The sequence below is a fragment of the Camarhynchus parvulus genome, chromosome 5 (assembly GCF_901933205.1).
Source record: "Camarhynchus parvulus chromosome 5, STF_HiC, whole genome shotgun sequence".
Lineage (NCBI taxonomy): Eukaryota > Metazoa > Chordata > Aves > Passeriformes > Thraupidae > Camarhynchus > Camarhynchus parvulus.
In genome coordinates, this window is record NC_044575.1 from 5,468,488 (window position 1) to 5,612,666 (window position 144,179).

The window sequence follows — 144,179 nt, forward strand, 5'->3', positions numbered from 1 at the left end:
GGACGACGTCGTGCTGGGCCGGAGGCTGCTCCCGGAGCACCTGCGGGCAGCAGCGCAGAAGAAATCCGTGGATGTGGACAAGGCTTACATGGAAGTCCTCTTCAAAACAAAGCCGTAGTGAGAGCAGCCAGAGCGTGTGTCTGTCCACGTGAGCACGTGTCTGTGTAGCATTGATCAAGTAGGGCATTTCATTCATATTTATTCCAGCTGCAGTAAGGATTAAAGGCTCTGTTCAAGGCTGTAGCCCCGCTGAGTGAGACATTTCACAACCAAATAATAAAATGTATTCACAGTCTACCCAGGACCACTGCTGGGTACATTTTGGCTGATGTATTTTATAAATTGCCAGCATAAAAGGAAAAAGAAACCCAAATCAGTAAGAAAGCTGGAAAACCATTTAAGGCCAGTTCTGCAACTCTAACATGGGCAGTATTTGTGTGTAATCACCAGGCCTGCTTGTACTGTTAACCAGGAAGGAATAAATGCAGGGGAGCCTGTCTCCAGAAAAGGGCCTAGGGTTAAACTTTGTTTAGCTTTGTACTAATGGAAATACATAAATTGAACCCACATCTATTTTCAGAAGAAGGACTAAAATCAGATGAACATTAATTACATAGCAAAAGCTGCATGATAATAATTTAGGATTAAAGACTGCAAACAGAAAAGGGATAGGATAGGAAGGCAAAGCTTAAGATTAAAGTACAAAGGGATAAAATTAAAACAAATTCTGAAGAACTTTGCAAAATACAGAAACAAAGGGAAATTTTGATTACCTTCCCCTCCTCCAAAAGATGAAACCCTATAATTAACTGCAGAAACAGTGGGAGCAGAGATGGTAGCACATATGCAAGTCTGGCCCTAACTATAGAACTGGGAAAGGATTCTACACCAGACAATTACAACTGAAATGAAAATCTTGTGATATATACTTTTTGTCCCTCATTTTCTATATAAACTATTTGTCTTTGAACTTCTGTATGTTGTGCTAGGCCTCATGTGTAATTTATTTGTGAGACCAGTGGCTCTCATGAATAAAATTACTCATTTCCCTAACCAATTTATTGTAGAATTGGGATCTCAGTTTTCCAGACCTCCAGAAGGAGAACATTAACATGCAGAAATCAGCCTGGGAGAGGAACCATTAGCTGCAATACATTCAAACTCCAAGCAGGACTCAGAAAGAATTGTATAGGGAAAAATCAATTATGGCAATGATTTTAAAAAGCAGCAAATACAAAATGACTTTGCATGCTCTGTGCACACGTGCTCAGGAGCCCCAGCCATTTCTGATGAATAAGAAGGAATTCCCAGCAGGAATACTGGTGGGTGCCTCCACATTTGCCACTGGCAGAGCTGAGACTCAGAGGAATTGCTGCTCTAAGCCCAAGTGGATGTTCCCAGGCTGGCTCTTATTTGTTTGTTTGATGTCTGGCACGCCTTGGGGAGCCTCACAAACCCCTCCTAACTCCCCACAAATGTAGATGCAACCTGCTGAGGGCTAGAGATGTGTTTGTAAGCAGAGACCTGGCCCATCCTCTTGGCCATCCTTGCAGCAAGGCAAAGGCCCTGATGCTGGGAGCAGATGGCACAAGGGTTCTGTGACAACTGTCTGCTTGTAGGATCGAGGCCTTTAGGTGCACTTTCTATTTATTCTTTAATCAGGCATCTGTGCTAACTTCAAGAAATAAAATTGCATTTTTGTACCTATGTCTCACTTATATATTACCAAATAAAGTGGACCAAAAGCTCTTGGACATTATTTTAAAGCATAAGAACTGACTGGCCTGTGACTGTTTGGGTATAATTTACAATTTGGGGTAAGACTATGAAGCCATTTGATTTAATGACAGCAAAATAAGCACAAAAGTAATGATGAGAGTAATTTTTATTTTCCTTTCCATTCTTCCTGCATACAAAATCACAATGGTGGTTAAATAAAAAGTGTTTATCTAGCACAAACCTATTGATGTCCCCTTGCAATAATGACACACGCATAAACAATATAGTCTTCAAGTGCAAAAATCATAACCTGCTTATGATCTAAAAAAAAAATTCTATTCTCCAAACCACAATTCCTCCTAATCTTCAGCTACCCAATAGATGAATGATGATTACAGAAATATTTAAACTTTCTGTACACTTACAGTATGACTTTTCAGGACTAGACACAATATAGTGGCAGATTAATTAGTGCTAGGTAATGCCCATTAAAAAGAAGATGTAATATTAATGTAATTACTAATTATCTAGAAAGTAGATTTGTTACGGATTTTCAGCTTAAACTTCTGATCAGTGTAGCAGCAGTTGCAACAGCAAAAGGTTCAGTGTGGGGCAGAGGATGTTATCAAAAAACATTTTAATCCTAAAAAATGCAAATATTCATCTTCACCTGGACAAATGTGCAATCTCTCTTTCATAGACTGAGGGGACCAGAAAGAGGATGGTGAGAAATTATAGGGCCACTGAAATGCTTATATAAATCTCATCATAATAAATTGGAACAACAGGAGTCAGAAAAGAAATAAAAGAGGCATGATAAAGGTATGTCAAATAACCAGTCCAGATGTGGCTTCACTAGGGCTGAGGAGAGGGGAAGGATCACCTTGCTTTGTAATCTGACAAAGGGCTTTTTTGGCCTATCCTGTGCAGATGCATACTGACTGTACACACCTGTTTTTTATAGAATTCTCAGTGAAAATCAATCGTGTCTCTCACTGGTGACTCATTGAAAAAAAACCACCAATATCAGAATTAATCCACAGGGGAAGCTAAACATGGAAAAAAAGCACATGGAAAAAAACCCCAACAAGCTCATGAAAATTTAGCAAGGCCAAAATCACAAGAAGTCAAACAGAAACAAGACAGACTGTGAGATCTGTAGGTAAAACCTCCTGCTGGCTATTTGGCTGATTTGGCTTTCTAAGATGCTCCTGACCTTGCCTGCTGTAAATACTTGTGTTTGGTGTTGCTTATTCACCACTGGGCGTGTGGCATCTGACTCCTTGCCTCGTTTGCACATTCTGACAGCTTTTGTGCCAGCTGCTTGCCCCTCATTGTTCTGCTGCTGGCTTTCTAGAACTGGGTGGTTTGTCTCTCTGGTCATTGTTAATGGATAGAAAAAAGAATTCAATCAACAGATTCATGGTTTGTTGTCTGTGGTAGCGAAGCTGCCGTCCTTTATGGGGTGTTTGGATATGGCACAAGTCCTTGATCTCTTGTCTCCTCTTCCCCTCCTGTTCCCAATGTGCATAAGGATTTATAAAGTCCTTTCCCCTGATATGGAAGTCAAACCTGCTTGTATTTAATAACGATGCATCAGAGAGTATTTTAGAAAAAGAAATGTTTTCTTTAGATTTGAATCTATCTGGGGCTCAGTATTGACTGTTGCTCAGTATTGGGTTATTCTTCCTCCTCTGTGCCACGAGGGGTGGGAAGGGTTTAGTGCCATCTGTGACATTTCAGTACATTGAGGGTGCCTGAACTGCGGGACAGGATAGTTCTGCTGGGGTCTTATGGAATGACAGCCACATCTACTAATTGTATCCCTAAACAGACTGCAGATTACACAAACTCCGTATTTCCTCTAGGGCTGTACAAAATGGAGTTGTAACTAAAATCAGGAATCAGTTTTTGCATGAAAGTTGAGATCTCAGGGACGCCAGCTCACCTAGATATAAACTGTATTATATGGCAGCTGGCCCGCCATCATCCCCTCAGCGCGGCTCTTCAGGGGAGATGCCGGCTCCACAGAGGAGATCCCGGCTCTTCAGGGAGAGCCCTGCTGCACAGGGGAGATCCCGGCTTTTCAGGGAGATCCTGGCTCCGCAGGGGAGATCCCAGCTCCTCAGAGGAGAGGTCTCGGCTCCACAGATGGAGCCCGGCTCCTTAGAAAGGATCCCGGCTCCACAAGAGGAATCCCGGCTCCTCAGGAGGAGATCCCGGCTCCTCAGGAGGAGATCCCGACTCCTCAAGAGGAATGCCGGCTCCACGGAGGAGATCCCGGCTCCTCAAGAGGAATGCCGGCTCCTCAGGAAGGATTCCGGCTCCACAGAGGAGATCCCGGCTCCCCGCCCCGCCGTTCCCCACGGCCGTCGGGCGGCGCTCGCTCTCCAGCGCCGCCCCGGCCCCTCTCGGCAGAGGGTTGGCGGGGGATGTAGCTTGTTTCTACGTGACTTGTCGCGATTTCGGTTTCGTTAATTCATTTCACTCCCCGCCATATTTTTCCGCTGGGTTTTTATTCACAGGCTGCAGGTTTCTCACCCCCCTCCCCGGCGCGGCCGCGGCCCCTCACGGAGCCCCCGGCCGCTCCCTGGCAACGGCGTCGCGCGCGCGCCCCGCCCCGCCCCGCGAGTCTCGCGAGATGCGGGCGCTGCCACCGCCTCCTCCGCGGCGCGGGGCGGCTCTCGCGAGAGCTGGCGGCGGTGCCGGGCCTGGCGGAGCGGCGGCGGGAGGCGGCCGCGCCGGAGCCGGTGAGTGCGGGCGGGCGGGCGCGGCTGGCGGGCCTTTGGCACCCTTCAGCACCCTTCGGCACCCTTCAGCCCGGCATCCCGGGGCTCCCGCCGGCCGGACCGGCGCCGCTTCCCCTGCTGCAGGGCCTCTAGGATCGGAAGGGATCGCCGGGGATCCGCCAGTGCGAGCCCCGCGGAGCAGGTGGCGCGTCCAGGTGGGTCGGGGGTGTCTCCTGAGGAGGGGGCTCCGGGAGCTGCCGGCGGCCGCGCCGCGGGGTTCGCACCCCCAGAGCCCCGCAGACAAATCTGCCCCGTGCCTCGGCTGCTCTGTGTCGTGAGCAGGCTGGGCACGGCGCAAATCCCTGCTTTTCATCTTGTGTTGTTTATTGGTAGCACCTGCAGTCGCTGTGAGGCCTGTACAGAGACAGTGGTATTGCCTGACAGCCGTCGTGTAATTCCTGAGCAGTCATTTACCCTCTCAAACGATTTCATCATGAGTCCAGTATCTTTATGATTTTTTTTTCTGTGTTACCATATTTTATTTGTAGAAAATATCGGCTGTTTCTATGATAAATCTGTCATAGTACAATTACTTGTTGCAGTTGCCTGTCATAAGTTTTTTCCCTTTACGTTCACTTTTGTCTGCGTCTTTTTCCTCTTCATCTCTGGTCCCATCCAGTGTGTCACTTTAGAACCCTTTTCTTTCAGAATTTGGATCGAGCTCATCACAGACCTCTCCCAGGTTTGTTCCTGTCACTTGTCTGGCTTCTTTGTCCAAAGGAGTGGTTGAGCCTTGTGTCTTTTTGTTCTTTATTGTTGCCTGCCTCTTACAAATTCGAATACATGCTTAAAATCTGGCTTCTTAGTAGCCTTTTGACTGTTGACACTGTTCTCCTTACTTCTGTTTGCCTGTATTCTTCACGGATCACCTTCAGTGATTAATTTAAAGAGTACTTAGCTCTCTTGTTGCTTCACCTTTGTTGATCCTTTCCCTGGAAGATGCTTTCTTTTCCTCCTACGTTTGCCAGAGAACCCCAGTGTCCCAGAGAAGCAATTCAAATTATCAACCTCACTATTCAGAGTTCATAACCAGGTGGTGCATACTTGTTATCTTTTTTTCTGAGCTGAAACACGTGTCTCTGCATCATCTGGTGTTCGATGCCTGGAATTTCTATAGCTTGAGCACAAGTACAGTCAAAAGGAACTGGATGATTTTTTTCCTTTTTTTTTTTATCCATTGCCCTGTAGTTAGGGCAGTCTGTTGTACTGTGTTTGGCAGGTCTGTCAGTGTGTCTTGGACTGAGTCTCTTGCAAAACATCAGAGGTTTTATTTTCTTTTCCTATTAAGACCTAGATTGCCAAAAGCCTTTGAGTATTACCCCTGGATTTGTACCATTTCTGTCTCCAAACCTCATCATGCATCCTGCCTGTGCTTGTCATTGCCCTCTGTGCCGATGGTGCTGTGTGAGGCTGCTCTGGGAAGTGTTTTCAGCATGCTTGTGTTTGTGTGTTAGTGCCAGGGAACCCGGGGGTTAAGAAAGACAACAAGCTAAAGCAGCTTTCACATCCCACATTAAATTCCTTCTTAAAGCCCACTTTTCCTTTTAGGCACAATTGCATTTGAAAATGGTGAACAGCTGATGTGTGGATGACATTGTGTGTTAAATTAGTAACAGATGTCATCACTGTTGGGTTTTCTGTCACTTTGTTATAAACTGTGTGTTTTTGCAGCTTGTGTGCTTTGGGCTGGGGCTGCTCTGTCCTGTATTCACACACAGAGATCAGAACTTCCTTGTGCCGGTTCCTTTCAGCACAGCTTTCCTTTAGCAGCGTTGCTTATCCATGAAAGTATGTATCTCTTTAAAATACGTGTGAAAGCTAATTTAGACTTCATTTCAGGTGTGAAAAACTGTGTGCATGGATTTTCTTGCTCGCTGAGATGTGTTGTCCGTGCTGGGCACAGCCCAGGGTAGAGACCTTGCTTGTTCCTCCAGGAAATGTGGTTGCTGCTCTGGTGCCCTGCATCTCATCCCTGGTGCCAGGTGTGGTGGAGCCCTGTGCCTGTGCAAGGAGCTGGGTTCTGCTCCTTTTGCTGTACTGAGAGCCACCATTCTGCTTTTGGAGGGAGAAGCTGCTCCATCCACTGGGCTTTTTACAGGTGGAGCTGGGCAGGTTTCCCACAATGAGCCCCAGTACAGGGTGGGAGCTGGCAGTCATCTGCCTCTTGCTTTTTAGGCTTCCAATGTCAAACAGCTGTTCTGTCATCGTGTTCCCTTTAGGAATTAAAAAGTTAAAGCTTGCAGGCTAGTCACTAGATATCTGTTGTTTATGCTGCTGTAGATAAGAATACCACCAGCTTCCTGTGACTGCTCAGTTTTTTTTTTTCTTTTTTTTTCCTCCCTACTTGCTCATTAAGAGGAGCTTCAGTCCTGACCTGCTATGTTAATGTTGAGCCTGTATTGCAAAGGATGTCTCTGAGCTGTGCTTTAATCAGTGTCAGTTTGATACCATTTCAGTGATGATGATTTATAAAGCTATTTTATGTGGCTGAATTGTGACTGATGTCTGCACTAGTTTGCAAGAAACTCACTTGACAGGTATGGATTTCCATGGTATGTGGTGTTTGCATTATGAGCATGTGTCCTTTGAACTGGATTTCTTAATTAGGATGTAATGTCGCCGTGCTTGCATTCCCAGTAAATCTGACTTGGAAGTTCCTTTTTGTTGCTGCTGCTTCTGTGCTTTGATGAGTAGAGGCAGTGAACAGCAGACTGTCACCCCTTACAGAAAGTCTAAATATTTAATCTGAGCCTTGAAGTTTCTTTGTCACAACTAATGCCAAGTTTTGTCCTTGCTGGTGACTTGTGTATTGGAGCTTCCTGATTATCCTGGGTCACCTTTCCAGGGAGCAGATTAGAGCAGAGGAACTTCTGAAACCTGTCCTACTTTTGGAAATGCTTCTGACCAAAGCTCAGAGCTGAGTAGATGCCTGAATTATTACATGTTAGTTATTTGAATGTTTTCCTCAGTACTGACAGCAGGAGCCATCAGATCTTTGTTCTACCTGATGAACTGGTGGCCAGAAGACATCTTGGCTCTCTGCCTCAAAATTGCAGGGTACTGTAATCATCATTTTTAGTAAGACTCCAGATTTTTGCAGCCTACAGGTATTCTCAGCAATTGCAGAGTGACTGGCTGGCTGGAAATGCATTGATGTTGGTTTTGATTAGCTTTACTTCTTTGCTGAAAGATTTCCAGAGAGCATTTTCTACCCCCTCCTGGCCTGCAGTGCCTTGAAAAATGCAAGTCCTGCATCTCACAGAAGTTGCATGTCCGCTTCTGTCCAGCACCTGATGTCTGAATCTCGCTTGATCTGCTCAGCAACCTTTGTGCATTCTATTTGGTCATGGCACAAAACTGAATGCTTTAAGTATTATTAAAAATAATCTGTCCAACATCTATCACAAATTAGTGTATGATACATCCTTTCGTGAGCTCCTGAAGCAGTGCTGTAAACACCTTAATTACTGTATTTTGCACTGTCTGGGGTGGCTCTACCACACTGACTTTTCACTTGTCAAACCCACTGGGTCTTTGCAATTCCCTTGTATTTCAGTAGCCTGCAACTTTCATAAATTAGTGATGATTCTGGCTTCAAGTTGATGTTAGTAAATCTGAAGTGTTCTAGCTGTCTGTGCTGAAAGCTTTGAAAATTAAAGTCTGCTTCCTGATTTCCTATTATTCCCTGTGATGATTCTCTGGAGTATTTGCTTTCTGCAGAAGGGTATGAAATCATTCTTTACACCTGGAGAATTACTAATTAGCTAATCAGAATGTCAACCACTTTGGCCAGCATGTCAGTGTTGTGTGATCTGCTGAGGGTATTTGGATTTGATTCTTTTATTTCATATGCTCCCAGCGCCTTTTCACCTTCACCAGCATTTCAGATGTGGTTCCTTGTTTTCATGGAAGGTTTAAAATAGTATTTGGGGCCAGGTACTCTTGCAAGGATTGTTTTTGTTTTTTTCTTGTACACAAGGTCAGAATGTTCCTCAAAATATGCTTTGTTTATTGCCTGCCTTGTGAATCCATGCAAAAAAAAACCAAAAACAAAACAAAACCAAAAAAACCCAAAATAAAACAAACAAAAAAACCAAAAAACCAAACCACAGCTGAAACATTATTTTTTGCTGCAGGAAAAAGTGGGTTTGCAGAAGTGTTTAAAAATTAATCAGGATGACTGGTTAGTTACTTCAGAGTTTATACAGCATTTTGGAATTGGAAAAAGAAACTCTTTTCAACAGAGCAAAACAGAAGAGCTCTTTGTTTACAGTCTTTAGTCTAAAGGTTTGTTAAAACTTAAAATTGAGAAGTACATTTGTTTATAATCTGCACAAAAGCACTATCAGCAGTGGTCAAGGAGAAAAAATTGGCTGTGTTACAGCAAATTGTTTTTTAGAGTAGTGTTAACTGTTGGGAGTGGAGGATGGAAGGAGCATGTTCATAGTGTGACATGCTTGGAACTAAACAAGAAGTTTCACAAGATGTAGCTTTGGACACTTGGGATTGTTTCCCTTCGTTCCATTGGTGTGCCCTGGTTCCGAGTTGGGTGCCAGCCTGGCACTTCATCAGTGACACTGCTGGGGTTCCCTGTGTGCTGTGAGCTGAGAGAAGGGAGTGCTGCTGTTCATGGCAGGCAGTTCCATTTGTTTCTGTCCTTCTGTGGCATCTCTTGTTTGTGAGGGCTTCAGCGTGGAGCTGCAGAGCAAAGCACGTGGAGGAGCTGATCCTGCTCTGGACAGGCTTTTGCCTTGAAGGGTGTGTGGACCTGCATCTTCCTGTTGAATTTTTATTGTAAGAAAGATGGGGAGAAGGCAGAGAGTGTGAGACAATTTAAGGAAGTAGCTTTAAATTGGCTTTTCAGCTGCAGTTCTCATAAAAACAGCTGCTTTTGCACATCTTCTGAGTACAAAAGCTAAATTCAAATATTGGCCTCTATGCAAAGAATCAGAACTGGGTGCTGCGTGCCTCTTTGGCACCTGCTTTGGTGTGTACCTGAGAGGGTGAGGTGTCTCTAAAGCTCTTAGATGGTTTTAAAGGGAAGAGAGGGTTTGTGGAAAGAAAGGAAAGCTTGTAAAGGAGCGTGTGCTGCTCCATGAGCTGCTGTGGTGCTTTGGCAAAGGCTGGAGTGGGAGCAGGGCCCAGCAGAGGAGGGTGATGGTGCAGTGGGAGCTGTGGTGTCCCTGGCCATGGCTGCTCCTGGCTCTGTGTGCACAGGCTGCTGTTGCCATGGGCAGCGAGGCTCGCTGTGTACCTGTCTGCAGAGGCTCAATGTAATGAACACAGTTTGTTTCAGCTCGGGATACAAAGTGTCTTTGTTCTCATATGGCTTGTGTGCCTGGTGTTGCACCTCAGTTGGGAACCACAGCTCCTGGGTTTAGAAACCAGCCCTCCTGCCCCTAGTCTCCTTAATAACACTTTTTCTGTTCGACGCAGGTTGTAGGTTTCTCCTTGTTTCTCCTGATAAATGTGTGCGGATCTTACAACCTTCTCTGTGTAATATCCTCACATATTGACTATGCTTTGCTAACCTGACTTTCCAGGTAATTTACAATGAAATGCTTATCAGGATTTTTTTCTTTTATTAGAAAGTTGAGTATTTCCTGTAATTTTAAATAAAATGTTTTTTTCCTCTTCCTGGCTCTATATGGACACCTGACTGTAGGAGTCTCCCATCAAAGTGCAGTTAATTATAGAAGCTGTAACAGGAATAAGACCCAACCCTGTGGTGGAGACTGTATACTTTGTATTAAACCTGTTTGCTTGGGTAAAACTGAACATGAAGGCAAAACTTGGATGCAACCAACATTTTTAAGAAGCTTGTTCTCTTCTTCCCCTGTAATAAAAACTTTTGGGTCTAAATTTAGCTAGGAGAATCTATATTTGCCAGGAGAACTATTTCATTTTCCATGACTTAAAGGACAGTTTATTTGAGAAGTAACTTTGTTTTCAAGAGATCTCAGTTGCTTTGGGACTCACTTCCACGTAGGATAAGTTTTATTGAATGTAACACAAATCTATTAAGGGTGGGGTAAGGTAGTAAGACAATGTTTCTGCAACATGTAGCTTAAAATTGTAAAGAAACATAATAGACATTACTAGGAAGGTTTATCTATCTATAATTCATTTTTTTCCAGATGTCATGCAATCATCAGCTGCTCACTTGTGGCTGCTTTATAGTTTTTGTAACCAGGTCATTCCGAATTATCCAACCCTGTTGCCACAAGTGTCACTTAGAGGTGATTGAACACCAGTCTGTAGAGATTGGCTGTCTCTGCTGACAGTCACAGGCTGGTTTGAGCTATGAGAGAATTCTAAAGGGAGTTGGACATAACATCAGACCCCACTTAAGGAAGCGTAGTTATTATATCTATTTTTATTAAGTTTTTGTGACTTCTCTGCAAAAGTCAGTGAAACTGGACCACATCAAGTGTCTCTAAGGATTGCTGTTAATTCCATTTTGTAGTGAGGACTCAGATGTAAATGTTAATTCTGTTTTCCTCTTGGTCAGCCATTCAAATTGTAAAACTGTTGGTCTCTGTTCTCCACTTGGTATCCTCCTTTGAATTAACTTTATGCATTTGAAAGAAAATCATGATATGTTTGTCTTGTGTTTTATAACCAGCGACTTTTCTGTTTGGACACAGTGAATTTAATTGTTGCAAAATTGAATTTGCCTGCCAGCATTTATAGAACTATAATTTTTTAATAACAAAATACTCTTTATAGTGCAGGTATCAGCAAAACGTGTAAAATATTATTGTCATGCAATTTCTGCTTCAGCGTATCCTGTTTTTTCTGTAATCTGCATTTAAAAAATCAAAACCTAACGACACTAAATTCTGCATGTCTGACTTTTTTTTCCTGTGTGGCATTACTTAAAGGTAAACACTGCTCTCTTAATGTAGGTTGTGAGTGCTGCATGTGTGCTTTTCAGAGCAGTAGTGTGAGGAAGCTGGCAGTGGAATGGCAGGACGGCCTCATCCTTATGACAGTAACTCCAGTGATCCAGAGAATTGGGATCGGAAATTGCATAATAGACCTCGTAAACTTTGTAAACATTCAAGGTAGGTGCTGTGTCCCATCTATTGCATCTCAAAAACTACACTCAAAGTCCATCCTAAAGGCTACTGTATCTGGTTGTGGCAAGTCCTGTCATAAACGTTGTAATTCTTCTTCAAAGGAACGCTTCTTAATTATTTTGAAAGGTGTTTTCTGACCTGATTTGTCAGCTTCCCCAATCTGTGCTTAGATTTGTTTTGCCATGGGTTGCATTTTAGTCCTTAAAAAGAAAAAAACCAAACAAAAAAGTGAACCTAAATGCCTTGTGTGCATATCAAAACACCGGTTGAGTGATTAAATATATGAATTTTTTGGGGGTGCCTGCTAGGAGTTACATCCCTAAAAATATGTGCAACTAGTCCATGGTAAGAACTAATAGTTGCTTGCATGCCAGTATCACTCTCTGTAGCACTTTCTTTGTTAAGCTATGTGTCATATCTTGCTTTTGCCTGCATCCCTCACAGTAAGAATGTTTTTTTTTTAATGCTTCTTGTTTGACAAAATGATGAAATTAATTAGTGTTTTTCCAGTGTGCAGTGTTCAAAAATGAGCTAAGCAAAGCAGTTAGTCACCTTGCAAATGTATGAGAAGAAACATATTGCTGGAAAGATATTTAAGCATCCAAATAAGTGTGTATCTTTCAAGTACTTTGCCCTTTTAGAAGTGCTAAATATAACTGAAACGTCTCTGTAAACGAGCTGAAATTGTTAGTTATTCAAGCTTTCCTACTGGCAAGATGATAGGGAAAGAGCTAAGGAGCATATTCAATACCAGCAACTCATTTCACATTTTACTTGTATAGATGCAGATAAACTGGACTCAAGTGTTGTCCAAAGTATTCTCTAGGCAATTAATACTGTGGCTTATTTTTCCTGCCATTAATTCTTGAATGATTCTGAGAAATTCAAGAGGGCAGGACAAAAGAATGCAGCAGTAATTAAAAGGCTCACAGGAAGACCCATGTAATTAGAGGCCTATGCTGTGAATAATGGAGTGGTTAAGGCAGACCCGAGGAGGGTGGCTGGTGCTGCAGGTCAGGGAAGGTTTGTGGGGTGTAGCTTTATGCAGCTGATTTTTTTACTCAGGGAAGGTTTGAGAGGTGTAGCTTTATGCAGCTGATATTTTTATTCAGGGTAGATTTGAGGGGCGTAGCTTTAAAGAGCTGATATTTTTATTCAGGGTAGATTTGAGGGGTGTAGCTTTATAGAACTGATATTTTTATTCAGGGTAGGTTTGAGGGATGTAGCTTTATAGGGCTGATTATTTTAATCAGGGAAGGTTATTGGGTGTAGCTTTATGCAGCTGATGTTTTTATTCAGGTGTCTGGGGGTGGCTGATGCAGCTCTGTTTTTAGGATTCCAGTGTGGCACAGCCTCGGCAGTGAGCAGTGTGGGTGGGATGGGCTTTGTGTGGAGTGAGGGCTGGGCAGTGCCCCCACGGTTCCTGCTGAGCCCAGTCCAGGTGGTGACCAGGGATCTGGAACAGAACCTAAACCTGTTCTGGGACAGACGAGCCGTGATGGGGCTGATGGGAACTGAAAGGGGCTCGTTAGCAGCGAGGTCTGAGGGGTCTGACACCTGCAAAGCCCCGGGTGCTCTGTGTGACCAAATTCAGCAGGGAGCCAAGGACACAGGCCTGGTTTGTCTCCTGCCAAGGACATGGCTGTGTTTGTCACCTGTCAAGGACATGGCACCACAGGGAGAGCGCAGATCACAAGTCTCCAGCAACACGTGGGCAGTGGAGTTACTGCAAGTCTGGTGTCAGCAGTTCAGAATTGCCTCTAATCAACAACTTCCCTGAAGGTCCAGAAGCTACTGAGTATCTTCTGAGACAGGGAGAACCCAAAGGTTAAAGAATGACTTCTTGATCAGTCACAGAAATTAGGGTGATGAGCTGTAGTCAGCAGGCAAGTTTGGAGTAAAGTGTGGTAGCTGGGAGCTGCAGCTGGGTAAATCCAACCCAGAGGAACAGGACACATGTCTGACCATGTGTGGTTTGGGGTGGATTATCTATGTTGGAGAAATGTTTCAATAAAAAGCTCTGCAGCTTTCTGCAAAGATTGTTTGATGCAGATAGGAGTTAACTCAAGGACATCCGTGGCCTGTGCTTTTCAGAAAAGCTACTGTTGATCTTTTCATGCAATCTGAATTCAAGGGTCACACATCAAAAGGTAGGAAGTCTATGCCTCAAAGATAATTGCAGCTATTGGACATATTTCTGGCAAAACACAATTTGTTTCCAATGCTGAACGGCATTTTTATGGAAACTGTATGCTAGGGATATAGTACTCAAGCTAACATCTGATCATTTAAAATTTTTTCCCCAAATAAAGTGGTTTTGGAAGTCTTTGAGAATGAGAATCTAAATAATAGTTTGACGTTGTAATGGAATAAAGGATAAAAAAGGATAAATATTTTGTTACCTTATTCCTTTGAGATACTGGATTACTTCAGAGGATCTAATTATTGGAAAATGCTGTACTTTATTCAAAAAGCCTGAACAAAATAATTGGATTTTGTGTGGCTGAATATGGACATATTACTGTACTTTCTGACTTGACACTTTTTCATCCAGACAAGTGAAAATCTATGTGAAAAGTACAGTGTGAGGGAAAAAAATGCATCTGGAAGCATAAGTTGTAATAGTATAACTAGAACTATTATGTTAAAAGGTTTGAGTACTCCAGTCTTGTTTGTCTTACTCAAAATACACCTTGTTATCATCAAGAAAGAGGATATTTCTGGTTTGGAAAACATAGTGGTGAAATAAGAGCTTTGTAATAAATAATCTCAACAAAGGAGTAATATAGGAGATTGAGTCTTAGCTTGTCACTTCTTGGTGCTTTGGAGTGTTTAATCCTTCAGCCTTAACATTCTTAAAATAGCTTAGATAATTTTCTTGACTCATAGAAAACATAATCTAGGGCTGTGAGCAGCCCTGTGTGTAGGGCTTGTGTGGCAGCAAGGAAAGCCACGGGTCTGTTTGGGGCCAAGGACAAGGGGCAAAACTGTCCAAAGGGGAATGGATTGAATCCTTGTACAGGTCAGCATTGTCTCCTGTTCTTTCTAGTTTAGTGAGTGTCCAGTTTTATAAACCTGCCACGTTGTACTGTTGTTTGCTCTCCTCCTGTTTCTTACTTGTTCTGAGATGGGCAATGGAATGGAAAATTCAGAAGGGAGAGATGTGGAAAATTAGGACTAAAAATATAATGCATATGATCCCTGGTATAAATCTGCAGACCCTTGTCAGGATGAATTTGTATGGTGTTAGAGATGACTAAATAATCATACAAACAATCTTGTTTGTCTAAGCTATTACAGAAAATTCTTGCAGATGCTTTTTATTTAAGTACCCGAATAAGATGGAAGAAAATGTTCAGGAACCATACATTGAAATAATAGTGGTGAAGGTTTAAATAAATGGTCTCTGAGTTCATATTTTCATTATTAGATGTTGCTTTTCTGTACTTTTTATTCTAATTTTCATCAGTTATTAGTTTCACACGTGTGATTTCTCTATAGTGTTGGAGTTTTTGTTGTTGGAAGACTTTAATTCTCTTGCACCGAGTGCTTTTTCTAGCGTTGCGGTGAAAAACCTTTGGCTTAAATTTGCCTCTTCAAGATTTGTCCTGGATTTTTCTAAGTCTGCTTCTGTTTTAGTCCCTTTTGACAGTTTCTTATTTGTTCATTCTGTTTAGATATTATTAGATCCAAAGTCTTGCCTGCACTACTGCATTTATGAACAAAATGTGATTCAGCTTTGATTCCGTTGCCATGACTCTTGAATCTTTGAAAATCTTCAGTTGCTTTTTAAATCTTGTAAATAGATGAGAAGTTGTTGTGCAGATGCTAAATGCTGGGATTTTTTTTCCCCCAATATTGTTTATGCCTGCTGGGAGGATGCATTCATGGATTGTGAATGGAAGTACCACGTGTCTCAGCATTTTGTAAAGTACATGAAGCATCACCAGAAGAGTTCCTTTCTCATCTGTGGAAGGATATCAGAATGTATAATCTGTTTTCCACAGGTTTTATTTCTCTTCCTGTGATTTCTGCAGTTGAATATTTGCAGCATGGGGCAGGCCTGCACAAGGCATGGCATGAAAATAATGAAGCCTGATTTACCAGGGGCTCAGGTCATACTGTGCATCACCTGCTTTCAGTCTCTGCAAACATGCCTAATTGCAGCCTGGCACTGGCAGATCAAAATCTCTTCATCCAGGCTTTGTAGGCACCAGGACGGAAAACCCTCAGGAGAAACTGAGGTGGGCTGGGAAGAGCTGATCTTGGAATCCAGAAAAATGAGCTGCACTCAGTGAGAGCTTTCAAAAACACCAGTCTGTTCATCTTCTGCAAGGTACCCAATGTATAGTGAGTGATCTTAGAGTTGTGAGGACTGGGGTTTTGATTTCCCTTTTGACATCCTTCATGTCTGCAATGACAGCTTATTGACACTGCTGAGAAGGGAAACTTAGCAACTTGCAGGGCTAAACCACACACTAAATCCTCCTGAACTTCTTCAGCACCCAAATTGCCTTTGCCAAATGTTGTCAGATATTATTTGTGGTGGACTTTGGCACATCTAATTGGGGCACAAAGCACTTTGGAGGTGATTATGCTCAGAACTAGGATTTTTTTTGGACAGCACTTCATTGTTTCTACCTCTGAGAACGGAAACTGTAATGGCTACGTAGTTTGTGTTTGGTCCCAGTTCTTTTGAATTTGAACTTCTAAAGCTGTTTTATGGAGGCCCTTTCCAGTACTAAGGAGGATAATATTACTCTGAGTTTCTTAGTTTGATTTTTATTTAACTTCCATGTTGAAAATGCAGCAGAAATTGGTATAACGTTCTTTTATGGAAGTCTTGTGTTTGGGGGCTTGGTAGAAGTCATAAGGTGTGAATGTGTTCCCTCCTAAAGGTTAAGTCCTTGCTGCTTTAAGAAATCCCTTTGGCAACTGAACACTCTGCTCATGAGATCCTTTCCTGAAATGGAACTGCATTACTAAGAAGTACATTACTCATGGCTGAGAGAGCCCACTTAAGACCAGACTTATGTGAATATTAAAAAATTTGAGGGTGGAAAGTGTTGACAGAGTTTCTGCTTCGAGCTGAAGGAAGATCCCGTGGCAGCCCCCAAATTAAGCAGTGAGAATTCTTTCTGAGGGCTTCCTTCCCTGGAGCCCCAAGTCAAGTGTGGCTTCTGGACTAGGTCTCTGTAAGATTTTCATGGGTGCGTGTCCTGTCCTGAGGGGTGGGTTTGTGGGATTTGGGAGCCAATCTATCCATGGCATGTTTCTTCTGCCTGATGTAGGAGTAATGAAGAAAACACATCCTAATTCTGCTGTGGAGAAGAGACCCCATTTAGGGAACCAGAGTACTTTCTCTTGCTGCTGGGGGACTTTTCTATCAGAGGCAGAAAGTGCCTGAGAGAGGTTTTTCCAGCATGCTTTTCATGCAGCTTATTATAGCCATGTCTTCCTTGGCTTATATTGAAGGGAAGAAAGGGCTTACAAGGTTGATGGTTATTCTTCCCCTGGGGCATGGGGAGGGTGCTTGTGTGAACCATCACAAGACCCTAAAACCAGGAGAAAATTCACTGGTTTGGGTAATTGAAATTGTATGAGCAGAAATCTTCCTTCCATGTGTAAAGAGCTGACTCTTCAGCCTGGAGTGCCGATGTTCTCCTGCCTTTCCAATCACAAGTCTCTTGTTTTCCCTACTGACTTCCCTCTTTATTACAGCAGTCATTTGCTGAACAATTCTCCTCATTTCTTCAGCTTGCATCATGTTTTAATTTCCACCCTATGACATCTTGATTGTTATTTATTGTAGGACTTACTTTTAAGCTACTCCTCCAGTGTATTTTGACTCCTTAAAACAGCCTGCAGACATTCTAAAAAGAATAATTTAAAGAAAGCTGTCTCATAGTGCCAAAAAACCTTTAGAAAATTTTATGGGCTTGTGTATTTATTTGCTGTGTTGCTTTTTGTGCTTGGTGGGCTCACCTTGGTGACCTGTTGATGTGAAAATGGACAATAATTTCTGATCGGTAAATGTACTGATTAATATAATTATATACTCATTGTGAAAAAAGCCAATCGCGTGTTTTTAAAATTTTAAAAGTTTAATAGTAATAAAATGGTTATAAAAATAGTAATACAATTACAGTAATAATAATTTGGACATTTTGAATTAGGACAAAATGAGACAATAGAAACAAAGAGTTACGGATGGCCGGGTACCTTTTTTTGGGCAGCACAAGCCCGAAAAAGGACCCACGTTTACAAAGGATTAACCCTTAAAAGCAACAGCCTGTTGCATATTCATACACCTCATACATGCTGCATAAATTCCATTCCATCACAGAATTCTGTCTGGTCATCCTCAACTTCTTCCTCTAAATCTTAACAGTGCCTTCGAGGTGGGAAGAAGTTAATTTCCTCTGATAAGAAGGCAATAAATTCTCTTTCTCTGAAAGATTCAGGTGTCCTGTGGCTGCTATCTCGCTGCGAGTCCTTTCTTTAAAAAAAGTATCTTACATAGCATAGTTTCTATTTTAGCCTTATGTTATAACCTAAAACTATATTTAACACGCTACTTAAGAGAATTAATGCAGCATTACTTTCTAACACAACATATATAATATTCATTTTAATATTTGTGAAAAGGCAGTCATAAAATAGGCATTTTTCACATAAATGATGTTTAAGTTATTACAAAGGAGAGTAATTTTTCCCTAGCTTAAACTTGCTGGAACAGGGGTGCTTGTAGTTAAAAAATGGAGGTTGTGCTGTCTCGTTCTCAAAGGGCTCTTGCTGTACCCGCTTATGACCTGAGTGTCAGGTGAATTCATTTTCAATATTAATGCAGGCAGACGTTCCGGGAGCGGTCGGAGCGTGCCCCGACGCTGGCGTGGCTTTGCTGTGGGGCCGATCCCGGGGCAGCGGCGCTGAGCTGGTCCCGGCGCTGCGCTGTGCCGGGGCCGGGCGGCGGCGGCACCGGAATAGCTGCGGCAGCCGGCGCTGCCTCCCTCCCTGCCCGGTGCCAGCGGCGGCCCAATGGCTGCGGGCCCGCGGAGCTGCGGGGTCACACGTCAGCCAAACGCGCAGCACGCACGGCTGAGTCAGGCTCCGCCACAATCCCGCTCCAGAGCCGGCGCGCCGGGCTCAGTGCGCCTCATGGGAGAGCTGCGGGCGCTTCTCCTGGAGCGGGTGTGATGGAGGGAAAAGTAAGGCTCGCTGACGGTGCCGTGGACTACTGAAGAAATATGATGGAAATATCAAATATGCTGAACTTAATAAGTAATGCCAAAGGATGCTGATCTGGATTTCAAAGCTGCCTTTTTGGAAGGAACGGAATTCCTTTGTGCTCTGATTCCGAAATTGTTCCCATGCTTCTGTGTTTCCTCCCTGATAGACACGAGAGGAAGGTGCGTATTTGTTAACAGGAATAACGTGTGGGCATTATTCAGGAGAAGAATGAGCAAAAGGCAAAGTACTGTCCTTTGTGTGCACAGGTCAATTGTAATGTCTGCTGACAAAGAACAGGCTTGAGAGGGGGAGGAAGAGGGGCATAAGCGCTGTCGTTGTGTAAGTCCTGGCAGGATGAGCAGAAGGGATTTCTTCTAAAGCCTTGGAGCATGGCAGCTGTAACTTAGTGCACAGATAAAGCTTTATAGCCTGATTCTACAAGTGTTGATTATGGGAATCACCCTAGAAAAGGATGGATCTAAGTTGATATTTTAAGGTGAGTTAATATAAGTTTTAGAAATAGATGGGGGACGGGGAGAAATGGTATAAGTCTTGGTTAATTTTCCACTGCTCTGTTCTTTTCATTTATTTAAGGTTTTAGGATGGGTAATAAATGGGAGTAATAAATATATTGGTTAAGCACCATAATTTTGTGTAGACACGAGTTGGTTGTATAAAACAAGTATATTTATTGGCAGTATTCAGTAGGATGCACATGGAGCTTTTATGTTGGAATACAAGCTAATTGTTTTGGCAGTAGGATTAATTCGGTCTAATGACTTCTTCTAATAATTAGTAATATATTCAAAGCAATCTGTTGTTATGTATAAAGACAAACTGAAGCTCTCCTTCCACAGATGACTCCAAAGCATCATTAAATTGAAGAGCATTTACATTTTTTAAAAACAGCTCTTCCCTTAACTACAAAAATAGGAAGCATTACCAGTATGACAAGTTGCCATTTTCATGGTACTTTTTTTTCCCTCCTTCACATCATATTAAATAGATTTGCTTAAATAAAACCTTGAGCTTATTTGGTTTTCTTCATGAGGCAACTGCTTTTAAAGAAAATGCCTCATTCCCTTACCAAGACAGAGCTTCCTTGATGTGTGTCTGAAGGGGAAAATAATTTCTGTGACTGCCTTAAAGTTCTTGAATGGGTGTAGTGCACATGTTCCAATGTTCCTTTGCAACCAGGGAAAAATGAGTATTGAATTTGTGAGTATTGCCAAAAGACATGAATATTCATGAGGTTGTTTAGTTGTTTTGGTTTGGGTTTGTTTATTGGGGGGGAGTGGGGGGTTGTTTCTTTTTTTCCCTGTAGAAAAGTAATTGATAAAGCAAGATGTTCTTCCCTTTCATAAACTTTTGGGTACTAGGTGGCCTTACGTATGTGGGGCTTTTTCCAGTTTTAGTGGATGAAGGGGTGAGGATTTAAAATGGTGTTTTCTTTGTTCTTTTTCCTCTCTTACACTTTTAAATTAAATGCAATGTGTCCTTCAGCATGCAGGAGAAAATTCTGCTTATGGGTTGGGGCTGTGTCTTATGGCTTCTGCAGCCCAGAGTGCAGCTGGTGGTCATCAGCTGAGGAATCCATTGAAAGCTGACCTTGCAAACACTTCTTTTCAGGGTGAGATGGTCCTTGTAGCTTCAGGTCTCTTTCTTGGAGGCTTGAAGTCAGGCTCTGTGCAGGCTCCACTGGGTGCTGTGGTTGAGATTTGGGGTGAATACAGCCTGGCAGCCATGGCTCCCTGGCACTTGGAACTTGCAGTGTTCCACTGCTGTTGGAGGAGTCCTGGGGATGTGCCTGGTCTGTGTGGTGCTTCTGTGAACCACAGGAGTTCCTGTCTGCCCAGTTCTTCAAACGGGGCAGCTCTGCTTTGGTCCATCCCATGTCCACTGGTGTAGATGGGAAGGAAGCTGCAACAGCACAGCTGTGGAACTCCCAGTAAATGCCAATTTGTCATGCCTTCCTCACTGGGACCAGGTTTGTCCTTAGCCCCTCACATTGCTGGTGTGCAGTGAAGGCTTTGTGTGCTCCCTGCAGAAACAACCTCTGACCCACTGGTTTTGTTAGAGGGGGAGAAGAGAAGAGGAGGGGAGAGGAAGTGACCAAGTCCTTCTATCAAATAAATCAAAATTACTTGGTAGTTCTGATGTCTTCCTTTTTCTTTGAACACTTGCAACTTCTTCTGAAGCCTCTTTACAGGAAAATAGAAGTCACAGTTCTTCTTTCATATGTACTAGTCACAAATGAGCTCTTTTTTCAGAGTAACAATAGAGCAGCTCAGGGACATAACTTTTCTGGTCAGGTATCACAGGGTGAAGCCAGTGATATGCCTGTCTATTTTGACATGCTAAGCTCCACCTCTGTATTTTCTCTTTGTTCAGATTTAAGCTCATGTTAGTTTTCTTGTTCATTGTAGAGCAAAGTTGTATTTAAGGGGTAGCGTTGATCCGAGCGCTCATGCTGTTGAACACATAGAACTTCAGGTTTGTTGGCTGCATATCTAACAGATCAAAGAACTATTTTTTGTGACCTGTGACTCAGCAGTGATGAGATTTAAGACTGACATTTTAGATGGCTGTTACTAACATGAATGAAGATTCACAGAATCACAGAGGTTGGAAGAGACCTCTAAGATCATCAAGTCCAACCTATGCCCTAACACCTCAATTAGACTATAGCACCAAGTGCCATGTCCAGTCTTTTTTTAAACACATCCAGAGGTGATGATTCTACCACCTCCCTGGGAAGAGCATTCCAGTACTTTATTATTCTTTCGGTGAAAAATTTTTTCCTAATATCCAACCTGTACCTTCCCTGATGTAGCTTGAGACTGTGTCCTCAGCTTCTGTCAGGGACTGACCCCACCTGTCTGCAGCCTCCCTTCAGGAAGGTGTAGAGAGCAATAAGATCTCCTCTAAGCCTCCTCCAGGCTAAACAGCCCCAGCTCCTTCAAACGTTCCTCATAGTGCTTGTGTTCCAAACCCCTCACCAGCCTTGTTGCTCTCCTCTGGATGTGCTCAAGCATCTCAACATCCTTCCCAAAGTGAGGGGCCCAGATCTGGACACAGCACTCCAGGGGTGCCCTCACCAGTGCTGAGCACAGGGACAGAATGACCTCCCTGCTCCTGCTGGCCACACCATTCTGACCCAGGCCAGGAGCCATTGGCCTTCTTGGCCACCAGGGCACACTGCTGGCTCTTACTCAACCAGCTGTGGACCAGCACCCCCGGGTCTCTTTGTGCCTGGGCACTGTCCAGCCACACCGTCCCCAGCTTGTAACATTGTAGGGGATTGTTGTGGCCAAAATGTAGAACTCAGCACTTAGACTTGTTAAACTTCATGCTGTTGGACTCTGCCCATCCATCCAACCGATCTAAGTCTCTTTGCAGAGCCCTCCTTCCTTCCAATAGATCAACACACGCTCCCAGCTTTGTATTGTCTGCAAACTTACTAATGAAGGACTTGATGCCCTCATCCAGGTCGTCTATAAAAATATTGAGCGGAGCTGGCCCCAGCACAGAGCCCTGAGGGACACGCCTGGTTCCTGGGTGCCAGCTGGATGCAGCACCCTCACCATCACTCTCTGAGCCCAGCACAGAGTGCTCCTGTCCCTGCCATGGGCTGCCAGCTTCTCCAGGAGTGTGCTGTGGGAGACAGTGCCAAAGGCCTTGCTGGAGTCCAAATAGACACATCCACAGCCTTTCCTGCACCCACAGGCTCTTTCAGAACCAGTTGATTTACTATTCAAGGATCGTGTCCTCTTCCAGCTGGCAGCCTCTGCCTCTCTCCAGTGTGCTGTGCTGAGCTGAATTGATGGCCCAGGCTCCACAGGGATGGCTGTGGCTGGCTGGCAGCAGGAGCAGGATAGATAATCTCTGAGCACTGCCCCTCTCCTCCAGGCTTGCTGGCTGCTGGCAGCAAAGCAGAAGCAGCCCCAGTTGCCATTCAGGGAGGTAGAGCTGTGCCTGCCGTGGCCCTTCCTTGGGGCACGGCTCAGGAGGAAGCTGAGTCAGTGTCGCTTCCTGTAGCACCTGTTCTTATCAGCTCCTGGAAGAGATTATTAACTAGGGCTTGCCCTGCTTCACTGGCAACTCTGAGTCACTGCTTGGAGGCTAATGGGGCTTTAGATAGTTTTCTGGATTAAGAATCACATTTTAATTGCCTTCTCTGTTAAAGGGGAATTTGTGTTTGCTCTGCCAAAATGTGTGATAAGCCTGCATCCCATTACAGTGGTTCAGTTTCATTTTCTAGCGTGTTTCCCTTATTTAAAGCAAATAGAGCTCTTTAGTTCCTGAGAAACAGTGAGTCATGCATTTTGATACTATAAAATGTGACACCTGCAAAACTCTGTTTTCTCACAGCATGGTTGGAAGTGTTATCAGGTCTAGGATCAAAGCTATGCTTCAACAGAGGCCTGGTCACATGAGGCTTTATTGGGATTTGCAGAGATGTTTTGTCACCAGACTGCTATGTAGGTGTTTGAGTATTCCACACATACACACCCGCTTTTGTGGCACCCTTGATTATACCATAGCATGCAAATATAAAGATGCACAGATGAGATACAGAGCTTCTTAAAAAAGAAAAAAAACCACAATTTTTTTTGAAGTTTAGCTGTAGTAGTAATGAATATTGTCATGTTTAAACTGGGGCTAGACTTTGGTCTTGAATTCAAGACTAATCCATGTTTCTAATAATTTATGGGCATGTTTAGTATCTATTAAAGTGGTTACATTATGTATGTGTATACCTGTCTCAAAGGAAAGGTGCAAAGGTTTTCCTAAATTGTTGATACTGTTTTTGGCTTTTTTTGGAGATTTGCAGATCTCACTCTTGCAAACTTTTGCACATTTCACTTTCAAAATAATGAATTTGCCTTTCTCTAATAGAGAGGTAAAACAAGTAAGGAGACATGTTAGCCGTGCTGAAATGTTATAAATTTTAATACCTTCAGAACTGCATTGGAAGTCCTCAGGAAATTTCCTTTTAATGGAAGTGCTTGGATCATTATTCTTGGGCTGTAAATCTGAGCGTTTTCAGCCAGAAGCAAGGCTTGCAGTTCTTTTCCCTTATTCAATAGACCTTTGGCTGACTCCACATCCCAAAGATGCATTTCTTACTGCAGCATATTTTAAGCTTGGCAGAAAACAGGATTGCAGTAGATTCCCTCTGCACCAAACCTGTGCTTTGTCAACAGGAGATCGTGCCCTCGTTCCAGCAGGGCAGGGAGAAGCTCGCGTGCCATAGTGAGAGGTACATTTCTGACTCCTTGCCTTGTGCTGTCACAGCCTTTTTGTTCTCAGTTAAGCTCCTCTTCCTATCAATCTCTGAAACCTGAAACTGCAACATCTCATGCTAGTAGAAAGCCTTGATTATTTTTTTATCATTACTTCTAAGCAACCTAAAAAGAGGACGCTGCTCAGTGTGCTTGTCCAGTGAATGCTTTTCTATGGGTTGTGCTTGTCTCAGCCAGGCCATCATTCTTAGCTCTCTGTGTTCTCCTACAGCATCCCTGCAGTCATGATTTCAGCTCTCTTGGTAGGAGTTATGGGATCTGCAGGCTGCAAGCAAGTGGGGCTTTGAGGTTCCTCTGGGAAATTGTGACTCTGCTTTGTCTGGCAGACCTTGTAGCTGTGCAGGTGTCTGTCTGGGTTATCCACTACCTGAGGCTTCAGGAATTTCTTCAGTTAAACCCATAAATAAAGAGTGTTGTCATGCCCACACTTGAAAGGTAAACAGCAAAGATCTGCTTTAGGAATTCTGGTGGGATGCAAGGACACAGACATGCCTGTGCTGTCCAGACATAAATTTGTCTCTTTTAAGAGTATAAATAGAAGATAAAAGGGTTTTTGGTAAATTCAACAATAGCTGTTGCACGTTGATTTTTAATTTTTAGATAGTTTTTGTCCTCCATTTGGTTGTTGCTGAATAGGGGATGGGTTCGGATGAGTGGGGAAATTCCTTGGGAATTTTCCCAAGTTGTGGGATCTCAAAACTGATTAGTTTTGTTAGTTGGTTTAATAATTGCAAAATGTAATTGATATCTTAAATTGAGTAATGTAACTTAATCACAGTCTAAAACATCTTAAACTATTACATTAAATTTACTGGTTTGGAACAAATATCCTGCTTTTTACTGACAGACTGGTAGGTTGTGGCTTTGATAGTATAGTTCATGTCTGGATTGTATGGCTTACTATTGTTCTTTTTAAGAATAAGTGAAAATTTAAAACAGAATGTGCAGAAACAAACTCTTGTCTGGTGTGTCTTGATGTGTCCCCCTCATTTAAGACTGACTACCTTTGCAAAGGGCAGGTTGCAGGAGAAGTGTAAATTCAGCCTGTGGCCTGAGAAGGTTTTGCCAAAATAGGTTGCATTGGGAAAAAAAATCCCTAACTTCTAATTTCATTATTTGATGAGAACATTTAATTTAACAGTAAGAATCAAAATAAAATGCTCATTTGTATTTGGCCTACCCATTCTGAAAGAGATTTGTGTGAATGCATGTTCACAGGCAGGCTCAGCTGAGCAGGTGCTGTCTCTGTAAATCACACAGCAGCAAACAGGTAATTCCTGCTGCCCACTTAATGTTCCAAGCAAGTGTAAATACAAACATGAGTACAACAAAGAAAATGGAGCTGGATTATCCTAATCTTGGAAACGTCTCCATGGATGGAGCGTGAACGCCTTGAAAATTTAGGTGTGTAATGTCTCAGAAACTTTGAAATGCTGAGGATGTGCCTTATTTCTGCTTTCAGCACCTCATCCCGTGTAGCTAAAGGAATAGACTACACCAAGATGAGCCTCCATGGTGCCAGTGGCGGACACGAGAGGTCGAGGGACAGGCGCAGATCCAGTGACAGATCTCGTGACTCATCCCACGAAAGAGCAGAGTCTCAGCTCACTCCATGCATCAGGAATGTCACTTCACCAACAAGACAGTATCATTCTGGTGTGTGCACATCTCTGCCATTTCAGGACTAAAATTCTCCAAATTTGAGTACTATTTTGTTAAAGGAATACAATAAAAAGTGTTATTTGTTCATGGCACAACGTACAGATTTCTTACATGTGCCCTGAGCTGGGAATACCCTTCTTTAATAAGCTATAACTTTTTTTCCAGTCTACTGTGTGTATTCCTACACGATGTTCTTATTTAGTTCAAGTCACAAGAACAATCTAATTTTTATAGATAATTGACTGAAAACTTCCCCTTTACTCTGTAGGGTCTAGGTATTTGGAAATAGAGGAAATAGGGATTTTTTAAAGTGACAAAATATGGTTTGTTTCTTTGAGCTGTAGCACCAACTGTGATGCAATAGCTTCTGTGTCATGTTGAGTTCCTTTTCAGTACTAGAGTAGTAAATTTTCTTTGTAAAGACTTTTGGGGAAGGTAAGGTGGATTTGATGTCTAGGTGATGCAGACTTTGGAATCTCATAAATGGACAGTTATTTTTGAAGGTTTCTTTAACCAGAATAGATTTAACCAAAATAATTTGTACTTCTCAAATGGATGTGTTTTGTGCCCAGAAGGACACAGGCTACATAGGACTCCTGTAAATCTCTAATTTCATTTCCTGTTTTTTCTCCTTCCACCTCGTCTCCACCGAAGATCGCGAGAAGGATCACAGTTCATCTCGGCCCAGCAGCCCCCGGCCCCAGAAGACGTCCCCCAATGGTTCTGTTGTCAGCATGGGCACCAGCAGCAGGAACAGCAGCCAGTCCAGCTCAGATGGCAGCTGCAAGGCTGGTGGGGAAATGGTGTTTGTGTATGAAAATGGCAAAGAGGGAGCTCGGAACGTCAGAACTTCCGAGCGAGTGACACTCATTGTGGACAACACCAGATTTGTTGTAGATCCTTCCATCTTCACTGCACAACCTAACACAATGTTGGGCAGGTTTGTATCTCTTTTGGTTTTGGTTTTTCCCTTAGTCCCCAAGTGTTATAGAGAGCTGGATATTTAAACTTTTTGAATAGCTGTTGGACTCATATTGCTGCAGCTGATCTTGCTAATGTTAAGTATTACCAGTTTAGAAATGTCTTTAAGTAAAAATTGAATGCAAGTTCTCTGGTTTTGGCAGGAAAGCCAAGAGATGTCTGTTACCTAGAGATGACAGCTGATAAATAAATTACCATTTCATGATGTTCCCATTTCTTTCTGTCTTCCTGGGCATTGCTTCTGTGTTCAGTCTGCCTCACTCTTTCTCATTTTTCAAGCTAGGTGCTTCATAAAACAAAGTGGCATAGCGAGTGTAGACAGTCTCTTTCAAAACAGCAAGGAGGAAAATCTTGAAGGAATTTATTTTGCCTAGTGGGCCTACCCTGACAATGTTCAAGCTCAGCCCATTTATCTTCTGAAATGTCAAATAATCAGTGTAACATCCCTGAGCCCCTCAGCAGAGAGGCTGAATACTCAAAATGATCAACACTTGAATGCCAGTCTGCAATATGTGTGTAATGTTTTCTGTAGAAACTATAATGAGCAACATATTTAACATGTTTGCTTGGTGGGAAAAGATTCCATAATTGACTGGTCAAATTCTGGTTGGTTTTGCCTTGTCCAAATGCAGAGGGCACCACTTAAAATCTTACTTCAAGAAAGAAAAGAAAGGTTTGTCTGTTTCACTTTGGATTTGGCTTTTTCGTTAAAATACAGCTATTTCTCAGCACACAAGGATATAATCATATTTAAAATACACGTATATAAATCTCCTTGCCATGTTACAGGTAATAAATGTGATTATACAATTTCTGCTCTGTTTAAATCACTGCAGTGTGGGATAAATAGTACCTTGGATCCCTGTTTTGTGAAAAGTTGGGTGAGTCACAGAGAAAGCAAGAAATGCTTCTCTGTCTAAACTGTCAAAAGAAATAAATGGAAGTAAGAATCAATAGAATTAAATAATTGATTTAAAGCACTTGTATATTATACAATACATGCATGCATATAAATATCCAGACAGACTGGAAGTGTATCAGCTGAAAAGAGGCAATGAAATAGTTTCCTTTTCCATGCCCAGCCTCAGAGTAAGTGGTGCTGCCTAATGCACTGGATTTTTTGTGCATGTGTGATGCTGAGTTATTCTCCCTTTGGGATTGGTTCAAGGAACAAGCTTATTTTATCTTTTGCTAATTGAAAAGTAGGTTAATAAAGATACGGAAATAGTGCTCTAACACGCAGGTTATTTATAGACCCACTTTCCCTCAATGCCAGTCTGCAGGACAGTAAGCAGGAACAGCTTGAGAGGTAAAAGTAGCTATAATAAGAATGTACTACTTGCCTTAAGCCTGTATCCTGTTAGACTGTGATTTTCTAAATATTATTTCTTGTAGAGTGGTCAGAAAAGGCACGTCAGATCATGAGGTGAAAAACATAACCCAACTGAACAGAATGCACTGCTTTTCCCCCTGCAGTTTCTTTACAACTTCTTGCATTCTATTTTTCTTATTTACAAACAAGAAAACCATAGTGAGGAATTCTAACCCAAATTACTTTCATTCTTGAGCAGGATGTTTGGATCAGGCAGAGAACACAACTTTACACGGCCCAATGAAAAAGGAGAGTATGAAGTTGCTGAAGGAATTGGTTCTACTGTGTTTCGCGCTATTCTGGTGAGTTTTTAGGGGGCACTGTTAGGACAAGCACTGTTAAGAAGTAAAACCTCTTGGTTTAACCCAACTTGCATATCTAGATTTTGTGGATGGCATAGATACTGCTCTTTATATTGTTTAGTAGAGGGGGGGAGATGATTGATATGAATCCCCCTTTTCTTAGACATGAACATGTGACAGAGAGAGAGAAAGTACTCACGGAAGAAACCAAAAATTACTGCTGCCAGCAATCAGTTCATCTTTTCCTATGCATTTAGTTCACCAAATTCAAGTATATTCTGCCCTTCTAGAGCAGAAATTAGGTGAAACAGAATACTGGAAGTGAACTTCACGCAGCTAACAGGAGTCAAACAAACTTCAGTCTGAGATGGAAATGGCCCCTTATTTAATATCCACACAAGGAAGTAAAGCTGCTGGACTGCTTTGTCAGCAGCCTTGGAATGGGAAGAGCTCAGTGAAGTACAGATAAAAGACAGCAAAATTATCACTATTAGTAGTTGTCACTTCAATAACATTTTTAACCAGAACTCACTGCTCTGAATGCAACTCTGAAAACTGATAAATTTGAGGACAGGAAGATTCACAAAGTTTAACATTTGTTGCTGTCTTACATTTTGGGGGCTTTCTCTGTGGAGAAGGCATCATGAATGAAATGATGCAATGTTTCTGTTGGTGGATGTTGTGCATTGTGTTTTTTCTTGGTGCATCCTGCAGGATTACTACAAGACTGGGGTGATACGCTGTCCTGATGGGATATCTATTCCTGAACTGAGGGAAGCATGTGACTATCTCTGTATCTCCTTTGAGTATAGTACTATAAAATGCAGAGATCTGAGTAAGTACAGAGTTTATTAAAATAATTTGAATCATACAAATTGACTTAGTGTGTGTGTGATAATTCTAAATCATGTCCTTTATTGAGATAAGGAAGATGGCTGGCACTGCATGAATAAAATCCATCCGTTTTTATCTCTTATGTTATAAAGCGTTAAAACCAATGGATTTATGTTCTTTGAAAAATAATGTCTGGTATTTCAGCATCTGATTCTGTGCCGTGGGTCATCCTGTGGAATACTTAGCTCTATGATTGCATTTGCAGTACAGATACAGTAACATTCAGTGATTCAGTGACCTTTTTTTTGCAGAGGACAGGGAGGATAATTTTTCAGCTCCTTGCTTAGGAGAATGGGGCTGTCTCCCTGGTGGCAGTAGCACGGCTTTGCTGGTGGAGGGGGCTGCTCCAGGATTCCCAGCACGTGCCGTTCTCTGCAGCTGCCTCAGCCCTGAGCGCAGCCCAAGCCTTGGCCTGAGCCTCTGGTTGCTGTGCTCTCCCTGTGTGTGCAGTGCAGGGCCAGCCTGTGGCATTCCTGCTGGGAATGCTGTGCAGGACCCCAGTGCCTTCCCTGGCGGGGCCACCCCCCTGCCCCGTGCCCGAGCTCTCTGTCCTTACAGGGATTCAGCAGCTCCTGCCCTGGGGGCTTTGAGAAGCTTTGGTTTTAAGCTGCTGCTTATGAAACATGAGTTGTGTGCTCTGCTCTCCCAGCAACTGGCTTAAATGATGTTTCTTTTAGGAAAACCAAGAGCAGCCTTACACAATTACCAAATATTTAGCAGTAGTGAAACACACAGGAGGTCTCAAAGTCTGCCCAACACGATGTTAATATCTGCAGGACAGGCTGGTAAATATTCAAACAAGGTCTGAACCTACATAAGCTCATAGACTAAGTGTCCTTACACCTGCCTGCAGTAATACTACAAGATAAACAGATCTACTCTTTCTTATTGCTGCCTTCATCTCTTTACCAAGCTCTCAAATGTGCCTATGCTTAAAATTTTCTTCTAGGTGCTCTCATGCATGAACTATCAAACGACGGTGCTCGCAAGCAATTTGAGTTTTACCTGGAAGAAATGATTCTCCCATTAATGGTAGCCAGTGCCCAAAGTGGGGAGAGGGAGTGCCACATTGTTGTGCTGACAGATGATGATGTTGTTGACTGGGATGAAGAATATCCCCCCCAAATGGGAGAGGAGTATTCACAAAGTAAGTTTACCCTCATTGTTCCCACCAAGCGATGCCATGGTAGAGGTAGCAGTGAATGTGCTGATTTAAAGTTGCTGTACAGAAAATAAACCTCTTAGTTTGAGTAGTTCTGCTTAATATTTTGTTTCACAGAAGCATATTATGCTTATTATGTGCGAGTGTAATTAAAAAAGAAGCTAATTTTTATTATTAAGGTATTGTTAGCCAGCGAGGAGGAAGAAAATACTTCTTCAAAGAGCTTGGGGAGGGAAATGGGTAGGAGTCATGTTCACTGTGGGAGAGCAACTAGAGCTTTTTTTGAGGAAAAAACCAAGTGTTACTATTTTTGGAGTATTACAGTTGTGTGGATGATGAGTTTAAGCACCTGTAAATGGGCCGTACTTCCCTGCGAGATGTGCACCCAACCCATTCCCCAGTATCTTCAGCTGTTTTTCTCTGGAATTCTTGAATTTCTTCCCCTCTTCTGAAATCAAAATACTGGAGTAAAGCAAAAGAGTGGAAAAGATAAACTTTCATGTTTTAAGGCTAGAAGTTAATATTTGAATACAGGGATTTTTTTTTTCTCATTAAAATGCATTTTTAGTTATTTACAGCACAAAGTTGTATAGATTCTTCAAATACATTGAAAACAGAGACGTGGCCAAATCGGTTCTGAAGGAAAGGGGGCTCAAGAAGATCCGACTGGGCATCGAAGGTAAGGGAAGCATTGCTTGCCCTTGTGCTCTTCCTCTTTGGCCTTCAGGGTCTGCTGCTCTTCTCTGCTGTGTGGCTTTCTCTGTGGCTGGAAAAGCAAGGGGTCAGTGTTGTCTTTCCTACTGAGGCTGGCTGACAGAATGGCCAGAGCTGGAAAACCTGACTGTGGGCTCCAGACTGGTGTCCGTGCTGAGGGCTCTGTGCAGACAACTTAGGTGCTTTCCACTGCCTTCATGACTTGCATCTCATGCCCTTTGCCCTTTAGTTTCCACACAAAATCTTCTCTGTGCTTTGTCTGAAGTAACAAGGCATTTGTACAGCTTTGGATATTGTGTTCTTGGGCTGTATCCTTTCCAGGGTGTGAAATGAAAAATGTCGTGTTAAGTGGCAGGCAGACATTTTCTTTCAGGAAGTACAGAACTATCCAGTGGATCAGTGAAGTGCAAAGAAATACTGATCTGAAATACACATCATGTATGTTAGGAGGCTGCTCTGTAATACCTGACTGAGTAATCTGATTTTTATCATGAATGTAAGAACTGTGTTTCTTTGCATTACATTTTTTTCTGATTGCTGACCCAGATATTTTAGAATCCAGCCTTTATAATTAGCAGGATTTCTATCATTCACTCACCAAGTTGTCATAGTTACATTTGTAATTTGCCAAGAAAGAGCAAATGCTTTTAACTAGTGAGCCCTAAAATAACTAATTTCAGCTGAAGAAGGTGGGAGCCTTTCAGCTAAACAAGAGCTGGCCCTGCCTGTAATGCTGCTAATAGCAGATTATTTCTGCTGGCATTTCTTGGTTTGACAAGGAACAGCTGTGGCACCAAGCTGTGGTGCTGGTGCCCTGCAGTAATGTGTAAAATGGACATTATTGTTGGGGCACAGGGAGAGGTGACTCAAACACAGCACAACCATCTGCACTGGCAGTGGCGCTGCTGTGCTGTGTCCCAGCAGGGCTGATGGGCTGTGCCCTGTACAGTCAGTGCTGATGTTGGTGTGCTCTGTACAGTCAGTGCTGATGTTGGTGTGCTCTGTACAGTCAGTGCTGATGTTGCTGTGCTCTGTACAGTCAGTGCTGATGTTGCTGTGCTTTGTACAGTCAGGGCTGATGTTGGTGTGCTCTGTAGGGCAGGGCTGATGTTGGTGTGCTCTGTACAGTCATTGCTTTGGTGCTTTACAGTCAGTGCTGATGTTGCTGTGCTCTGTACAGTCAGTGCTGATGTTGCTGTGCTCTGTACAGTCAGGGCTGATGTTGCTGTGCTTTGTACAGTCAGTGCTGATGTTGCTGTGCTTTGTACAGTCAGTGCTGATGTTGCTGTGCTCTGTACAGTCAGGGCTGATGGGCTGTGCTCTGTACAGTCATTGCTGATGGGCTGTGCTCTGTACAGTCAGGTGATGTTGTGGCCTGTACAGTCAGTGCTGATGTTGCTGTGCTCTGTACAGTCAGTGCTGATGTTGCTGTGCTCTGTACAGTCAGGGCTGATGTGCTGTGCTCTGTACAGTCAGTGCTGATGTTGCTGTGCTCTGTACAGTCATTGCTGATGTTGCTGTGCTCTGTACAGTCAGGGCTGATGTTGCTGTGCTCTGTACAGTCAGTGCTGATGTTGCTGTGCTCTGTACAGTCAGGGCTGATGGGCTGTGCTCTGTACAGTCAGTGCTGATGGGCTGTGCTCTGTACAGTCAGGGCTGATGGGCTGTGCTCTGTACAGTCAGTGCTGATGTTGCTGTGCCCTGTACAGTCAGTGCTGATGGGCTGTGCCCTGTACAGTCAGTGCTGATGTTGGTGTGCTCTGTACAGTCAGTGCTGATGTTGCTGTGCTCTGTACAGTCAGTGCTGATGGGCTGTGCTCTGTACAGTCAGTGCTGATGTTGGTGTGCTCTGTACAGTCAGTGCTGATGTTGGTGTGCTCTGTACAGTCAGGGCTGATGGGCTGTGCTCTGTACAGTCAGTGCTGATGGGCTGTGCTCTGTACAGTCAGGGCTGATGGGCTGTGCCCTGTACAGTCAGTGCTGATGGGCTGTGCCCTGTACAGTCAGGGCTGATGGGCTGTGCCCTGTACAGTCATTGCTGATGTTGCTGTGCTCTGTAGGGCTCTGTACTCTCAGGGCTGATGTTGCCCCTGCCTTCCTAGGTTACCCCACGTACAAGGAGAAGGTGAAGAAGCGGCCGGGCGGGCGGCCGGAGGTGATCTACAACTACGTGCAGAGGCCGTTTATCCGCATGTCCTGGGAGAAGGAGGAGGGGAAGAGCCGGCACGTTGACTTCCAGTGCGTGAAGAGCAAATCCATCACCAACCTGGCGGCGGCAGCAGCGGACATCCCGCAGGACCAGCTGGTGGTGATGCACCCCACGCCGCAGGTGGACGAGCTGGACATCCTGCCCATGCACCCGGCCCCCAGCAGCAGCGAGCCCGAGGCCGAGGGCCAGAACCCCCCGCTCTGAGCGCGCTGCCCCACCGCACGCATGCTCCTACAGTGACTGCACCCAGCTCATCCCACACTGCAACGCCAGTTTTCCATTGTGTTCCGGTGTTTAGGATACTGCAGCAGGGACCTGGCACGGCCCCAGGGGGTGCCTGGTCGCTCTGGGAGGAGCGCGGCCGGCGCTGGGCTCGGTGACGTTCGTGTCTGTGTTTACCAGTAGGTTTGTGACGTTGGTGACCGTGAGCTGGCCTGGCCCCGCTCCGCGCGCGGCCCCGCCGTGGCACGGCCTTAGGAAGCAGAGTGGGAATTGATAGTAGCACTTTACAAATGGTTGAGAAGTGGAATTTGAAGCCATTTTTTATAAATGTATTGCACAATACTAACAAAGTGCTTCTATCAAAGGTATTAACTGTACATAGTTTTGCTCTGAATAGATTGACCCTTTTGAAGTTATTGTATATGGTTGAGCACAAAACTACTTACTCTTGGGTTTTTGGATTGAGGACGTGATTCAATGACCCATGTAACATCTTGTTCAAGTTCTTTAGTGAATTTTTTCACTTGTTTGCAGCGTGAGCCATGTTCAAAAATTGTGAACAACGGACAGGGGCTTTATCTTAAATTTTGCCTTACCTTAAGCTGTTCACAAATATTTATTTAATACATTTTTCATAAGTGTCATGAAATAGGAAAATGCAAATGGTTCATTCTTCATTTATTAATGATTGTAAACAAGTTTTTCATGCAAATAAAGTTTCCATTATTTTAATGGGCTTGAATTATCTGTGAATTATGAATTTTGCAAGTAGTTGCTTTTCTTTCCTCGGGGGAAGGATGGTTAAATGAAAAACAAGTGTTTCTTAAAGATAATCAGCCCATTTCAATGCACCTGCCTGTTGTGCTTTTCTCAGGATCAGCATGGATCTAGGAGTAAGAAACAATAGCTTCTCTGGGAATATTGTCATGACAAAGTCATGTACGTGTAGGTAAGGCACTGGCTTTCCTCCCTTTTCTCCCAGGGCTAAAGAAATGATAAATACCAAGTGCTTCTAGCATGCACCTTCAGCAGGGTTTTATCAAATTTATTTATCAAAGTAAATGCTCCATCTTAGAACAAGGGAAACATTTATTTTAAAAATATTTAACTGTCTAATACATTACACTTTAACAATATTTATAGTAAAGGATTCTTACAAGAAAGAATAAACGGCTTTATGGTACAATTAGTATAAGAAATATCCACATGGGGACTGTTTTGCAGTGTAAAAACACACCATACATCTGAAATGGTCATTTGCATATAAAAGCTACCACTGATGCCAGTGAGTTGCACAGTGATTTAAAAAAAATTTCAAACAACAGAATCCAAAATATACAAGTATTGCAAGCTATACACAGCTAACCAAATCAACACAGAACACTGTAGCAGGTTATTCCACTTTGTCTGAAGTTACACATGGTAGGATGAGTTGCATTCTGACGCAGCTTTTATGAAGTTCCCACATAAAAGCCTCTCAGTCCCACGGGTTTCACAGAGTGCAGAGCCCCACCAGTAAATGCACTTGGCTGTTGGCTGCTGGCTCCCTCACAGGGGCCAGGGCAGGTCGCTGAAGTCCACGGGGCCGCCGAGCCCCGCGTCGGCCTCCAGCAGGCTCATGATGACCGCCATGGCCGCCTCGTCGTTGCTGGGGCTGCTGGAGCCCTGCTCCGTGTCGATCATGTCCATGCCGATGTGGGAGTTCTCCCCTGCAGGGACACAGCACGGCCAGCGCCTCAGGGGCTGCTCTCCTCCCTGCACTGCTCCTCTGGGGCAGAGCCAGGGCTTTGGGGCCCAGGGACAGCCCTGGTAGCTGGGTCACTCCCCAGCAAGGGCCACCGCACCTCACAGGGACAACCTGAGTGCCAGAGTGCACACAGCGCTGCTGCAGCATCTGAGCAGCTGAGCTACTTCACACTGACTCAGGAAAAGAGGCTGCCAAGCGCTGCCTAAGGATGTTCCAGTATGAAGGAACTTCACAAAACAGGCTGCCCAGGTGCCTCTTGGGGCACACAGAGTGCTCGGCTGTGGGCTTTGTGCCTCAGCAGGTAAAAGCAAGTCACTGCTACAAGCAACCAGCGTCCATGTGTGTTCAGCTGGCACTGAGGGTGTTCATGTGTGACTTCACTTACCCAGGATAGAGGAGTTGTCGGAATACGGGTACCCAGAATTATCCTGGATTTGCCCAGACAGCAGCCCAGCTGATGAAATGTCTGGAGTGCCACCATTCAAGATCTTGAAAGACAAAACAGAAGCTCTAAAGCAGCATGAAATGGTGCATTAAGTCTTAAACTGTCCTATACTGGAATTTTTACTAGAGGGTAGATGGACTTCCCAAAATAACCCTGTGGTTTATAACAAACAATCTAAACAAGGAGAAATATCAAGGGGGTGCTGAAAACACCCAACCCTCCACCTGCATTTTCCTTTATGCCATGCCAGCAGCCCCTATTCTGTGGGCATGTTGAATACTGTAGGGCAGAAGAAGAAAGAATAACTATTACCAGAATTGTAACTCTGTTCCAACCTGGAGTTTTATTTCAAGAACAAAGAGAGCTGGGAATAGACAGAAATATTTACTGTCTGTTCCAGTACAAGCAATTCTTACAAGCAAGTCACCATTTCTGAGAAAAAATGGTTAAGTAAGTCTGAAGTGGTGCATAAGGATCTGGATATGCTTTGGATAAAACTTCCATAAGCATTTAGAGATTGCTTGAGTAGCACTCAAGTGCCATTACCAGCACTGAGCCACCTGAACTCTTGTCCTGGCTGCTTCCAGCAATCTCAGAGCAAGGCAGGTGCACAGTGTTGACTTAAAAATAACCTGAGTGCTCAGGCAAGCACTGAGCTGCGCTGGTTTGTGCTCAGTGGTGGCATTCCTCGGGCACAGCCAGTGCTGCAGTGCCAGCACTGCCAGCCTTCACCAGCACGGGGTGTCAGAGAGTTTCTGGAGGCTGGAGAGACGTGAGCAGAGCCGTTCCTTGCAGCTCTGCTGCAAACATCCAACCTACAGGGCAGGTGAGTGTCAAACACTGCTGGAGTTTGGGACGTGCTGCTGGCAGCCCTTCAGAACAGGGGCTGTGACCCCCTCAGTGCTTTGGCTGGGCCCCTTTTCCAGCCCAGCAGGCAGGAGCTGTTCCCTGAGCACAGTCCCACATTCCCTGCCCTGACTGCCCAGCCTGGGAGAAGCTTGTTCTTACCTTCTTCCCTCCTGGCGAGGATGTGTCGGGCGGGGGGGTGCTGGTGATGTTCAGGGGACTTGAGCCACAGCTGGAAGGTGACGATCCTCTTATCCTAAAACGTGCATAAAACAGGGCATGCATTTACAAGCGACTCAGAGACTTGGAGTTTTTAATACTGACTTCAATATCAGGTGCCATAAGGTGCTAAAAGTTTGAGCTTCATTTTTGTAATCTCCCTTTTTTGTGTTCCTCGTGCCAGCAGGAGCAGCAATGCTGTTATGTGCAGCCAGACCAACAGCCCTGTGCAAATCCAGCCTGCTTGATCTGCAAGCTTTACCTCCTCCCTGTTTTTTTCCCAGGCAGCCTTCACAGAGTCAGAAGGAAAAGGTCCTGGCTGCTAAGGAAAGCCTCATTTTTGAGTATTTTACTTCAGTTTCCACCAGCTAAGAGTTCCAGCTGCTTCAGTCACAGTAACCCAGACTCCTCCAGTGAGCTCCTGCTACACAAGTCCATTGGACACTGGATTGTTTGTAACTGCTCAAAGCCACATTGTTCACTTCCATTTTCCATAGCCTGATCAAACATCGTTAATAATGAATATTGTATTGACTGTAGCACCAACGAATCTCCAGACTAAAGGGAGGAGGGGTAGTTACAGAGAAAAGCAATGGAAATGGGATTCTTCTCCTTGGCAGAGTTCCCCTGGGAAAGCTGAACAGAAGGCAGCTCTGGAAAATAGTAACAGCTGCTGAAAAAGGACTGGAACTAACCCAGGGTCCGAACTGAAATGCAAACATGGGTGGTAACTGCACTACTACACTCATTTGGGCTAATTAAATGTTTTACAGCTACTAAAAGGGATGGTTAAGCTTCAAAGTAATGATTCAGCCATGTTTTTCTTCTTTTCCTATTCCTACAGAAAGGAATGCAGCCGTAGGGATAGGTCTGCAGCTGCCTGAAGTGAGGACAGAGGGAATCTCCTGCCTGCAGCAGGAACAAAACTATGGAAAACAGACTGAATGTGTTCCTGGACTGCAGCTCAGCCTGGTTAAATTGGTACCACTGAACATCTGGTGGGTGAGACCCTTTTTATAGGAAAGGAAACAGTTCCCAAGAGGAAATCAGCGAGGAACAGGGATTTTTAGCCGACAGAAATGAAGTGGTACCCACTGGAAGCAGCTGCTCACACAGGTGAGAACACGAGAAGCAGCTGTGGATCCCCACAGGCCCTCAGTGACCCTGAGCTGGACCCAGCCCCACATCCTGACTGCCATGGGAAGGCCCCAGCATTGTGTCCTTGCTCCAAGAGCTGCAGGGGAACTGCAAAGCTCATCATGCACATCTAACAACCCCAAAAGCATCTGAGCAAATGGACTGCACGAAAACAAACATTGCTGTTTTGGCACACAGTCAACAGCTTTGGCATTTGGAGGTTGTGCCGCTCACAGCCTCAAGTCACTGGGAAAAGAACAGCCTGGAATGGATTTGTTCCTAGGTAGCTGCTCTTTTTAACTCCTGTTTCTGGTAAACAGGCCATCATCATCACCACTGCAAAGAAATACCAGTATCAGTCTCTTGCAGCAGGGAGCTGAAGGCTGTAACTTCATGCTTTCCCTGTGGGGGCTGACTGCCTCAGGGAGGCTGAACAGGAATCTGTAGCTGCCTCAGTAAGGTTGGATCATTCCTTATTCAGCTTGAATAATTTGTTCTTTCAGAGGAAATTAAGGAAGTCTAACTCCTCTTAAAGAATAGGACTAAAACAACTTAACTCCACACCATTTTCTCTCACCTGTGAATCTCCATGATTTCTTCAGCAATCATCCTCCCTATTTTACCTGCCCCAGCTCTTGTTCCACCTGGAATTCCAGGCACAGTGGGATGGGTCCTTTTGGGGCCACCTGAAATGAGCAGAAATGTTAAGGTCAGAGAAAAGCTTGCAAACTTTCCCCACAGGGCAACTGTGTTTAGGCTTTGAGTGGCTGCAGGACCTTCTGAACAGGATTTATTGACAGTTCCACCAACTGCTGAGTGCCTTCAAATGGATGAAAAGCTCTGGCTTGCACTGAGCAGTGCTGGGTCTCAGATGTCCCTCTGTGCCAGCAGGGACAGGGCAGGCCCCAACTCTTTTAGAATCTGGCTGTTCTCTTTCAGAATTGAGCATCTGGTGCTACCTCTTGTCCAGAGCTGGTACAGCATGGCCGTGTCAGACCCTCTGCCCAAACAGGTCCTTCTCCAAACATGTTTGTTCTCTGCTTTGTGTGAAGAACTTGCCAGTGCATACTCCACTCAATATGAGATAAACCCAAGGGAGCTGATGAGTGCAAATAAAGCCCCTGCAGGTAACTGCAGGAATGTAAAAGTGAAGGCAAAAGTGAGGTGTGAGCAGTTAGGAGCTGTTTCTGTAAGGTGATTTCCCACTTGCACAGCACTTGGGAGGCTGGAAAGAACACCTCCACTTGGGAGGAGCACCTGCAAAGAGCCTGATACACTCCAAGCAGAGAAAAGCCCCCACTGAGAGGGCAGGCAAGGCCCCAGCATTGCTTACCCAGAATGGATAATGCTTCTGGAAATGCAGATTTAACAACAGCCACCCTCAGCAGCTGTGGCTCAGACCCAAAGCTAAACCTCATTTTCCTTAGGATATGAACAAATTTCCATGCAGAAGGGCAGCAAATGTGTGCAGGCAGGATGAGCTGCTGCCAGGGCAGGAGAGGCAGGGATTGCTGAGGCCAGGAGTTACCTTCTCCAGCCTGGAGCACGCTGTCCATGCTGTGTGGGGACGCCGCCAGCTGCGGAAAGGCCGCGTCCCTGCTCTCCAGGACCGTGGTGCTGCGGAGTGCAAGGAGGAGAAAAATCAGGGAGAGAAAACCCTACAGAGGCAGAAAACCCTCCCAGTGATTACAACCCAGGTCATGCAGCCAGAGTTTCAGCGTGGAATGCTTCAGGGTTTCAGCAGTGTCACCTCTGAGACTGACACCAGGGATCAAGCACCCTGTTCCACCCCAAAGTGTGCAGTGCCAGACCCCAACAGCTTCTCTCAGCACAGAACTCCTCTGCAGGAATTATTCTGCTGAGAAGTCACCTCAAGAGAAAGGAAAAGGGGGGGAAATACCTGCCAAAGCAAAGAAATGCACACCCCTTAAGTTCCTACAAAGACCAAATCCCAGCTTTTCCCAAAGAAAGAATATATTTCTATTTTCTGCAAGCTGTAACGACCAGAAATTAAATTACTGCAATTCTTAAACTAAACCTGGGGTTGTTTTAACTCCCCGGGGTGTTGTCTGGAGAAGACACCTATTGTCATCCAGAAGGTGTGCACATGTTTAGGTCAAATCTCACGTGAGAAAAGGGCAAAGCAATGGGCATTCCCAGGCACCTGCAGAGGGAAAAGCACTTACGAAACCACTGTGTTTGTGGAGACAATGTATTCTACTTCTTTGGTCCAAGGGTTCATGAAACTGAACCAGCGACTCCGCAACGTAATAAAAGAGCCATCTTTTATTTTAAACTTGTAGCAGTTAGTTGTAATTTTTTCTCTTGTCTGCAAAACTGAAGAGAGGCAGAAAGCAAGTCATTAGTGTCAAGCAGGCACCACAACATAAATAGAGCCCTTACCAGGGAAAACCCAGTTAATTCCTCCCCACATCCATCAAGAAAAATGCTATTCCTCCATCATCCCCCTCACCCATCCTGAACCTCAAATATTCCCTACAAATCCATGCAAGTCTAAGGTAATCACAGTGCTTGGCACATACAGCACAATGCTCTTGACTAAAGCATTTGCAAACAGCAATACCCAAATCTTTTCAAGTGTTTGGTTTCCTTAATACACCACAACTGTTCCCAATATTTTGAACAAAATTTCTTTCCTGAATTATTAAGAACCATACCTTGTCTGTGACACTCTGCAAGATGTGCTATATCATCTTGATGAAAATATTCATAACACGAAGTACCTAGAAGTTCCTGGGGTAAGTATGCCAGGATGGCTGTTGCCCTGGGGAAGGGAGGGAGAGGAAGAAAATTTAAAAAAAAATTTAAAAAAATCTTTTCAAGTTGAAGTATTAGAGATTTCTAAACCTCACACTGAGGCTGGGAAAGGCTCAAGTAATGCGGAAAGGAATTTTTGGCTTAGAAGGTAAAAAAAAAATCCTTAAGAATACTATTTTTAATTCTCAGGTAATTAAAAAAGTACCTAACACCCAGAGCCCTCAGGTATTACATTTGACCTACCATCACCAGAGGGGATGTAAGACTTTCTAAACAGCTTTGAAGATTTGCTGTAATTTTGGGAATTTAAGCCTGAAAAAAGCTGCCACAAGATAACACAAAGCTTTCTGCACAAAGTGCCACTGCACAACAGACATCAAAGGTTTGGAGAACTCAAGGGTGGGACAGAACAACACCACACCAAACTTGACTTGGATTTTGTACATTTCTTAGAGGAAAATTCTTAGAATTCTTTAGAAGAATTCTCCAGAAGAATTTTGTTAGAAAAAAAAAATCTGCGTTTCTTAGAAGAAAATTACTGAGGGAGAAGTGAAGATTCCTTGGAGAAGCTGAAATAAGTGTCACAATTCCAAACCATTCCAATTCAAATTAAACATGAAGGGCAACAAAGAACAAACCCAGGTAGATCAACATCTATTCTGCAATCTCAAAAAAGACCAAATTAAACAATATAAAATGCAGAAATTAGTACATATTAACAATTATGAATAAGAACAGAGGAGGGAAAAGCTGAAGCACCAAATCCATAGTATTTCAATGTGGGGCATTTTTGTGTGTTCCCAAACACAAGAGATTTCAGCACCAGTTGAGGACACCTCAAGCCCTCCTCGACAGGGAGACCAACACCCTCAGCCTTGGAGAAGGAAACAAGAATTCAAACTGGCTTCTGTAGGGTGAGCCTTATGCCAGGCCACTTAAAACTCCAAGGAAACTCATCAAAGCAATCTCCAAGAGAACCACAAAGCAGCAAAACCAAGCCTGTCTTTAAAATGGAAGAGCTGGGAACCCAGTCAAGCTTATTCCAGTATATTTCCAAGAACTTTAATAACCAAGGCTTTCAGCAGCACTGCTGTGGTGGGATACCCCACACAGCATGAGCAGCTACAGGGAACTTGTCAACCCTTTTCTTTTCACAGCAGGTGCTGTGGAAAGGAGAATCTGCACCAAATTACAGCCACCAACAGACTGGGTGCATTCAATATCTGACCATGTTCTATTATGCAAGGAAGGAAATTGTTTGTGTCCTTCTGGAATTTCATCCTGTATTTACTTTTCTCCTCAGCTCCCTTCTCCCACTTAACAAGGCAGCTCTGAATCCTGAAGCTGTATCCGATGACATCTGCATAGGTAATAAACTTCATTTTACTCTCAAATTCAGCTTGCAGACCAATCAGAAGTCCTGAATAAGTAAGAGGAGAGATGATTCTCTAAAACTCTGCTCAGTGTAGCTGCCATTCCAACAGAGAATTGTTAAGCAGCTCCCTGGCTGTGGCAGCCCAGCTAATTGGTACCTAATCCATTGCTGTGCTTCTCCAGGGACCATGAAATCCATGAAGACAGAAAAGGTCACAGGGAGTTTAGGAAGTGTTTCTTTCCTGAGTTTCTTGAACAGATGATAAATGAACAGTGCAAGTCTATATGAACAAAACAACCTGACTTGGAAATAAATTGTTTTCAACTTTTACAGGTGCCTAAATATTCTCCAGGAAAAGCAAGGATCATTGGATGTCAGCTTCAGGCCTACAGATGAGGCTTTCTTCTAAATAAATTCCCTTTCAAAGAGTTCTTTGAAGTAGCATAGACATCCCAAGCACTGTAAACAACAGCTGGAAAGCAATTCAATAAAAGCATATGTGCTTAAATCCAATGGGTCAACATTTTCTGAGTCTCATTATTTTAAAAATGCCTTCAAACTACACATCAGGGGAATAAGCCTGATCTTTTGAAAATAAAACTTGTCTATAAACAAGACAGAATGGCATTTTCTGAGCAACAGAAAGCTCTGAATGCTCCCACAGCTCCCAGAGTGAGCACCAGCTCCGAGCACTCAGGAATTGGTATTTTCATAAGTTTTCTATCCAATAAAAAAAACAACAAACCACCCAACCTAACCAAAACCCACAAACCCAACCACTCTAAAACAGATAAGTAATAAAAAAAAATATTCTCTGCACTTGAATTCCTCCCATGACTATTCCTCTACCTCCTCTCAAAGGGCACTAAAGGTCAGCTGAGTCTCCCCTGAACCCAATTCCAGCAGGCAGATTCTGTCAAGAGTTTGGAGTTTGGGCTTTTCTGTGTCTCAAGCAGCTGAGCCAAAGCCACAGAGAAACTGGAACAGCTTCATCTGGGCAGTCTCAATCCCTCTTGACAAGGAAGGGAACCAGGCAACCCCTCTCCAACCAACCCAGCATAACCTCTCCATTAACATCCTTCAACCTCCTACTTTTCCCTCCACCATCCAGTAATTTTCAAGGAAGATTCAGGTCATATGTACCTGCTACTGAAGAAAATTCAAGCCTTTTCTTTTGGAAAAGGAAAGAATTACCCTTTTAGATAATAAATCGATGTTTGAAAGCAGATACCACAAGGGCAGAGGTTCTCAAACCGTTTCCAAGAAATAACCCTTATGAAAAGCTTTCCTTCTTACAAACACAAAGGGTCCCAGAGAGAAGCATTAATCCAGCAGAACGTGTCCTAGTAAACAGTTATGTAAGTGTACATGCTAGCAAAGCCTCACCCAGCCTCTGCAGCCTCTCAGCTGCCTGGTGTTTGCAAGAGGTTTCATGTAACAGAGGCAGCAATTAGGGTCCAGTTTCAAAACATTTTCTTCTGAAGATTACACACACACATAATACATACCCCCCTAATGAATTGGCAGAAAAGATCCTGGCGTTATTCTGCCACATTTTTGGAAGTTTGGGGGATTTTTAAAAAAAGTTTCATCAGCCACGCTGAATTAATGCATAATAACAGCTCTGAGCTCCACCTCAAAGCCAACCCAGTAAAAAAAGCTCAAAAGGGCAGCAATTCCTTTTCCCAATGGCATTAATGTGAAATACAAAGCTGTGTTTCGTGTCAGGTACACAGGCAATGTGAGTATTTGTGATTGTGATATGTGTGGAAACCGACCATGGGACAGTTATAAAGATGAATTCTAATAATAACTGAGGAAAGTAAAGCATGGAAGAAGGCCTTTGAACCTATCCTTTGTTCATAATTAACCTTAGTTGATTTAGGGGCATTTGAATTAAAGCATTAAGGATGTTGCTCTTTGCTTGTAGTTAAGCCTTAAAGAGTTCTGCAACAATAACGTTTGAAGTATAATTTTAGAATATTGCTTGTATCCTTGAAATGATAGCTTTGGAATATATAAAAAGGAAACATGCTTATCTCACACCTTAACAAAACAGAGAAAAGCAGCTTGAGAAAGGAAGATGAACATCAACTCAAGGATTTATAGTTTCGACCAAGGGAAGCTGGACATCACTGTTATTAGATTTATAGTCCTTGTAATTAAAAGGTGGACCCACATCTGGGGAGCTGGACTTCACCAGATGGGATTTGTCTTCCTTCTTTCAGAACCTGGACCACCACCACCTGGGATACTCCTTTTGGGATACATCCTGAGAAACACTAAATCACAACAGTGTATAGAATTGTGATGTAAAAATTGGGAATAGAAACTACTGAGGAGTAAAAATTGGGAGCAGAAACTGCTGAGAAAGCTGATGAGTACCCCTATAAATACCTGTGAGCCTCAACTATTGGTGTGCAGTTGGAGGGAAAACTTCCCCCACTGTACCCAGCGCTGCACTGCTCCTACTTTACCATATTAATTAATAAATTGATTGCCTCTTGAATATTGGCCTAGTCAAGCTTCTTATTTATAACAGTAACAGCTCAGAGCTCCACCTCAAAGCTAACCCAGTAAAAAAAGCTCAAAAGGGCAGCAATTCCTTTTCCCAATGGTATTCACACAATGCTGTGAGGCAAGCTGTGGCTGAGGCAGTGTGACCGTGCTCCCTTATGTCGAGGGAAGAGATGAGGATCTGACTCCATGTTTCAGAAGGCTTGATTTATTATTTTATGATATATATTACATTAAAACTATACTAAAAGAATAGAAGAAATGGTTTCAGCAGAAGGCTAGCTAAGCTAAGAACAGAAAGGAATGAATGACAAAGGTTTGTGGCTCGGACAGAGAGCCTGAGCCAGCTGGGCTGTGATTGGCCATTAATCAGAAACAACCACATGAGACCAATCACAGATGCACCTGTTGCATTCCACAGCAGCAGATAACCATTGTTTACATTTTGTTCCTGAGGCCTCTCAGCTTCTCAGGAGGAAAAATCCTAAGGAAAGGATTTTTCATAAAAGATGTCTGCAGCCAGGCAGTGCTGGCCAGTGAGCCGGGGTGGAAGCTGTTCGGGGGATTCTCACCTCTGATCTACAAAGACGAATTTGCCGTCGATGGCGTGCCGGGACACGTACTCGGTGGGCTTCACCCGGATCTCGCCGTTGGCCGGCTGCGGCACCACGTGCGGATGGAGCCTCCCGATGGCAACAAGGCAGCTCAGGTTACAGCCCTCGTTATCGGGCTCGTTATCTTCATCCAGGCCCATCTTTGTTGGAGGCCAGCTTTTTAAGTAGCCTGTGCTATGAATAGTGCAAAAGCTTTTGCGGTCTGCTGTGAAAAGAAAAGAAAACAAAAAAAAAAAAAAAACAAACCAAAAAACAAACAAATAAAAAGAAACCAACAAAACCCAAGAAAGCAGTTAGGTCGTGGGTACAGCTTTGGAGAACTTCAACTCAATTCTGCTAATAATGCACCTCCTCTCTCATGCAGGAAATTTGGGATACTCTTCACTAAGGAGGGGCTGGGGATGTTCAGCCTGGAGCAAAGGAGGCTCAGGGGTGACTTTATCACTCTCTCGAACTGCCGGACAGGAGGGTGGAGCCAGGTGAGGATCAGCCTCTCCTCCCAGGCAGGATGAGAGGACGCGGCCTCAAGCTGCACCAGGGGAGGCTCAGGTTGGACATCAGCAGGAATTGCTTCACAGAAAGGATTGTCCAGCATTGGAAGGGGCTGCCCAGGGAGGTGGTGGAGTCCCCATCCCTGGAGGTGGTCATGAAGTGACAGAGCACTCAGTGCCACAGTCCGGCTGACAGGGATGTTTGCTCAAAGGCTGGGACTCAATGATCTTGGAAACCTCTTCCAACCTTAATGACTCTGTGATTCCAAGGGATTTTTCAGCACTCCTGCTGTAAAGCAGCTAATCTGAGATAATCCAATAAACAATTTATCTTGGCAAAACCACTGTTTATGCTGAAATGTCACATAGCTCAGACCAAGGTTGCTTTTGGTAATTTCGAGCAGAAATTGCATCACATTTTATTATTTCAGCAAAAGAGGCAATTAACCCAAAGGAATGTATGAAGAAATTAGTAGATTAATAAATAAAATGCCTCTTTCATCTTAACCTGAGGCTCCTACAAAACCCATGTTTGGCAGAACATACTCTCTCTGGGGTATGTGGGGCACACAGGGGTGATGAAGATTTGCAATGGCCAGTAAAAGTCAGAATCCAAAAGAATTCCCATTCCTTAGCACTGAGCAGACCTGAAAACTCCAAGGAAGATGACTTTCATAGGTGGAGTAAAAGGCTTGTGCCAACTACTCAAACTGGCCCCCTGAGCAGAGAGGGATCCAAGGCTGAGGCTGAGCCTGAACCTCACAGGGAGTTGGGGCAGCTGCCACAGCCAAAGAATGCACCAAAACTGTCTCTGCTCTCTTGCTGTTTGTCTTTTCACTTTAACTAAACCAAATGTATCATTCACAGTACTCCAAGAAGAAACCTTCACATTTGGGCTAAATATATATTCCAACATGCCTAGAATAATAACCTGCAGAGGAGAAAATATTACCAACACTGCTAATGCTACAAGGTGTAGAAATGCCACGTTTCCAGTACTCAGAATGTACCAAACCCACAGATGAACTCAGAATTACACTCATTTTTTGAGGTGGATATCCATCCACACATCCCTGGGCAGAGAACAAGGAACAGCTCCCCTTTACTGGAGACACTGGCCAGGTGGTGAAGAGTGAATGTGATCAGACCAATGTCTGAAGATGATGCAATAAGCCCCCAGAGCTGCTGGCACACACTGCCTGAAAAAGTTTCAAGAAATCAGAGTGGAGAATTTGGCTTTAAATGCTAATACAGGTGTGTAAGAGATACTGGAGGGGGGCGAGAGGGAGTTTGAAGAAGTAACAGACCAAGACATAGCTCAGAATCTTAACAAGAAACATCAACAAATGTAAAAAATTCAACCACTGCGAACGAGCAGCATTAAAAAAAATCCTGACAGCCTTGGCAACAAAAGCATGATGGTTACCTTTCTTCTTTGAGCAGGTTGAAGGGAAATCCTTGTCTTCTACCTTGACAGAGGGCCTGTTGCACTTCATCCTGCAGAAGAAGGAGCGCCGTGCCCCGGAGCAGAGCCGCGAGGGCCCGGGCGTGATGTCTGTCTTGACCGGCAGTCCGGCTGCGAGCGAGGGAGGCAGGGTCAGAGGGAACCACCCCAAAACCCCACCCCACAGTGCTTCAACCCCACTGGGCCTTGCATCTCCTGGTTTTGAGGTTTTGATGTGTGTGACTGTGCAGGACCCAGCTGACTGTACTCAGGTTTTAGCTTTTTATTTTTTCTTTCTTTTCGATTTCGTGCTGTTTTGGTGTGTGGGTCTGGGTTTCATATAAGGGGTAGTAAGGCATAGGTTTTCATATAAGGACATAGTAAGGTGTGGGTCTGGGTTTCATATAAGGGGATGGTAAGCTCTCTTTGCAGAGTAGGCAGACACAACAATTCCTTCTCTAGCTGGGGACCCAAGGACAGCCAATCCAGATCTCAGGCCCAACAGCATAAACAGCATGGACTGAAGAGAGGGAAAACAAGAAGGATGGGACTTCATGGGCTGGAGCTGTGGTTAGACAATTAGCTCCAATATGCTAGTGGACCAAAACTTGTAAAAATGTGAGCTCTCGTGACCAAGCCCTCCTTTGCTTCCATCTTAGAGCCATCCAGGTACTGCCAGGCTGTGGCCTTTGAAGGCTCTTCAATAAATATCCACTTTATTCCCAATAACTCTGTCTTGCCTCTGTTCCAGCTCCTTAAGGCATCAATACCAACACTGCAACTTCTGACTCTGCTTTCTGCTGTCAGAGCACTGAGGCTGGAGAACATGGGCTTCTGAGTGCAAAGATCAGCAAGAGACTGGACAAATCCACACAAGTCCTGTGATAAACACTGCAATTTCTCTGAACTGGTTAAAAATAGAGAGATTACTCTTCCCCAGGCAGAGCAGAATTCCATACACAGTCACTCAGGAGGCTCCTGACCCTTCAGACTGGCACTCTTCTATCACAACACCCTCCCAGAAAACATGTCCATATGGAGCAGAAGAGTCCAAATGACACTCCAGGGAGAGATGGAGGAGAAAAGGTAGCAGGGACACACACAGGAACTGCAAATCCCCAAGACCTCCAGTTATGTCTCAGAAGTCTCTCTTGCCTGGCAGAAATAATTGCACATGGACATGCCCTAACAATAAATCCTGACCTTTATCATATTCTCACAGGGGATTCTTTTCTGTGGGAAAACCAACCAAAAACCACCAGTCTGAGCCACCAGCAGAGTGCTGGTACCACCAGGGCTCTGGGAAGCCATGGAATGCTTCCATGACATGCATTAGGAGCACAGGTATCAGCAAGGCCAGTGCTCCAAGGGCTGCTGGAGGATTTAAATCACACAGCAACTTTTCCACAGCCTGCCATCCACTCCAACCACGACTGCATGGGGATATGTAAAATCAAGCAGCTGTCAACATGAACAAAAGCTTCTCAGGCCTTGTGGGCTTTTAACATAAGGAGGAATTCCAGTAATTCCAGTATTTTGGTGGAAAAGTGTGCCTCCCTTACAATTCCACTGGAGTGAGGTGATCTCCAGGAGGTCAGGCTGCCCTGCACCACATGGCCTCCAAACTGCTGCACCGTGGTGTGAGTACAAGCTGTGCTGAGTTACTCATGCCAAGACAAAAATAAATACATGCATACATCCTCATACTCTTCACCAGTATGAGTTCTTGAAATTCTACCAATCCGTCTATCATAGCAGATGGGAAGACTGTAATTCATAGTATTTATTTTTGCCCTAACTTTGTCAGAGCCATACAAAAAAAAAAGAAAAACCAAAAAAACCAACAAAAAACAGGAGGCAGCACTGGATATTCATGCTTGACAACCGATGAAACCAGGAGCCAGAAAAAAACTTCAGCTGATTCTGCTGAAGCCTCCAGGCTCCCTGCCCTCAAATGATCTCTCCCAACTTCAGTTTCTGAAGTTGAGCTGGTGGCTTCTGTGAGCTGAGATCCAGGAGATTTCTGCTCCTGACAAGCATGAGACTTAATGGCCTGGAAATCTGCAGTTGTAAGATACCACCTTCCACTTAAGCAGTGCAGACTCCTGTTATGAGAGGGAATTAAACACCCACTCACCCCAAGAGCAGCAGAGATTCAGAACTACTTGAAAATACCAGAATGGAACAGAGCTAAGAGACATGGCAGGAAATTATTCCAAAGTTAAAAACCTTCTGAGAGAAAGGCTGGGTCATTGATGGCAGTAAGCAATAAATAAGTAGATAAATAAATTGAATCCTCTATCTTGGCTGACAGCTAAGGACTACCAAGATAATACTGAGTGTATTCTGACCATTTAGAATGATGGATTAGAAGAAATGCTGCATGTGTTCTAATGGAAAAAGTTAAAGGTTTGATGCCTGGAAGAGAGAGGACACCTCACAGGTGAAGCCAGTTCCAGTAATGCCTCTGTGCCACAGCGCATGTCAAACCCAACAGCTTCCAGGAGATTGTTTCACACTTTTTTAAAATTTTTTTTGTTTCTTGCTGTCTTTAAGCTACAACTTCCTTGGCATGAGACAATCCAGGCAGCATCCCCCCACATCCCCACTTGTGACACAAGGCAAAGCCCCAGCAGCAGTGACTCTAATGACATTTTTCCCAAAGCTGGGAACACTCACTTTTTGCATCTATAAGTCTTTCTCGTGGCGCGGTGTCAGAAGAAGAGAGCTGCTCCTTCACTTTGGCAATGTCTTTAGGATGGAGATAATCAAATAAACTTTGACCAATCAAATCATTCTGTAGAGATTGAACATTCAGTCAAAAAGTAAAATAATGGCTCAGTATGTTTTCTTCATTTTAGCATCCAGTATGAGCAATCCTTTTACACATAGGTGTAACCAAGGAATACCAAACATCCAGATCCAGCCTCATTGCAGGGGGTTTGGACTGGATGACCTTTAAAGGGTCCCTTCCAAACAAACTATTTTATTATTCTATGATTTGATGGAAGGTTTTCTCTGTGTATTGAAGTTATGACTACATTACACAGTAATCCTGCCATCATTTTCAGTAAGAGTTTTGCAGAATTGGCATGCTCAATTCCCCCCCACCTAATATTCTGGTTTCTACTCAGTCTTACTTCTTCTACCACACATTTGAATGAAAAAAAAATGTTCTCTTTCATTATTTACATATGAATTTAGTATATACCTAACTAAATGCTGTCTGAGAAAAACTTTTGAAGTGAATACAGGTTTAAATTTGATGAGGAGTGCAGATGACAGAAAGAAAGAAGATTATTTACACAATATATGGTCCAACTTAAGCCTTATGTTGAGCATATATTAAAAACCTGGCTTTGATATAACTGCTTTTCAGTTTCCATCAGTAAGCATGCAAACAAAACCAGAACAGGTAGAAAGAAAACTAAGCTGAAAAATCCATGTGACGCTACTGGAGAAACCCCAGACTGATGTTTCAATATTTGCTTGCACTCCCAATTAGGTAATGCTTTTGCAAGCCTGAGGGTAAATCCTTGAGCAGAATGCCTCAATCAGCAAATTAAATTTAGTTCCTTTTCACCTCTTGCTTTGAATGGAAACCAGAAAGAATCTTCTCTAATGACATGGCAGAGAAAAGCTCTCTCTTTGCAACACCTCTCAGCTTTCAAGACAGACTCTTCTCATACCTACCCCCCAGATAAGGGCATAACCACCAAAAAGCTCTCACATCTTTTAAGACCTAATGTACTTAAAATGGAAAGGAATACCTGACTGTAGTTGAGGATCTTGAAGACAGATTCTGAAACAAACAGTATCTTTCCTCTGTCACAGCCCACAACAAAAAGGAATCCATCTGCTGCCTAATCAGGGGGGGGAAGTGAAATCCCAAGTTATACATCCACATTGCATCGTTATAACCTTTAAAAGCACTTTGTGTACAGTAGAATTTCTACACTAGGAGAGCTGTCTTAACATTTAGAGGTAACTGAGTCAACAGGAAAAAATGTGAATTACAATGAAGGGGTTTTTTGCATCTGCAAACATTTTTTGGCACGATTCTGGGCATTGTGCCCAGAATGTAAAATAACTTCTAGGAGAAGAAAGAACCCATGTCTTGTCCAATAATATTATGATTATGTTTAATAATGCCTTCAAATTAAAATGTTATTTTAACTGTACTTGAAAAAGCTCCTCTTTTAGAAACCAACCATAACCTGGATATTTATTTCTGTGCCTGGAGGCAAGTAATTCCTATTTGCAAAGTACTGTCTTTTAGTCACACAGCAGCATGCAGGAATAGGCCCCAATTATGTATCTTCAGAGTCACAATGCTGCAGAAATGAAATTCTACATATGCTGCACCTGGACACTGCAGTGCTTCAACAATTACACAGCCACTAGAAAAGCTTAACTACTGACTAATGAGAGGAGAAGCTCCCCACACTATAAAAGCAGTGTAACAGCAGGCAGCCAAACACACTAAGTCATGTTACATCAGTAACCTCAATAAAAAGGTGTTCATTGTATCATTGTACACTGAAAACCACGGCAAGGTAAGCCAGGGCAGCAAGTCTGCAAGAAAACTATTCCTGTGATGTTGGTTTGTACATGTAATAACTGAAGATTCCAATGGTTCCCATCTAAATCCCCCTCTTCAACCTTCCTGCTTAAATTAAGAAATGCTAGTCATCATTAAACTCACTGACTCTGTGAAGCAGGCTCCAGATTTCTTAATTATCCCCCATAATCAAAACATTTTTAAGCTGATAGACAAGGCAGAAAAATACTGGTGGTGGGCTTTGGGAGAGCTATAGTCACAGATATTAATATCTCTTAATTAAAAGTTGGAACATACCCTGAGAATAAGGTGTTTTAATTCATCATCTGATAGAAAAGCAGGCTTGTAGTTTGCTTCTGTATATGGGTTTGTAGCACCTAAAGAAAACAAACAAACAATTCCCACATTACCAACATTACATACTTAAATGAGCAATCTTCCTTTGGCTCCTTCTTAGGCTGCTGTTCATTGCAGGAGTTCTTTAAAATGAACTTTTTTTGGTTTTACAATCAACATGAGCTCTGTTGTTATTAACTTAAAAAAGAATGAAGCTTTTTTTGCTAAGGCACAAGTACTGCATTAGGTAGAAATGCAAATTAAATGCCTCTGAGATATAAAAGTATTCCTTGACATATTTTTGAACCCAAAGGCTGTCCTTGATTTATGGTCTGGTCTCAGAATTAGAAATTATAACAATAAGATATTATAGAATAAAAACATTCAAACTATTTCTTCTCCTTACAACTCAGTAAAACATAACAAGCTTATGTAAACAAATCATCACTGAGGAATTTACAAATCAATTCTCTCATTCCAAGCCAAAGATAAAACCCAGCATTACAATGACATCATCTTACAATGCCAAAACCCCAAAATTGGCAACAAATGAGGCAGCTATTTATTAAGGAGTAATTCTTCTCATTCTGTTCTCTTCATAAAGGCAGAGGAGAGTCAAATTAGTAACCACTGAAGTGTTATAAAGTATTAACCTCATCAAATGACAGTGGCAGGAAAGTTAAGCCTTCCAAAACTGCAAGGCTAAATATGACTGAAGGCACCAGCTCTCCTAGAAATGAGAACAATCACCAGGATCTTTTTTACCATTAGCTGCATCCCTTTTTTCTTCTCAGTAATGCATTTCTTGAAGGCTTAAAGCTTTTAACATCAGCACCAATGGTACCCAGGCACTGATTCAGTCATGTGAAGCTTTAGGAATACACAGTGATTTCTCACAACCTCAACTCTTCCAAACCTGTGTGTTTCCCTTCAAGTGCTTGCAACAGAAACTGGTCAAAAAGACCAAAATTAAGTTTTCAAAGTAATCTCTATTTTTTCACACAGAGCTAAAGGTACAAACACAAAACCTTACAAGTCCTGTGGGAATATCATACCTAAAATCTAACCTCTCTATCCTACAACCTGGTACACTGCCTGCTTGGAGCAGTGCTCAGTACTGCACCAGAATCAACTGTGCACTGCCCTTAAGCCCTTTGTTCCCTCTCCCCACCTGCCCCAGCTGCCTTGGTGCTATGGAGTCTGGCAGTAGTGATCAATGGATGGAGAATTATTCTTTTCTCATCTCCAGGTTCCCCCAGTCACATCAGGGTATTTACTGGACCATGAACTAGTAAGCTGTGAATGAAAACTGAGCATCAGATGCTAAGAGAAGGGAGGAATCCTCCCAAAATGAATTAATATTGTATTTGTAGGGACCCTCGTGGCAGGGAGGAACGATGAATCTGACTCCATGTTCTCAGAAGGCTAATTTATTATTTTATGATACTATATTATATTATATTAAAGAATACTATATTACACTATACTAAAGAATATAGAAAGGACTTTCCAGAGCCCCGACACAGCTTGGCACTCATTGGCCATTGAGTGAAAACAAGTCACAGCAGAATCCAATGAAACAATCAGCTGTGGGTAAACAATCTCCAAACACATTCCACATGAGCAAAACAGAGAAAAAGCAAATGAGATAATATTGTTTTCCTTTTTCTCTGAGGCTTTTCAGCTTCCCAGGAGAAAAATCCTGGGTGAAGGGATTTTTCCGGAGAACGTGAATGTGACAAATTAACTTACTCCTTTGGGGCAAAAAAGGGAGAGGAAAAGCGAGGCTTTGGGGAAATGCCACTTGGAATGGCCCTGCAGCCCCAGGCAACTCACCACGAAGTGTTTTCATGTGCTGGACAGCCATCCTGAGCACGGTGAGCTTGTCCAGCTTGCGGGACATGGCGTTGCACGTGGGCACCAGCGAGGCCAGCTCGTCGATGAAGCTGTTCATCTTATCCCTGCGCCGCTTCTCGATCTGGCTGTGAGCCTCCCTGCACACACACACACACACAAACACACAGCAGGGCACGTCAAACACATGGGGCAATGCCCAAAGCAACCTCCTCAGGGTGAGGGAGCCACCCTGTTATCCTCATGGAAAGGCCAGCAGACACTCTTGAGGCAGAGTAGAAATTTTCCAAGGTAGAAATCCATTTTGATTTAGGTAGAATGTACATCTTTAAGTTTGTAGCTTGCTGTGTAGTCTAGCTGCAAAAAGCCTAGGCTCAGAGGAACTGCTTCAGTGAAAGACAGAGATAAGGGTGGGGGGAGACAAAGGGTGATAAAGAGAAACAGAGACTGCTGTGAGAGCAGGTCAAACTGACCTAAGAATTCTTTCTGATAAAGAAGAACTAGCGGCAAATGTCACGCAAAATTCGTAAAAATGAGTATGTATTGTGAAATTGTATGCATATGTATTTGAGAGGGGGATAAAAAGAGACCTGAAGTTCCCAGAAGTACACATGTCATTTTAGGGGAACGATTCCCACATGTGTCCAGTGCTGTAATAAACATACTGGCTTTACAACTTTCACAAAAGTTGTAGAGTTTTGTTTATCTCTGCAAAACACTCTTCAGATATTTGATGTACGTGAAGCACATGGAGCAATGCCCAAAGCAACCTCCTCAGGGTGAGGGAGCAACTCTGTTATCCTCATGGAAAGGCCAGCAGACACTCTTCAGATATTTGAGACACTCTTCAGATATTTGTTGTGAATTATTTGAGTAGAGAACAGTTATAAGCAACGGGAAAGGTTGCAGCACAAGCTTGTGGTTTGCCAGAAAACACACCCAGTGTTGGTCAGGTTTATATTTTCCCATATTAAGATTCACTGCTAACACTTTCACAACCCACTATGGAGTCTGAAAGAAGAATGATGAAGAATGTAACATTACCAGAAACATTTCTGGGCTTCAATTTCAACAGCAATGAGGTGACTAAAACCAAGTTACTCACCAAATTAGTTGTTTCACTCTATGCAAACTTAATGAAAAATGCCAACGGTGCAAAGATATGGAAAAATAAGGGAAGGTCAAAGCTAGAAAAAGATATTTGCAGAGGAAACATGCACAAATAATTCATACATGGCAAAAAGAAAGAGACAATTCTTTTAAATATATTTGTTTAGAGCATTACCTTGCATTTTTTATCCTGCCTTGTTGGTCTGCATACTCCAATCTGTTGAGAAATGACATCACAAAGTTACAGTGTTGAAAGCACTGAACCCAACTCTTTTACTGCATCTCACATCCTACTGATCCTGATTAACATCAGGTTTTTTTAGAATTTGAATGTTTATTTAACCTTTCTACAGCAAAGATCAGTATCTGTAACATTGCACCTCAGACGTGGGGGTGTTTTAGCTTGTCTGCTCCATGTTGTTTAAACTAAGGTTGTTTAGATTACTGCTTCATCCCAACAAAGCAATAATTTGGGACCACAGTGACACTGAGAACAGGCATCCATCAGGATCCTGTGTCAGAACTGTGGAACTGAGATTTCAGTGGCTGTATCAACAGTACCTTCCATGTTGGTCATCTTTATCTGTATCCATACCTTCCCTGCAGAAACAGAACAAAGCAACACATCACAAATTCAGCAGGACTGGCAGAACTGTTATCCAACCACCATAAAGTCAGAATCAAGTATTCCTGACACCTCTAAATCACAAATACAAAAATAGGAGTATAAAAACAACAACCTGGAAGGACTAAGGAAGCTGTGTGGTTTTCGTAACATTAAAACATTTTCTTAAATTAGTTGTGTCTCCTTCAGAACTCACTAAATGGCACAGTTTGATGTGTTTGACAGTAAAACATGCTGCAGTTCAAAGATATCATCTGTTACGAAAATGTTTTTCAGTTAACTACAGAAGGGGGAAAAAACCCAACCTTGTGCAGATGCCTTGATGTTCTATAGCTCAGTTTGCCTTATAGTAGTTGATTTTGGGGTAGGAAATGGTAATAACCTAAAATAACACAACGCTGGAGATGGCCAAATGCAAGGAGAGAATAAAAGTCTTTGTGAAACTAACCAGGCACACTGGAAATTAGTACAACTTTCAGTGTAGATACATGGTTTGCTTTTGTTTCAACATGAAGAAAAGAAGCAAGGAGAGAGGCATGAAGAATAGAAACAATCCCCCTCATTGCATTCAATATTGTAGCCACATGTGCACAACTAAGCAGGAGAGGAGAGTATAAAAGTTTTCATAGCTGCACTTGGTAGAAAAAGCTAAATGCTCATGACTACATACCTTTTTTTAGACAAAATAATTAGGAAGAGAATGTTTTGGTTTACATAAATCTGTACAACTGTGCTCACATGGACATTCCTAAGCCTGCTCATTCTGGTTTAATTTCTACCTGTGAATTTTAGGTCTATGCAAGCAAAAGGCAGGGAAAAAACACTGGGCATCTTTTTCAAGTGAAACCAATTACTAAAATATTTATACTTACTCAAAAGGAAAGCCATCGAGTCTGAAAAGAAAGAAAAATAAAGTACACCATATATAGGAAATAAGAACAATGTCTTACATTTTCTGCTGAGATTCTCAAGCTAATTCAGATTCTACTTGAAATGAAAAGCACAATGAAAACAGGACAATAGCAGTGAGTGTTTTCTAAAGAAACAAGCTCGTTCAAATTAATCTACTTTCTGAAAGAATAATTCTGCTTTTAAAGAAAAGAGAGCACAGTTCATTACACTTAATGTGAAAAACTAATAAAATAACTAACCTAAATTATGTTATGCAAATCATTGAGATATTGTTTCATCTTCAGAAAGGAAAGATCTGTGCTTTATGCGTGTTGTCCTTGTGGTTAGATAAATGGGATTTCAGAGGACTCTAAGGCCAGAAATAAAACATAAAAATAAAAAAAAAGTATCCCAAGTTTCTCAGTTTCTGATTCTTGCCCAGCAGGATAGATGCATATTTTGCTTTAGTCTAAAGTCCCAAGCTGAACTGTATACAGACTTTATGATATCACAAGGAAATTAAACAGAATTTCTACATGCAAACTAACTGCTGGCATCACTTCAAGACTGTAAAGTGACCTGAAATACCACTGAGCTTTACCATGATAAGAGGCTACATTTTATAAAAGCCTTATGAAAAAGTCTTCTTATCTCAGCCAATAACATACTAATTATTCCTGTTCAACACTGGACATGAGCCCTCTTAAAAATAAACATAGTAGCCTTTCATGCATTATTCACTGCACTCTTAGATAAATTATCTTTGTGATTAGTTTTAAAATAATATTAATAATAATGCTAAATGCTTTCTTCATCTCCCAGTCTGCACACCTGAGCTATTGTCTTAGCCACTGACTGCTGATGCTCACAATTTAACAGCCCTTGTGACACCACCTTTAGCTCTGGGATGTTTGCGTGTAAGAAAACCCAGAAAGCCAAATCTAGAAGAGGCACAAGGTAAGTTATTAATGCAACAGGGTAGTTTATTTTCTCATCATGTAATATTTCAATTGAAAGCATGAATCCCAAGCAAAATTCACTGTTCATAGTCCTACGCATGAAGCTTTGGACAACAGCATTTGACCAGCCCTTGCTGAAGAGACAGCAGTAAGTTGGGCAGGGATTTTCCTGGAGCAGTTGCAGCAGAAAGAACTAAAAAGCTGTTGTGGAGAGCTGAAATTGCAGCTGATGACTCCTCTTGCTTATATTCCAGAGGTGATCAAAGAACCATCCTAAACCACTGGTTCTGCCTCCCTTATTCCCTGGCTTCACTGGTACAGGAAGCATCAAACTGGGCACTTGGATAATTGATGTAATAAAACCATTAACAGGTATCAGAGGCAGCCTCCCGTAAGTTCTGCTTTCCAAGAGGAATATTTAGTAGCCACCATTTACTTTGCAACACAAAATGAACTATGGTATGACTATGTGATAAGTAGTGGTATGTAGTGTATGAATACAAAATAAGTAAACTTATTTTACTAAGGATTCAACGAAACAGTTTTCACACATTTTAAAAAATGCACACAAAACCTAAAGGGCAGAATTATACCTTACAAGAACAAGCTGTCTTTTGGAAAAGAGGACTTGAGTAATGCTTCCTACCCAGAGGAATAAAAATGGAGAAATCTTTTCTAGAGAAGAGGAAGTTGGTAGGATTGAGGCTGTTCACTCAATTTTGTAGTAGTCAATTCGACTAGAGGGACACATGTGCTTTTCAGGGAGACTAAAGGCAGTTCAGAGAGGTATTTAAATATTTTGTGCCTAAGCTCTCCTAAAAAGAATCTAATTCTTAATTGTGATGCTCAGCATGGATTAAAAATTCTGCTCCTCCTCGTAAAAAGAGCTGCCAACAATCCAAAGGCCCTCAGCAATAAAATCTGTGCTAAGTTACATAAAAATGGACTCTGTGGCTGGATGAATGAATAATGGATGTGGCCACTCACAAGTTCCCCTGCAGCCACACTTTGTAAAGTTACAATGCAGAGGAGGCTTGCACAGGCACTTGCAGTAAGTAGGTTGCTCTTGCTGTTCCCAGTGCAGGAAACATTACAGGTCTGGGAGTCTGGCAAACTCTGCTGTGCCCTTCACTGTTCTACAGCAGAGGTGGTGGGATTTCCTTCTACAGCTGAGAACCATTACAAGATTAAACCAGTTGATTAAAAGAAAGACAGCTCTAATACCTCAAACCAGAGACTATTCAGATTCATATTCAAATGAGAGACCAAAATAGCTCCATCAGGTAAAGGTTGGCAGCACACTGATAGGAAGCGACTAAATAGGCAAAAAATAGGTGAAGAAAAGGAACTACTCCTAGTTTTGCTTCCACTTTTCAATAAATTTATTATCTTCCCCTTCTGTTAGTCAGACATTGTACTTCTTATGTAAATGGTCAATATATAATCAACCTTCACACAGTACATTTCATCAGTACTAATTCCATTCCCCCACCAGCCAGAAGTTTTTCTCCTCAGCTTTACCCCATTTGATAGCCCTCAATTCTAGCTGCACTGATATGACAGCTTTATTACTATTATTAAATAATGAACTTGGCTCTTAGTGCATAGTAGCTCTCTTCTTTATTAAAACCTTTAAAGCAGGCTGTAAAGCAGAGTTTATTTAAAAACTGCTATAAATATTTCTGTTGTCTTCCCCACTGTATTGTTGTGTTACCACCTCCTTTTAGCAGTGCTAAATCAAGAGAAATCCAACTTACTGATAATCAGTTGAGCTTCCCTTTCTTTTCCTATTACAGTCCATTCCTGAAGTGCTAAGGGAACTGGAGATCAAGTCAGCAGGGTCTGGTGACATAAAGTCACTAATTGTAGAAGATATGTCCATTCTTTGGTCTGCCATTGGACTGTCTAACATTAGGGAAGAAATAAAAAACAACCCCCCAACCAAAAACCACTGCATTAATATAAGCAGACACTTACATATTTTCAACCAAAAAAGTTATCTCAAACTTAGCATTCTTAAAAAACTGCAATAATCAGTTTCTATTTTTCCCTCTTGCTGTAAAAATAACAGGTAATTTCTCCTTTTCCAGTTACTGCTGTATGGAGTATTGCACACAAACCATGACCATTCTCAAAACACATTATGTAACACAATTGTTTTTAAAGATTTGTCAGAATGATCTTGGCTTACTCTTATGTTACCTGGCCAGCCAATTGCTTCTTCCTAACAGGAATATTTCTGACAGGGAACACTTGTTTTAATGTGTCTCTGCATTTGAAGATCATATAAGAGCTCACAAACTTTTAAAGTTCAATTTCCACTGAATTCAGAACATTTGCATAGAAATAAACACCTCTGCACAGCAGACTCCACAAATAAAAATATTAAAACCCGATGGTGGTCACAGAAGTCTAGTTAAAGGTACAAATTAATCTAATTGGCTTTTTAATCCTCTAGACTGCAAGTAATTCAAATATTCACTATTTAATCCTCTAGACTGCAAATAATTACACTGTTGGAAGAAACCCTGTGAAAAGTTCCCTGCTAAATAGCATCAGCTGTGAAAGAGAAGAGGTTTTACCTGAAGGCCTGTCTTGGAAGCCTAAATCCACTTGGGCAAAGATGATGATGCTCAGCCCAAAGCAGCTGATAACCTTAGAACTCTTCCATGCCTCATGTTCTGTTGGTCAAATACTTTCAAAAACCTGAATGGGAGGAAAAACCAGCAAGCTTAAAAAACACCTTAAAAACAATTAGTTTAAACACAGTTTACAAAAGCAATAGATGTTTCCAACTCAGGAATCAAATACTTATTTCCTTGCAAAGTGTAGAAGCTTTATCCATCCATCCAAAGGGTTAGCTGTTGGGATGTGCCTCTCCAAAGGACCAAGCTTTGGGCAGAAGGAATCTCTGGCATCACCTCCTTTTGGGCCTTTTTACTGCGCTTTGGTCTTTGCACAAAGCCCCTCTGCTCACAGTGATCACAGGATGACAACCATGAGCACATTTGCTGCCAGAATGAGTTAAATTGCTGTCACAGAGCAAAGGACAGACTTACCCTTCAGTCCTGACTGTCTAACTCTAAAGATGGTCCTAACTTTGGGCTTGGCTTACTGTTTTGTTTTCCACTGTAACAGCAGTAAGCATCTTCGAAGGACAGGGGTTAAACATGTGCAGGCTTCAAGTTTTATACAAAATGCACATCCCCTACTGCAACTCAAGCCCTCAGATGTGTCTCCCAACAATACTACAAACACGTGGATGCCCTTCCCTTCCACACTGCTGTCACAAAACAAGTTTTTCAGCAAAACTTAGTGTGGAAGATTTAGAAACTGTTTGACATTTTCCTCCTGCAAGGAAACTTCCAAAGTCCATTGGACGCACAGTTTTCTGACTGATGCACCTGTGGCAGCAGTAGAACTGCCCAAGTACACAGAAAAAGCAGCTTCCATGGCACTCTCAAAAGTTTACAAGTCAAACATCCTGTCAACATGATCACACTGTAACCAATTCTGCTAAAGCATGTATGTAGACATGGTATGAGTTATTAGCCAAAAAAATCTGAAGTTGCTTGTTATCATTTTCTTCAGCTCTGCCAGAACAGCAAATTCAGAATTTCACAAGCTTAAATTATCTAAATTTCTGGTCCTGGCACTGTAAGGTCAGGCAAGTCATTGTCTTGGCAGCACCAACTACTGAAGGGAGGATCACTGGTGTTCCAGCAGCACAGCATCCAAACTGTTGCTGAGGGGTCACTGTCCATCTCACCCAACAACTCCTCTGTGGTCCTTTCCCAAATAACCCAACCCCCTTTTCCATTTCTGAGAACGTGTGGATGTACTGCTAGAGGCATACTAAGAGACCACCTGGCACCAGAACTGACCAAAGCTAAATCAGTACAAATTTAAGTCAAATTATGAAATGCCATTGAATCCATAACCACATTTGTTTTGCAAGGCTTTCATTCAGACCCACAGCTATCTGTAGGTCAGGCCCTACTGTCTCCCTATTTTCCCAGCTGTTTGCTTTGTCTCTCTTAGCCCCAGCAGCCCAACAGCTACAGACTCAATGGTGTTACTGTGGTGGGTGAGGTTGCTGCATCTCAATTTACCAATAAAACCAGTCACTGGCTATTTATCTGTGCTAGGTTCAGACCCAAACCCATTCTCTTCAGTGTCAGCTGATGTGCAGAAATTAGTTATAGCTAAACTTAGTGTTTCTGAACACCTCTCTGTGTGAGGGTGCTGGCTGAACTCACACTTTACTACATTAGGAAACTTCATGGACCACCTGTGATGACCTCAGACAGAAGGCTGGGATGAGCTGGAATGAACAAAGAAAAAAGGGGGTGGAGGAAAAAGGGTTTGTAGGTTTACCCCAGTCCTCTCTCTTTAAGAATGCCTGCAACAGTCAGCATTTTAGCTTCAGAACCAGAAAACTGCAAAAGTCACCCTGCACTAATGCAAAAACCAAATTGTTGTTAATCTCAAACAAAAATTTCATATCAGTTTTATAAAAAAAAAATTTTAATCAAGTATCCATTCAGCTTTGCTATTTTATACCTGATATATTTGATATTTTCAAAGCAGCTATTTTAAGTGTCTTGACCATTTAAGCAGAAAAAAAATACATAAAGAGCAGAATTCTCTATTTAATTTTCAGTCAGCCCTTTCTCTACCATGTCCCAAATGCTCACCCAGTCCTAACAATCACAGTCCTACATTTTAGCATGACAGGAGTTAAGAACTGTGCATGTCTCTTGAAATGAGTTTTAAAGTTAAGAAGATGTCAACTCAATGATCAGAGCAAAAATCAGCATGCCCCACTAAATAGTGAACAGTTCAGAGAAATGTTTTTTTTCACCAGGCTTTCTTAAAATCCTAGGAAATTGAATATTTTCTGTCTTTTCAGCCTCCATCTGCTGGATGTTCAATGCCTAAAAAAAATTTTCTCTGAGGAGGACCACAAAAGTTACCCATATATTTAAGCCAAGTTCAAATCTTCCATTTATGATGCCAAACTTGTTGCCAAAGTACTCTAAGGACCTACTTGAAAAAAATGCCATGGAGTCTACTTCAAATGGTATTTTGTCACTGTATCCATGACACTTTATCTCTACAGTAGTTTGGGACTCCTTCCTTGGGATTCCCCTTCCTTGCATTTCCTCTTCCTCTGATCCCCTGAAACAAGGCTAATGAGACAGCAAAAATAAATCTTACTGTTAGTCCCTTTAAAAAAAAGTGAGATGGCATGTGACCAGCTTAATCATGCAGCAAAGCTGATCACGAGTACACAAACACCTCTGAGCAAATCAAGGTCACTGCTAAAGTAGGTCAGCTCCATGAGCCAAGCCCCCACCCAGAGTCAGGACCTCTTTCCACAAGCTCCATCAGCTCTGGCTCCCCCCAGGCAAGAGGCAGCCGTGCCCAAGGCACGCAGGGATTTATTCTGAAAGAAATGCAATTCATAACTCCATCAATCGCGAGCGCCTCGGATCTCAAAGCGCAATTTCGCAATGACAGAGGAAAACCCTGGTGTGGTTTCCTGAAGAAGCCATTGAAAAGATACTCACTGTCCCTGTGGGGAATGACTGAACCAAAAACAGCCCCAGAAAGGAAACCATCTACTTCCCTTCACAGCAGTAGTCCATTGCTGGAGTTAAGTGTCACAGCACAAGCTGGTACAAAACAAAAAAAGAGGTCCTTCATCTTCTCTAGCAGCAGATTGCTGCTGCTGGAGGCTCCCAGCACACTTGCACTCAGAGGTGGGGAGATTTCAGCTCAGCAGCACGAGGACTCCAAGGGTGCCCAGGATGATCTCAAGATGCAGACCAGCATCCATGGGCTCAGTGCTGCAAGTAACATCAGAGCCTTTATTATGGAATACTCCATGGGAATCATAGGAAGATCTCTGAAGTAAAGCAGGGTAGTTTCCTTTGCCCTCAGTACTTAAGGAATACCCAAGTCAGAATACTTCCTACCTTCCCAATAGATTGATACTGTTTGGTTTTAATGGCACCCTAACACCATTTCCAATGACTCTGCACTTCCAGAAAAAAGCCCTGTGGCTTCCTCTCACATGCAGATGCATCTCACCACACTCTCTGGTGCAAAGAAGGGATTTTACCCTGCTGTGTTTGTTGAGGTCACCCTTTTACCACTGAGTCCTCAGCACGCCCATCTGTTGGAATCCTGAATGCTGAGAATTTTAAACTTTGTGTGCTGAAAGGCAGACCCACAAGAGAACACTGCATTTGACCTGAGGCCGTGGAGAGGGCTTCCCAAATTGATTGGTAGCACTAGGATTACGGGTGTGTAGTTGGTTAGAAGTGTAATCTCACAGGGTGGAAAACTCAAGAGTTTGGGATTTTAGAATATAGAAATAAATATGAAGCAAGATGGAGGCTTTAGGGTGGAGGCAGGTTGTTCTTCACCTTCCTCTTCCTTCTTCTTCATGGGTTTGGGTGGCATTTTGTAATTGGGCAGAAAAGTCCCTATTGCAGCTCTTTGGGATCAGTCATTGCGTTAAAAGGGAAAATAATCTAGGTGTCAGTTCTTAATTGGATAGTTTAGTCTTAAAAGACCTTGTAACAAGAGATTGTTGGCCACTTTGTGCCTTCTAATGAAAAGCTGCATAACTCACAGTAGTGAGACTGTTTTACTGATAAGAAATAATAAACACCACAAGTGCCTTCAATCCAGACCCAGAGAAACCAATACCCATCGGTCCCTGGCAGCCTGTGATTCACATCCGAGTTTTGGAACTCCTCCTGACATCAGCAGCTCATGTTTGGACCCTGACCACACACCCAGAGCTGCTCCAGCCTCCTGCAGCCCCTCACCACAGGGGCAGAGGCACAGCCCTCAGGTGCCCAAGAGACCCCCTCTTCCAACAGCTGCTCCCCACCTTTCCTAAGCCAAAAGCAGCAGGCTGGAGGGAAGCAGCCCATGAATTTTAACCAACCACAAAGCTACAAGGCAAGTAATTTTGACATGGAGGGGGAAAAGTCTCCAACAAACAGAAGAAAAACTCCACATGCAGTTTCTCAGTAGACCAATCTGTCCAGGTACACTCCCGCACCAAAAGCATCTGTTCATCAGCAGAGTCTCTGAGAAAAGGCAGAACAGGTCACATCATGGCATCACCTCACAGCCTTTCAGACTCTCTCAGTGCTGATGGAGACACACAACAATGCATTTTATCTTGTTCCCACAACACTGAGACTCTCAGATCAAGAGGGCTCTTGGTTCCTGTCTCTCCTTGTTTATGAGGGGAAGTACCTCAATCTTTACTTCCAGCTACTTTAACAAAGGACTTCTCATTGCCTCCAAACCAAGAATAAGTGCCAACTAAAATAACTTCCTCTTGCACAGGGGAGCTCAAAACTAGACCCAGAACACAGAAATGTCCCAGCAGCACTCAGTAAATGGGAAGGATCACTTCCCCCAGCCTGCTGGCAGCACAGCTCCTGACGCAATCCAGGAGGCTCTTGGCCTTCTGTGCTGCAAGGGCACCCTTGGAGCCTCATGAACCATCAATATCTTTTCTGCCAAGATATCTTTTATCTTTTTTTCCAGCTATTCAGTCCCTAATCTGTACTGAGACATGGGGTTTTTCCTCTCCCAGGTGCAGGACTTGGCATTTCTCTTTGCTAACTTCCTAAGGTTCTTTCCAAGATTTTTGGTGGCCCTTTTCTCTGGTCTGTAGAGATCCCCCTGCTTGGTAGCACACTCATGTGGTGTCTCAGACACCCCTCCCAGGTTTGCATTTGTCTGCAGCTCTAAGTACATAATTTCAGACAGCATGGAAGAAAATGAAAACAGGCTGGCTCTGGAGAGAAAACCCAGTAGAATTAAACAACCTCCAAAAATCCTAGCTCATGCTCTTTCCTCAGTGAAGCAGACAAATATGTGTTTCAAGGTGGTGTGGTCACATGGGAAGGCCTTGTGGATAGAAGTATGGATCACCTTCAAAGAAGAAAAGGAGAAATGGATCAAAACCAAAGCCAACCCATGTCACCTCCAGGAATCAAACCTGTTTAGACCAGCTGTGCTAAGTATTGGTATTGTTCATTAAGTATTTCCCTCCTTAACAGGGGACTGGGATATACCTGTAGTGATAGAGCTCGAGGTCTAGCTTAATATTCTACAGAACAGCCACTGGAGACATCACCAGAACCAGCATCCTGATTATCCAGCTGACCTCAGCCACTGCAGATTCCATGTCCCCTCACATCTCAGGAGTGTCTGCCTCTCTTCTCTACCTACCCACGAAATCCCAGCTGCAAGAGGGTTTCAACAAATCTTGCCAGTTTGCAACCATTACTGAAAGCTTGATCTAGTGTAAGCTTCTCCTCAGCCAAGATTAGACTCTTTGAGCTCTCATTCTTTGAAGTGAGCTTATGCTGCCCTGTTTGCATATTTCATTCTGGGCAGCCATCAAAAGGAAACATCACAAGGGAACTAATCAAGCCCTTGTGAAAAGGTGGTGATGCACACTCTCGGAAATCAGTACTAACACGCTGCTGCTACCAAAGGAATTTGGCCTGCTTCAATAATCAATCTGCCAGCACATGCACTCCTCAGGTTCCAAGAAACTGCTTCCACAGGGAAAGCAGAAAGGGACCTGCCTTTCCTGGAAGACCAGGCTTGAACGGATTTATGAAACCTCTACACATGGAACAATCTGTATCCTCTCTAGAGGCTACTGGAACCAAGAAGTACTGGTCCTCACATCAGCAGATACAGGGTAGAGCTGCCAGTGCTGCGGGAGTTCCTGAACTCGGCCCCAGCACACAGAATGAGACTGAACCAGCACTGCAGGTGCCTCCACTGAGAGCAGGAACCACTGAATTCTGCCCCAGAGCTCTGCACACCCTGTGTGTTACTGGGTGCCTCGTGACATTTTACAGACACGCTGAGATCACCACAGATATTCTAGGAGCACACGTTCATATTTCACCTCAAATGTCAACAGGGATACACTAAGGAGGGTTTTACCAGAAAAGTGTAGCTGCCACACAACACCTGTAAGCTAACAGCTGATCTCCTACAGAGTAAAAACAGTTACACTGAGAATTACACCCAGGTCTATCTGTCAATAAAACATCTACTCTAAATCAGCACACACCTCTGGATGCCTTAGAATTCCAACAGGTCCTGCTGCTCTAAAACATCCGGATTGATTTCACTGGAAAGGGATACAGCCATTATTCCATAAAATAGAATAAAAATCAGACATCCTTAGAAATTCAGCTGCTAGTAGAAAAAGGGCTGAGCCCAATGTCAGAAAGGTTTTAATTACTTAAATCCAAGACACCCAAGCCAACATACTTTAAAACAATGCTTCAAAAATGTTGTTCAGCACAGCACCCCAGAATTTTTGTAATATAAGTTATGGAATAAAGTAACATTAAAAATAGGGTCCACTACTGTTAAATGTTGGTAAAGTAAGTTCACAAAAATCTATGTTAGGATGTGATATTTAATATTTGTTTATTCCAATCCTTCAGAAGATTTTGTGTATGTGTGAGAAGAAACAAGGTATTGTATTTTCAAGACTGGGGAGAATGAGAAGATTTAAAATCAAAAGATAACAGAAACTTTAAGTCCTTTGGGCCAGTTATTTCAATCTGCCCATTTGACATCAAAATCAATTGTTCTTTTAGTAATGACAGAGTTAAAAGAAACAGACCCAGGCACAACAAAATAAATCTACCCCCTCAATTAGTGCAATGTAAACATAGCTGAAGTCCTGAGTTTCCAAGCCAGCTCCAGCCTCTAATGTGTGAGGGACCTGCTGTTTCACAAGCACAGGATGCAGTCCTTGCTCACCAAGCCTAAGCCCACCAAGGGATTTGGAGAGGGTGGGAGGCAGAGCAGGGCGTGTGAAAGACAGGAAAATCCATCTTACCATGTGGGTAAATCAATTATCCAACATTAATGGGCTTCAAGGAAAAACCTAACCAAAGTTGATTTCTTTAATAGCTCGTGTACTTCCAGCGTGCTTTGATGAGAAACACACACCCAAACCCACAAAACAACAAAAACCTTCTCAGCTGAGGAGGCAGTGGTTCTGTGAAGTCTCCCAAGTTGTACACATTACTTCTGATCCGTCAGCAACAGAAGATTCACTGTAGAGTCGACTTCAAAGCCAAAATTTTTTAGAAGATTAGAAATTTCTCTGTAAGAGGACTGTACACAACCTGGACTGACATTTCTGGAGCAGGAGCAGCATACAAGATAACAAGTAGGTAAGCTGCTTAACTCACTCCCCATGTTATACAAACAGAGGGAATTTACAATCAGTGCCTCTGTAACTCACAGCTGGGAATGGCTCCTTTTGCACTTGCAGTCCAAAAGATGCAGCTTTTTGCTTCAAGATTTCATCCAGCTCCTAAATACGAGCACCAGTTTACAGCAGACAGATGTTTTAGACACAGGTCTTAAAGACTTTAATTAGCCAAAGAGAACAAGTAAGTTTCATATTGTTTAAATGCACATCTTCTAATCTAGAGATGATGAATAAAGCCCAGCTGTACACTGTAAGTATTATTATGACTGTGATATGATCTGGGCAAATTTAATTTCCTTATTGCAGCTCAGTGAAGCTCGTGGATCCTCACAGCCCAGCAAATATTCTTCCTGTAGTTCATAATCTCAGAAGTTGTCTTTCAGTGGCAGGAAGGCAAAATTCTCGGAAGTTCAAAGAAATCTGTTTTTAGAATGAATCAGCAGCCTAGTCAAACTCTTCCTCTTTGTGTCAAAAGTAGAATTTTACCCTGTGACCAGTGACTTGGCACACCATGGAAACCCTTCCAGAGCTTCTTCCTCAAGCTCAGAACTACTGCTTGTACTTTAACAGGATCTCTTGACTTCAGCATTTCCAGTGAGCACAAGCTTTAACTCAAGCCGTCTTCTCACTGGCACAGCACTATCTTAGTACCCCATTAGTTACTCCAGCTTCCAGCCACCAAGTCCTTCTGGGCTTTTGTCAGGTCCTCATTTCCTTCCCTCCTCTTACTGCAGCACTGTAGGCATCCAAACCAGACAATACATTCAAGTCATGGTATGAATAATACTACCCAAGTAATATTTTCTCCCTTGACTTTTAAAGTTTATGCATTATGGGAAGTTAGCCATTTTTCAGCTGAATAGATTAAACCACTACTCACTTCTTTCAGCCTTTGAAGTGCATCTATTAAGGTGAAAATCCTAGTTTTCTTTTGAATTGAACCACCTGGTCCAAATACTTTTAAAGATAGTGCACAGAGCTGTTTTCCAGTCATATTATTACTACAACAAACCCAAACACATTTGGCATGTGCCAGACCTTTCATTCAGAGATCTACTGCCAAACTGCAGCTAAATACTTTATATCTTCAGGGAACAAAGCATTGGAACAAGAGGGCAAAAATATCACCAGAAGGAGCAAAGACAGGTGGTGCTATTTATAGCTGATACTTTCATTTCCAGTTTTTGCATATTCCCTCTGGTCCTGCTGGATTTCATCTCTGGCTGGAAGAAGCCACCCCTGCTCTCAGCACTCTGCCAGCCTGACAAAGCAAAGCCAACAGGCTGTCACTTTCCCTTCCATCCTAAAGCAAGCCCTGGGAAAAGGAAGAAACTCTCACCCTGCCTGGAACCAAGCTGGGGTTTCCTCACCCTGGCTGCCTCTCCACCATTTCCTCTAGCTCACATATCCTCCACAGGCTCATTTTTTCCCACTGGTTTCTTACAAGCTCTTTTTTACTTCACACAAAATCAGCTGTCAAACACAAATGCATCACATCCATGTGAATGTCTACATTTTTTCCTTCAGACTATCTTAGAGGCTCAACTTAATTTTTGTTCTCCTACACTACCAGTGCTTTTTGGATAAGAGGGCATCACAGCTTTTCGTTAAGTGTACAAGCCAGAATCTGGTAAAAAAAAAAAATAAATCCAGAGAACGTACAATGATGGCATAACCACTGTATACATTAAAGTTTGTGTGGAAACAGAAATGTGCAACTCCAAAATTATCGACAAATTTCCAGTTTTAAGAAAACTTATCCCCACACATGCACCTGCAATTGGAGTCCCTCTGTTGGTGGAGCAACAATAAACACTGGCATGAATAAGCTCAGCAGCTTCCTTTCCTGAAGTCACACTATTTGCCAGTTAAATCCAAACCAAACAGTGAAACTCTGACACTGCAACAACTTAGCACTTCCTAAATTGTTCTATGGAAAACACGTAAAGAAACACACTTCAAAAAAAGATACACGTGTCACTTTCAAGTCTGGGTTAATGCTCCAGCGTGGGAAATAGATTTGTAAGTAAACTGGCAAAAAGCTGATGTGGCAAAAAAGCTGATAGGCCAAGAAGCACCTATAATGTATTGCAATTAGGAAATAGTTGGTTTCTCATTGTGATGGTGTGAATTATAATATGTATATTGTCTCACCCTTCCCATGAGACTGAAAATGGAATAAAAGTTTTCAAAACACCTCTCAGTTTTCCCATCTCTGGGTCAGAAAAGAACACAATCTGACACTCCAGAGGTAACACCACCACCCATAGCTGAAATCCAGGTTTTTGAAGGAGGGATTTGCTGCTAAGGCTGAGAAAGGCAGCCTTCCCAAGCCATGACAGCTCCCAGTGGGCATTATCCCACACTCTGCCCTTCGCAGAGAGCCACACAAGCAGCTGGAAGCGCAGCCACAGAGAACACTGAGAAGTAGGGCAAGCTCCCAAGGCCCCCCAGGCCAGCACTAATATTGACACAGTGCATTAGGAGCAGAATTGCTGTAGCTGACAACTCCCTGTCCAGCCAGAGCTGTGCTCAGGACTGCTGTGGAACAAGGCACGGGATGGCAGGACAGGGAAACCACAATGCCAACCCAAAGAAGTCCCTCAGCAGGACATTAAAGGTAAAGTTAGATGTCTCATTGCACCATATACTGAACACTTAAATGAATGCTCTTGGCTTCTACTGCAGCACTAGCTACTTTTCATGCTTCCTTCTCTCTTCCTTGGATAAAATGGAATGTCTGTGCAACTGACACGTGTTTAAGGTGAGCCCCAAACACCCTACAGAGTGAACCTCATTAAAGCCAGCATTTTGAGTGGTTTTGGTTTTGAGGGTTTGTAATTACAGCATTTAAAGTAAGACTTGATGGAGCAAATCAAGTGATAGTTTAGGGAAAAGCCATCAGAATATTGCTTGGAAAAAGTTGTATTTGTCTAGCTCAGGATAAGCACGAGATACTGCTGTAAACCTCACAGCAAAGTTTCACAGAACAGCTGATAGACCACCTTAGTGCCAAAGGGATGGCTTTACTTGCTTTTTTAGTCTCTTGTCACTCTTCCTCCAGATTTCCCTTCCAGTACTCTAGCAGAGACTTTTATGAAATCCTCAGAGCCTGCATGTCCAGTGTGTTGAATTCATCAGGGTGAACAATAACTTGAGAGAAAGCACAGTCTTCTGGGGGCTCAGAAATCCCCAGAGCCTTGCTGAAAGGTCAGATGTTACCCAGAAGCAGCTCAAAGCAAGGGGAGGAGACATGCCAGAGAAGGGGAAGGGAAGAAATGTCCCATCCAACTACAATAAGCAGTTAAAATAACCTTGTTACAGCCTTTCTGCACTTTCAAGATGTTTTCAGCGCTCCCACAGGATTTGTTTTCAACACACAAATCCCTCCTCGGTTTGAACAAGACAAGGTGTGCTGAAACCTTTCCACTGATCCACATCTGCACTGTGACATTTTCTCTGCTCTTTTGTGAATGGCAAGTTATTAATATACAGACACAGTAGAGGAGTATTTCCATCCACTCTGCAGTCACTGCTGCAGCGGGAGTATAAGCTTTATTTTCTTGAGAAAGGCCTACAGCAATAGGACAGCCCTGCAGAGAAATGGCTGATACAACATATTCCTTTTTCGTGCCTCTGTACATTCACATTGATGTTGAGAACCACCACATTTCCAAACCTGTGACATTCAGCAGCCAGAGATCCAGCTGGATACAAGCCTCAGACTTGGCATTTTCCAGACAGGCTTTTAAATCCATGATTTCTAATTTAAATCAACAGTCAAGTTTGAATGCATACTTTTACATTACAACTGAAACTGAAGAAGTTTTAAAATTGTTGCTGTATTTGGAACAAAGACTCAAGTTCCCAAATCATGACAGCCTTTAGAAAGGCAAAGGAATGATCAGGGAACACCAGCAGTTCACTTAATGGGATCCTTATTGCTATGCAGACATCTCAACCATTACAAAAATTAAAAATAACAGAAATGCAAGTTGGGAAGAATAGTGTGCAATACAAATAGTGTGCAATACAAATAGTGTGCACATACAAAAAAACCCCAAGAGATAAAATCCTGACAAGACCAAATATGGGCAACTGAGGAAGAAACCTGCTCAGAAAAACCCAACACAACAAATCACAGCCACCCAACCCCAAAAATGGACTCCATAAAACTGAAGGCTGCATGCCTGTTTTTTTTTTAATGATTTCTCATCCTTGACTCAAAGATCCATCCACACAACAACCTCCTTCCCCACCTAATCAAGAAGGGATGCAACACAGAGCAAAGGGACATCTGACAAACAGTTGCAACCAGAAGTTTCTCCAACCCATTGTTTTAATTCCAAAAGAGAACATTCCATGACCTATGCAGTCTGATCTCAGTGGACCTAGGAAGGATCACTAGACAATTCACATTCCTTCTCAGAAAAGCTTCAGTAGGTTTAGATGATTTTATTTCTGCAAGTAGCAGACTTGTGCCAAATATTAATAATGCAGTCCCTTAGTTACCACTTACAAATGCTCGTAATTATTTACAGCTCCTGAACACAGGATGGCTTGGATATCATCCAACAAATCCCCAGCAATTAAATTTACTAGAAAAATGGAAAACTTTCTACTTTCACTCAGTAGAACAATAGAGGCAATGAGTTCTGCTTAAGGAACAATGAATTAAACTGGTCCTCTTCAGCTTAGAAAACTGGCAGGACCAAGATCTACAAACTCATCAAACGCCATGGGGACATCAAACAAAGCCTGGCTGAAAGGCTCAAAATAACACAGCCCTTCACATGAGGTGGAAAGGCTCTGGAAACTCTCTGCCAGGCAAGAGGAGGCCTAGAAGCTCCTGTGGTTTGTGTGGTTTGCACAGAGAGGTAGGACCAGCTCATGGAAAGGGATTCTGCTGAGGGTTACCACCACTGTGAAGTCCCTGAGCTGAAAATAACTGCAGGCTCTAATCCCACTCTTTCACCAGGAGCAACTCACAGCCCTGCTGGAGACACAGCTCTGCAGCAACTCTTCATGGCACACAGTGGTCTCTCTTGCCTTCATTTGCTATCAGTAAAAGAACATTATCTCCATTTCTAAGTTATCAGAGAAACTCCATGCTGACAGGGAAAGTGTGAAATATCCAACGTCCTCAAAACACCCTTCCAGGTCAACTGTGTTTAAGTTAATTCACCTGCAATTATCACCCTACCAGCACTCAGCACCAGATGGAACATTTGAACTGAATCAGTAGACATCACAAGTTTAGCAAAGCAGTTAGTAAAAGCTTAGCTTATCAGAAAAAAACCCCAGTCTAACACAGGAAGCCAGGTTTATATGCTAGGTGTCTGCTTTCCTAAATGGAATTTCAAATCCAGTTTTAACAGCTGAAGTCCTCTGCAGCAGCACTGAGCAAGGAACCCCGTAAAAGTCAGCAGGCACAAACCACCCAAAACAAACACCAGAAAGGCAGGCCTGAGCCTCACCTTGCCAAGCACTTCAGTGCATACACACTGCCCCACTCACCTCAAGCCTCTCCTACAGTGCCAGATCCTTCCTATCATTAAGTAAAACTCTTAATTCTCTTTTAAAAAGAGGCCAAAGAGCCACTAAAGCAGGCAAACATTACTGATCATAGAATCATTAAGGTTGGAAAAGACCTCCAAGATCATCAAGTCCAACCTTTGACCTTTGATTACACACAGGGAAAAACCCAACCAGACAAAAATGCTTAGACCAGAAGAGAATCACATATTTCAAAGGATCATGGACTAAACAATAGATACAAAGAGTTCTGGCTTTTTTTAAGAGTCCTACTTTTCTGAAATGCTTACTTCAATCTCATGCACTATTGTGCCCTGATTTTAATAAACAAATACATACACTTTTTGTATGTATGTTTTCTTCAGTCACTCATCTGGTGCTCAACTGAAATGCTTTTTTATCTGTTCAAGTCCCTTCAGCTCTCTTCAAAGGTTCTCTCTCCTCTTCCACATGCATTGAATTTATTTGTTATCCCTAAAGGTACAAGCTTAAATTTATATTCTCTAAATTCTGGAATAACTGACTAAACACAAAATATTTACCCTGAGCAACTTAACTGACAAATGTAAAGGTATTTTCATTACCTTCGTGTCAAATCACTCCATCTTTGTTTTCCTAAATATGAGTTTCAGCTCTTCAGGTTTCTGTCCCACTTTTGTCTCCCTCCAGTATCAGCGCTCAAAATTTCACCTTGGTAGCAAACCACTGGTATTATAATTCTGTCACTGGTATTGATATTCTTATTCCAAAATAAAAAAGTGTTATATTTTGATCCATTTAAGATTACAGACCAAAAGTGGTGTTTGCTTTGCTGAACAAAACTCATGGGTATTACATTTTATGCATGCTTTAGAGAATAACAACATGAGAACCCCCTGCAGTATTTTTAACCTTTTGACTTGTTTTGCTGCAAGAGTGTGCAGTCCCCTTCTCTCTGCTCCAGGTCTCTCTGGCCCTCCCTGTCCTGCCCAGCCTGGTAAAAGCTGTATGTCCTTGCACTTCCTTCTACTCAAACACAGAGTACAGATAAGCAGGCAAGTTTTATCTCAACACTGATACCAGATTCATTCATATCTGTTCCCTTGTACAATCCTGTGTTCTGCTCTCCTCTGCTGCAACAGGAGGCAACCTCATCTACTCTTTTATAGGACACACTGATATGCTGTAATTCAGGTCAAAGTTTACTTTACAAAGATATCCTGGAAGAACTGATGTGTTGTAAGAATCCCTTACCTGCCTCCTACCTTTTCTGTTCTGAAGCTTAGCTCTCCTTGCTCCTAACTTCCAGCTTTCCTAGCCTGAATGTCACCAAGTCACCTATCTGCTATTAAACCTCATTCCATTCTCTCCTACCAGATAACGTTATCAGCTCATTGACTGAAGGATTAATGCAGTGAGTTGCTTTTTCCTCCTTTAAGTGAGTTTTGCTGTATTCCTTTCATCTGACACTAAATTTATGTTTGCAAAACAGTTCATTCCTTGAACTCCTTTCAGTTTGCTATTCACACTTTATCAAGTCTGAGGAAGTATTAAAGCCATGACATAATTAACATCCTACATAGATCAACCTCCCTTTGAGTCCAGCTTGATATCCTTGTTTACCAAGGCACGGATTCTTTTGTGCACCTCTCTAAGGTTGCCCTGGGAACTGCCAGTCAATAAAGTCCTTCCACCCTCAGTCACTTCCTCTTGCAAGTGTGACATACAGAACAGGACTCAGCTGCTAGTTAGAAAGGGCACATGTATTTCTCAAGCAAGCCAAGTGGAAATTGCCAGAATCAACGCTCCTGACTAATCCTTACTCAGCTCACACACAGTAACTATGAATCAGTCTGATAGTTTATTTAATACAGGCCTAGGCGGGTTTTTACAGTGCAGCACACACTCCTCTTTGGGAGATTCAGAAGATAGAATTCACACTATTTCATTAGTTGAGAAGTTGAAAAACTAACCTTTAAATCCTTTCTAGCTGCTAGAGCTTTTAACCTCCTGGCTTTAGCATTCAGCTGGGTACTCCCATACAGCACTGGTGCTTACCCAACCCCACACTGAACTGTTCAGAGATACAAAATAGATGAAGCCTAATCTTGTAAAGAAGTAATTTTTTAAAAAGCTACAAGTCTGAGTAATGACAGTTTGGTGATTCAGAAGTCAAACAGATACCAGCACTGCACAGTAGAGGGGAGAGATGATGAGCTCAGCAGTGAGTGTCCATTTAACCTCCCTCGCAAACACACACCTCAGTATGGGAGCACACAGGTCAACCCTCAAAGGCAGATTACAGCTCAAGTAGCCCTACAAAGACTCCAGGGTAATAGAAGCATTCAAGAAACACTCTGAAATGCATTTATTTTGCTTGTGAGCTGCTGCTTTGGATAAATTTGCTCCTTTTGTAGAAGGCTGTTTAATCAACACTCAAGTGAAATCCATCTCCCACCAACAGCAGCACAGTCAAGAAAGAGCCTGGATGAATGTTACTCCAGTTAGGATTAAGAAACATTGCTCTGGGATGGGATGGCACATGGAACAGTCAAATCTAACTGCACTGAGATGACTGATGCCTACAGCCTGAGCAGTGGGAATGTGAAAACTATGAAGATAAAAGCAGAGCACAGCACAAGGAGCCACCAGGAACAAAGTGAGCAGCCCTTTGGAGGGTGGAAAACAAGGAAAAGCTCACATGTGGAAATGATTGGGATGAGTCCACTTCTGGAAGGATATGTGGAAAATACAGAACTACACCGTGAGGGATGATTGAAGAGAAACTCACCCGCTGCTGCCAAACAAAGACTCGGCCAAATTCCGTCACAGGGAGGAGTTACAGGGGATATGCTGGGTTGTATTTGGAGGTGAAAATCTAACCCTTCACTGCAACACGCAATGAGGTTTGCTAGAAAGGGCAATCAAAGTTAGCTGTACTTATCCCTAATCTTTCTCCTTTAAGCTAGTGCATCAAGAGTCTTCCAGATGTTGAAAGGGCAGGGAAGTTTCTTTTTCTGCTTCCTGAAAGTCTTTGAAATCCACTTGCCAGCCACTCCTCCAGGCAAACCTGAGAACCTGCCCCAGTGTTATTCTGTGACCTGGTTGCCAACACAGCATCACTCCAAAACATCGTCACCACCACGAAACACACACGCACGAAAGAGCAAACAAAGAGCTCACAGAACGGAGACAAAAGCACAGAGAGCCACACACAGGCAATTCCAAGGGTGAATTCTTGAGTGCCTGCGTCTGTAAATAAAGTCAGAGGCCAGCTGAGACACCCATTACCAGGCTTTCCAAAGTCACCAAACAAAATTCAACAGAAAAATGGAAAAATAGGTTCCATTGACAAATAAGAGAAAGCAGTAGTTTTCCAGGTTTGTCAAGGGACACCATCATTCCAGTGGGTTTGGGGCTACAGGAAAATAGCAAGCCACAGAAATATCCTAAAAGTAGAGGATAAGTTGGACGAGCGACCAAATATTTGTTTTAAAAACTAAGAAGTATGCACCCGAAATGTGTGCCAAAGTAGATTACACAAGTGTTACAGCACACCATGAATGAACCATGGAGGCTTAAGCACTTGCCTGAGCAAATCCTGCTCTAAAAGGCATGTTCATTTTGTCTAAAAAGCAGCAAGACCTCCGCAACACTAATTTAAGCACTTAAAGGAACTTTAAGAATCTTAAAATATGGAATAATGATCATCAATATGCTACAACACTACCTGGGTCTCTAATGAGATACCAATAGAGCACTTTTTGCTCACTTTTTTGTTACATGGAAGACATTTTTTTTCGTTCTGCTTCTTTCCAAGGTGTGCAACTATTTGGTCTTTATTAGTGCTCATATGGCTCACATGCTCTAAGGAAAAAATAACTAGAATCACTTCAAGTAGAAGGCATGAATTATCCTGTTATCTGCTGAGTTAAACTTTGTCTTACATTCCATTTATATTCCAAATAAAGCTCAAAAATTTTAGTAAATCTCTTTAATAAGGGCACATTAGAGTCTTAGAAAGTTTTTCATGCCACTGAACACAAGAACAATTCTCCTGAACAGCTATTTGATAAGAACATCAAGAACAAACTATGGTGCCAATATTTCTCTGAATGGAAGTCTGGGTAGGTTTTAGAAAGCTTTGCTTCTTAAAAACAGAACATTTAAACCAACTGGCAGCAAGATGAGATCTATGCCAAGTTTGAGAATCATTCTTAAACAGCAACTTTTTAAATTGTTTTTTTTACACAAACATGTCCCCTCCTCAAAGGCAGCAGAAGTGTGCACAATAAATGCATTTCAAAGCATGCATTGTCTTGGAAAAAAAATCATCTTCCCCTCAGTCTCTTTCCTATATTCCACTTCCTCCAGACTTCCTGGCAAGTTTAACTGGAGACACTGCTGGGTCTCTGCCAATTTTACATAAATTATCAGTTTGACAACAACTTGGACACGTAAGTGTTCAGCTCTGGCAAAGTCAGGTGACGGTGCTGAATGAGCTCCTGAGAGATTTGTGTATCTGAAACACTTCTATATTTGTCCATCTGGAAACCCAGAGGCACATGGGCCAGCAAGGGGAAAGGGAAAAGAGTTAGAGTCTGCCTGAGTTACTCTTCCTTGTTATAAAAGAGAATTTATTTTAAATGGCACAATAAATACTGAAAAGCTCCACTGTATAGCTCCAGAGATGAGAGTAAGGAGTTGCTTATTTTTCTGGCTTCTGGGTTTCACTGCCAAAGCCAGATTTTTTTCATCAAGTTTTTATGTAGATTTATGAAAGAAATGACCCAACACAGCTTAATCCAAAAATACTCTGTCACAAAGTCTCTTCTTCCACATGAAGGTTGCAGTGTAACACATTTAAAACAGCACTCTTCACACTTCCTGCCTCTCCCACCTCTCCTTCAGGAATACTCACTTTGTGAGCTGTTTCCTAACCCACAAAGGCAGAAATGTTTAGGAAGCCACAAGTTGTATGGCATCAGCAATCCCAAATCACTCTTCTGGGGCAAATACTCAGCTTTGAGACCCAGCAGATTCCCCAGGCCTGGATCTCTGCCCCAACATAAATGCCACCACAGAGGATACACAGATGGAAATTCTCAGCCAGGAAGGGCTTGGACCACTGACCATGGCAACCCAATTCCAATGATCATCAAAACTGCTGTCCAAACTCATCCAGCTCTCCACAGATGATGCAAAGGACTCATGTGTCATTATAAACCAAACTGCTGGGCACCAAACCCAGCATTTTGTCCTGCTAAGGTACCAGAGCAGAGCCCTGATGATCCTGCCCTGAACAGTGCCTGTTTCCCACATGTTCCTTGAAAACCTGCAAAAATCCAGAAGTCAGAGCAGAGTTCTTGGGAGAAACACACAGAGAAAGGACAGTCAGAAAAGTTGCACAATGGCATCAGCTGTATCCAATTGTTAAAATTTGCTCTAAAATGGTGAGTTGATAATCCCCACCAGGAATGGGAATGTAGAAACAGTTTCTTCAATAGTTGACTGCAGTAATCTTCTCTTCTGCTGGGCTTTTTCCCCCCTCATCATCTTATTCTTGATAATGACAAAAGCATTTGAATAAGACAAATAAAGAGCCACTCCAGCTAAGAAAATAAAGTAGGCATTTGCTATGGAAGAGTCTCATGGTCAAGTCAGATAAATGAGGACAGGAATTACCTCATTCAACAAATAATGCCAAGTACAGTAATTGAGATCTCATTATTGCCAGCTGGGATAGCTTAAACAGACTGAACTAGATTATTTTAAAATGCTCTAACAGGGAAATACCCATCTTTCTTCAGACTGTCTCCTGGCCAGACAAGCTGACCAAGTTGCACATGTCTCAGAGGGAGAAAAATGTATTTACATAAAAGTCCTAAAATTTCTAACAGAAGCAAAACAGAAAATCCCAACACGAACCCAAACTAGCATAAACTCTTTATCTTTCTACTTAAAATAGGAATATCCAATTGCTGCCCTTGTATTTCTAAAGCACAAATCACTTCTAGTACCTCTAGAATTTGGACCCAAACTGCATAGAAAATGTTTGACAACATTTTCAACAGATTGTTCTTTAATTACAGCACATTTCCAGCAATTCTAATGTTTTATGTGACAAGCCCCTCTAAGTCACTGAACCTAACTTGACAGGTTTCTAAAATAAACTACAATATTCAGAGGCTGGTTTGGTCATCGCTGTGAAAATATATTTTAAAATAAGAAAAAATAAAGAAGAAACTCTATCAAAACAGGAAGAAAACAACACTATTTGTAATAGAAACTTCCAAGCCATAGTAAATTTGGTATAGATTAAACACACAGTAAAATGTTACTCTAGGGCAGCAAATTTGCCTAATATTGTGGGACTTTATCAGATTGATAAGGAAAAAAAGCGATTCCAGGTATCAGAGCCTTCTAAGATCGCAAACATATGTAAATTTCTGGATGTATGGATTTGGGCCATGTCTTGACTTATAACACAAAAATATTCTTAAGTACATTGAGGGCACAGTGTTGATACTGACTTTTTCCCATTAACTCATGGAATTAATTTTATCAATTAAAAAACCAATTTGCAAATGCCAAGATTACGTGAAATGCCTTGGCAACAACACACATTGGGAAAGGAAACAGGAATAAATGGGCCTCCTGTTTCTTAGTCAACAATTCTAGAACTTCAAACTGGAAACTGCAACCTGGTCAAGACCAGGTTAAAAAAATATAAACCTCCAAAACAAACATCTGATTTTTTTTTTTTATGCAATCTATTCTAGACCACAGATTCTATCCTTGAAAAATGACCAGGCCATTCAAGTCTATGGGCAAAATAAATATTATTTTCCAAGGTTATATAAAAACTAATAAGCCAGTAGCCAAAGTGCAGCAGAAAGCCCAAAACTCAAGGAGATTTAAAATACAATTATCAGAGGTCCTTGAATGAAAGATAAAAATATCAGCAGCACTCAAACCAAAGCCAACTTGCTGCCACTCTCAAAGACTACAATGCATATGCACAACAGAAAGGATGAAAGTTTTGATATTTTAATAGATCATTTTGCTTCAAATTGGAACTGAACTCCTAAATTGTGTAATGCCCCAAGAAAAATCCACAGATGACAAAGAAATCCATTCATAACAAGTTAAGGAAAAGAAAACCCAACCAAACCAGTTCAAGGAAACTATGAAATAACAGCGTTGAAGACAGAAAAAACATTCTTACAAAAGAAAAGAAAAAAAAAAAGGGGGAAAGAAGTTAAAATAAAAGTTTATTATCTTTACTTTTTCCTTTTTTTTCCTAGGAAGTAACTTTTCCTTCTCACTTCACCCGATAAATATTCTGCAGTACAGCATTATTTAAAAATTTCTACCAGTTGTTTTGATTTTGTCCATTTTGGTCAGGCAAATTATAAAAGCTAAAGGCACTTTAAGGAAGTTTCCAAGATAAAAAGAACTTGAGATCAAGAATAACAGTGATTTCTGAGTTCTCTGGTAGTCTTATTTCATTCACCCTTGAAATCCTGCATCAATCCCAAATGGATAACAAAAATTTTAGAGCTTTCTGAGTAGCCCTGTATCAAGAATACATCCAATCTTTAAAATACGTGGATTCCATTCACTTCTTTTTTAGCTGACACAGAAAGGAATTAAGGCAAAAGGCTTCAATTGAATGAGCACCTCAGAACTGCTATAAAGTGCCTCCTAGGAAAGTGATTTTAGAGACATGGTGCCAAAAGATGCTGCCTAGGAATCACCAAACATCCTTCCCAGTGCTACAGCAACTGCCCGTGGGAAGATGGATTTCCATCTCAGCCACACAGGGAACAACTGCTCAGGATTTAGCAATGTGACTGCTGCACTAAACTGCCTTGTACCTGTGGAAAACAGAGCCCACCAATATCTGCAAGGAAAACCCAGCCAAAACCACCCCAAACACTACAACCATCTGCCTCAGCTGCTGGACTCATGAATGGGCCCCTTGAAAGCCAGCAGAAAACGTCAGCACCTTGGGCCCCAGGAGACTGGCTTGTGAGTTCTCCCCTCCCAAGTGCTGCCAAGGAGATCTCCTGCTCTCTGAGCAGCCTACTGGCACCATTCCTGCACAAGGCCAGCCTAGTAAACTCCACCACAGCTCCAGCACAGGGCCACAAGCTGCTCTGACATCAGCAGCTGACCCAGAAGTGCATCTGACACAGCAGACATTGAATAACAGCTTCTCAAATGGCAGCAGACTGAAAAGGTTACAAATTCTCAATGTGCTGCCTAAGAAATATCTTTTTGCAACTGCAAAGGAGAAAGTGTGACCTGAACAGAGGGAGAAGAAAGACAAATCCTTGCAGGCATGGGTCCTCAAACAATCCTGTACTTTACTCATGAAGAACCCACTATCAGGCAGCTCTTGAATCAAATTAAACTATAAACCAGGAACTTGAGCATCAGCTAAAATAAATTTGAAATAATACCAAACACAACAGAAGCTATCAAGCTTTTTGGGGCAAAGACTGAAATGTCAGACTATTTTTTTATGTAATTAATATTCCAGACTAACAAAGCCTGAAGATGCTGTTTTGATCTGCATTCTTCTGCAGAATGGATTAAAAAAGAAATTACATTTCTCAACATCTGGTGAAAGATCAGGTTTCCAAGGAGATGAAGTCTGGGCCTTGGATAAGTAGCCTTACTGCATATTTCCAACAAATTGAGGTAAAAAAGGCAGGTTAATGGCAGTGAGTTACCCTGATACCCACCCCATTCAATGTGCAGCTCAATTTAACAGACATCACAGGTTATCTGACAAGGTTCAGAGTCAATAAATACCAATAAAACTAATTGGATAATCACAACTGAGATTTCTTCTTCACACAAAAAAAACCCTCAAAACTTAAATAGGCTTTCTAAATAACCCAATTCACCAACTCTTAGAGAGAAAAGCCTTCTGATTTTTCAAGTGCATAATTATTCTGCTTCAATGTCTTGAGTTTCAACTATGTAACACCTGAGCACCAGTCTGGATTTGATGTGACTAAAGCTGGAACACATTTCCTACTGCAGTGCAAGACCACCACACCCATACAGATATATGCACACCCCACAGGCAGAGCACTCCTTTGCTTGCTTCATCCATCATCAATCTACTGCCCAAAATCTACCTACAGCAATTCTTAGAGGCACTGAAAGCTTTCTCACCAGGTTTGAAAACGCCATCAACCACCTCATTTGCATCTTCAAGCACCTCCAAAACACAGATTGTCATTTCTGTGGGTTCATAAGCAGAATGTTCAACAACTAAATTTCAAAAGTTAGTAACTGAGTTCCAGTCAGCACCATCCAGTCAGCAACTGCATTTATCAAAATCAATTATTTCAGGCTGAAGCTCTCAAAATATGATGACAGCCAAAAATTAAAGTTTCAAAACATGTTTACTGTAGTGAAGTAAATAGAGAAAGCTTAAATATTGCATTCTGTAAACTTAGTGAGAACCAAAAAGCTACACAAGATTAAAAATATGTGGTTATTTTGGGCTTCTCTTTGCAGTAATTTGCACATGATATGCCTTTATAGAGCTTTTATTGAAGACAACTAACTTCAGAGAACTTCCTAACACTTGAGGATACAAGCAGCTGCCTTTTGCTACTTTTCTTCCCTTTTTTTAGAAACAGAACTATTGAAAAAACTGAGGGTAAAGGTTAAGAATGAAAAGCATGCAGGTTACAGAACTGAAAGTCACTACAGGATGCACCAAATTTACTTTGTTTCACTTAAAAATAATGCATTCTTTCAGGTTTTCCTGTAGCTCCTGTCAAAGTATAACAACATAGGCAATGGGCCCCATGCTGAAAACAGCTTAAAATGTTACATTTGAGCATGGAAACAGCACTTCTGTACTCATGTAAACTAAATAACCTGCAGGTCTCCTGGTATTTCCAGCATCCTGGAAATCAATTCCCTTGGAAAACCTGCCTTCCTCACCTGCAGCTCTCACAGGTCTCAATTTTGCCATCAGTCCTGCACAGCTTCAAAGGACTCTGTGCAACTCTAAGCTCCACCAAATAAACCCAATAAATGTTCTCTGTTCTCACTCCTGGTTGCCCAAAAGAACCCTTGAGAGCAGCTATTTGAAGGAGAAAAACATATCTCCTTTAAAGCCCCCCTACAAACATCACCTTCCCAACACATCCCTAGCAAGGGTCCCCAAACACAGCAGGTCTCTCAGGAGCACGTGGTGACAGGGACGTGGCAGCAGCCCCTAATTCCAGTTCTGGCTCTGTGGAATCCCAGCTCCAGCCACCTCAGCTTCCTGACACCAAACCCAGCAGCTTCTTCATGCTCTCTGTGGTGCTTCTCGCTTGCCTGCTCTCCCAAGGAACTTCTTTTACAGAGCTTGATCCTTCACAGCCCCACACACCACAGCTGGCATCCAAAGAGACAATGGAAATGCATGGTGTGGAAGAGAATATGGGATAAAACAGCATAAAACCCCAGTGAAATGCTGTGGCTGTAGATTATTTTACACTGCTCAATTTCTACAAGCAGGGGTAAAAACCCAGGAATGGTCATGAGAAGCACAAACCCACAGAAGTCAGGAGGAGTAAAGCCTTTCTCCTTAATAAGCAGCTGTGGTTTAGAGTAACCAGAGAGAGGTCTGTAGTTCCTGATGCTTCAAAGAGCTATTTACATTTGCATATTCCTGGAGGATACAAAACATACATTATGGAGAGGGCTGAGTTTAACCTCAGACTTCTGCAAGACCGTTTACAGAGACAGTTAGCTGGAATTAATACTTAATTAGAACAAACGTTCTTTCTTTTCTCCCTTACAGACTTAGCTGCAGCCTATGTATTGTCAATCACTCACATTTAAAAAGCCCTTTTATAAAAGAAAATATTAACAGGCAGGACAGGTACTTTAATTACGAGTATATGTTTAAAAAGAAATTTAGTATTTTGAATGTTGAAGTTCCGGAATTTACAAAAGAAAAATCTACTTAAAGACTGAATTTTGAAAAGAGATTAGATCACTTTGTGCAGCTGACCCTTTCTACCTCACACACTAAGGAAATACTTTAAAATTCCAGTAGGCATATTTGCTTCCACGGCAAGAAAACACACCCACTTGTTCCCTCACCGTTGTTTTTCAAGCACGAAAATCTTCCCAAAACTGTTATCATCGAGGCACTGGAGTAACAGAAACCTCAGCAATTAAAAATGCAAAGTGATTCCCTTGCCTCCCCAAGCGCAAAATCCTGATCTCGGGAAGCCGCCTCGGTGTTCCCGCTGCGCTCCGTTCTCTGCTGGAGGAAAACCTTCCTCCCCTTGCGGCAGGCAGGGGCGCACAGGTGTCCGCCAGGGCAGCGGGAGAGCGCCTGGGGACGAGGGGGATCCCCAGGGAACAGCCCCGGCAGCGCCCGGGATGCTCCGTGCGGCCGCGGGGCCGGCACCTGCCCGCGGGCGGGACGGGCCACGGCGCCACAGGAACGGGGAATTCCCAAGTACCGCCATCCTCCTGCCTTTCACACGGGGCCTCCCCCATCCCGGAGCGGCCGGCGGAGACCCCGGGGCCCGCTCGGGCAGGGCCGGGGAAGGGGCTCCGTCCCCTCCGTGAGGGCCGCCCGAGCCTCGCATCGGGGAGGGGGAACACCCCGGCACGCCCCCCCAGCCCCCCGACCGCCCCTGCCCGAGCGGGACCCCGGCCCGGCTCTGCCCTCCGCGGGTGCGGGCCCGGGCCCGCCTGCCAGCCCCGTCCCCCCGGTGCCGCCACACGGCCGGGCCAGCCGGCCCCGGGGCCCCGCTCCGTAACGGGGCCCCCGCCGCGCTCCCGGCTCCCGGAGACACAGCCCGGCACCGCCGCCGGGGGGTCCCACCGCCGCCATCTCCCGGGCCGGATCCCCCCGCGCCGCCCCCGGCCCCTCCGGGACTCCCGCGGCCCCCGGGGGCGGCGGCTCCGCCGGGGCCGCGCTCCCCCCACCCCCGGCGCCCCCCGCCCGCCGCCCCTGGCGCTCACCGCGGCTCCGCGCGCCCCTCGCCGCGCCGCGCCCGGCCGAAGGGAGGGCGGGCGGGGGTCGCGGCCCCCGGCAGCGCCGCACGCCCGGCGCAGGCAGCCCCCGTCCCTGACCTACTTTCCGCCTGGCTTGCCACCCGACGGCGCACCACTAACCTACTTTCCAGCCAATGGCACCCTCCCCCGGCCCCGCACCGGACGCGCCCGCCCGCCAACGGCAGAGCGGCTCCGCGCCCGCCTCGCCCAATGGGCGGCCGCCGAGCGGGCAACGCCCGCCCCCGAACGCCGGCAAATCCCCGGGCGGCCCCGCGGCCCCGGCCAATCGGAAGCGCGGCTCCGGGCCTGGTCCCGCCCCCGGCCGGCGGCGGGGGCTCCGCCGGGACCCGGATGAAGCGGTGGCGGCGGGGTCGGGGAGGGTTCGGGGCGGGGGTGCACGGGGCGGCGGGGAGGGCTCGGCCTCGCCCGTGCTGCTTGCCCCGGCGGCGCCGCCGCCTGCGGTACCGCCCGCTGCCCGCCCCTCCGCTGGGGCTCGCCCGTGCCGCTGCGTCACCGCCGCGTGACGTCAGCGACGACCGTGACGTCACGCGCCGAGGTGTGAAGGTCATGGCGGCGCTGCCCCGGCGTGGCCGCCGCGCCCGCGCCTCGTCTCCCCCCTTCCCTCGGCGGTGGTACATGGCCTGGAGACCGTCCCGCTGCCTCGGGGAGCGGTGCCGTGCTGGGACCTGCTGTCCACCTTTAGGGTCAGCTTCTGTGCCCTCAGCGCACGGGCCCTTCGCCCTCGAGCCGCCCTGCCTGAGGGTGGCCATGGTGCCCTTCAGCCCAGCCGCAGGTCCCCGCTGCTGCGGAGCCCCGCCTGGGGTGTGCGGGCATCACAGCTCCCTGCCGGGGAGGCTGTGCTGGGTCACTGTCCTGATTTAGGGCAAATTTGGGAGAAAACCTCCAAAAGAGGGCCCCTCCAGAAAGCAAACCCACACGGTGCTTCCCCCCAACCGGGTCGGGAAGGATTCCTTGGAGAGAAGTGGAAAGAACCTGTTTATTTAACAGCACAGCACCCCCAGCACACACAATGAACAATACCAGATGACACCACTCTTTCACCACTCTGGAAAAGATGACAAACTCAGAAAGTCTCTCTTGGGGGTGGTCGCTCTGTTATCAGTCCTGTGTTGGGGCAGCTGCTGCAGCCACAAGGTGCAAACTCTCGGTGTTCCCAGGCCCCAGTCCGGAGCAGGCTCGAGTGGTTCCAAAAAAGGGAAAGGAGAAACAGTCCAGGGAAAAATTTGGACTGCTTAGCTAAACTAACTAATAAGCAGAAGCAAAAAGCAAGAGCAAAGCAGAAGCAAGAGCAAAGGGAAAAGCAAAGCAAAAAGCAAAAGCAGCACCATGTACTGCCCCGTCTGTGTGTCCCGCCAGCCGTGGAGGAGCGGCTGAGAGCAAAACCAAAACATTTGCTCTTCAGAGCCAGTCTTGAAGGCACAGAACATGATATCCAGCATAGACAGAACACAGAAATGGGGATACAAGCATCATAATGTCACCCTAGGGCATTCACACACCGCACCCTCGGGCCCTGGGCCTCCAGCTGGGCTTGGTGCGCGATGCTGGCACAGTGTCCCTGTCACTGATGGGGCACACCGCCGGAGCTGCTCACGGCATTGGTTCTGTCCGGGTGTGTGTGTAAAGCCATCCACTGCACCATGTTCTGGTCTAAATTTAGACAATCCACGCAGCAGCGTACAGGGGATGTGTTGCAAGAGCATAATCACAGCGGAGCTGCTTTCAAATGCAAATATTTGCTAAACGTGATTGCGTGATCGCTGCATCAGATTATCATTGCCACATCCTAATTGTCTTAACATTTCCTGTCCTGTGATGCCACGTCCCAGAGGTTTGGTTTACGTTTCCCAGGGTAACATCACCGGGGCAGAGTGGATTGCAGCACGGCGTGGTTGTGGTTATCCCAATCCACCGGCGCAGGACGTGGGCTCAGCCCGGGACAGCATCAACAGCTCCTTTACACCTTATTGAGTAGGGACTAAACACAGGCAACAAGTGGCCCCTGCTGGATACAAACTCTCTGTTCACATCAGGGTACTCCTACTCGGGAGAAACCCTCCAGCAGAACGAGGTAAGTGAAACGCCATACATGAGCAGGATGGGAATGTGTACCATGAAGAGAGAAGATGCATCCTTTTGTTTCCAGCAAAATGGTGCTGCTTTGATTTGTTTTAGCGCACAGAAGTTATGGAGGTGGAGAAGTCTCCTTGACTACTTCTTTCAACTCAGCCTTTGTAGTTTTGCTCATTGTTTCCACCCATCTGTAGAAATAATCTTCCTTATGGAGTCAATCACATAGTGTCTGTTTTAATGAGCCCAGTGCCTGTTGTAGGGAATGATGCCAAGAGTAATGATCTTTTGCTATTTCTGTAGGAGAGCAGCTTAGCAGGCCATATGTCAGATTTCCCAGTGAGCCATTGTTTTGAGTTGTTTTCACACCGTAGTTTCTATTTGTGAGATATTAAAGGAAATAACAGCATCTGGTTAATCAAATTCCCGATTTCACCATATAATGATGTATATCAGTCCTGTGTTCTGTGACTTCCCTTGAAACAGATTGTCAGGTCAGTGCAGGCAATTTCTATCTGCAGGTGAATCAGGCGTCTTATCCCTTGAAATTTTAAAGGTGAGGAGCTAAGAAACAACACTTTTAAATTTGACAAGACCCAGTTCAGCTCCTGACACCAAAAAAGTTTGCACCACCCTTCTACCACACGTTTCAAGAGACAAAAGGCAAACAGGAGAGGTGAGGCTTGACCAAAGGCAGAACATTTTCTCCCTGCAACGTACTTGAGGGAGCACTTGAAGCAGAGCACCCCAAAAATGGTGGGAGCTGCTGGGCAGACCAGCTCAGCTGTGTGCTCAGCTCAGGGCCCTGTGCACTGGCGTGTCTGATACAAGAGCTGAAGCATTTCCTCATCCACGCAGCTCTCACCTGATTCATTTTCAGAATTTATGCTTTTTCTTTCTAAGAATGTAGCAAATTAGATCTCAGGCAGAACTGCCTGCTTAGCTATGTTAACGTGTTAATGGTTAGACCATGTTTAAACACCAACATTTACGCTCATGTTTGGCTTACAATGACAATTTAAAAGCAGGAAAAGGGTGTGCTATGTGGCAATTGTACTGCAAGTTGTGGTTTATTAATAGAATATTGGAAAATATAGCTCATGTTCCAACTGATTACTGTATTGACATTTGGATGCTACAGTAAAAACTTTCCAGGTCTTAGGATTTTGACTTTGTGTCAAGAAGAGTGGCAGATATGATCTCCCTTAAATGCAGCCTACCTAAGGGATGATAAGGCCATATCAGTGGTTTTACTTTAGAATCTGCAAGTTTTTAAATCTAGATAATTGTTTCCCTGCAGAAAAAGGATTCTGGTTTCTCAGCTGATAACCGAAAAACGGATAGGTTTTTTTTTTGTTTGGATTTTTTGGGTTGCCTTCAAGCAGTCTTGATATATCTCTGGAACATCCACAGATGTTCAGAAGTGACCAGCCAAATTAGTTCTTTGATGTTTTCATTTTGTTTTCTCTCAAACATGATTCATGACCCCAGTTCATGGCACAGAGGACACAGATCTCTGAGTCTTTGGAGGGTGAATTTTTGTGAAATGGTTTGAAAATACAATTATATGTGTTTGTTTTTTTAATGTCTTCCAAAATATTTGCAAGATAGGATATCTATTTTAGCACCTAGCTGTGGATCCAACTGCTTCCGAGCATTTTAACCAGCTGCTCTTTGTTTATAGGTTTTCAACCATGGAAATACCAATTAATTACTGGAAATACTGATTAATACTGATTAATTAACCTGTCTTACCCTTTTATCCAACTTCTTCTTCCATTTCTCTCTAGACATACAAGCTATGATCTTGTACCTTCTTTGAGAAGTCAAAGCTCCCAGAAAATTATTGAGACTTAATTTGAATCTCTGGATCTCTTGTTCTGTCTGTACATTAAAAACTCCAGAGATTATTGGGGTTATTTCTGACCCTGTCACACAGAGTTGGTGCCTTGCTTCAACCCAGTTGTGAGGGCAGAAGAAGCTGCAAACTTTGGCTTGGATTGTTTGCAGACATGCAAAAAATCACACAGTGGTGACCTGTTGACTGTGGTCTGTCACAGCTCTGGTGTGGCTGGCTCAGACCTCTTCAAAATAAAGGTTTTGTCAAAATAAGCTATTGCAGACTCATTCTTTTCCCAGTTCATCGAATTCTTGAGTTATTACAAAACCTAAGCTAGGGAAATATCAGGTTTTCCTGCTTTTGTTTGTATAAACACTTGCTGCTTTAAAGAGTGTACCTCCTACCACAATGTTTCCACATTTGAGCATTAATTTCATAAATATAAAGCAATAAATATTGACTTTTTCATGTGCCTGCTTCCTTCTGAGCTTTTTTAAACCCATCCCTCTTCCTCCTGGCCTTTATCATAATTTAAAGGGCTAAAAGCTTGTTTCAGGTAAAAAGAGAAGATTCTTATCCAATCCATTGATTTCAGCCCTGTGGTCTCTGAGAAGACCAATTAATATTCAGAGACTCCATGGGAATTCCCAGGAGTTGGCAATCCACTGCCTGGCAGCATAGCAGGAACAGGAAAAAGAATCTGAGGAGGAAAATGAGGCTAAAGCCAGGGAATTAAGAAATTCTAAGTATTTCTTTGCAATATATTTTCGATCTTTAAAGAAGGTTCAGGACAAAGAATTTCTATCTTTATGTGGATTTGACCTTAATGAAGGTTAAAGCACTTCAGAGTTTCTACTTCATTAGAATATATGGAATTGAGTTTGTATTTCAAAGTCTGGAAGGCTGAACTGGAAGAAGACATGGTAAACTGTAAATATGTTAAGAAAATTTTAGTGAATATAAAATATTAAGTTGAAAATTCTAAAAGGCTACAGCCTTTTCAAATAACAGCTTTTTGTTTTGTTTTTCCTGGGATTTTGTTAAAATGTTTCCTAGAGTTCATTCATGGAGTAATTTTGAGTCAACACCATATTTATTGCTTAGATTTTTTTAATGCATTGCGTACAAACCTAGGGTTGGCTTGTGTGAGATTCTTCCCTCCCTCCACAAAAATAATAAAGAATCCCAGAAGCTGTTTTGTTGGAAGAGAATTGGGCCAAAGACACACTTAAAAATTGCTGACAGTGTTTCTTCAGGATTTACTGAGGCCACTAAGATTCAGGGTAGAGTTTTGCTGCCTTTTCTTTGTAGGGGTCTTAAAATTTTCTAAGTTCCATTAAACACCAAAACTTTTCCTTTTGGTACTGAAATGAACAGAAAATGGATTTCAACCAGCTTCAATTTGCTTGGTCTAAAGGGTAAATAAGAAGCAGAAATAGTTGAATAAAAAAAATATAGCTGGGATTATGAATGTCATTTAAATAGTGTTTTTTTAACTAAACAGTCACACACTGTATTAAATAAGTATAGTATCCTCCCTTTTGCAGATTGGGAAAACAGGCCTGGAGATTAATGAGTTGGTCAGGATTACACCCACATATTAAACCACAATTAGAACTGGAGCGACTCGTGGCAGCCTTCTAAAGAGTTTGGGGAGTCACTCAGCACCTCCACTTGGTTTTCCATATCAGTTACACAAAACATTTTACTTTCCCAAGGAAATTGTGAGGCTTAGGGCATATTTTGAAAAGAAGCTTTGCAAAATATAGAAGTTAGGGGCTTGATTCTCTTTTCAGTTAGTGCTGATAATTCTAATAGGAGCTTAACAATCCATGGTGAGAGGATGGATTTCCAGACTCACAGGCTATAAGAGGACAGTGGGACAGTGAGTTGATTTTTTTGGTGTTTCATCTTGCAAATATTCTAGACCCTCTTCTGGAGTTTTTACTTCATTCTTACACAGCCAGCATTGGTCTCATGCTTGCAGTGGGGCCTGCAAGCTCTCAGGGTTAAACACATGACATAGGCTGTTCTTCCCCTCAGCATGACACCTTTCTGTCCAGGGTTCTAAGAGTAAGATGCTTTCAAAGCCATGAGTGGCTGTAGCCAGGGAAAAGGGAAACAGCAATGAATCTTTCATGTTTGATGCTAAGCTACAACTTCTCCGTTGTCTATTAATTAAGCAATCTATTCATAGTGCTTTGGTACATACTAATGTTAGACAAAAAACAGTTTTGTTGCTAGAGAAAAAGCTGCTATTTAAAAACCAGAGCAAAAGCAAGCTAATTCTGAGACTTATGAGTTTATCAGCCAGTAGGTGTGCCTGGAGTGTTGTAAATGGGAAAGGTGGGAGGACTCTGTCTTGTTATTAGTACATGTAGAAAGACAGGAAGTACTTAGGGAAGGTTTCCCTCTTGTTCTGAGTTCCAGGAAAGTTATTCAGCCAAACACATGAATCACAAAGCAGACTAGAAGGGAGTTGCTGTGTGGCATGAAAATAACAATCTTGGAGCCTGAGAAGTGAAACAGTTTGATGCTTTTGTTCCGCTGCAGATTTTTCATGGAAAATAGCAACCCCACGAATATCTGACAATGAAGTGTCTTAGTGCATGAAATGTGAAGTTTATATAAGAGAGAGTGTCTTACTCATCAGCTGCTCTATTTTAAGCCCTACTCAGCATGAAGGCTTTCATTTTCTGATCTATTTGGACGGCAGCTGGTACATTAGAGTTTTACATTAGCTGACATCTTTACAATCTAAATGATACTTAACGTAATCCTGTAAAACCTATTCTCATATTTGTGCTCAGTCACTCATATTTCATCTTAATGTCTTCTCTTTCCCCATGGACATCTTCTGTCCATTTCATGTTAAAAAATGGTCAATGTATCAACAGCATTAAAGGGATGTTTTGTGGTGATGTGATCAAAAATATATATATACAGCATGTGTCATATAATGGATGTGCCATTTTGATGACTGTAAAGGGCAATGAAAAGGAATCTATAGTAACATATGTTGGGGATAAATTCCAGCAACTAGGACAAATAACAAAAAAGATGGTATGTATTAATAATTATACACAAAGATGAGCTACATGCATGATTTAGATTCACTTGGAAATATTTACATCGTGGAAGGATGAAACGAATGCCAAGTTGCGACCTAATTCCAAAATCCAACAATTATCAAGTAGTTTGTCTCTTGCCGTGAAGTCCTAGGACTTCATCTATCTGTTCATGCAAAAAGAAACGTCTTTTCCATCTTTGTGGATTTTAAATCCCAGTCAGCTCTAAACAAATGACAAAATAGTCCTAAGAGAAGCTGATATTACCTGTTCCTGGAGATGCTTGGGAACAGGACTGATGAGGAGAAAGGACAAAATAAGGCACTGTTGAGGGGTGGCAGGCACTGGACCCTCATCCAGTGGGGTTGCCTGGTAATGTTTTTCCCTGAATCCCACACCTTTTACACCCTCCCTTGGCCCCCCCAGCCCCTGCACCCTGCTGCCATCACCTGACCTGCCTGCTCAGGAGCTGTGCTCTGGGGGGTGCCAACTGCAAACTGCAGCTGGGAGGTGTCAGGATGTCCCACTGATGACTTCAGGTGCTAGAAGGGTGATTTGACTCTTCTGAGCAGCAAAACTTGCCTAGGAAAGGTGGAAAGCTGCTTTTCTTCACACATTTTGTTTCCCACGTGAGCAGCCTGGCATCCATTGTGTTCTGTGTGTTTAGCCAGCTAAAGATTTCAATTGCTTCTTGAAATCTTAAGCACCAATGTCACACTAGATGTATTCTCACCCAGACTGCTGCTACAATCCCTTGGGTTTGAAGGCAGGGATTTAACAAAGGAAAATAAGGGGATTTAACCTCCCCTTTTTCCCCATGAGGGGTGGCCAGGAGGTTCTGCACCACTGGAGTCCTTCAGCTTTGCTTTTGTGCTGTACTTGCGCCCACCACTCGTTCCTCCTGCAGTTGCCCAAACAGTTTGAGCTTGAAGTAAAGCTACAAAGCTCCCTCCAACATCTGACACAGGTCCCACCCTCTCCACACCCACCCCATGGCTTCATGAATCTGCTTATTAATTACATACACATCACTGGGCGTGGCACAAGTGTGAACTGTTCTTGCGCTTCTTTGATATCAATGTGATGTTTATATTTCCATGTGTGACCACAACAATGAAAATTAGGGCCTTTATACAATGATTTAGACTCATATAATGTATTATTCTATGCTTTTTGAGCAATTATTTTTTTCTTTTCACTTCAGAAAAAAATCCCGGTAGTTCTCAGCGTGGTGAGGAAAAAGATGATCATCAGAGCAACCTGTTACATACATGACATGACACATAAACATGACACAGACCTGTGCCCTCACCACGAGCATGTGTTTGGAGACAAGAGGGGCATGGAAGGACTAGTCTGGACCACAAGCAGGCTGCTCTTAAGTCAGTCCTGCTGATGTTTCTTGAAAGTGTGACCCAGCAGCTTGACCATGGAATCATAGGGAGTGGAGGGAGCATGACTACAACATTCATTGCTGCCAGAGAAATGAGGGGCTGTGAGGGAGCCCAGGGCAGGGCAGGGGGTACAGTCTAAGCAGATGGTTATGCCTTGCTCTGAGTGCTACAGATTTCTCTAGAACATGTTAATCAGAACATTTTAATGACCAAAACAATGCAATTTTTTTTTTCAATAAGAAATGCCAGTGGGCAGTTGCACTTCTTGTCCAGTATTACTTCAGTGAGTTTCACATAATGCCAATGAAATTTAAGATCCTCTGTGTATGCACTTACCCTGTTTGTTTCCCTGTCCATTCCTTTGCTTCCTTGGAGGTTGTGTATTTATAAGCTTTATGTCCTACAAACCAACGTTTAAAACAGAGATGGAGAAGTGATGCATGATATTACAGAGGAGTCTTAACAACTTAATGACAGAAAAACATGCAACACCCAACAAAATAAAACCCTGTTCTGTGCTTCCTCACCCACTCCTCCTGCAGGCTCAAGAGAGCCCAGCCTTGGTGTGATACCTACAGCTCTCTTCCATCTATGGGAAGAAAATCTATGTTAAAATTCTTTCCTGCCTTCTCAGGAGGGTAATCCTTTTAGGTATGTGGCTTTCTACTGTTGTTTTACACTTGATCTTTTGATTAATTCTAACTCCAAGGTGGAAGAAGCAGCTTGGGGTAGCCAATTATTTTGAGATTCCTTAGGTTTGCTTCCATAACCCTTATGCTGTGTCATGCTGAATTATGTCAATGGCATAAAACAACATAAAGCATTCTTTTAAATATTTTTAAAGTCTCTCCGGATTCTCCACTGAAATACAAGATAAAAATGAAAATCATTGCTCTTTTTGCTGCTTCTGTTGTGGTACACCTAATTCTTTTTTCACATTGTCTTTTTGTTTGTGATTTTAGGTACTAGCTTGAGGTTCAGAGGGTAAAAGACTAAAACACCACAAATAACAATATAAGTTAATCAGTAATTATATTAATTGGTCAATGTGAAGATTTTGCATTAATAAAAAAACAGAGACTTCTAATACTTGGCCTGTATTCAGACATTTCTACCTGTTGCATTTGGTATTTCTCATGAGTATTGAGTTCCCAAATATGACTAAAAAAAGAAATCACACACTTATTGGAAATATGATGGGTAGCCAAGCTTCTCTTGGCACACTTGAAATGCATTCTGCATATCTCATGTAACCCTGTGGAATCCATTTGGATTTTGTAATAATCTGTGGGTTTGTGTAATGAATGTACCCTAACTGAGCATACCTGTAAAGTTATGCAAGGTAGCTCTGAAGCTGAAAGTACAAATAAAATTACCAAAAAAATTGCAAGAAAATGTTGTCCAGATGGTATCTTCATTTTTCATGGCATTAACCTGATCCTGAAATTGAAATTTAGTTTTAAAAATTGAATTTAAAATTTAGTGAAGACCTGAAAAACAATTGTGGCAAATGGGGAAAATAGATGGTGGCATAATGAACAAATCATAGCTGTGAGAGACAGTAAGTGTGTATTTCATTCAGCTAACATGGACCCAGAATGTCTCATTTTTGACCTACAATTAGTCCTGGAAGGCAGTTCTGCTTCTGTAGTTATCGGAGTGATGATAAAGAACAGAAGTGAGCTAAAGAAAAGAAAGTGGTCACACAGTGAGTTCTGAGCAGTTTGTCTGATGGTGCCAAAGCTACAGGAGTGAGAGAGTATCTGTTTGATTGTGCTGGCAAATTTGGACTCTTTGAGTCACCCTGCACCTGGGTAATGCACACACTGTGCACATAGGTTGTAGAGTTTTCTCCTATTATATTCATTATTATGTCTTCCAAGTAGATGTAATTTCCTGAGAAAAATTATTGAAGAGATTTTATTTTTCTGTTGTTGGTCCTGTTTTACTTATTACCTCAAGGAATGCCTGTGTTTTCCTTTTTACCCAAGGGTGTCTCGTTCTGAGGATGGCTGTGTTTGGGCACTGCAGCTGTGCTTGGTTAAACAGTGTTTTGTGGCTTGGGCTGTCCCAGGCAAGGCAGTTAAATATGCACATGCCTTATCATTATAGGTCAGTAAATCATCAGGTGAGCGTTTCCTTGTGCAAGGTGTTTCAGTGTGAGTTAAACTGGGGTTGCCAGCAGAGCATGAGCAAACACTTGTGATGGTGCTTGGTGCAGACTAACTCAGATGTCACTGGCCATGGGTTGCATGATCTCCACAACTGCAATCCATGAAAACCCTGCTTCTTCAAAGGGGCCTTTTCCAGTATTTTCATGCGTATTGTTACTCTTGCTATTCACATAGTAGCCATTTTTACCTCTTATCTCTGCTTTTAAACTAGTTCAGAGCACTCGGCGCTGCAAAAACAAACCTTTAAAGGTCTTTCCTTTCATTTCCTGTGAGAAGCCATGGTAAATGCCATATGCTTTTAAGCAATTAAAAGGCTTTGTGACTTTGTTTTTTATGTTGTTAATGCAGGTGGTACAGATTCAATGGGCTTTCATGTGTATCAAATCCATCATATATCTATTTTCTGTCTCCCAGCACCTCTGTGAGTTTGATGTTGGGCTCTGAGTAGCTCTTCATATTTCCATGGTTACAAGTAGTCACAGGGGTTCTGTTAACCCCCAAAGGCAGAGTGATTATGTGCCCTTTTTTTTTTGTCATAAGCATAAAATGAACAAATTAGACTGTAGCTATGAAAAGATTGTTTAAAACACTTCAATAAAAACTTTTAATTTTCACTCACTCAAGAAGTGTTGGAGCCTTTTGCCACTATTATGGCTACATCACACTTTTTATAAAGACGAGTTTTTACCTGAAAACCTGAAGGCTGTTTTTTTCTTTCCCTTTTAATTCTGATTGGATTTACAGCCCATTTTGAAGGCAGCAGGTTTAGAGCAAACAATGCAGGTTCAGAGCTATGCTGTGATTAAATAATCAGCAGTGACCACTAGCCATCACTGTGTGTACTATTGCCTTTTGTTAAAAACAGGACAAGTGGAGGTAAGAAGCTCTTCAGCTTCCTGCAGAGCACAGATGCAGCCACATTCATATCAGAATCTCAGATCTCAAATTGCTGCATTTCTTTCTAACAAAAGACTGGCAGAAAGTCCCTTCTGACTTTCAGACCTCCCCTCTTGTTAAAGCCTAGATTCTTCCCAGAAAATCAAGTGCAGAGAGCTGCACCTTCTGTGAGTGGAAAAGAGCTGTGAGTGGAAAATGAACTTGTCTGAGCATTCAGTGTCCATCCACCAACAACATCAAAAACTGAGAGCTCTGACAAATCAAATTAAAACAAACGATGGATCATGGTTAGATGACTTGTTTGAAGGATGGAGTTTTGCACCTTGGCTAAAGGAGCTTTGCATTGACAGTTATCCTGGCATTGTTAGTGATAGTGCCTTGTGTACTTCCCTGTGCACAGGGAATGATGAACAAAGCCATCAAAGAAGTTTTTCAGTTCAAGAGAGAGGGGGAATTTTGGGAAATGGATTTGCAGAGAGTTGTCAGGGCCTGACAGAAGGCTCACACACTGCGCATCCGTGTGCAAACTTTGAGACAAGAAATGCTGGCTTAGAAATGCCATGGAATAGGACAGATAGTGTTGAGAGAGAAATGGAGCTAGAAACAAGTTTCAAAAGATGGCCTTGCAAATAAGACTAGATACTTTGGAGAAATAGAACTATGAAAGATGCACTGTAGTGGGACCCACAAGGGGTATTTTTAGATGATTGGGTTTAAGACATTTACAGCATGGTGTGACAAGAAGCTGATGGACCAAGAAACACTTCTAGTGCATTGTAATTAGGAAATAATTGGTTTCTGATTGTGATGGAGTGAATTATAACATCTGTATTGTCTCACCCTTCTCATGAGACTGAAAATAGAATAAAAGTTTTTAAAATGTCTCTGAGTTGCCCCATCTCTGGGTCAGGAAAAGAGTATTATCCAAGAGATGCAGCCACATCCACATCAGATTTTCAGGTCTCAAATTGCTGCATTTCTTTCTAACAAAAGACTGGCAGAAAATCCCTTCTGACTTTCAGATCTTCCCTCTTGTTAAAGCCTAGATTCTTCCCAGCAAATCAAGTGCAGAGAGCTGCACCTTCTGTGAGTGGAAAAGAGCTGTTGGAGACCCTTAATAGGAGAAGGCAGCTGCAAGAAGCAGCGTTTTTTTCTGAGAGGCTTTCCCAGACTGAAGCAGTAGCAGGTTTTTTCTCTGTGGAATAGACTCAGGTAGCTGTGATTTGTTATGGTATCCTGTGCTGAAGAGCTCCAAATCAAAGAGAGGTTTCTGCATCTTCCCTGGACAGAACAGGCAGTGAGCTGCTGAGGGCAGGGAAGTGAGAGAGTGATAAAGAAAAGCTGGAGAAAAGTCTCTAATGGGAAGAGAATATCTTCTCTACTGAGAAGGTTTTATGCAGTGATAGAAGCATTGACTGGAACTGGAGAAAGGGTGAAAGAAAGCTCTGAGACTCTCTTACCATCTTTACAGAGTTACTGCTTCAATGCACACAGCAAAAGAATCTTCCTAATTGAAGAGGAGAAAATGCCTCCTTTTCCTTTCTTTTTGGCAGGTTTCTTTTTAGCTGGAGATACTACATTTGCCAAGTCTCCAAGCCAGTAGAGGCATAAGCTGATTCTGTGGTAAAGAAACAGGTAACACAGTAAAATGATGTTTTAATAGTACAGGTATAGGAGAAAGAAGTATATTCATGGGGGAAATGGACCAAAAAACACCTATTATATTCTATCTACTCACTTGGAAGACAGACAATAGCACAACAGATCAATCTTTATCCTCAAAGTGAATTTTGAATGTTAATGAGTGTTCAGAATGGCAGTGGGGTGCACTGGCACACAGGTCATTTTCAGACATAAAGTGTCAGAGATGCTGAATATTTTATTATAAAACAGATTTAAACACTTCCAAGCAGAAACATGGTCCATGTATGAACTGGTGGGAAATGGAGCAGAAAACCCTCTGGAGTGGTGTTTGAGCTGGCTGCTCCCACTGGTACCTCAGTGTTGTGGGGTTTAGGTTAGATGGTCAGGGAGTGTGTCTGTCTGGGATGTTTTGGGTGCCAGTGACCATTGCACACACGTGTGAAACAGCAAGTATGCAGAACAAACACCAAGATCCTGCTTCCAGCCTGCCAGCCAGGCCAGCTGGGAGCCCAGGGAGCAGGGGTTGGGGATGTGACCCTGCCTGCAGGGCTGTGGCAGGATGCCACAAGTGCCACCAAGCACCTAGAAAGGAGCATGACAGCACAAAGAGCAGGGTTTGCTGCTGACAGTTTTGACAGCACATTTCAGACCCACCTGTGACTTTTCCAGGTGGATCAGGTGCCAGGAGATGGCAGCTCTTGGACCTCAGGATTTTCTTTCTGCCAGGTTTAAAGTTCTCAGGAGCTTGCTTGCTCCCAAGGTATGTTTGGGCCTTTTTCAAGTAATAATTCAATTTAAACTTCCAATTTAAAGTTGGTGGCTGCTGCTCCCTTCATCACAGAGTTTCCCCCTAGCAGTGCAGTCACAAAGAGATGAGAATGTCCTCTCACTTTTTCTGTGCCTGTATTTTTATTGAAAGAGAGTGGTTTGGTTCAAACTCTTGGGGAGTGTGTCTGTAAGAACAGCAGAGCAGGATACTCAGAGTGTTCCAGGCAGTCATTGCCAAGGTAACAAAGTTAGAAAAGGAAAATATTAGGTAGATGCAAAATCAGTGTGGAATCCTTCTGGGATCCTGTAAATTGGCATGATAAATGCAAATTATATGTAAAAACCAATTCTTCTGTCTACAGAATAAGAAAACCACCTTTTTGGAATTTCAATGGGAAATTAAGTCATTATAAACTGACTATCAGGAAACCAGAATATGCTCATGTTTGGTTACAATATTCTGGTATTTTATAACACATTGTTACATCAGTGCTTCCAAAACTGTCACTGACTGCAGTAGAACTTGTGTGTAGCTTGTGGATGTGTATGTATAAATATACATTTTCCTCTCAGAGCAGTAGTTTTGCTGTTTGCCTGGGAAAGATCTTTGACCCTTCTATATGACAAAAATTGTTTTTATGAAAATACTCCATTTTAGACTATGCTAGCATAGTTCTGGCAAGGATAAGAGAAAAAGTATTTCATAGAAAAACAAAGATAGTCCTATTAGGGATGGGATATTAGAGCTGATCCTTCCCTGGGCTCTACAGACTTGCAGTGTTTGATTCTACCAACACTTTGGGCTAAGTGCCTCTGTGAAGAGCTGTTTGGTTGTTTAGAAGCCTTTTTCTAGAGTACCTGCATTACAAATTGGAAGAAATTTATTCTTTGATGCCCACAAGAACATTTGATTGTTCTAATCTCTCTTCACTTTTCCAGCTATTATTGTTTGGAAAGCAAACTTTTAAGGGGGGGTCAGATGTTTATTTTATTGTAAAATCTTGTTAAGGTTCTAAATTCAGCTGCAACCTTTGGAGCACTGTGAGAGGCCAAGGCCCAAAAATGATCCCTTTGTAGGGTTACTTTCAGGGAAGCAGGAGCAGAAAATAAGGAATTCTTTTCTTACAAAAAAAGTAAAAAATTAAAAATAAGAGTTTTCTTTTTATTCTGCAATGTTTTGACAAGTTTCCCTTATCATTGTTCACTCTGCACAAATGTCCTAAAAATGCCTGAAATGCTTATCCAAGAGTTTCATTTCTGGTGGTGAAGGTGGAAAAGCTATCACAGAAGCTATAAGGGAGGTTTTTGGAAAATTTTCTTAAGATTTTTAACTCATGAGGAACGTTTTTATATTTGAATGTTTGCACTTTTGGGTAGCAAGCCTAGAGTTTGTCAAGGGTATACAAGTATGTTAAAAGAAAGAACATGACAAGGCAGTATCATAGTGCTGGGCTAAAAGAAAATATCAAATTAAATGGAACTTCAGATTTTTAACTCACCTAATCAGGAGATACCAGTCAGACCTGAGCATGTCTGTCAAAACTATCTCATTACCTAAATATTTATAGCTGTTAACACAGAGAAAATTAGTTTGGTTGAAGAGAAAAAATATTTAGCAATTCTAAAGTAAAGCATTAATTAAGATCTTTCTACAAATGAAGTGAGAGCAAAACCAAATTTGCATTCTATTTTATTGTGTAAATAAATAATTTCATTTCTTTTGTGTTGGGAAAGATCTTTTTCTATCTATGAACACTTAACTAGTGATAGATCAGAACCCAGGGGAGGGATTGTAAGAGAGTTCAGTGCAGGTAACCTCCTCCTGTGCTTGGTGTTGCTGCGCAATAATTTATTTTTTCTGTGTGTTTGCAGTGTCTGCTGCCTGTGCTGGGTGCACCAGGAGAGGGCAGAGCTACACAGGTGTTTGGTTCAAGGAGAAGTGGAAATTAGTCCGTGAATAGCTTTGCTGGCAGTTGTTATTCAGTGTTCACCTAAAATCAATTACTGGGATATTCAGAAATTATGTATTTTCTACACAAGTGTTTCATTGCTGCTCCGCTGCCAAGGAATGTTTCTGAAGGAAAAATTTTCTGGGATTAATAGCACTGTAAGGGGAGCTGCAGCATTTAACTGGGTTATTCAGAGTCCACTTGAAACAGAGTTATCATTTTCACTGTTGTTACTGTAAATACAGTTTATTTTGCTTCCCCCCTTTTTTTCCATAACTATAGTCTGGTTTATAATTTGATTATATTTTTTCCTTTCTTCAGGTTTAGAATAAAATGTTCTAAACCAAAGTGCCTATTTTTAATATCTACTGTAAAATATTAGCCATATTAGGTGTAAAACAGATTAAAATCAATGTTTCTTCTGAAAACCTGAATGGAGTGAGAGAATTAATTATATTTTCTGTAGAGGACCTGATTTAAAGGCCACTCAGAGTGATTTAAATCAATCAATGTACTTTGGGTAAACTGGGCTGTGGATAAAGTGGGGTTTTTTCTCAGAACAAAAGCCAACTTTCTTCCCCAGTGGTTTGCAGGTGAGTAAAGAGAAGGGGTGACAGAACCAGAGCAGGACTTGGGGAAGAGGACAATGAGGGGTGAAGGACAACTGAGGTGACAGGGACCCTCACTGTTTGTTTTGATACCGTTTTTGCTTTATTGTTGTAGGGTCTTTTGCTAGCTTTTCTGTGGCTTTTTTTTCCCCAAGATATAATTAAAGAATCAAAGATATAATAAAATAATAGTAGTATTTGTGCTGCAATAAAAATTATCCATGCTAATGGTAAGTATCTGTAATAAACCTTATTTTGTAATTACTAGGGTTGGATTTGAGCCTTCTCTTGTTTATTTAAAAAATGACAGGAGTGTGCTTAAGCAAGTTCTTGAGATTATAAAGTGTAACTGGCTCAATATATCATCAAAATGAAATGGCTAAAATTGTGTCATCATAGTCTGGAGGTAAGTAGGCAGAAGGATTTGGGCAATGTTTAAATCACTCACAGTAAAGGCAAAATTATTTTTTTGCAGGCAAAAAAAAATACCAATATTATTGCAGAAGTGCTGTTTTAAGAACTATAATCAATATCGACCTCTGTCTGAACTAAGAGAGGATTGGTGTTTGTTTAAACCTGTGGCTCAGGAATGCAATATTTGACATGTCTCTTCATCCAGCTGGAAGGGAGTTTGATCCCAGAATCTCTGTCCCTGAAGTGTTCTCAGTTCAGACCCTGTCATCTGGGCTGTTGGGCCAGTGCTGTGTCATGTGCATGAGCAATATGAGCAATTCTTGCTGCCTTGCTGGTTTATTAGATACAATCTAATAATTTGGGGTTAGAGGAGTGCCATAATTCCCATGTATAAAATTATTGCTAGCATTATGACTTACATCCTCCTGATATAAATTAACTTTTTATGAGTTATGTGGCCTCTGTTGTTCTAATTCACGTGATAAACTCATATAGTTGTGCAGTATTTTGATACCAGCCCCATTACAGAACATGTGTGGCTGTGAAGCACAAACCCAGCACTTGTCTGATGTGAAACAGTTCAGATATTTCATATCTTGCAGGCACAGAATGCCCATTTTCCTGTAGAACTGTGCCTCAGGATCCAGCTGCTCTGTCCAACAGTGTTATCATGTGGGAGACAAATCTTGAAAACCTGAGTGTGAGCTGATGCAATTTGTGTTTCTGCATCTGCAAGCCAAACATTTTGAAAGGACATCCTCCCCTGGTTCTCAGCAGGAGAACTTGGCAACCCAAACCTCACTATTCTGTGCCCACATTCATTTTCACTTAACTCATTTGAACAAAAACATTGAGCTGAACTCTAAAAGTGCTTCTAATATTAACTCTGTTCCTTGGCAAATTCATCTGACAGAATTTCCAACTTCCTGTGTAACAGGAATTTTCAACAGGGAGTTGTGCTCTGAAGGCCAAAATAGCCCTGTACTAAAATCTGTATGTAAGGATCCAGATAAATAGAGCATCTTGAGCTATTTTTTAGCTGTTTGAAATGCAAATAAATACAAGCTTTACTTGTCAGGATGAACTTGCTGGATGATTTGGATCAACAGATGAAGCCAAGGCTGTAATTGCCTAAAAATACTGGTTTGAGAATTGAATCTGATGAATTTTTTAGAGTCTTATCTTCTACATACTGCTTTACTTTTCTTAGAGAAAAAAACATAAGATAGAAGTTTCTCTTGGCTTTTTAGTCTCTTTCAGTCTGACTATAATTTTAGTAGCATACAAGTAAAGATATCCCTATGTAAATCTTTTCATTCATGACTTCTCATTCAAAATGCTCTTCTAATATTAATGGTTAGTGAATAAACAATGTTTGAAGCCATGAAGAATTATGGTAGATTATTCAATTTGCTTTCACCTGTAATCTGGACTATTTTACATTACTTGCTTGGAATTTTGCCATTTTATGAACTGCCTCAAGCATTTCTTCTCATGCTGTCCTTTGTCAGGTAAATTGCCATGTAAACTAATAAAGTTTAGAGAAATTAACTTGCTGAGACCATGTTTCTTTCACAATTCTCAAGATTTGTACTACAATGAATTATAAAACTCATTGGTCTCTCCACAACGGTAAAAACTTCATTACTAGTGACTATCAATTCCCTAGCCAATTTTCAGTCACTTCTTCCAAAATAGCCTGGAAATGCTTCTTGACTGAGTGGAAATTGCAGGGTTTATTCTCAAATACAGCAATCACATTGAATACTGCTACAAACCTAATGCAGATTATATTTAGAGTGGATTTTTCTTTCTGAATCAGTATCACAAGAGCTGGTTCAAATAAGTGGTCAATAGACAGTATCTGGTGTTGTCCGTTGTCACATGAAAATGTCAATTATTTTCTTATTTGGGAAGATAAGAGGGTTTTTATGTTCTGAAAATACCCATGAACCAGTATTTGAAGAACTGATAGTTTCATAAAACTGCCTTCAAGTTGTTCTTGTCTGAATTTTGGGGTAACTTCCTTCAGCCAGTTCTTCATTTTTGAAGTACAGGCATTCAAACTAAGGGTAAAATAATAGAACCAAGTTGTGTTGTCATCTGATTGGGGATGGCCAAACCTTAGAAATACTTATGCAATATTTTTTATTATTTAGATAATAGGACTCTTTATTTCTGTATCTTGAAAACAGATGTCCTATTGCTAGAGATCAAAATGTTTGCATCTCCCTGTTTATGAAATTCTAGCATGTTTAAGAAAGATCAGAAGTCTACCTACAAATTTCTGCTACTTCTAAAAAGAATAGTTTGTTCCCCTGGAGTTTTAGGAAATATCTGTGTTATTCTGTAGCTAAACGAAGGATCTGTATCTACCATGTCTAGAAAAGTTTCCTCTGAGAGCTTCATTTTTTTTGGTTTATTGAATTTTACTAGGGTAGAATTTCTGAAGCTGTGGGTTAGATATAACTTGTTGTGTTGCTTCTTGAAGTGTTACATATTTGACATGAAGTGGGAAATTATTTTTATTTTAATTTTGTGGACAGTTCTTAGCCTTTCATTTTCAAAAGCGAGATGCCCTGTTCAGCTCCCAACTCCTTAAGTGTTGCAAGGATAAAAATTTTCCAAGAGTTTAAATGAGCTGGAAGGGTGCTGCACCTTCTGTCATCATTTGCCCATGACTATCTGTAATTCTGCCTACTGAATAATATCACCTCTCACAATTTATGTTCAGCCACACCATCTCTCCAGCTGGGATCAGATGTTCTGATTTCCAAGCTGGCATTGTTTCCTTCTTGAGATTTTATTTCATGGCATGCATTTCTGAGGGGTAACAGGTTTGCTGGTTTAGGACAGCTCTGGCTTTGTGGATGTTAAGATCAAAATTTAAAGGTTTTGTGAGGATGCTGATCCTGTGATGTTTGTTACGAAACAAAAGGAAATGATGGTGCCCAATTGGCAATGCCTTACCAGCTACAAAAAAATCATCCAAGAGGTTTTTGGAGTTGCCAGGTTAGTGTGCATGGAGGAGGTGAAGGCCATGATGGAGAATCCTGTTGGCCTGCCATGGTAGAGGAAAGCAATGAATTCTCTTTCCTTCTTCATTTAGCCTTTGTTTGCATTTTCTTCCTTCTTGTTGATTCCCCCTGTCTCATTGTTTGTGTGTTCACACTCCTCTGCTGTGCAGTGTTTGTCCATTTTTGGGCAGATCCATCAGTTTCTGCTGGGCTGGAGCTTATGGATGGGATGAGATATCAACCAAAAATGGACCAATTCTGTTAAGCTGCACTTTCTATTTTTTGTTGGAAAACAAGGTGAAACTTAGATGCGTCCATTCTACTTTGACATTCTTTCTTCTGCTGCTGCTCCATCCAGAACACTGCATGAAGCCAGTTAACACAGGAGATAACAACAAAATGGACCTGGCAGGAGAGAAATGAGAGCTTATAGGGAGTGTAGGGCCTTATTTGTGGTATTCCTGTTTTAGAGAAAAGGATTGGCAACTTGACTAATTCCATTGTTTATTCACTGGAGAAGTAACTTAGGACTCTGCAATCTGGTTAATGTGCTCAATTTAGAACTGTGTGCAAGTACTTGTAAATGAAATGTTGATTTCAGTTTTTTAAAGCCATGAACTGTTGTTCATTTTGTAAGCAACAGACTAAATCTTTTTTGTTTTAGTCTAGTTGTTTCTGTGATTAATGTTTATGTTAGCTGTTCACCAGCAGTATGTCTTCTTTTGGCCTCTGCCCACCTGGATGCTGGGGAGATACTTTTGTACTCAAGCACTGAGCAGAAAGTGAAATCTATCTGGAATTGGTACTGGGGCATTGCATATTAATTTCTCCACTGCTGAATAATTTTAAACTGTCTTTACTGGGAAAAAATGGTAGTACTCAGAAAGTTGTTCAGCTTCACTGTCTTCATGGTAGAGTCCATTTTCAGAGTGATAAACTGAAATAAAATGTGATCTTTATATTTTACACAGAGACAACAGTTAGAATTTAAATTCCCCTCTAAGTTGCATGAGATGCTATTGTGGAGTTGCATGAAATTGTACAGAAAGTTTCTACCTTTCAAATCTAACTTACTTCTTTAGTTGTGGGGATTTTTGCTCCTAAGTCACTGAATTTGTTCTGAAAATCCCCATGAGCCAGTATTTGAAGAACTGATAGTTTCATAAAACTGCCTTCAGGTTGTTCTTGTCTGAATTTTGGGGTAACTTCCTTCAGCCAGTTCTTCATCTTTGAAAGTACAGGCATTCAAACTAAGGGTAAAATAATAGAACCAAGTTGTGTTGTCATCTGATTGGGGATGGCCAAACCTTAGAAATACTTATGCAATATTTTAAAATTATTTCAATAACTCCCTATGAATCATACCGTTTGTATTTACTGTAATATTGAAGCATTTTTTAAAGGCTATGAGTAAAATAAAAACTGAAACTCAATTATATAGTATGTACACTATTTAATATCCAAACCACTTTTCCGAGTTTGATGGTTCTTTAAAGATAAATAATTCTGTTACTTTTTTATAATTAAACTTTCATCTGGATTCTCTAGCATTTTTATACCAAGTGTTATCTACATTTAAAAAGCCAAATGTAATCATTGCTGTAAGGTTGGATTGTGTATTTTATGGATGCTGGATTCCAAACTGCTGAAGTTGTTCCCTTGTCTCCGCTTTTCATACTTATTCAAATATGATTTTAAAATTAATGACCTTGATTTTGGTTTTTGATGATCTTTATTTTAAAAGTTGATTAAGTATTATTTACATTGTAATTTTTAAAGATTGTATCTGTGATAATCAGAATAATGTGAAATCTTTTAACTCCTTGGGAATGCTCAATCTTTTCTAGTCTATTAACTGGAGGGAAGTATTGAATTGCTTCTAATACTTTGTGAATGTAAGCATTTTATATGAAACTTTGTTATGCTGAAGGCTCTATGTTTGCATTTTTTTAGTATCTGATTTTATCTTGAGAAATGTGGACAGCAGCATTCTTTATTGGATTTGTGAAATCAGAAGTTTCGTAGTCAGCCTCTACATCTGATTTTACTGCCAGATGCAGATCTTGAATATTGGCATACATATTCCTGATTAGTAATATTTACTGAAAAACAGTTCTATGGCAATATTTTAAAACGTTTTAAAGGGTATTATTCCAGCTCTTTTTATTTTTACAGAAAGCTAAAAATATTAATCATAATAAAATTATATAGGTTTTGCCATAATAATTATCTATATGTCTCATGCTTGAAATCTGTTCATATCTTATGTTCCTTAGTTGACTATTTTCAGTATTTCCAATTTGAAATTTGAATATTTTTTTATTCAGATTGCCTTCTTGTCAGAACCCAGGACATTCCTCTGGCTGCCCTGGAGGACTCGAGACCCTGGCAGGGGGCTCAGAGACCTTGGCACAGAGTCACAAACACCTGTGCCTTTGATTTTAGCTCATGGAAACAATTACCAACTTTGTGTGAGGAGTTACAAGCCACAAGAGTTTGAGTAGAATGATAGTGAATTTGTCACAGGGTGGAAAAGTAGAATTTTGGGGTTTTAGAATGGGGGTTCAGGAGGCAAGATGGAGGAATCTGGGTATGTCCTGTCCTCTCTCTTCTTCTTCTTGTCCTCCATCTCCGTGGTGATGATGACACTTCTGGATTGGTCTAGAGTAGAGACAGACTGTCTAACATAGGTGATGGGTACTGGAAAATTATTGTAAATAAAGCACATGTAGTTCTTAGTATAAAAAGTTATACTAAGTGGCAGGGACTGTGCCACAACCCAACCTGCTGGACAGATCTCAGCAGGTCAGAGAAGGAATGGAATAGATAAGGAAAAATAAACAACCTTGAAAAGCAGAGCCGAGGAATCCTGACTTCTTCTTCAGTTGCAGGGCTGGGAAAAAGGACTTTTTAGTACCTCAGGAGCCATTTCAGCAGCAGAAACCCGAGACCTTCTCATCTGAACATATTTATCAGTGACTAACATGGTTACTGCCAATGGGTACAGCTGGCAGCATCACTCGTGTATGTCAGGAGCTGCGGTGACAGGACCAGGGGAAACGGCTTCAAACTGAAAGAAATGGGTTTAGATGAGACATTAGGAAGAAATTCTCTGCTGTGAGGGTGGGCAGGCTCTGGCACAGGGTGCCCAGAGAAGCTGTGGCTGCCCCTGGATCCCTGGAAGTGCCCAAGGCCAGGTTGGATGGGGTTTGGAGCAGCCAGGGACAGTGGGAAGTGTCCCTCTTCCTTTTCCTGTTTCTGCAAGCCTAGGAAAGTCACCAAGGCTTTCCAGGTACCAGGCATGGCTCAGTGCCACACATCATTATGCAAATCTAGGGCTTAGAGCAACCACGATAAATGGGGTACAAAGAAATAATTAACATTTCTGTTTCCTCTTTCTGTTTTTTTAGAACTCCCTTATGAGTGCCACAGAAATGGCACCGATACCTTCAAGCAACACTTTCTCTCCACTTAATTATATCCCTAATTTAATGGTTTCTCACAATAAAGTATTTTGGACCCATTTTGGACCCCTTTTCCTAATGGGTAGATATCAGTGCTGGTTTTAAAAGTGTTAGGCTGTGGGCTGTGCCAAGAAATTCCCTGGCGAACAGCTAATTATGTCCACAGACAAAAGTCTGACAAAGAAATCGCTTCAAGCCACAAGTCAGAGGCTTAACCATTGTTTGTGAGAGGTTCCTTTCCAGCTGGGGATTGGGGTGTGTTGGGAGGGAACGTGGCTGGCAGTCAGAGCCCTTTGTTGGGGACACACTCCCGGTGATGAAGCCATGGGGGAAGTGCCCTCTCTGCTCTCCCTGGGCAGGATGGAGCTCACCTTTCTGCTCTGCTGAGCACCAGCTCATGACTTCACAGCCCAGGAATCAAACCACACTGCACAAAGGCAGCTTTAGCAGTAATTGTCAGCAGATTAAATGAAATGCCTGCCCTGTCCAGTGTATTTGAATTGTATCAGAGCCGCTCCTGGCTTTGCAGGCTCGTTCCTGCAAAACGTGGCAGTCCTTGGGAGCCTGTCCCTCCAAATGCTGGGGATTTTGTGTGTTCAACATGATGTCAATTCCATTGTGTTCCATAGTGACAAAAATGAGCTCAGTCTGCTAGCAAAGCACCAAAGTGTCTTAGTGGTGCTGCCAGCAGCTCAATTTTATGCTGTGGCTTCTGAATTCCCTTTGTCATAGTGTTTGGCAGGTTGAAATTTTGATTTTATTTTTGTTCAACATTTTGAGCGATCAACAAATGTAGCCACATTTCTCTTCACAGAGAAAAGCAAGGTACAATTCTTCCCAAGAACATTGCTGAGATTCACATTCTCTGAACCTCAGAGAGAAGGAAAAACAGTTCTTAGCTCATTGGCTGTGCCTGTGTTTGTGCCAAAGCAGAATGCAACATGTAACCCAAAGTGAGGATGTTTTGTTCCCTTGGCCTGTCAGGGCCAGGTGTGTGTGTGGGGGGACTGTGGGTGACAGCCACGAGATTCTGGGCAGTGTGAGCAGAGTGAGTGCTTGGCAGGTTCAGTTTAGATGTAATGTCATATAATATAACATGGTATAGAATAATATAGTATAATAAAGTCATTAATCAGCCTTCTGATAAGATGGAGTCAGATGCATCATTCTCTCCCCTCATCAGGGGTTGCCTGCAAATACTATAAACAAAACTCCGAATTATTTTTTTTTATTAGATACATTTGTGTAAAATAATCCTGGCTAGTTTAAATTATGCCTTTTTCCTTTCACTTTTGTGTATTATATTTTTACAAGTGGGGACTATAAAGCTATAAATTTCTGGAAGAAAACATTTAAACATAACAAAATTAAAGAGGAAGTCAGTTTCTGCTGAAGTGGATTGATGTATTTTTCTTCTATTTTTATTTTCCCTTGACTGTTTACTGTATAACCAAATTGTGCAACTGCTCCATAAATTCTTGACTCAGAATGTGCTGCAACCTGCTTTTTGCTTAAAAAAAAATTATCTCACCACTGCCTGTCCAGCTGGTGTGGCTGATGAATAACAGTTTGGGGCTCACCATCCCTTTTAAAATTTCACAGCCTCTAATTCCTCATTAACAAAAAAGCTTCATGGTTGCCAAGCTTATCCCACCAATCTTTCAAAGACCAGGACACTGTCACATAAGTCAATATAATCCTTGCACAGTTTCTGTAGGATGTTATATGTGAAAGTCATCTCAAAACATGAGTTTAGGGTCACCAGCAGTAAAGATGCAAAGAAAACAGGGATGCAAAGAAACAAAGAAATGTCCCTTCCCGTTTCTCAACGCATGAGAATCTGGGGAAAAGCTGATCCTAATGCGTTCAGCCTCCGTCAGATTTTACAAACGACCCTGAACTGATTTTATGTTTGAGGTTTTTTTAAATGAAAAATGCCAAAGAGCTCTCCTTTCAGAAGAATGGTGTTGTCTTCAATGATATATTGCCTTTGGAGTGACTGTTTTTTAACACGAAGGTTTTCATTCTTCCAAGTTTTAACATGTTCTTATGAATCCATGGGACAACACTGAGTCATTTAAGAGTGGGTCAAGAATTAAAATGCTGTTTTGAGCTGCACACAGCTTTCTAGTCAGAAAAGAAGAAAGAATAGACTTCTGAAAATTAAATGCAGGCTAATTGTCTTCTATAAATAATTTATTTTTTTAAATAAAAGTATTAAGCTTTGTTTAGTTGTATGAAATATGAAATTATTTGCTGAAGGAGAAAGAAAACCACCTCAAAAAAAATTTTTTTAAACTGATTGAAAAGATTTAATGCACATCATACCGGGAATGGTCTAGAGGAAAATTGCAATAAAGCACTGGAAGTCTCCATCCCATAGTGGTGGATGTACTTTAGTCAGCAACACAGGAAGGACTTACAGAAAGAAAAGGGAAGTATGAAGAGTACATTTCTAGCAGGACTGTGGCATCAAAGACTTTCTTAGGAAATGCTGGAGGAGCTATCTCGTGCCTGCAGCAGCAGCTGCACAGCCTCCTTCCAGCTCCTCACCTTTGTTCTCAGCCTGGCTTTGCCACAGGTATCTGCTCAGGCAGCTGAAGGTACCAGTCCAATGAGAGCTGCGTCTGAAATGTTCTTACCTGAAATGCCACGGTCTCAGGGCAGTGTGTGCATGATCAGGCACGTTATCCCACACCAGACTTCATTGCCTGCTCATTTTTCTTTCTTTTTCTCTTTTCTGCTCAGTCTAGTCTGATTCAGCCTTTGTTTTCCATTCACATGACCAGAACTCTCTCTCAGGCCCTTATCATTTCATGTCTTGACAGCTCCAGTCATCTCCCTTCTAGTCTCAACAAATACTGCCTTGCAACATGTGTATCTTTGAAAATATTTTTCATCTTGTTATGCTGATGTTCCATTGTTCCCTCTCTTGTGCTGTGGGATTATTTTCTTCAACTTCCCAGACCACACCTTATTTGCTTATTTGCTTGCACTGCTGACTATCTGGCATCTGCAGTGCCAACCTTTATTGCCCTTTTAAGTGTCTCCAGCAAGCAGCTTTACATTTCCCCCTGTGGTATTTAATGTGTGGTATTAACTGAAAATCCCCAGTGCTGTTTCATTGTCCTGCTCCTTAACTGGGACCTCTGAATTCTGCTGCAGTTTGGGTATGTGGAAAAATTAAGAAGAAGAAGAAGAAGAAGAAGAAGAAGAAGAAGAAGAAGAAGAAGAAGAAGAAGAAGAAGAAGAAGAAGAAGAAGAAGAAGAAGAAGAAGGAGAAGGAAAGGGAGAAGAAGAAGGAGAAGAAGAAGGAGAAGGAGAGGGAGAAGGAGAGGGAGAAGGAGAGGGAGAGGGAGAAGGAGAAGGAGAAGGAGAAGGAGAAGGAGAAGGAGAAGGAGAAGGAGAAGGAGAAGGAGAAGGAGAAGGAGAAGGAGAAGGAGAAGGAGAAGGAGAAGGAGAGGGAGAGGAGAAGAGGAGAGGAGAGGGAGAAGGAGAAGAGAAGGAGAAGGAGAAGGAGAAGGAGAGGGAGAGAGAAGGAGAAGAGAAGGAGAAGAGAAGGAGAAGGAGAAGAGAAGGAGAAGGAGAAGGAGAAGGAGAAAGAAGGAGAAGGAGAAGGAGAAGGAGAAGGAGAAGGAGGAGGAGAAGGAGGAGGAGGAGGAGGAGGAGGAGGAGAAGGAGAAGGAGAAGAAGAAGAAGAAGAAGAAGAAGGAGAAGAAGAAGAAGAAGAAGAAGAGGAAGAAGAGGAAGAAGAAGAAGAAGAACAACAACAACAACAACAGTGCTATCCTGACATAATGCTTCACAAAGCATGGGAGAACTCCTGGCTGCTACCAAACAGCACGAAATTCAACCAACACTGAACTCAACATGGCTTTATTAAATACATTGCAGTCCTGTGCCTTGAGTAAAACTTATCCATTCCATAAAACTCACCAGGAGATTGCTGCAGCTGAGTGTCCCATCCATAGCAGTCCATCTAAATTTCTCAGAGTGCTGATTTCCATTGCACTGCAGGACACTCAAAATCAGCCATTGCAGCATTGGATGGGACACTGCTGAAGCCCTTTTGAGGATTCTGGCATAAATCTCATCTGAGAGACAGAATTAGGGTTATATTTTCAAGAATCAAGAAGTGTCCAACAATTAAGATAGGCAGCTAGTAGTATTTCCAAAGAAGATTAAGCAGCCTATATAGTTATTATATAATATGCAGATTTCACTCATTTCCAGGTCTGTCTCCTCATTTTCTCCTTGCCTGTGAAATCCCACAATTTTGTAAGAGGCAAAATATTTGGGTGATGAGCAAGTGGAAGGGAAACTGATCTAATTATCTACTTATGTATCACAGGGGCTTTGGGCTACTTCATTAGGTGTCCATTAGTTCATGTTACAGTTGATACCCAGTAAATCCTATTAGAATTTAGCATGTTACACAGCTCTGGAAGTGATCATGTGGGAGGCTTCTGGAAGGAATAGTTTGTAGCCCCAGATTGCTGTGAAAGATTTCTTATTATCTTCATTCCAAGCTGGGAGAAGGAAACCATGTTGTCCTAGGCATCATAAGGAGATCACATTATTACAGAAAATTACAGTTAGAAGCACAGATACTACCACAAAATAGCAATGTATGGAAGTAAATTTCCCAAACAGGGTAAAGACAATGTCCTAGATTCTCTTTGGTTTAGTTTTTGCCCTGCTTGAGCAGGGAGATTGGACCAGATGCCCCACAGTGGTTCTTTCCAACCTCATCCATCCTGTGATTCTATGATTCCTATGTATATATTTATTTTTCCAACCAATGACAGCATAATCCAAGAAATTAATTCCCAGATGCAGTAAACCTAACCTTTCCCTTCTGATTTAATTTTGAAGAGGGAATTGCATTGGATTTCTCTTAAGCAATTTCGTTGAGATTTCTCTTTAATCTGGACAAAATGAGCATAGAAACTGATTTTGTTTAATCACTAATATGGCAAATCAAATTTTGATGTATTGAATTTGCAACTGTATAACTACTACAGGTCAGTGATTTCTGATAACTTGTAACTGTGAAAAGGCCTAGAGAAAAATTAATTTGAAATTTAAGTGTGCAGGTAAGTACTGGATGAAGAGTTAGTATGAAAAATAGAAATTAAAGAAACCATTGCAATAAAAATGGTGGGATAAAAGCTGTCCATAAACATTCCCAGGTGTTTGATCACTAAATCAAATCACAAATGCAGTCTGTTTATAGCCCAAAAAGATTTAATTGTATTCTGAGAATATGCAAAACTGCGTTAGAATGTGTTTGGATATACATTTAACATATTGAAAGAAACATTCCAGAAAGAATATTCGGGATTGAAAACAAAATTTGTAGACAATGTGATAACAGTAAGAAGGATGTCTTGTGAAATGGACCTTTATTAAGCTTGATCACCACAAAATAAAGATCCAATTAAGGCATTGGAAAGATAAAGAAAGACCATCTGTGAGGGAATTTGCCACAGATCTAATGATAAGCTAATTTTTCAGATAAAGTGAGTACTGTGCTTTGCAGGGGGTGGAGTAGAGAAGTTAGAAATCATTTTAGATTGCCTTTTTGCCAGGAACATGAGCAGCAGAAACAGTGCTTGTGGGTCAGTTAAACAAAAAGTTATAAACACATTCTTTCTTTCTAGACAGTCGCATTGCATTGCTCCTTGTTTCTGGCAGTGCCTGAAGGATGCTGTGGGAAATGTCTTTGATATTTTACCTGATTTAACAGCCAGAAGTGACCACATGCCCTAAACCATTTTGTCCCAGAGATTATTTTAGTGTGCGTGGCATAAAGTTTTGTGTGGTGGAGCACTCTGGCAGTGCTTAGCTGGACACAGCTTCTCATTAAAACCCTCTGGGCTAATTTTGCACTAGCAGAGGAAGACACAGTTTATTTCATCATTTTATTTTACAGGGAGGTTTTCAGATTCCTGTTAAAAATTCCTTAAGCAAGAAAAGCAGGTTGTGCGTGCATGACTTCAGAGAGAACTGATTAGGACCAAGGTTGGGTGCTGACTGGGGGGTTTCAGATGGCCTGGTCAAGGTCAGTACCACAGCACATCCTCGTGGCCCACCCTGTTTCTAACAGATGAGGCTGCTGACAAAACCAAAGACATTTGTTCAGAGCTCAGCCCAGCTTAGGTGAAGATAACAATTTGTTGCTTTCCTAACTGCTGAGTTTGGCCTGTGCAGATCGGTAAATCATGTCAGGAGCTCTCGGATTTTTAGATGAAAAGGTTCCAAAATTGCCCCATTAGTAAAGGTGTGAGATTTTCTTATCACACAAATCTTTGATCCTGTGTCTTTTGCACGAGCAGCTGTGCCCAGCATGATCAGGACCAGTGACTCTCCTGAATGTTATTTAGATCTTGTCTGTCTGAAGCTGATCAGAAAAATTAAAGGTATTAAAACTATGTGTGTGTCATTGAAGAATTTCAAATCCCACCTCTTGTCTTATATCTCCTTCTCTTCACTGAGCTTTACTAAAGAATTTTAGCTTCTTTAACACATTAAATTGTGTATTTCTGGAGCAAAGTGCTTGCTGTGTGGTTCTATATTCTGTAATCAAGATAAAAGGACTTCAAAAGCACAAGTAGAAGAACCCTGCTATGGGATAGAAGATGATAAAATATATCCTAAAAAGAACTTACCTTTAATAATAAACATTGAGATATCTCATCTCTGTATATAAAATCAATACATTTCTGATCAAATCATTCTAATTTTTAATAATGTTAAGCCTACATGCATCCCATTTTTAAAAAATTCTGTAGTTAAAGATGGCTCTAAATATGTCCCAGCCTTTGTAATTGACTTTTTTATTTTATCTAAGCTTTTCAGGTATAGTTAAATATATTTTCTATGCTGTAGGTGCCACCTGCCATGGCAAGACTCATAACTAATCCAGTATTTGCTCTTCAAGTGAAAAAATATAGTATTACTGTAAAGTAAGCTGCTTAAACACTTAGTTTCATCCATCTGCTCTTTTTTTTTCTTTTCTTTTCAATATGCAGGCACATCCAGATCACAGATACTTTTGATCCTGTCAGCTACTGAACCACATTTAACAGAAAGAGAGGTATGTTGATGAATAATTCCCGATTTCTTTGCCCAAAGTGTATCTCTTTGTTTTAGTATGATTTGTTTTGCTTTCCTGTTACCTTCCTGATATCATGGGAGTATCTTTAGGACAACCTACAGCTGAGTGTCTCTGCTCCAGCTGGTGAAGTGCAGGACCCATTCATTCAGATAAAGCTTGTAGAACCTGTCGCTGAAACTTCCCACCCCCAAAAATGTTTTGCTTGCAGCTGTTTTAAGGTATAAAGCCTCAGTTCTGACCTTTGTGAGGAAATAATGAATGGTAGACAGTTAGAGGCCAAATGCCAACCATATTTGTTAGCTTTTGCAATAGTGCTTAAGTAAATTAAGGTTGTGAGAGCCCTAAAACAGTACTTAATCCGGAGGTGGCTGTAGACAGAAATTGCACCATCTCTCAGAGCAATTTTGGCTTGTGGCTGGCCAATCTGTGAGCCACAGTGGTCAAACTGAGCCCAGAAGTTGCTGTGGATTGGGTTAATGTCACTAAGGGCAGAGGCTGGGCCTGAAGTGTGCCTGTGCATGTATCTGGTGTTGATCTTTTACATGTTTTCTATATAAAAATCCCTCCTCATGTGTTGCCCTGTTTTCTGCCTTTTCCAGTCCTCATGATGGTCACAGCCACGCAGCCCTGAAGTTAGACTGTGCAGTGCACACATTATTTGTTCTGTTCTGAACAAACCTGGCTGGTTTGTACCAACCTATTGACCTCTAGCTACCAAAGCACTTGCACCAGTCTGTAATACAAAACCAGTGGACACCTTGCTGGTCTTTAATTAGTGTCAGTATTGCATCTATGGAAAATCAAACCTACAAAAAACCCCTCATATTTTGTGCTCTGCCCACATAGTTTTGATAGTCAAATAAATGCTTCTTTTTCTAAGGAAAAATTGCCTTAGGCACAACAAAAGAGATCTATTTTCCAGTTTGGACATGAGTCCTTAGTCCTTGAAGAGAAAATGGGAGGGGTTTTTTGCTGATAAATGATCCTATCAAAAGACAACTCAAAATACAGGAATTGTCTTTCTGCTCTAGTAGAAGCTGGCATGAGGTCTGGTTTGGTTTATTATTGAAGCCACTGAGGCTTTTTGTGCTGCTCTCCAAGATGCCTAACTCAAAATTTGCTGTCAGTAAAGCAACTGGCATTTTACAAGCAAAGATGATCCCTACCAATTTCAGATAATGCGCTTAAACCTATAGAGCCAAGGAAAGACTTGGTTTTTAATAGTAGTAATCCTTTAATTGACTGGGTGTGGAAACACCACAGGGCCTCTTCTGGGCTCCCTGGTGAGAGGCTTCTGTGTAATCTGCTTTATTTTTTTTACAAGAAAAGCCCTGTTATAAAGCTCAGTAAGTTTTTTAATCTATTCTTTGAATATTTGTACAGCTACTCTGTTCAAGCCATGTAATGATACAAATGCACTTTATGCAGTGGATATTAAGAGCAGGTATTGGACAAAATAAGAGTCAAACAGAAGCCAGCAGAAAAGTTTGTCCATTAGGAGAAAAAAGTGTTTTGGAACGCTTTTATATATGTTTATAACACTTTTCAATTTTATATAAAGAAAATATAATTGTTTTGGAAAGGAGAATAAAAGATAAGGGTATAGATGTCTTAATTTCTATCAACATTTGTCAGCTAAGAAGTTGTTTAAGGAAGTGTAAAGCTCCAAAGATTTGGTGTCTTTTAGCCCCAATAGATGTCCCTTTATTGGGCTCCAAGGTAATTCCAAGTGTCTTGCAAACAAGTGTGATATATTTGCAATATTAAAAGATTTCCTAATGATGCTCTTTGCTTTCCTGCCTTTCTGAGCACCTGAGGGCTGAATTAGACCAGGAATAACCAGCAGCATTTTGTGACACACAACAGCTTGAACCAAAAGAATAATGAAATTATCCTGCCTATCAGGAGCTGGAAATGTTACATGAATTTAGGAAATCTTATGCTATATCTGCCAAATATGTGATCATATTACAGCACATAAATTGAATGTGCATTGAGTTGTACCCTATTTAGAATAAAGTACATTAATACCTTCCTTGAAACTTTTTTTTTGCAATGTAAAGAATTTACAGGTAATGAAAGAGTTCTTTCTTCATACTCCTGCCATTTTAAAGCTAATTTCACTTAATAATTGTTTATTTCAACCGGAACTTTCATAGCAAGTTTGTAATAGGAGGAGCTGGATCTAATTTTAAAACTGAAAAGAAAGACTTTAAACACAGAAATGATTCTTGGTAAAAATAGGGAAAACATTTAAGAAAAGCTGCCATCAAAATTTTAATTTTGGCTACTTTTTCTAACTAACTTTCTGCATTTTAAACTAATTACTACACTGTAGAGAACTTAAGGAAAAATGTTGGTATCTCTCTTTCTGTCGATCTTTTGAAATATATTTTAAATGAATGAAATATGGTGATTTCTCACAATGTAAATCAAGATAGAGTTTATATATTCAAAAGCATCAAACTTTTAATGCACTTTACCTCTTCTCTCTTTATTGATATTCACTTAGGCATGTTTTTTCCTTGGCCTCATAATTCTGGATATAAATTTATTTTTTTATTCTTAGTTTTTTCATTTGTCCCATTAGAAAGATTTTTCATTAAATCTCTAAAATACCTTTTAACACTTGTAATCTTTAACAGAAAGGAAAATTTTAAACTTATTTTCCTTTTTTACTGTTTTTTATGTTCTTTTTGTCAAATGCATATGTAATTTTGCTCTAGCACTTTTTCTGGAATTAGAGATTAATTCACTGTTTACCATTCCATATCTGCTCAAGTTATTTCTGCCAAGGTGAGGTATTTGAAGAGAAATGAGAATTATACTTGATCCTCTTCTAATCATACAGGAAGAGACATCCTGGTCTTCTGCATTGTTGTAAACAAAATGACAAATATACAAATAGTAACTGAGCCTGGATTATTTGGTAATTTAGGTAAAAAGCCTATGAGAAATACACACAGAGACATAGGAAAGAAAAGCATTAAGTCCAAGGTATGTTCTACCCTAAGTTATGGAGAAAAAGTTTGATGTAGTCAGTAGCCATTCCCCTTCTGTGTAATGGTATCAGAAGTGTAAGTGTACAGGAACTACTACTTTGGATGTTTTTCATTCCTATTGACTAATTTGGGGAAAATCCCTTATGAATCAGCATTTTAATTAAATTTTTAAGCTAAATCTTTCTAATAGAAGCATAGTTGATTTAATGTAGATATATATCTTGTGCATGTATTCTCAGATTAATCATAATTTGTTTTCTGAAAGTTGGAATTCTACATGTTGAAACACAAACTTTTTGCATGCCAGAAAGGTGAATTTTTGAACAGTGCTGTTGTTTGTAGCTATAGAGACGCACAGAAGCTATGTAGACACGTGCCTATTTCTGAATGAACACATTGCTTGGAGGAAATGCCTCAATTTGTATTAATTTGAAATTGTTTGTGAAACATGCCTGCAATTGGTGCTGTTGTCCTACCCTTAAGTACTAAATTGTGGTCATCTCTTATGATTCAATACTGGAATAATTAGCGATGTTTCATCTGTCTCTGTGTCCATCTGTCTTCCCATCATCAGGAACATATTCTTGCTGCTGGCTCCTCATCCATTGCCCACCAATCTCCCTCATTTCTTCCCCAAATAAATAATTTCTGGTCAATATGCCATGCCCAACTGCCGCCTTCCTTTCCTTGTTTCACTGACCACACTGATTTATGCTTCACCTTAAATTATTGAGTTGAAAGTTGAGAAATTTTAAGCCAATATGAAACATGGTATTTGATGACAATAAGTCATCTGCTGTTGTGCACAGGAGCATCTGTGTGTTGTGTTTTACTCCAAAAACACTTCTCAGCTCTGTGTTAGACACAGGAAAGCAAGAGAGATCTCATTTGCAGTCCCACTTCTTTGAGAAGGACACATCTGCTCTGGTGTTTAATAACTTCCAACTGTCATGTAGTTTACAGTCTGTAAATGTTTGCCAAGACATGAATCAATTATCTTTCCAAGGAGATATGAATGGATTACAGGATAGGTGTTGCTGTGCTTTCTTGACATTCTGAAAAAGCATGTGCAATCAGTAAAGCTTCTGTGTGCACCTCTAAATCTTAAGGCAAAATTTATAATTCTGGTCATAAGTTTACATTCTGTTTGAAATACTCCAGAAGAAATAGCAAATAAAGTAGTTCCACAAACCCTCAATTTGTGCCTTTGGGTGTAATTATTTTTATGTGGCCCATGCAGTAGAAACAGCAGACAGCTGATGTGTTGGGGCTTACTGTTGTGTGCATAGCTTTTTTCAGTGTTTCTGTGACCCATGCACTTGTTCCTGGAGAAGCTCCCACTGAAGCATTCCTTTCCACTTTGAATATGTGTGACAGGCTAGATTCCACTTTAGAAAAGTGACTTTTTTTTTTTTTTTAAAGGCCCTCTGTCAATGCAGGGTGTTGCTTCCAGATTACAATTTTCACATAAAAGCTCTTTATCTACCAGCTCTGCAAACTTGTTCTGGTTACTTGGAGTCAAGGCTGGGCAACCTTCAGTGGTTAAAGAGACATCAGGCAAGGTGTAGGGACCAGTCACAAAAACTGCTTCATGCTGCTTGCAGACCTGGGACACTAATTAACAGCTCTGTTAATGATCCATGAGACACAGCAGCCAGGTAAATGGATGAGGCTCAATGCACAGAGAGCAGAAGTTTGTGGTAGGAACACTCTACTTCCATAGGAACACTGCTCTGACTGCACTCCCATTTTAGCCTCATTAGTTTAATTAGGAATGACCATTTTTCCATTTTAAAATCCACCTGACAGAAAGCAAGTAGGGGTGGGAAGGAGCTCTCAGGAGAGGGCAGGATACGGGCAGAGCAAGGTACTGGAAGGATTTTTGTACACACAGCATCAGTCAGAGCCATCAGGGGCCCTAAATCTCCTGAATCCCCTCACTCCTGCTAATCCCACTCCTTAAGGGTGTGGGCAGCAGCAAGCAAGGACACAATTTGCTGTTGTAAGAAGAGGGAAAATCTGCTGGGCTTTACTCAGAGCCACATGAAAAGGAGGAGAGCCAGCTCCTTCATGATGTTACTTGTCACTGTCCAAGCATGTTATCCTCTGTGTGTACAAACCCATTTGTTTTCCATGTGTCATGGCTCTGCAGCATGGGAAACATCATCAAAACTGGCATTGCAGTCTTTATGTATGAGGAAACTCAGCTTTTTCTGGCAGAGGGCATCAGTGCATGGAACAGAAGCACTTAGGGAAAAACAGGATCACAGTTTCTTTTTCTCACAGGTTTGTAGTAGGTGCTGGAGCCTACCTGCTGGTGGTACATTAGATCAGGGTGTTTTGGCAGCAGCTTTTGTGCCTTACAAAGGCTGTGCCATATGGGATCCCAGTTACCCTGGCTTTGGAAAGTGCCCCCAAGACTGACACAGCAACAGTCTATTGACTCATTGCATTTTATACCTGCCAGTGTGCTCAGGAACCAGGTCTGTTTTCCCAAACATTTATGGACTGTTGAAGAAGTATAATGCCTGTTTGGAGCCACATTGAAGGTGTTTCAAATAGACCTACTGTTTGCATCACAGCTGCTAAGAAAAGGGTCCCTCTACATCTGCCATCTGCCCAAGAGGATAATGTGTTTTGTAACTGGCATTTCTTATTAATATTGTAGGCAGCAAACCTTGCTGAGAGGGCAGGAAGCAGAAATGGGACTCATGGTCTAATCCTGCTGGTGTTTTGTGCAGCCCTGGGAAATTGGCTTAAGCTGTCTGGCCCACTGACTCTTTACATTGTGTAATCAGAATAATTTTGTACTGTTTTGTCATCTTCTGGTGGGGAAAAAAAAAAAGCTGTATATCTGTGTAAAATATGCTGTGATGAAAAGCTGCCTATGAACTTATTAATGTAAACAATTATTGCCCTTGTAGGGAAATTCAATTGCATGTTCGAAACTTGAGACTAAAGTGAGCCTCACTTACAAGGGAAAGGGGTTCTTGAGGATATTCCTGCTTGTGCTTTAGCTCCAACCATCATTATCAGCAAAGCTGACAGTGATCCTCTGCCTGCTTTTGTGGTCAGTCACTATTGCTGAGCTCTGTGCTGGAAGAGAGTGAAATAAAGCTCACTGCCTTCCCTGTGGGCTCTCCAACAACCATTTTTAACAGTTCCTTCCCCCAGACAGCCCTGCTTTCCCACAGAAACCTGCTGGGAGCAGAGAACTTCTTTGCAGCAGCTGCTGTTCACACTGCAGTGCTTTGGGATTCCTCACCTGGCACTGAAGGCATCTCCTTGCAGCTTGAGCTGCACAACCCAAACAAAAAATGTGCCAGAGGAGCTGCCAGTGCAGCAAACACCCACCTTGCTTCCCACTGGGGTGTTGTGGTGCTCTTGGAACCACGTGGGTATCTTGGGTGATCCTGTGTTTGGCAGTGAGAAAACCCCTCAGTGGGGATAGCAGACAGAGAGGGCTTTGGTGAGAGCTCATGTCCCCCTTCTTTTTGCAGCTCTCTGTCTGTTGGGGAATTTTAAAGAAGCCCTTGAGGGTTCAGCACAGAATAAAAGTGTGAAAAATGCATGCATTTTATGATTGGCTTTTGGCAAATATTAAAATGAATACTATATGTGTTGTGTTAGAAAGCTATGCTGTATTAATTCTCTTAAGTAGTGTGTTAAATATAGTTTTAGGTTATAAAAAATGTTAAAATAGAAACTATGCTATGTAGGATACTTTTTCTAAAGAAAGGACTCTCACTGAGACAGCAGCCACAGGACACCTGAATCTTTCAGAGAAAGAGAATTTATTGCTCCATTATCAGAAGAAATGAACTTCTTCCCTCCTCGAAGGCGCTGTCAGGATTCAGAGAAAGAAGCTGAGGATGACCAGACAGAATCCTGTGTTTGAATGGAATTTGTGCACCATGTATGAGGTGTATGGATATGCAACAGGCTGTTGCTTTTAAGGGTTAATCCTCTGTTAACGTGGGTCCTTTTTCAGGCTCATTTTGCCCAGAAAAGGTACCTGGATGTCCGTAACTCTTTGTTTTTATTGTCTCATATTGTCCTAATCCAAATTGTCCATATTATTATTACTCTAATTGCATTACTATTTTTATAACCATTTTATTACTATTAAACTTTTAAAATTTTAAAAACAAGCGATTGGCGTTTTCCACAAAAGCAATGTGCTGGTTTCCCTGGCACAGTCTATCGTTTCCCCTCCCTGCACACCCAAACCTGGGTTGTGCTGCCTGGTTTTCTCTCAGCTGCACCACAGAAGGAACTCTTACAAGGCACAGTGAGCTGGAAATGGTTACTGTTCTGAGAGTCGCTTTTTCCTGACATTCTGATAAAGATATCTGTGTAACATTCTCTCCAAGCATTACAGGTAATTAAATTTCATAATTGGTGCTACAAGCAGGTTAAGTGGTTCTCCAGTATTGTAGTACCTCATGCAGGCTGATGTTCAGAAGCTATCAGCTTCTGCTGATAGACTTAGACATACCTGTGAGGAGCAGGATGCAAGCTGCTGATGATTTTTACTGATTTTTACTGATTTTTGCTGATTTTACTATCTAGCTACTGATTTCATTCTAAGCATTGCTGAGACTTCCTTGTCAAACTAACAATGCTCTGCCTCTTTTCCATGTTTTGTGTTTAATAAGTAATCTGTAAAAGGAAGTGCTGTTATTTGAAAATAACTCTTATTTGATTTATATTTTTTACTTATTTGAAAAATATTTGCATAATAATGCAAATATTGCCTGTTTTAAGTTCTGATATAGCAAAGGATGTTTTCTTCAGTATAAAATCCTGCCAGCACCTAACACCTGCCTTTTTTACTTTTCAACAACCAATAATTTTACTGCCACTAATTATGAACTTTTTTTTTTAAATTAGAAAACCTGGTGTAAGAAATACTCACTAACGATTTAACAACCACAGCAGATTTACAGCAACTTTAGCTTTGGCAGTGCTGCAAATATATATTTGTAGTTCTATAATGCATGAAAGCTTTGATAGCTGCCTTTGATAATTCTGGCACCAGCTATTGATAGAGAAGGGCAAGAAGCCCTGGAGCAAGGAGGATGCACAGGAAATGGAATTCCTGCCTGGAACAGGCACCTCACACTGTGCAAACTTTAACACTGATCTTACCAAAGGCTCTTCAGTGCAGGCAGTAACCAGAGAACTCAACAGCTTTTGGTATCTTTAATACATGTGGTATTTTGGTATCTTTAATACATCTATTCAATCCCTCAGGTCTGTTTAATGTTGCCAGTGCTGCCTGCCCTGGAGGTGTTTGAGACCTCTGGGGGTGCTGAGGTGTTTCAGAGCCAGCCCTGAGTAACTGTGTTGGAGATTTCCCTTTGCTCCATGGAAATGGCCTCCCCAGAGCTGCTCAGGTGCAAGCACAGACAAGTTCCTGTGTGAAGTGTTAATGCATGGATAGATACTCTTTGGAATAATTGCTTGCACTATATTGAAAAAGGAAGGGGCCACAGAGTTAAGCAGCTGGTGAGAAACCAGTAGTTGATCTGTAGTAAAGCTGTGATCATTCAGATACATTTCAGAATAACTTCTGGGCCATGAAGAGTTCAAAGCAAACTCTAAAATCTGCTGTGCAGGAAATAGTAGTGCTAAAAATGTGGCGGGGGGGTAATAAGCCCTGACTTTGTTTTGGAGAATTCTCCAGTGTTTGTCCATGAGTCACTGCAAAATAAATTTCTGAGCGCTTTACCTGCTCAGATTGTTATACCCCTTCAACCTCCCCAGCTTCCCACGTGTGTGATAACTCAGCATCGGCATTTTTGATGTTTCTCTTTGCAGTGGCAGCATCAGCCTGGGGACATCTCTGTGCTGGAGCCACAGCCTTGCTCTATAACCTGTGACCTCCCTGCCTGGCTTTGTGCCCTCCTGGCTCCTGCAGGGCTCCTTCCCTTGAACCCCAAAGAAATAAAGCTCTCTGCTTGATTTATTTTGCATCCTTTGGATCCAGAGACCTACTCAGAACTGGGAAGGCCTGACTTGCTGGTTTGCTGGTCTTACCCTGATGAGCAGGGATGTGCCTGGGGATCAAGGGCAGGCTCTGGGATCTATAATTGGCATCCAGGAGAAAGGTTCAGGCTCTGAGGACTGTCTGGGTTTGTCTCCATCTGATTGAAACAATGAATGTATTTTGGTTTGTTATTACTGCTCAAGAAATATTGTGTCCCCAAACTTACTTCAAGTTTCACAGAAAGATTCTCCAGTATGACCAAGCTCTGGAAATTTCTTTTCTGAGAATGTTTGGTACCAGTGGTAGATTCATCAGTCACCAATCCTCTACTAATCCTCTTGGAACATGACAATTATCACTTCTAATATCACATAAACGTTGAGTTATGTTCACAAAAGTTTGTCACCTCTCCCTCTTCCTGGTTTGAGCTGGGGAGAAGCAAAGCAAATTCCACTGCTATGGAGGAGGAGGAAGAAGGTGGAATTCCTACTTTTGCAGCAGCTGCTGGTAGGAAGGAGTGAAACAAAAAGCTGATGGCTCTGGGGTTGGGCTGGCTGCTGCTGCTTAGGGGAGCAAAGCTTTGAGTGTTTTGTGGGGGCACACAAATACCACTTGATCCACTCCTCCTGTGCCAATTGAAACTGGAGAAGCCTACAGAGCACCTCAAATCCATTAAAAAACCAAAAGAGGCTGCTAAGCCCATTTTCCTTGAAACTTCATCCACAATGGTGTCACATTTTGTTGTGTGTGGCTTTGTTAGTGGGTTTTTTTTTTTTAAGGGGCAGTAAGGCTATAAAATTTTTCCCGTACTTCTCATTTTTGTTGCGATAGGATTTAACATGAAATTCTGGTTTGTTTCACCCTTTGATAGCCCGGTCCGAGTGATTTACAGAAACTTTTACAGAGGCACCACCATCTCTGGTGCTTTGTTAGGGAGCCAAATCCCTCCAGGTGGCTCAGCCAGATGCTCACACCTCGGCTACGCCCTAGTTTGTATACTGCTCTAATAGTTACTAATTACCTATTCAATGTCATTACCACGTTTCTGCTTTTGGCACAGAATTACAGAGCAAGTTACAACAGTCCCACAGAAACAGCACTGGGGATTCTGCCAGCTCCAGAAAATAAGGATTGTTAGGGTGCTTGCAAGGTATGTTGAGCAGTCAGTGTGCGTACTCAGCTCTTAGAATGTGTGTTTGTTTTGGGCTTTCTGCATTCTTTGTGATTTGTTTCTTGGCTGGAGTTGGAGAGTGCTTGCTTCTTTCTGAGAGCTGGAGAGCAGATCTGCTTTGGGGAAACTGCATCTTTTTTTACAGTTTGAGATTGCTCAGTGAACAAAATGAAATCTCCCTGGTGTCCTGGGGCATTCTTCAGAAATCTCTGAATTTTCAGAAGGTGTATGCTGAATATTATTCCAAGTCAAAGTTACTAGGAAATAAAACAAAAAAAAACCACCCCAAAACACATATAACTCAGTTGCTTATATTGTTAGAAAATATTTATTGTGAAAGGAAGTAATTTTTAAGAAGATATAAAGGAGAGTAAGATATTTTTCCTTTTCATTTATTACCCCAATCCTGCCATCAGTGTGTGAGACCCATTTCACATCAGGGTTTTAAACCCTCTTAATCCCCTTGTTCCTGCTCCTTTCTGAAAAGGGGTTTGTGGTGAATGTCCCATAGAGGGACATGATTCCAACAGGGCCAAATATCTGGGACAGAGCTCCCTGTTAAGGCAGATTCTCCTGGGTTTGGTGCTAACAGCCCCAAGCTGCTCTGCACAGGGTAACCACACATTAAATACTCCTTCTCACAGGCTGGGTAGAACTCCTGCTCCGATTAATTGTACGTCTGCAGCAGGAAGTTTTCCTGGCATAAGATGATAAGTGGTGTAATTTGTCTTGGGAGCATTGCTATGCTGATAACAAGGCTGGTTTATTTTTATAAAAAGCTGCAGTGTTGAACACTTAAGAGAGTTTGGCTGGCTTTGTTAAACAGAAAAAAGATTAGAGCAAGAAGTCAACCAGTCCCCCTCTAGTAAGATCTTATCTAGAGTGGAATACTTAGTTTTTACATTTAAATTGCTGTTTAGTTTTCAGAGTTCACTTCCACATGAAAGATGCAATTAATAATTACCAAAGCTATTGTCTGGACTGTCTTTGGGGCAAAAATCCTTGTGTTTGAATTTACCTACTCATAGAAAACTCACATTTTGAAATGTCTTTTGTGTCTGTGCCATCTAGTGACTCTGATTCCTTTGTCCTTCTTGGTTTACAAATAATCCCTGGAAGAATAAGACTAGTGCTCAGTGTGAATAAGAGTAAAGGAATCAAGCCCATCATCTATGAAAGAAAGTACAAATTCCAGATCACAGGACCTGAACCCAGCCCTTTGCTGCTGCCAGTAGGGAGCAACGTGTGTCAGCCAGGACAGCCCAACCCTATGTCTTAATCATCATATTACAGAGATTTATTTGACTTATTGCATCTCCAGTGGTGATCTTCAGTGTGCCACCAGTGCTTCTGGAAATGTAACTCTTTTCTCTTGCACAGGAAAAAACAATCAAAGCTTCCTTATGTTGTTTGGCACACTGAACTGTGGAGAAAGTTTGTTTCCTTGTGAGTTCATTGGGGAAATCTTGTCAGAGGTCAAGTAACAACAATGTTCTGACTTAGTTTTTTTAGTCCTTTTAGATATAAAAGGAAGAATTTTTTAATTTTTTTTTTTTGTGGGTGAGAAAGGGCAGCAGCCAAATTGGATCCTGAGGTAACTCTGCAGTGAGTGACCTCGGGGTCAGCACTGCCGAGAGCACTGGACACACTTCTCAGTTGTGCTTCTTTTTGGACAGTGTCCTCTAATTTATGGACTAATATTCACTCAAGGGCTAAGTCAGAATATAAAATTTAATTATTCTGAAATGGGAATTTTCAGGCTAAAAAGCAATGTGTATTTTCTTTTAAAAAACCTAGAAAAATCTTTTTGCTCCCTTTTAGAACAAAGCCGCTGCCTTAAAATTTCATTTTAAAGCGTTACAATTTTAGAATTCCTGCCCATTTCTTGGCTGGGTTGGGAGCATGCAGATGCAGAATGCCCCATGGCTTTAATGGAAGCAGGAATTTGCAGCACTTGGAGCCAGTTGTGTTTGTAGTTACCCAGTCGAGGAAGCTGGCAGATGATGTTACAAATTTTGGGAGAATTGTGGTTTTGCAGACAATGGAGGCAGCAGTTAGAGCACACAGAGTGGAGATAGCACTGCTGAGAACATAATTACCATCAGCTTGCCTCTGCTCAGCTGATAAGTGATATTAAAACCTCAAATAAATCATAGTTGTAGGGCCATAAATCAAACTGCCCTGAAGTCTGACATTTGCAAGATCAAAAAAGCCATGTGAGATCTTGCATATTTTTTTTTATTTAAAGCAGCAGTTCCATGACACAGGAGCTGTAGGCACTGAACCATCCAAGCAAGCAAACCTTACAAAGACACTCTGGTTTTGAAGTAACAGTTTGCCATACAAGCTCTGAAAATCCCACAGAATTTGCTTAAAATGTTGGCATTTGGAAATTATTCATTTCTATGGTAATATTATTGATTTTTATTTTTTAACTATTTTTATTTTCTTTTTTAAGTTATATTTACATCACCCAGAAGACTTTCAATTATTCTGAGTGCTGGCTGGGATGTTTTTAATAGACATGTTATCTTTTAGTGGTTTTAAAATTAAAATTTTAATGTTTTTAAAATTTAATGTTTTATAAAATTATATGCAGCAACACAGTTTTGGCTTAAAATGTTCCTTTCTTGTATATTTATTCATATAGGGCTAGTTGCAATTTTTCTTGTGCAAGATTTTCTTTTTATTTTTGTACTTGGAAGTCTTCTAAGAATTAAAGATTCTCACTGGAGAATTAGATACCCTCAGTACTTTTGTGTTGCTTTGGTTATTGTAGAAAAGAGTAAAAGATGGGAAAACGGTGACAAGAGCTCTTGTGTGTCTTCACCCCAAGCAGCTTGAGAGCTGCACAGGTTCTCTTGTGCTTGGCACCTGGCATAAAAGGATTGGTTGAGAGCAAAGGGGTGCCCACAGTGCCTCCAGAAAATTCAGGTTATAGCAAGGATATCTGATTTTCTGAACAGTTGCTGCTCTGGTGGGAAAAAGTTATTTGTTCCTACTGCCTTCTCTGTGATTAGAATGGAACAGGCAAGCTCAGCTCTTCAAAATTTTCTGATTTTATTTGTAGCTGATCTTGGCTTGCCTTGCAAACATTTGCATTGCTGTCTGCACTTAAAATTAAATTTCAGTGCTGTAATACCAAACAGGGATCAGTTCCACAGTGCTGGCCAGGAGCCAGGGCACAGCAGGACGTGAGACAGTACCTGTGGTAGGAAGGCAGATAAAACACATGTGCGCTACAAGGGAAGAAAAGGCTGTTAAAACATAATTTCTGACACTCTTGTCATTTTAAGAGAGTGATTTTGCATCGTGGTGAAAGTGCTAATTCTTGGCATAAGCACCTTGTAATACTCTTAAGTTAGTTGAGCATCCTGCTGTCCACCTTCAGCTGGGGTTTACCTGGGATGATTTTTGAAAGAGAGAAAATGTAAGATTAGATATCTAAAAATGCAAAATAACTGCTTGAGACCTAGAGACAGAAATGACAAAAGTTCTCATAAACTGGGCAAATAGGGGCCTCTTGAGATATTAAGCTTAGGTATTCCCATAAATATCATAAAACTGCTTCAGAAATTGAAATTTTGAGTTCTTCTATGATGGAAAAATGTTGAATCAAAGGAAAATGGGTAATGTTAAATATCTTGCCTTCATTCAGTGTTTCAACATGTTTCAATAGGATTATTTCCTAGATTTTACTCATGTGCTATGTGTTACTAAGACTTCTTTCCACCTAAAATCCCAAGTATACTGCACATAAACCTAATTTCAGAGCATATTTGAAGCAGTGTGCCCCCCAGCACGTGTGCAAACATCTTGTCCCATCAGCAATACCCACATGAAGTGTCCAAACAGAATGAAAGCAGCAGGGAGAGCTGGGATGTGATAGGGAAAGGGTTAATTCATGACAGGAATGCCTTTTCCATTTCAAGGGATAAATAAAGGAAACTCTTGGGGTCTAACAGCTGGCCAAGTGTGTGGCATTCATATTTTCTGGAAAAATCCCTTCACTCAGGATTCTCTCCTGGGAAGCTGAGAAGCCTCAGAGAAAAAGGAAAACAATTCTTATTTCATTTGCTTCTCTTGTGTTTTGCTCCTTTGGAATGTGGTTGGAGATTGTTTACCCACAGGTGATTGTTTCATTGGATTCTGCTGTGAGTTGTTTTGACTCAATGGCCAATCAGGGCCAAGCTGTGTCGGGACTCTGGAAAGAGTCACAAATTTTCATTATTATATTTTTAGCCTTCTGTAAGTATCCTTATTGTATTCTTTAATATAGTTTAGTATAATATAATATAATATAATATAATATAATATAATATAATATAATATAATATAATATAATATAATATAATATAATATAATATAATATAATATAATATAATATAATATAATATAATATAATATAATATAATATAATATAATATAATATAATACAATATAGTAATAAATTAGCATTCTGAGAACATGGAATCAGATCCATCATTCCTCCCTTCATTGAGACACTCCCAGCAAATACAATACAAGTATGTCCAGGAAGACTTGCGAGCTCCCACAGCAAATAATCCAGATCAGGAGAGGATGGATTTGAAGTTTAAAACATCCTCCATGCCCGAGGAGGGACCAGTGAAGTGCTCATGACTGGAATAAAAAGCTGTTTTGAAAGAGTGGGGGTTAAGTTATGGATGTGAAATCTGATTTTTTGAATTTGCAGGCTGGACTTTTACATCTTAGTCTTCTGTAGTAGATCAGTAGCCTGAGTGAATATGGAGTGAAAAATATCATAGATCATCTTAGGTTACTATAGACCATAAGAAATGTAAATTACTTGACCTTCTATATTTATTGCCAGCTCCAGAAGTTTTGAGTTCTTCCATCTTTGGTAATCAAGATTTCTTAGGTAGACCAACAGCTTGAAGAATTTTGACTCTTTTGGTATTCTTTTACAATTTCATTCTATTTTAGGTCAGATATACATTAATTTGTTTTGAAAGGAACTCTTGGGGGTTGGAGAAACATTTATAATGAGCAGAATATGTTGTTCACTGCAGAGTAAATATTGGAAATTTACCTGCAAGTGTGTTGGTACATTTGTTGTAAATTTCTGAAGTTTCTTTTTTTTTCAGGAAGTAAAACTGCAATAAGATTATTAAAAGCAAAAAAGTTAATTGAGATGATAATGTACATTATAGTGTCAACAACAGTAAATGACCAACCATATGGGAAATATTATATTTTTTTATTTGACTGTGAGATTATAGTGAGATTTTCACATTTGAGTAGGAAACTTCCTCCAGCCCTCCTGTTGTGGCTTTGCATTTTGATGGGAATATTCTGTTCTGAATTTTTGCCACTCTTTGCCTTTCCTACCATGATTTTTTGTCTTACAGAAATGAAATGCCCTCTGCCCTCTTCATCCATTTCACATCTTCCCTCCTCCCTTCCAAAGCCCAAAGTGAAGCTCCTAAGCAGAGGGAACTGAATCCTCTGACAGCTTCCCCCTGCAGACCAAAAGCAGCTCAATTTTTGAGTTCCACACGAAATTCTGGCATCTTTTTTTCAGCTGGGTGTATCCTCTTGTAAAAGTCTTGTACACCTTGATGAAATATTGCCTGCTTCTCTGTTAATAAAAATAGGAATTTTTGCATACTTATCTGTAAGGCCAAGAGCCTCTAATGACAACAGAAAATTGAGGAGAGGTGGTTGGGAGCAAACAGCTGAGCTCAAACAGCTGAGCTCAAAGTAACACCTGAGCTCAAACTAACACCTGAGCTCAAACTCCTGAGCTCCCCTTGCACAAAAGGACAGAGGTGGCTCAGAAAACTCCTCAGGGATGGAGCCACACAGCTAAGAGCTTGGGCAGACCAAGATCCTGGGGGGAAAAGAAACTTTACTGGCTAGTAACAGTTAGAATTGCTTTTTCTTCTTTCATTTCCCTTCCTGCAGAGTAACATTTTGCTGTGGTAGACTCAGACTTGCATTTTCTTGTGTGAACATCTCACAAGGTATGGTCTTGGGTGAAGTTAGCAGGATTTTTCCTGCTGTTGCCTGAATCTAGACTCCCCATTAGGTCCATGCCATAACATGCTCCAGAATCCCCTAAGGCAAGGTCTTCTGAGCAGGATTTTCAGAGGTGTCCTGCTGGCCTGGAGAGCAGGCAGGGGGATTTGCTCAGGAGGTGGCTGTAAATCAGTTTGGGGCTAGAAAAGAATATTTGGGCTAGAAAAGAATATTTGTGTTCTCCCATTTTGGGATAAAACTGAGGCCTTTGAGGAATAAAACTGCCTTGGAGTCTTGCCCAGTCCAGAGAGCTGCTGGGTTTGAGGGCTGATATTGCTGAGAAACATCAGAACTCTCCTGTGTCGGAATGTCCTGCTGGAGGAGAATGAGTAAACCCTCTGGCAACAACTCACACAGTTGTTATTGTTTCCCATTTTAAATATATTTTCTTTTCTACTCTCCAAGATGAGTTAAATAGAAGATTTTATGCAACTATAGCATCTTTTTATGTCAACTCTGTGCCGAATGATTTATCTTTATTACCCACTAAAGCTTGAAAATTTGCACTTACTTTTCATGTTATTTATTTTGGAAAATACACTAAATTGCTCTTCTATCACTAGTTTAAATAAAAGAGAACAATTTGGCATCTGTAATAATCAAACTGACTGACTTAGGGTGGAATAGCAATTCCTTCAGCACAAGCCTAAACCAGAGGGTTCCAGAAAAGTCAGCATCACCATGCACTGAGAGAAGCCACACCAGTTCAGGAATGCAAATATTTTAAAAGAAATATTGGCCTGTATTGTGTATAAGCCCCTGGCTGGCTTAACTTATCTGGCACATGCTCAACTCTGACACTAGCTGATTATACCAGTCAAAAATAAAAATAAAAGAGGGAGGAAGTATAAAATGTCTGCACTGTTGGTTTTATATTCATACCCCTTCTGTGTCATGGAATGAGATGCTGACAGTGGTACTTAGTCACCTGTTATGTCTGTTGATTATATGCTTTGATCTAAAATTTATTTTGCTCTTCTTGGCAGCTGAGCTGCTCCTTAATCCATTGATAAAACCTGCTTAATAAGCACTTGCAAAGACACTGACATCACTGCACTGCTGAAATCATGACATGATGCCCATAAACCCTGAAGGAGCCTTGGATTCGAGGCTTCAAGCAAAATGATTTTTGGGAAGCAAGTAACAAGCAGTTTTAATCTTCCTTGGGCTAGTTAAAGTCTGATGCTTCCTTGTATTTGTTTGAAATGTATCAGTAAGGAGAGGACAGTTCAAATTGCCGCTTTCCTGTGAAGAACTTGGATCTTGCCATGCCTTTCTGGGTATTGAGACTGTCAGAAACTTTGTTTCCTCTTCCTTAATTATGTGTGTAAGTACAGTTTTCCTGCCATGGAACGGTTTTGAGAGCCATTACCTTGCCCTGAGGTGACTCTCAGTGCCCAAACAGAGCTGACAGCTTGCCATGAGAACATAGGGACATAAAATGTGCTGTTTGGGGGGGGGCGTTTACCTCTTTTGGGGGTTTTTGTTTGGTTCTGTTGGGGTTTTCTGCAAAAGGTAAAGCTTTCTGGGTTTTTGGTTTGAAGATCCTGTCACTCATTAAATTCATGACTGATAAGAACCAGTTAAAGTAATCTTAATATACAAACCTTGGCAGGGGGAGAGTTCTAAATTTCTGGCATCTTGAGGACTTTATTGCATTAGCATTTTAGCACAACCGGTCTTTCCTCCTAAGCTGCTGCTTGGCCATCTCTGGCCAGCTCTTGCTGTCCCCAGGCTGCCCTGAGAGGGTCACAGCAGCTGTCCCCTCATTCCATGACCAGGCCATCATGGAACCAGCGTCTTCTGCCAGCTTTGGGAGCTTTCCAGTCCTGGACACCTGCAGGGTAGGAAAAGTGGCATTTTTTTTTTTAGCATTCTCTTTGTCTGACAGCTTGCTGGGTGTCCTGTGAAGGAGTCTGGGTAATTAATTTGAGCTAGGTGGGTAAAACCAAGGGGCACGACACCACCAGGGGCTGTCTCCTGTTCAATGGCCCAGCCTCTGACAAAATAGTGAAGTTTGCACATGAAAGGTGTTAAACTCCCATAGAGGGAAATCACGTTTATTTTAATGCAAGAAATCTGAATCAATGGAGGTTATATATTAATTGTGGACAGAATTCTAGGTTATTTAATTCTGAGTCTGGCTATAACAACAGATGGAGCTGCTGCTCAGATTCTCATTGAGCTCAGAACAGCCCTTCTGTCTTCTAAGCTAAGGTGACAAGGAAGTTAGAATGTCCTTTTCTTTATTGACCCTGTGACTGTTCACTTGAAAATGAGAACAAAGTATTTTTATAAATTTTGTCCTATATAATTATATAAGGGACAACTTTATAAGCATCTTTGTTCCTATAATTTTTTTTTATTTTGATAAAGCTAAATCCAATAAAATTCCTGACCAGATATTAAAAACTAGTAGAAATTTTACAATTAAAAAAAAATTACAATTTTTTGGGTTTTTTGGCAGAGGAAAGGCTGATTTAGAAATAGGCTGCAGGACTGGTGGTTAAACTGTAAATTACAGAAAAGCATGTAAAGGCATGACATTGTTGCACAGCTAATGATCATTCTTTTTTGGCTTGTTGCCTCTAGAGGCACACTAAAAAGGGGAGGAGAGGGAGGAGGGGGTTGAAGCAAGCAAAGCAAGCAATTTAGAGCTTATACTAAATAAAAACTGATAAGTTTGAAAAAGAAAAGCAACAAAAAACCCAAACACAAAAGGCAACAAACACAGCCCTCCAGAGACTCCCCAGCCCCTGAAAATCCAGGAGAGAAACACTCCCAGAATACAAAATGCTGTTGCCCATCAGAGAGCTGTGCCTGCCAGGCCTGGGGACATGTGAGGTGCCAGACATGCCATCTGTCACACAGCCCTGGCACTGCCAGCAGAGGCTGCACAGCTCTCAGAGGGGCTGCAGGAGGGCTGGCAGGGGTAATGCTCACCTGAAACTTGCTGCTTCTGAGGGAAGGAAAAGGAATTGTCACGCATGTGTTAGGGGAGAAGGTAACGTGTTTTACCTCAGGAAGTTCTTAATTGAAGAAAGAGACTTTGTGAGTTTTTCTTGATTTCTTCTTGGGAAGGCTTTGGGCTTCTATGTGAGATGATGTGATAAACCTGAGAGAAAAAAAATCCAACCCACTAGTCAAACATACACTTCATGTATTTTTAAAAATCAGTTGCAATAAATGTTCATCCTCCTTACTGTAAATGTCCATTGCTGTGAATTAATCTGATCTTTAACTTCTGGATAAGAATACACACATTTAAGTGGTATAAGAAAGTTAATTAATTGGGGAAGCACTTCATACTTCAGAGTTGTTTTTTCCCCCTTTGCTTTAGTTATGATAGTAACCCATGAAATGTTGAGCTAGAGGAAGAGAGGTTTTCTTCCTCCCTGTCTACCACTCCTTGCACCAACCTCCCAGCTTTTCTTTCTGACTCCTTTGTGTGAGGAACCCCTTCCTGCTGTCCCCCAGCTGCCCTCCCCTCCCCTCCCACATCCACACTTGGATCTGCAGCCACGTCTGTCCCTGCTCTCCTGCCCATGAAGTGTCCAGCTGCTGCTCCTCTCTTCCCCACACATCTCCAGAAGCCCCAGGGGATTTCTTTCCCTCTCTGCTCCACAGCATCTCTCCCTTCATCCTGTGACACTGCTCGTGCCTGCTCTGCTGCCAGGGCAGCACTGAATTCTGCCAGAAAAATCTAAATTTATCCATGTCTACAGGGGACAGTTCCAGGTGGAGCTGCAGGGACCTCAGCTCCCCTTTGGTACTGATGCAATTCAGTGCCCACAAAGTTAACATCCTTATTTTAAAGCTGCAGTGGAAAGAGACCCCAGTGAGCCAATCCCCAGTTTACAGGCAAGAAATTACAGATTTTCAGGGCTTTGGATGAAGCCAGCTATGTAGTTGCATATGAAAGATCTTAATGAGAAGATGAAGTGGTAAATAAGCAATTGATGCTGTAATTCTGTATCATCTAAAAATTTTTTTTTTCTTGATGATGTTCCCACATGTAGGGAGATGTAAAAGTTTTAACTTCAACATTTTCTAAATAATAAGTTGTCATGATTGATGTTTTAGCATCTAAAAAAAGATGGAAAAAAATTGAGATCATGGTATAAACCAGATCCTTAGCTAAATGTTGTTGTAAGCAATTTTACACTTTGACACTGGAGCTGTCATCTTGGATTGCACCACTGGCAGTCCTCTCAGATGGTTGAGCCAATTCACTTTCCCAGAGTGTCTTAAAAATAGAATATCTTGTCTACCACCATCTTCTGATTAGAAAGTATTGTTTTGCAGCTGTAAAAAAAAAAAAAAAAAAAAAAAAAACCAAAAAAAACAAAAAGGAAATGTTTCAAGCTCAGATTGAAAACACATGTTCAGCTGGAGAGAATGCAGGGATAAATTCAACAGCTGTGGATTTGCCATATATCTAGGGCTATGACCATGAAAACTTGAAGTAGTATTTTTGGTTTGGATTTTGTTGGTGGTGTTTGGTTTTGTCTTATTCCTTTTGGATAAGCAGTCTTAATAAAAACTTCTGTTTTTTTCCTCTCCTTACAACATTAATGATGAATGTGACGCAGTAACAGGCCAACTGGTTGCAATGCACATGGTGAGGAAGGAGGCCTCAGCCAGGAGTCAAACATTCCACATCAGCCTGCAAGATTAAAATGTTTGTAGTTTAGCATTTTACAGTTTTGATTGGAGTCTATCCAGATATTTGCATGCAAAGAATTATTGCTCAATGACAAATTGTGTTGATACAATCTCGTATGTCAGGAAATTTCCACTCTAGCATGGTTGTGTGCCAAGTATGATCCCTCTTGGGAATGGTTCAATAAATGATGTATTTGGGCCTTGAAAGATCACTGGGCTGCAAAAGCAATTTTCTATAATTCGGAAGAATCACAGTTTCTGTATCTCTAATCAGAGGTGATTATAATTTTTGCAAGTGTGTGCTAGGAGTTTAATACAAAAAGGTGAAACCCTGAACCCTCTTGCAGGGTTTGTAGAATACTCCTGCCCTTAGGAAGAAGGGTCTGTGCAAATAGCATTGCTTGGGTTATCTGTGCTCCAAAGTGTCATTCTGCAAGTGTGGTGCTAAATAACTTCTTCCCAGAAAGATACTGCTGAGAAATTTCCTGCTATTTAACAATTCCATATAAAACCTGATCTTTTCCCCTTTGTCCTGTATATATCCTACCTGAAACCAACTGTTTTCTACTCTGCACATACTGTTGTGGAGTTTGTTTGCTCTCAGCCTCCCTCACCTCCCAGAGCCCTGCTTCTCATCATGACAAAGCTCCTGCAACCTTTGGGTGACAATCACCTTCTCTTCAAGTAAATGCAGCACCTCTGGGAGCACAGGGAGGTTATTCCACACAGTTCAGAATAAACCTTGGGGCAGATTCAACACTTGTGAGGAACAATCTGATGCTGAAGTGCCTCTGTAGGAACACTCTGCTTTAGACAGCCTGAGCTTACTGGGCTGATGTGTTTTTGACAAAAATTATTTGAAGGAATGCAGATCTGGATTTTAGCACCAGCTACTGAAAATAAGTGACACGAGGTCAGGAAGTTTTGGTATGAAGTACTTAAGAGCTCCTCAATGAACTAGTCTTAGAGCTAGTGGTGATAGGTTTCCTACAGTTTTCCTTTCTCCTCTTTCCTTTGCAGCAGAATCTGGATGGAGGAAATTAAGCCTGAAAGAGAGATGTGAAAATTAAGTGTATTTGTTGTATAGCATTCTTCTGCCTTTTTGAGAAAGGAAACGTGTCAGTTACATAAAATACTAGTTCTTAAGCTGACTGGCTAAAAAAGAAGGCATCTCACACTTTTCAAATCGAGTTTTGAGTCTGAAAATTCATTTTTCTTAACTGGACAGGTGATATCTGGAATTTCAGCACTAACTACAGTGGGAATCTTTCAGATTATTTCATTCACTTGTACTCTTTGCAAAGGTTTTTTATTTGGCAGTAAACCAACTGTAGGAACAAGGATTATGTTGTGTGTTTTGTGATGAGATTAAACTTAACATTTATGGCATTTCATGTTCCTGTTGGAATATGACTGACATCATGAAGTAAGTTGAAAAGGCTTAACTTTTAAAATGACAGCTGAAGTCTTAACACCAAAAACTCTCTGATGATTAGCTGAAATGTTCTCTGTTGAGAAAGAGCGATATGGGAAAGGAGAAAGGTGCTAGGGGGATTTAGGTCTCTGTCAACATTTTAATTGCTCAGCTCATGGGTTTTAGTCACTCTCCCTGATCTTGCTTTGTGCACAGCTTCTCTCTGCTCCCGTTACATCCTCGTGTGCTGCTGCCTGCTGATCTCTGGGCAGGTCTCACACTAATGCAGGGAACAACAGGGTTAGCGCTGCTTTAAACAGAGCTGGGCTTTGTTTTGGTCTTGGTTTGGTGTTCTGGGGGGGTTTGTTCTTTTTTAGGCACAGGGAAGTGTCACAGACATCTTTTATGGAAAATCCTTTCCTTAGGATTTTTCCTCCTGAGAAGCTGAGAGGCCTCAGGAACAAAATGTAAAGATTGATTATCTGCTGCTGTGGAATGCAACAGGTGGATCTGTGATTGGTCTCATGTGGTTGTTTCTAATTAATGGCCAATCACAGCCCAGCTGGCTCGGACAGAGAGCCGAGCCACAAACCTTTGTTATCATTCTTTGCTGTTCTATTCTTAGCTAGCCTTCTGATTAAATCCTTTCTTCTATTCTTTTAGTATACTTTTAATATAATATGAATCATAAAATAAGAAATCAAGCCTTCTGAAACATGGAGTGAGATCCTCATCTCTTCCCTCATGCAAGGACCCCTGTGAACACAGTCACAGGGAAGGGAAAAGTTTTCAAATTAACTTCTTAGTAGCTGGCAGGCAGAGGATTATAAATGTTTTGTCAAGTCCTGTGTAAACTCCCATTTTGTGGTCTGTTGCTGTGTTTTGAGTTTTATTTTGTTGGCCAGTCTGGATGGTGATAGCTCTTATGTGGTGTGTCCCATGGTTGAATTTGTTGCTTAAAGCACTTTCCCTTGTGAGAAAAAGAAATGTCTTTGGTTTCAAGGGCTAGTTTTGTTTGTACAGAGACAGTGATAACACTTTTAACCTGTTCAATACCTTCCTCAAAACAACAGGCAGGCTCTCTGCCTGTCATGAAGCACTTTGGCTGTGCTAAGAACACAGAGACAGCTAATAAATCTGTCAGGCTCTTAGGACACTGTTTTTAAGCAGGGATAAGAAATATAAGCATAAATGCTGCACAATCCTGTGTCCCTCGTCTTGCAATCCTGAAAGGCTGGAAATACCCACATTTAAACTCAGTAAATACACCACATGTACAAGTGGAAATACAGTCTCAGTAGCTCTCCAACAGTTCAAGGCAGTTTATTTACACACTGAACTCCACAAACAATTTCAACTATTCATAAACAGGATGTTAAGAGACCACTGCAGAAATCTCTCTGAGAGTGATGGAAACTGGTTAAAACAGAAGAAAATTAGAGAAGTGGTAGTTTATAGTGTTTAGTGGCTTCGAGTCAGTCAATCTCATCATTGTGATGATGTGAGCACAAGTTGTATTTTCACAGACTAGGCTGAGCTCCCTTGTAACACAATGCATTTTTCTTTTTGTGTTGTCCTTTGAAATGTGATTTTTTTTTTCTACATTTATATTGCGTTTTTACTCTGTTATCTTAATTTTTGATGTCTTCCCCCAAAGTCTTTCTGCCCCACTCTTTTTCCCCCAGCTCTTGTCATTCCTCTGTGTCTACTGAGAAGATTTTGCTGTGTGCTGGCTCAGAGGTTCCTGTGAAACAAGTTCCTGGCTTTTCTGCTTCCTCCAAGGCAGTGGTCCCTTCCCAGCTGCCAGGAACTGTGTAAATAAAATAGCTGGGAGCTCTAGGAACAGAGGGAGGAAGGAGGAAAACGCCATGAGGTTGTGGTTCAGCCCAGGGCAATGCAGCCAGTGTGTGGGAACAGGGTTTTTTGTTTTTCCCTCTGCTTCAGGAGTTGGGGTGAGCAGCCTCGTGCCTTGCTCTCCAGAGCATGCAGGCAGTGAAAAAATCCAATCTCCAACCTCCTTGGTCTCTATAGATGGCATCATAAAGTGCTGGCACCACCAGGGATATCTCCACGTGGTATTATTTCATAGACTTTGCTGCAGGATATTTCAATAAGAGGGATAATAACTGGTTTGGGCTGACTGGTTTAATATCTGTTTTTGTTATGGACTGAATGACCAGTTACAATTTTCTGTAATTGCCTGTAGTTTTCCTTGGACTTATGCAAGCTCTTTTCAATTAGCCTGCTTTCTGAAGACTTTTCAGGAAACAAATCTCTTTATGTGCAAGAAGAACAAGAAGTCAGATCTATGAGGAACTGGGAAATAAAAACCAGCAATAAACCAGCAATAACCCAACATTCTGTGTAAAGCAAAACACTGCTGCTGCCATTTTTGCTGAATATCATGGAAGGATGTGACAGGGATCCATAAACCAAAGCTGCTTATTTTTCAATAGTAGATCTCATAGCATTTTTCTTGGAGATTGTACTCCTCCTCCTTTTACAGATAATTTTTTAGACAAATACCTTTGCTCCTTCAGGATACAATTTCTTCTTTAGTGGGCTCTCCTAACATGACCTAGCTTTTCTTGCTGCAGAATTTGGTAACACTATCAGAACTTTCCTCCGTTACTCACCCTCATGAAAAAGTGTTGCTCTGTTTTGTCTTCCTGCTGTGGGGTTTTTCAGTGATTCATTTCTCTTTGGAAGTATTATTGGGCTTGATCTCATCCTTAATTTGCTCTGCATTTCTCATAAGCTCACAGCCTGTTGGTTTCAGAAAGGTGCCAGTGTTCATTTTTCATTTGAATTGGTTGCTGTTTACAAGCCAAGTGCTGACAGATGTGGTTATGAGAGCCTCGCTGTTTTCTTTCTGCAAAGAATGTTGATTTTTTTTTTGGGGGTGGTGTTTATGGATATATTGATACCAGGCCTGTTGGTGTGCACAGCAGAGCCTCCACAAGGGATGCAGGACAAGACCTCCATGAAGTTCCAAGACCTTTTGAGGAAAGTTCCAGCTCCTTGACGAGAGCTTGGGCGAAGCTGCTCACTGGTAAAACTTCCACAAGTGGAAACTTGTTGGGAGCAAAGCAGATCCAGGTGGCTGTTGTGTAAATGTGGGGAGACCTTGTCTGAAAGGTTGTTAAACAGAGGGAAAATTAGAAGAGGGTAAGTAGATGTTTTAGCTTGTCCTCAGTTCCAGGCTGCTTGTACATAGGGAGAGTTGTCCGTGAGAAATTGGACACGGAGATAATTTTGCGCTTGTGACTGAATAAATTTAATTAAAGTGATTTATTCCTCCTTCTCCCACAAACCTTTAGTATCTTTATGTGTCTGTTAGAGGGTCACTAGAATAGAAGCACATGATTTATTCCCCCTTTCTCTTTGACTAGAATTAATAAAAATGCCAGATTTCAGATGTGCTCCAAAACACTGGGGACAGGTGAGTGACCATTGATGGGGAAATGGCTTCCACTTGTAACTGGCTGTTGGATAGAGCAGCTTTTCAGTCCATTTTGATTAGAGATGTTTTAAAGAAACTTTTTCTTATTACTGCATTTTTTAGGATTAGTTGGAGACATCATACTCTTTATAGTTTTTTTTGGTTTTAAGAACTACTCAACTTCATCCCTCAGTGAGATTCTTTTCCACCCCGGTGGTTGTAGTTTCATTTTGTGCAAAACACGGGTTTTTAATTTGTCACCTCACACAAAAATACCCACATCAGCCTTAAGGCAAAATATCACTTTGCTTTCCAGAATCTTAGAGTCAGAAGATGATGCTCCTCCAGCCCCAGTCACAAAGCTGTAAGGATTTCAGAATTTTCCTGTCATCTCTGTTGTTGACAATTATTTTCCTTCCTACGGCATGGAGAATTTGGATATGAAAATTTTCATCCCTAAAAGAAATTTTGGTGAATTTTGTATTGATTTGATTTTGAGGACATAAAAATTCATGAGTAAATGAAAAAGGCACCTGAAATATTATAATAGCTTTCTGAATACATTCAAAAGTATTAACAAGCTGACTTAACTTTGGCTTCGGACAATGAACTAATAGTGAGAGAATGTCTGAATGTTGACCTTGTTTATTTTTAAAGCATTCTGATAGCAGAGTTTAGTCCATGGCATTTAGTAGCAAAGTAGCTTTGCCTTTTCTACATGTCTTTTTGGATTGTGGAGTAGACTTTCTGGGACATTACCTTCAAAGAGCTGTAAATGCCAGGTTACCACTCTCTGGTCTGAGTTTATCAACACAGCTTCACTTTTTGCTCCTGTTTATCCTGCAGGAGGGTGGGAAAAGGAGGAAAGGCTCAAGGTGGGCTCAGTACCTGCTGAATTAAAGGAGGAAAGGTTCAAGGTGGGCTCAGTTCCTGCTGAATTAAATGAGGAACATCTCAAGGTGGGCTCAGTGCCTGCTGAATTAAATGAGGAACAGCTCAAGGTGGGCTCAGTTCCTGCTGAATGAAAGGAGGAAGAGCTCAAGGTGGGCTCAGTACCTGTTGAATTAAAAGGAGGAATGGTTCAAGGTGGGCTCAGTTCCTGCTGAATTAAAGGAGGAATGGTTCAAGGTGGGCTCAGTTCCTGCTGAATTAAAAGGAGGAACAGCTCAAGGTGGGCTCAGTAGCTGCTGAATTAAAAAGAAACCCCGGTCATCACTGAGATGAGTGCAAGCAAAGCACAGAATCTGCTCAGGTTTTCCTGGGCTGGGTGAGCTGTGCAGTGTGTGGCTGCCTGTGTGCTGAGCAGCAGCTGTGCCATGCCCTGGGAGCCCCAGTTTCAGGTCAATAACCACACAGGAATTCCAGAGCATGCCATCCCATCAGCCCTGGCTGAGCTGAAATCAATATGGGCTCTGGCACTTTGGAGCAATATACTGAATAAGGAACCATGCAAGGCAATCCCCTGGGGGGGTTGTGTTTGGTTATCACTCAAACGGTTTGTAACAAGAACCACAGGGAAAACCCCAGCTTTTCAAAGGGCATATTCACTGCACTCCTCGGTGGGTTTCAGCATTGCCTTGAAGGACAGGGTGAAAATTATCTGAAAAGTACAGGGGGAAGAGGGAGGCACACAGAAGCTGATTGTACCCAGTCACCTGAGACAAGTGTCAACAGCTCCACTCTGAGTGAGCCAGGCATTTCTGTCGTGATCCTTACATTAGGGAAAAATAAGTGTTTTCTTTCAGGGTGGTGTATACAAGGTATAGAAAGATTAAATCACTGGCTACAGTTGCTGTTAAAAAATAAATACAAGTGCAGCAAGGCAAAGGATTACTGCATTATCTTATTGTCCACATCCCAGAGACAAAAGTGCTTCTATCTGTTGGTGCCAAAGGTTGGGCTCGCTGATCTTGGAGGTCTTTTCCAACCTAAATGTTTCTAAAGTTCTTTGTTAAAAGGGATTGTGTAATTCGATTTATAGCAACAAAATGAATTTAAACAAAAAACATCTGCTGTTTATCAAATGCTTCCAAAACTTGTGTTTTGAGGAGGTACAGAGCAGTTAACAGCAAGTAGAAAAGAGTAGTCCTGCATTCAATAGTCCCATTTGAGCCCTGTCCTAGCAAACTTGGATGCTCTAATTTGAGCAGAGATGCAGAATGCAGGTTTTTATGGCTCTGAAAGGGTGTTTTACTATGATAGTAACTACTGCAACATATAATTTTTATTTATTTTTATGAGGGTGATTTTGAATCCTTTTTGTTTGTTGTCTTTCCAGCTGTACTCATGCTCTGCCCTTCAGATAGCTACTCCCCAAGAGACAAACACATGGCTTGCAGATCTGAATCAACTGCGAAATTTTTGGCAACAAAGCTGTTCTCTTGCATCAGGAGAACAAACAAATTCTATTCAGGAGAATGGCTTGGCCTTAGAGATAGGTGGTGTGGCTGTAAATTCACATTTCTGGCTGACTGGTGGCTTCCCACTGGCCATGAGGAACTGTGGGACACTGTCTCCATTTGTTACTCCCCTGAGAAAATGCTTT

At 41.9% G+C, this 144,179-nt stretch overlaps 3 protein-coding genes across 20 annotated transcripts in view; 2 read left to right on the forward strand and 1 right to left on the reverse strand.

Annotated features, from left to right (window-relative positions):
• PTH (parathyroid hormone) overlaps positions 1–118 on the forward strand; it is a 2,032-nt gene extending 1,914 nt beyond the window's left edge. Inside the window, exon 2 of the mRNA XM_030950401.1 lies at positions 1–118. This exon is cut by the window's left edge and continues 144 nt beyond it. Coding sequence (XP_030806261.1) covers positions 1–118 — 118 coding nt within the window.
• Positions 119–4,403: 4,285 nt separating this feature from the next.
• Positions 4,404–34,393, forward strand: BTBD10 (BTB domain containing 10). 9 transcript variants are annotated; one of them, XM_030950637.1, is made up of 9 exons: positions 4,417–4,469; positions 11,446–11,575; positions 25,589–25,782; positions 26,443–26,728; positions 28,341–28,443; positions 29,158–29,278; positions 30,287–30,484; positions 31,068–31,178; positions 33,316–34,393. In XM_030950637.1, the coding sequence occupies exons 2-9, from the start codon at positions 11,475–11,477 to the stop codon at positions 33,624–33,626; spliced, it is 1,425 nt and encodes a 474-aa protein (XP_030806497.1). In that variant the 5' UTR covers positions 4,417–4,469; positions 11,446–11,474; the 3' UTR covers positions 33,627–34,393. The 9 variants fall into 9 exon arrangements, with proteins under 9 accessions (XP_030806500.1, XP_030806497.1, XP_030806494.1 ...); XM_030950634.1 differs by having other exon boundaries at positions 4,445–4,469; positions 11,417–11,575; XM_030950635.1 differs by lacking the exon at positions 4,417–4,469 and adding an exon at positions 4,489–4,663 and having other exon boundaries at positions 11,417–11,575.
• Positions 34,394–34,654: 261 nt separating this feature from the next.
• ARNTL (aryl hydrocarbon receptor nuclear translocator like) lies at positions 34,655–85,581 on the reverse strand. 10 transcript variants are annotated; one of them, XM_030950622.1, is made up of 19 exons: positions 85,408–85,468; positions 60,176–60,299; positions 59,351–59,498; positions 56,616–56,636; positions 55,680–55,718; positions 55,294–55,335; positions 53,991–54,148; positions 52,116–52,195; positions 51,028–51,120; positions 49,937–50,054; positions 47,240–47,389; positions 45,281–45,527; positions 40,717–40,823; positions 40,225–40,375; positions 39,567–39,655; positions 38,616–38,724; positions 36,845–36,938; positions 35,777–35,879; positions 34,655–35,353 (listed from the first exon to the last, which is right to left on the reverse strand). In XM_030950622.1, exons 3-19 carry the CDS (start codon positions 59,488–59,490, stop codon positions 35,193–35,195), a joined length of 1,902 nt encoding a protein of 633 aa, XP_030806482.1. In that variant the 5' UTR covers positions 59,491–59,498; positions 60,176–60,299; positions 85,408–85,468; the 3' UTR covers positions 34,655–35,192. The 10 variants fall into 10 exon arrangements, with proteins under 10 accessions (XP_030806482.1, XP_030806489.1, XP_030806488.1 ...); XM_030950625.1 differs by lacking the exon at positions 85,408–85,468 and adding an exon at positions 85,561–85,581 and having other exon boundaries at positions 34,657–35,353; XM_030950623.1 differs by lacking the exon at positions 85,408–85,468 and adding an exon at positions 85,523–85,550 and having other exon boundaries at positions 34,657–35,353.
• Positions 85,582–144,179: the final 58,598 nt, after the last annotated feature.

Bases quoted from the DNA above. Each gene is read 5' to 3' on its own strand.
- ARNTL (XM_030950622.1), bottom strand. From the start codon at position 59,490: ATGGCAGACCAAAGAATGGACATATCTTCTACAATTAGTGACTTTATG. The intron at 56,637-59,350 runs GTAAGTTGGATT...CTTTCTTTTCAG, and splicing joins GGAAGCTCAACTGATTATCA to ACTCGATGGCTTTCCTTTTG. The intron at 54,149-55,293 runs GTAATGCTCTAA...GTGTGTGTGCAG, and splicing joins GGCAGGATAAAAAATGCAAG to GGAGGCTCACAGCCAGATCG.
- BTBD10 (XM_030950633.1), top strand. From the start codon at position 18,875: ATGCCAAAGGATGCTGATCTGGATTTCAAAGCTGCCTTTTTGGAAGGA. The intron at 26,729-28,340 runs GTTTGTATCTCT...ATTCTTGAGCAG, and splicing joins CCTAACACAATGTTGGGCAG to GATGTTTGGATCAGGCAGAG. The intron at 31,179-33,315 runs GTAAGGGAAGCA...CTGCCTTCCTAG, and splicing joins GATCCGACTGGGCATCGAAG to GTTACCCCACGTACAAGGAG.